Here is a 142,374-nt window from a genome sequence, read left to right as displayed (position 1 = left end):
AAGTTCAACTCTATCTGTAAATATTGTACATGATCTAGCCTTATAACATGCTTTTATATAACTCCAAAGACGATGGCCCTGGCAGCTAGTACTATTAAGATCTCATGTCGGTCTTGGCTTTGAAAGCGGTTCCTCACATCAAATAAATAATTAAAATAAATACAATTTATTATTAGAACATCTAAATGGGTTTTGTCCCTCGAATCTCAGCATATTTTTGCTATTCGTTCAGGTGCTTCCGGTTGCGGGAGAAACACTCTATGAAATTTTTACCATTCCACATGGGATTTCATATACCCGGTACACAAAAAGTGTATAGGGGTATGTTAGATTTGTGGTGAAAGTGGATATGCGTAAAATCCATAAAATATATATATTCCTGATCAGCATCCACAGCCGAGTATATAGCCCTGTTTTTCTGTCCGTAAGTCCGTCCCTTTGAGCGCCTAGATCTCAGAGACTATTAAAGCTAGAGCAACCAAATTGTCTGTCCAGACTTCTGTAATATCACACTTTTAAAAGTGTATTTCAAAACATCGCCCCGCCCCCTTCCGTCGTAACAAAGGACGAAAATTCTGTGACATCCACAATTTCGAAGACACGAGAAATGCAAAAACGCTGAATCAATGAGAATGAATCAACATCTAATTTTAAGAAAAATAAAAACAGATCTACTATAAAATATTCAGCCTGGCTCCGTTTTTCACATTCACAAAAGCTTTCCGATTTACTTTTAAATATATAATAAATTGGGGCTTCCATTTTCACATTCCGCAAGATTTATTCGTTTTCAAAACGAAAACAATTTCCTTAATTGCCAAGGAAAAAAATAGATGACTTATTAATGGATTAACATTAACTTGATCATCATTAACTTATATCAGGGTAATTTAGCTATTGCTTTCTTTATAAATAATTTTGTTTAGGCCTAACCTCAAATTTGGCTCGGAAAAAATTGCCCATGCCAACAACAGTTTTCGTTTTTGCAAAAATATGTGAAAACTGGAGAGCCTTAAAACAAAAACGAAACGTTTTGGCTGAAAACTTAATCCACAAAAGCCTGTCTGAATATAACAATTTCCCAAACGGGTTGAAAAATTTGTAAGAACTTTTTTTTGGTTAAAATATTAATTCGTCCCTTTTCCGAACAGCAACAAAATATATATATATTGTATAAACCACATAGATCATGACTGAGTACCGGGCATATATGTACATAAGTACCTTTAATTTATGGAGTACAAAAATTGTAGAGCTTTTGCTAAAGCGCAGCCAAGTGTCCTTATTATTTTACACATGACTGTATGGAGATATCTTTGATTTTCATTAATCGTTGACGTTGCGATTAAATGACCCTTGGAAGTGCGGCTCTATGAAGGAGTTCTAAAGGGTTCCAATAACATATCCAAATCCCCGCAGAGTGGTATCTGAATATTCATAGTCGGAAGGCCACACCACGTTCATCTGAATTTTAAATAGTTTTTCGCAGCATTATTATGCACTTAGGGTATGGTATGGGCATAGTATGGAAATCGTCACTTTCCTTCAACTTTGCCATTTTGTTGGCATACCACCTCGGACCACTTGGCCATTGGTCGATTTGCCTTCACTGACCAGCACAAGGTCTCGTCTCTCCGCAGTCGAACCCACCCTCACGTGCCCCCTGCCAACCACCACGTTATTGTTATTGTTGTTTCCCATCAAAATTATTCCGCTTGACCATTCCACTCCACTCCACGTTCTGGTTCTGGTTATGGTTCTGTTTCGGCTGCGATGGTGGTGGTGGTGGTGGTACGTATCTTTCTTAAGGGTTGCTCCAGTGCGTGGCGTGGCATGGTCAATCAGTGAGTCAGACAGACAGGCTGTGTGCTGTCCGGCCTTTGCCAGCGATCTACTTGCCTCGCGAGGGGTGGTTCTAGTTTTTTGTTTTTTCTCCAGCCATGAGCCCCTAAAATGGCGTCCGTAAAATTGGCCAAATATTTTATATAGTTTTTTCTACTAATTGGAAAGATCTAAATGGATATGGGGTTAACTGGAAATTGCCAATATTTGCGATAGCCAAAACTTTACCAGAAACTCGATGGATCTATGTAGTCATCAAAAAGGATTTACTCTAAATTTATATTTTGAAAGGAGGAACTCGTGATTAATAATCTATCTATTTCGTATAGCACTAAAGTTCTCTAAGAGTTGTCCTATATAAGAAGCAAGTAAATAAGACGTAATCCATTGGCCATCCATTAATGTTGGCTAAAAATATATTTTTTTCCAATCAAATACTTGTTGGAATTGGTTTTGTTCGCAATCTAAACTGGAATGAATTAAACTAAAGTCATCTTACATGTGTAAGATATCTGAGGTACAATTGCTATGCGGTCCATTACTCAAGATTGAGTACACGTAAAAGAAAAGAATGTTCTCTATTTTGCATTTGCCTTAAGGAATATCTAAAGTTTAATTATCGAAATGGAAACATTCAAGATAATCTAAATAATATTTTTTTCAGATATATATATTTTAGATATTTCGATCGATTCATCGAAATTGATTGTGGAAAGAAAGGGAACTGCTGCAATATCTTTTGAAAATAGTATCTTTTGGATCTGAAACTGTTATTTCAGGGATATATGGAATAATTTCATTTGCAAAGTTTTATTTTGCCATAAAAGAGCAACAGCCGCTGCCACCCCCTTCTGAAACTCAGCGACACACACCGCCTCTGGCGGCCATCTTTGAAAAAGTCTCTGCCGTCAATAGAAACACACACATACACACACATGCACAAACATGCCTCAGGCCAGAAGCTCTCATGCACGCACACATACAATTCCTTAAAATCTCGCACACGCACACAAAAAGGGCTTTGAATTTAAACAAAACACAAGATGAAAAGGACATCGGGCTCTGGATTTGTTTAAACAATTTCACAAAACATATTTCAGCCAATGGTTTCAACGATTTGTGCCAATTTCGATAATTCCGCAAGAAAACCTTACCAAAAGAACTGTGTCGCCAATTTTTGTATGAATGAAATTTTGTTTTGTTCATAATTCTTGGTAGACTTTTTTGATTTTCTTTGAGCATTAATATTTGTATAATTTTGATTTTTTGTGGAACTTTTAAACGTTTTTGATACAAAAAAAAAATTAAAATAAACGAAAACAGAAAGGCGTGTTTGATTTTCATAAATTTGTCGGCGTTTTACACTTTTTTTGCTCTCCATGCGGCGTCTGCTTTGGGTTCGCTTTCGCTCTCTTTCTCTCTCTCATCTCCTATTGCTCTCTCTTTGCCAGTTTTTTACACTTTAAAATTTCAAATGCGCAAAATCCAAAAAAAAAGTTTTATGTAGCACATCGGTTTGTGTTTGATTTTGCCGCGCACTTTTTGAACTTGGTATTTTCTTAGGTCGCAACAAAAAAAATTTTAAAGACAGTTTTCTTAGCTTTCCGGGTACCCGGAGCAGTTGCTTATCCGGCCACGCACTTTCCACGACTAATTCCCCAGTCGAATGCGTCGAAAAGAATTTTTTAAAATTTCATAGCGGCTGCTGCGAAAAAAGTTCGGAGCGATCGCTCTCGCCTCTTTTTTTTAGAGTTTTACAAAGGGGTGAAACGTAATTTGCTTTATAAAATGGGAATAGGCCGGGAGGACTGGACGAAGGAAAGGAAGCAGCACAGCATCATCCCCTTGGATGGCAGTTGGGAACCCTTAAAAAACGGGTTGCCCTGGCCCTCTGCCTATTGTGCGGTAGACTCTGTTTGCTTGTATGTGTCCGTGTGTGTGCGCCTGTGTGTGCCTGCAAATTGTTCAAATACAATCTCACATTATCATCATCCAAATCCTCATCATGATCTCCGTTTGCGTCATCATGAGGTTGTCCTAGCACAATAATCCCAGACATCAGAACTCACAACTCTGATTTCTGATCCGCACCACTCTTTGTCTGTCTGTCTCTCTCTCTCTCTCTCTCTCCTTCTCATGATATGGCCATCGCTCCATCTCTGTTCATCTTATGTTTCGCGTTTGTTTTTTAGAAATCTTCGTTTGGCGCGCTTTTTGTGTTTGCCTTGATTCCTTGCCGTTTCCTTGCCTTTCCCTCTGTTTCCCTTCTGAAAGGACATTCGACGTCTTTAAGGTCTGGATTCTCTCTCTGTTTATTCCTTTGGCTGTTATACATTTTTTTTCGTTCTCCTCATTCATTTGCATTTATTAAAATTATTTGCATGACATTTTACAAAGAAAGGTTCGTAAGCAAATGCGAGTAAATAGGAAAACATTTAGCGATGTAGTAGATATGGAAGTATAAATTATAGAGATAAATATGCGAAATATGTTATATTCTTAAGCACAAATACGAGGATTATTATGGGATATATCGGAAATTACATGCATATCATTATGGCAATCAAAGAAACATTCAAATACAAATTATTGGTAAGAAAAACTTTTGTGTAACACATCTTTCTTCAATATCACATAGTATGATATTCTTTCAAAGCACAAATTCCACGTTTTTTGTCCTTTAAAAACGTACTTAAATAATCCAGTTCTAACAACAAAAAATGATTTGTTTTACTTACTGTAGTCTCCTTCCAGAGTGAGTCCAGAGTCCATCATCGAATTATCCAAATGCATATTTCATCAATTTGCACATTTTGTACAATTTTCCAGATATTTTGTTTTGCTCAAATTATCCATCCGATATCTAGGGAATACCTTCAGTTTGAGTGTCAACAAAATGTGTTTATAATAATTTTAGAAATTTCTGCAATGATCCCCCAGAGCGCAAATAATCTTCAACGATGATGCAGCAACATATCGTTACCTGATCTTTGCTCTCGAAGGTGAATGAACTGTAGGAAATATGGGAAAAATGTCAGGGGCCAGGTAAAAAACGGATATTCCTCCCCTTTGCAAGACGCCTTGTTAGAGCGAAAAAAAAGGCGAAGATTCTTTTTAGAGGATTTTGTCCCTTCTTTTGTCAACCTCTAAAAAGGTAAGCGCAAGATAGGGAGATAGGGGAGACGCAGACAAATGAACGCGCAAGATGCGCAACTAATTTGAGACTTTGAAGGAGGGATAAATGAATTGGGAGCAGAGCAACCCCTAATTTGCATGGGGTCCTAGGTTTTCGGTCCTCGTCCTCAAGAACCTACCATAGTCATACATCATCTACGAGTATCATCTGCTCCCCATGCAGAGGCTCGCTCTCTCTCACACACACACTCAATCAAGCAATTTTTCTATCTGTTTGAGGAGAGTGCATTAAGTTCAGATTCCGTTTTCCGATCATTGCACAATCACGCTCCTCATCATCTAGCCTTTTGCACATTGAACCCAAACCCGAAATGGTCTCTTCTTTCTTTCACTTTTTGTAGTTTTTTTTTTTTTTTGCTTTTTTAATTACAAACAAGGGTAGGGTAGGGCAAAAAAAGGGAGTTTTTTGGGCAAAAATAGAAAATATTTGCACGGATATCCCAGCAATTACTTACGGTTTTTTGAACAGTTCCCCTATCCCTCTGTCTCTTTGTCACTCCGGAAAAAGGGGATGGGATGGGAAGGGGTTCTGCGGCAGCGAGCTCAAGCCCCCTTTTGGTGGCTAAACTTTCCATGGTCTCCGTAATGTTAGATAGCTAATTTCCAGTCCTGCCCGCATAAAAGTTTTACTCTTTTGTGATCTCCAACCAATCAACACCTACACACCGCCGCTCGGAGTCGGCTCTCGAGTGGAGTCGCATCAAGTGGCGATCGACTTACAGGCAACAACGGGAACGGAGATCGGAAAACCGTAAAACCCCGAAGCAAGAAGCAGCTGCGCGAAAAAAATCATTCAACCCGCTGCAAAAAAAATAAAATCAGGCAGAACCGAACAGCCTAAAAAATAAAGGGGGAAATTCAATGCCGTGAAAAGGGTAGACGGAGAGGAGAGAGAGGTCGTCTGATTGCATGAATGGGACTGAATGGTTGAAACGGGGACTGAGACTGCGAGAGTCGGGAGAGTTCTGTGTGCGTTATCCTTGCCCAACATCGCCAAGGGGGAACACAATGCGGCTGGCTCCTGCTGCATCATCATCGCAATCATCATCATCATCATCATCTGACAGCCAGCCCGGCGCGCAACTGCAGCGTCAGGATACTAGTTATAGGGTTGGGATTTGGGGTTTACGCGGAGTTCCTTTAAAAAATTTAATACAACGGACAAAAAACAAACTGCAATGGGTGTTAACGGCTGCTGCGGCTGCGGCTGCGCGCTGATCCTGTTGCCCAGCCTGCCTGATGCCATCACGATGATGACGGCGATGATGACTTCGCAGTAGATTGATCTTGTTGAAAATCAAAATAATGAAACCAACTTCCGTTCTGTTTTCTCTCTGTGAAATTTCCTTCCTTTCCTTTCCGTTTTGTTTTTTTATGAAATTTAATACGGTCTCTTAATACAATTTTCATATCGGAAAACCCGTTTCTGATGTTAATTACCAGTTTGGTATGCATTTGATTACCTATATCAGCAGCCTTTAATTGATTTAAAATTACTTGATGGATATTCTGAAAATGGTTTGTTCCCCTCCACTGATATTCAAAGCAATTCGATTTTCAATAACAATTTGTATAACCAAATTAGGGCTGTTTATGCTTATCTGCTTTATTTTATTATGATGCTGTTTATCAATGCCTGTTCTAAGAGTGTATCTCTAGCTGAACCTACGGAACGCCTGCCTTTATATTGAAGCATGAAGCTATGACATTTGTATTCCCGGTACTCGAAGACATTCGATTATATTATATTTGTGGTATATGTGGATATGCGTAACAGCCAGAAAAGGGCGTTTCGGACCCCATAAAGTGTATACATATATTCTTGATCAGCCCCAAAGCCGAGTCCATATAGCTGTAAGTTTGTGTGAGAAGAGAGAGAAACAGATGTAGCGGAATAAAAAACCATTGCAGAAAAATGGAAACAGATAAAGTATTTTAAAATTCGAGTAAAATAGGTCATTAGGTGAAAAGAGATAAACGGATTATTCTAGTTATGTTTTTTGCCATCTCTCCAGACAAGTGCTAGCAAAATTGAGAGATATCTCGGAGAGATTTTTTATTATCTATCTTGTTTATGTATCCTGACCAATGTATAATATTCTTTAATTTACCTAATATAAGGATATGTATTTGTGGGTTCTTTTCGGATTTTTTTATGACTCCTTTTGATGTACATATGATCAAAGAAAGGTTCTGGAACGATTACGTTGTGACAGCTCCAGAACGGTTCTTAATAGGTTATAATGGAACGTTCTTGTAAATGCACTATACTTTCTTAATGATGTGTTATATAATGCTATCAGGGAACACACTATTAATGGAAAAGGAAGCGTGTGTTACACAAGCACATTCAAATGCGCCTGGACTATAGGAGATGAAGCTAGTTTAATCGGGTCGGAACCTGAATCTACATTCTTATTCGAATTACATGAAATCTACATACGTTCTCCATGCACTTGACATTAATTCTACATGCTCATTTCTACCAAACACAGTGGCGCCTTGCGTGTATTTTTGGCGTGTTGCTAAACAATGTAGCGCCAACTTAACATTTCCTAGCCGATTCACCAACCTGTCCTCTAGAACAATTAAAGCTGGCTGCTATGCAAACTACAGCTGGCTGCTATGAAAACGCATGCGCATATTCAAGCCCATCTAAAATCTTGAGATCAGGTAAGCGTTATTGGTCCTCTTTGATTCTCTTTCTTTAATGAATGCATTTTAATAATTCGTAGCTTGCTTTGTTGGGAATAATGCCACCAAAGAACTAAAGTCTAAAAATAGGACCATACTCTACATTTGTGAGCCGCGGCCTTTGCCGTTGTGAACATCAGTCTCTTTTTCTCCATACTCACAACAACATCAGCAGTTTTATCTCGCTCCCCTCCGCACACGGCACGAAGAAGAGTGTGAGAGTGACAGAGAGGGAGAGAGAACGAGTTCTTACTTATGGGGGCTGGGGGTGGCTGTGCGTAGCGTAGCCACTGCAATTTCATGAGCTCCTTCTGGATTCAATTATGTTCCGATCTGATCCAGCTCTAAGCAATCTACTAGATGTGGAAATTTTCTATGATTCTGCGTTTTTAGTTCTCTTGTACACTGTCTTGTCCGCGGAATGCGGACGGACAAAAAGCCTTAGCTATATCGACTCGTCTATTGATGCTGCTTAAGAATAAATGTACGTTATGAGGTCGGAAAAGCATCCTTCTGGAAGCCTTATACCTATGTATATGTTAGAAAATGGTAGAAAACTTCAAGTTTGCCTCGATATATCTCCTGGTACAACCATTGCATCGACACGAATAAAAAATCCTATGAAAGGCCATGCAATTCTCTTTTCAACCCATCAATTGTTTTGGATATCGGCGCTCCAGATACCCAGTGAAAATGATGAAAGTGCGGAACATCACCATAAATGATTACAAAATATTTTGGGTGCTTATTGCAAATTCTAGGTACATATGTATGAGAATGTGTTCTACCTATCCCGGCTTACCACCTAATATTTTTCCCAGTACCAGGAGCAATTCTCACTGTTTATCTATATCAAATAGTTCTTTCTAAACAAGATTAGGATTCGCCAAAAAGATGTTTTTTAAAATCTTGCATCATCTAGCAACAAATTGTCAACAATTTGGCATACCGTAATCTCCACCTCCTCCCACCTACAGCCCGAACCAGCAGTCAGCCGGTGACGTCACATTTCGTGTTTTATGAATGAGTTTTCATCATACCGTGTGGGTGTTAAAAGGGGAGATATAGTGCATGGCATGGGAGAATTCGAGAGGTTTAAGGTCAATGAGAGAGTTGTAAAAGAGGAGAAAGGTCATGACACGTTGTTGCTGCAGGCGCCCAAAGCACACACACACACACACACTGACACGCAAACGCTCCCACAGACACACACATACACACACATATTCTCTCTTTCGATGACGAACACACACCGTCCGTGTTTGCACTCTGAGCTCTAGCACGCTCTCACGCCGCCACTATGCTCCCTCTCTATCTAACTCAAACGGTCGCTAACTCTCTCTCTCCATCCCGCTCTGCCAGTCGACTTTTTATCAGATATTTTCTTTTGTCCAGGGCTTAATACTGTATATGTATATAGAGAGGCGGCCGAGAGAGAATCGTGAAAGAAAATCGGCTGCGGTTTTGGTGGCAAGCAATAGCAATCGCAAAGCAAATTAGTCGTCGAACGCTGAGCAACATACGAGTATTAACTTTTCGTCTGGCCAGTCGCCTGGGCGCTCGTCGAAGAAAGTGAAAATTATGAAAATAAGTTTTAGCGCGAGTGCTATATAAAAAAAGACGAAAGAATTTTTTTAAGTTTATCTCGAGAATCGAAAGATATATACCATATACCATAATTACCAGCCATGGCAACCGAGACTACCAAAATGGTGAGTGCTGATTCGATTTTGATTCGATTCCCATGTTAATTACTCGTGATTAGAAAGGTGATTAGCATTTCCTGTTGATTTCTATTCAATTTCGAGAACTTCGAGAACGTGGCAACATTGTCTCGCTTTCCGTTTTACCTGCTTGACCTTGAACCTGTGTTTGTTTCGGGCCTAATTCGAGACAGGCCCCTAGGACTTTTAACGGCTTTTTTCGAAATGAACTGTTGGTTTATGGCCCGATAGAAATCGGGTTTGGCTGGCCAGAGCGCGTGGCGGTTGGACGTTGTCTCGGGGCTTGTCGGGTTGGGTTAGGTAAGAGGTTGTTATATAAACACACGCTGTGATATGGACTGAAAGTCGTTGTTGATAGTGGTTTGATACTGTTTTGAGGATGGGCCTGGCTTTGGAGGCTTATCCTAGATATAAGAACGGAATCTATAGGAATTTGATTCAAGTTGACGATCATTTCGATGGACTCTCAATCATTTCAGTCCATTGAATACACAATCCATCAAGTGTCTTCGTGTTGTTTGTCCACCCACTTAACAACCCATGACTATATTTCAACAATAAAAGCTCGAATAGTATAGATGTTATCTAACGGAAGAGACGCGCACACACACACATACACACACCATCTTCCCATGCAAAATCTTGACAAATGACGATGCTTTCTCTGCAGTCTCTTTCCCTCTTCATCTGCAGCAGTGGGGAGCGGGTGGGTGTTAAGACATCTTGACGTCGGTCCTGCATTATCTTTCCCGTGTCTGGAAAAGCACCTGACCAACAAAAAAATATGACGACACCAAAAGATAACAATATGTACAAAATTATTCAGAGTCAGGCAGCGAAATAATTAGCACGGCAGGGTTTCTCAAGGTAATTAATGAAGAGGCTTAAATTGCTTAACTTTTTGCGAGCCCAATAAAAATTTTTATGGAAGAACAAATTAAAACGAAAACGTAAAGTACGGATTTTGAAACAGAAGACGGAGTGATAAACGGACTTTATAAAGCTACCGAGAAGTGCCGCATTAATTTATAGATATCATATAAGAAATTTCCATTAAAGTTGGGATAAGGAAAAGTTGTATACAATTTCTACGAACATTCTTTATAATATTCATGGGAACTGTCTGCTCCTAATACCTATGCAGATTCTATAGAGAATTCTAGTCTGATCAGCGCCAAGAAATTTGATTAGGTCACCACCATTAGGTGGTTTTGTCTAACTTCAATCTTTATCTCGTCCTGATATCATATGTAAACAATGTTTCATTGAATTGAGGTATGGTTGATGGAGTCGTTTAGATGATAGATGTTCGAGTACTAATAGCTATTTATATTCGAATGCCTGTGTCCAAAGTTCTTTCAATTAGTACATACAATGAGTTCAAAATCCAGAAATGTCCTACACTAGTCACAAGACTTTGGTCTGCATTCAAAGTACATGTAGAGATATTTTTAGAAACCAGAACCCCCCAAAGCACTTTTGCTCTTGGCTTTTTGTTTATACACATTTTGGCTTATAATCTCCATGTTACCTTGAACAGAATACGCTTTTTCTTGTCGACCCCGCCCCCACACGTGACATGGACTGACGCAAAGACAAACAATTGCAGACGTAGATACTGAAAAGACATACAAACTATATATAGAAAGATATTCGAAAATAAGATGTACGCAATTTTGGGTTGAACTTTGAATTGAAATAAATCTGATGGATTACCTAATGGAACAAATCAAATCAAAGTTTATATCACATTTAGTTCTTAAATGTGTTTATATTAGTTTTTTTTATGTGGGTCAACGGAACTTCTGTCTTGATTTTTAGCTTGTCTTGTTTGCGAAGCAAAAAAAAAACCAGTTGCAAAAATAAATAAAAGATTAAACTGGTTTTCGCTTAAGAGCTGAGGAAATTCCTAAGAGAGAGAGAGAGAGAGCGAGAGCGAGAGAATGTGTGTCTTCAGATCTCTATAAACTTCAACTTCAATTTGTACGCTCCTGCCATAGATGGTCGAGCAGTCGAAGGCTTTTTTGGGGCTAAAAGAAAAGAAACTGGTTTGCGAATGGCTCTCAGCTCCTTAACTATACGTAGATCGATAAGACGTAATTGTTATGTATTCCCAATGAAGGCACATTAGGCACGAGTACTATTGCATATACTATAGATAGTAATAGCTTAGCAAAGAATTGAAGCACGCTGCTATTTCGTGTTGAGTAAATGCTCTAACTAATGAACAACTGTGTAAACCTTTAGAGATCATTCTCAACCAAATATGAATCTACTGAGAGCTTAGCATAGTACAGCCCCATCCATTTAAATACATACATTTTGGGACCTTAAGGATCTTTCTGTTCAGCTTTCTATATACATACATATATTTAAAATTTATTTAAAATATTTCTACGTTATTTCATTATCGAAGTCTCCTCCCAATTACCATTCAATGGAATTAAATTATCTCACTTGGTATATTTCCTATAAAAACATGGTTATATGATTGTGCTGGTTATACTATACGCTTGTTTATTCAACAAGATCAAAGAAAGTGATTTCTCACGCTGTCAACTGTCGCTTGCCTTTGATGCAATTATCTCCTTCCTGGCGAATCTCAATACGTACGTAAATATACAGATACGAATATATGGTATTGTATATAGAAAGAGATTCTTTCTGGTATTTTCCTTATGCGCACTGCGTGCATTCTATCACGTATCGTATCTCCATCGACTTTCATTGCACTAAATAATTACATACATACATAGTTGTTTCGTGAGCAAATCGTCCTTGTTCTCAATTCACTTGATCTAATAAAAAATGTATGGTCATTTTCTATTTGACTTTGAAAATGGTTTGCGTATTGATTTTTTTGTTTTTTTAGGTGTGCGCTGGTTATAGGAAGTTAGAGGTCTTGACGGTATTGATTTAAGGCAATTATTAATAAATTGTTGTTGCATGGTTGAGATATACATACATACATACACTGTATACATATTGCAACATGCATACATGAGTAAAACATGTGACTACCTCAAGCCCAAGCACTCTATTTCACCATGGCACTACATATTTAGTTATTATCAGTCTATGGGGGAAAATCACCCGAAGTGAAAAATGTCAGTATCAGTTGACAGAACATTCGAACTAAGCATGAACATGGAAGGTGGAGTTAAGTGAAGTGAAGTGTCACCCAGCCTGCCCATGACATCAATCTGTGGCAGAGATACAGTAAAACCTCTCCAAAATTACTACCATCTGTTAATGGAAACTCTGGGTTGAAGAAATGTACAGATAGGAAAATTACCAAACATGCATCAAGCCCGTGGTTGCTCTCGTGCTGAAGACCACCATCCACTCTTCTTCTAAAGTGGCTGTCCGCCGGTTCACGCCAGAGGGGGAGGCACCACGCTGTGGTGCACCACGCTGCTCCTCTGGCCTACACCCTGCACCGTTAGGGAAGGACTCTCCAGACGCAAAGAAAGTACGTGAAAGTGCAACGTCTGATACGTATATGCACACATTTATCAAAAGATCCCTAGATCTATTTGCAGAGCTCACAAAAATTCGATTCAGAAAAGTTCCAACTGGAGATCGAATGCATCTGTACTTTATGCAAGAGCTGGGAAAACAAGTTTGAGATTTAATTGATTCTGGACCGGCTACTTACAATATCCATACCCGTGCGGCAACCTGTTGTCCACTTTCACCCCGTGAGAGGGGAGTGGTGGCATTGAGAAAGTCGGCGTCGGCTTGCTCGTTGCACTTTGAACAAGTACACCCAGAAGAGACGAGAAGAGACGAGACGAGATTGTGTCTGGGGGTGGGAGGGTCGGTTTGTCCACTTGGCTGGGTGCTACAGCTGTCACATACACTTCCTCTCCCGCAACAAGTGCTCACTCGAGCCGCGTTTTCTTGTGTCGCATCAATTAGCTCTTCGCTGCAATGCAGTCTGTCGGGTATTGTCTGCATTTTCTAGCAGTTACCGTTTGTAGTTTTCTTTTAGTTTCTTTTGTGCTTCCATTTGGTTCGGTCCAATGCGTGTTGCATCTCTCTCTCTCTCATTCGTAGACGCTCAACGTTTCTCCTACTCTCTCCCTTGCCTAGGTGCCTGCTCTCACGTTGGCCCTGCAATCCGATTCCCCTTTGCCGCCCCTTGCCTCTGGGATTGTTGTTCGTCTGCATCTGCATGCTGTTTGCTTTGTGGAAGTGATGCGCTCGTGAGCCAAAGGAGGTGCTGCCATGCAGGCATTTCATTTTCTTATCTCTTTTGGTTTTTACAATCTCCGTTCAAACTAAGATTCCTAAATCGATGGATTCCTTTCCTTTCGTTTAACAATAAAATATTAAACATCGCAGTTTTAAATTCTCCACATGGCGTTAAATGCTCCACTCACGCAGCCTTCACTAGCTCCGCGAAACGTTGTCTTCTCTCTCGCGCACTCTCTCGGCTTGCTGACAGTGCTGCCAGAATCAGAGTCGATTCCAGCTATATTTGAAAAAAAACAAAAATTAATTAAAAACAAATAATTTGAAAATTCACTAATACCCCAAAAATAAATTCATTTGATCAATTGGCTCTTTCATGCTATCAATATCGGCAAATTTGATTTATTAAATAGTTTCCGCAATATTATCGGTTGTATTTTGCAAGCAGCACATACTCAGTTTCAACTGGACAACAACAAAAAACTGAATGTATAATTTTCTAGGAATTTAAATATATAAAAATTGTAAAATCTTAAACAAGCTAAATTGGCAGCACTGATGCTTACATTGACACCCACACAGACTTAACACCTACATCGGGCTGCACCAACACCAAATAAATGCTGGGTTAAGTCTGCACACTAGTGTGTGTGAGAAGTTGGGGAGAGAATATTAGCCTCGTTTGCTCTCTCGCCTGCTCTCTCGCTCTCTCTCTGACGGCAGACATATCTCCCATGGAGCATGATGAAATTATACAAGGTGGTGTATTCGATCTCTTTCGGGTCTTATTAGTACTCACACAATCCCAACGAAGTGGTTTTCTGTTGTACTGAGCAAAATAAGCCCCGAAAAGAGAGCCCGTTGAGCGAATACACCACCTGGTTTAATTTCATTATGCCCTAAAACATATATATTCTTGATCAGCATGATATCCGGAGTAGATTTGTGTGAAAAACAAGGCTTTCAGTTTTGAAGATATCTCATGAATTGACTCATTTGTGGGAACCGGCCTTATCGGGGCACTATCGCTATAGCTATACTAAGGATCGGGGAAAACCAACTTGTGAGACAAGCTTGGTTTTTAATTGAGATAACTCAACAAATCGTTCAGATATATGTAAATGTTTTGAAATGATTCACAAAAATTGGGTCCAAGTCGGACGAATATATCATAGCTCCCGTAGGAACTATTGGTGGAAAACAAGTTGTTGTGAGAGAAACACATGCAAGTTAACGTACCCAATTCCATTGAGCTCTTATACGAGTTGTAAACAATCTTTGGTTTTCCAAAACGAAAACAATTTCAATCTTGGGCCTCCGCCTAATTGATTTCTAAGATGTACAATCTCAAGCGCCCCCGCCGCAATCCCATTCTTTGACACTCGCCTAAATGGAAAACCAATGTTTGCCCACACCCGGCTTCTCATAAACAATCTCACTCCCGGCTTTCTGCAGATCCTGCACTTTAGGCCTTTTACAGTTCTCTCTTTGGATGACGAAATCTAATACTCGGGATGGCGAAATCAATTGAAATGTTTATAGAAAAACGATTCCCGAAAGGGATCAACGATGCAAAGATCAGAAAGTTCAAATCAGTCTTGATCCAGCAGCGACACCGCAAAGTCTAGCTAAATATTAAGATCGCGCAATCCCTTGGCCCGGAATTCCTTTGTGACCCTCTACTTAAATCTATATCAGTGAAGTTCGAAGTAAAATAAAAACTTTTTAAAAACACAATCCGCTACCGCAGTTGTTTAATTGGCGCCCAACGTGGGGCGACGTTGTCTAAAAAGCACCGAATGATAAAAGTGTTGCGTCGTGCCGAAACCCGAAGGACAATTAATTAATGGAATAAATCCTTCAAAATTAAAAACGCGGAGTGACTGTGTGATATAGATAAAAAAAAGTGAGATAAAAAGGAAACAAACCGGAGCTTAGGGTGTGCAAAAACAAATACAAATACAAATACAAATACAAATACAAATACAAATACAAATACAACGCAAAATACAAATAAAACAAAAAGCTAATCAAGGCAATTCGTAAATACAAAAAAAACCAAAGAAACCCAAAGTTTTTAAAAAAACAAAACCAACAAAACCGACAAAACCAAAATACAAAGAAAGTGAAACGATCAGCGAAGCCAAAGAAGGAAGACCCCCAGAAGACCCAGCTGAGCAAAGAAATTTAAGAAGGAAGACCCGTTCGAAGATCTGCCAAACTAAGAAGGACGACCCCTACCGGATATTTCGTGAGCAAGAAAAATGTATGCGAATATACTAATACTGACTTTTGTTATATTGACGACTGCGGAAGTAATTGACTATACGCATAGTGACTATCTATTGCTCAAAGACGACAGAGACGTTTACACTTATGAAACATACGCTGAACTTTTCCATATTACTAATTTGAGTTTTTATAGAGAGATAATTGATAAAGAATCCAAATATGTCAACAAATCAATTAATTCAGACGATGAGTGGGAAATATCAATGGACTTAAGTCTATTAAAATTAATGATTTCAGAATTAGTTCCAAAACGGAAAGAAAGGGGAATAAATGAATTAGGTACCATTTGGAAATGGATAGCAGGCAGCCCTGATCATGACGACTTTTTGAAAATACAAAATAAAGTAAATGAATTAACTGAAAATAATAATAAACAATTTGTAATAAATTCCAAATTTTTCAAAGAAATTGAATTGCTATCAAATTCATTAAAGAATGTCATCTTCAATGAAGAAACGATACTGAGAAAGCATCGTTTAAAATTAATAACTTTTGACCTACTAAATTTAGTTGATACCATAACCCTCTTAAAAGTAAACATTTTCAATACAAAAATTTTAAATAAAAACGAAATAGAGGACATTTATAAGCATGAAAAACATAATGTTGAACTGTCTGATCTGTTGGACATTGCAACGGTTAAAATAATTCGAAATGCAGATTTAATAATCATTTACATAAAATATCCTCAAATTAAAGATATTTGCAAGTTTTACCATGCAAGAGCCATCTCACAAAATGATGGAATGTTAGTTATAAGTGAAAAAGTTTGTGAATGTAAGGAGAAATACTATTTAATGAATAATTTTAAAAGTGAAACTTTTAACAATTACGCACAAATAAATTTAAAGAGTACCTGTTTCACCAATTTACTTAATGGCTTTAAAGCCAACTGCACTAAAAAAAGGGAAAAAAAACAAAGAAATAGACATCATTCAGGATGGTGCCATATTAGTTTCAGGCAAAAATATCGTAGACAATACTACTTTGTTAGGATCGTATCTCCTTATATTCAACAACACAATTGTAATAAATAATATAAGCCACATAAATGATAAGGGTAAAATTCTAAAATATATATCGCATCATAGATATAGCGATTTTGAATTAGTTGATTATATACAATCAAATGATAAGCAATTTTCTTTTGATAATGTTAATATTTTAAATCCCCTTATAACATTAGGTAATACGGCCTTACCATTAACAACATTATTTTTAATCATTTTGATATTGTTAATGTTATTTTACTTCTGCTATAAATTAACCAAATTTGTACTTATTAAATCAATAAGAATACCGTCAGAAGAAATAGTGGAAAGCAACATTCAAATACTGTCAGAAGAAATTAGAGCTCTATCAGAACTTCAAAATGTATCGGGACGAAACATTTAAGAATGGGGGGAGTTAACGTACCCAATTCCATTGAGCTCTTATACGAGTTGTAAACAATCTTTGGTTTTCCAAAACGAAAACAATTTCAATCTTGGGCCTCCGCCTAATTGATTTCTAAGATGTACAATCTCAAGCGCCCCCGCCGCAATCCCATTCTTTGACACTCGCCTAAATGGAAAACCAATGTTTGCCCACACCCGGCTTCTCATAAACAATCTCACTCCCGGCTTTCTGCAGATCCTGCACTTTAGGCCTTTTACAGTTCTCTCTTTGGATGACGAAATCTAATACTCGGGATGGCGAAATCAATTGAAATGTTTATAGAAAAACGATTCCCGAAAGGGATCAACGATGCAAAGATCAGAAAGTTCAAATCAGTCTTGATCCAGCAGCGACACCGCAAAGTCTAGCTAAATATTAAGATCGCGCAATCCCTTGGCCCGGAATTCCTTTGTGACCCTCTACTTAAATCTATATCAGTGAAGTTCGAAGTAAAATAAAAACTTTTTAAAAACACAATCCGCTACCGCAGTTGTTTAATTTGCACGAGTACATTCTCGTATTTAAAGCGCGCCGCAGCCGCACCAACACAAAGTAAATGCTGGCTGGCAATCGAGGGTCCGAGTCGGCGTCGGGTAAAAACATCGCACATTTCAAAAAAATCGTTCAAATCGGTCGAATCGGGCGAGCTCCCGAGCTCAGATAAACTGAAACACCATCTAACATTGAACATCTTTGTTCCCGCTGCTGTTTGTAAAAGTAAATAATTTAATTATTAAGAATGGAGACCAGAAGTTGCAGCAATTCTGCGTAGAAGATCGGAGATAGACATGCACATATGTATGTACATACTTTGAAAGAACGTTTGCCATGTGCGTTGTGAGTGCCAGTACTGCGCCTTGCTGCCTTGTATATATGTATGTATGTACATAAGGCGATAAAAATACCGCGCTGCTCTTGTGTTTATTTTCAATTTTTGGTTAGGAAGTGAACTCGTGACGTTTGCATGTTCTTGCAGAACGGACCCAAATCCAAACACAAACCCCATCCGAAATCGAAACCGAAACCGTTTTACGAGTGTGAAGGTCTGCAGAACAGACCCCAGAAGACCCCCTAACAACGGCGGCAAATCCTAGAGTCCATTTACTTTCTTTACTCATGTGCATTAGTACATATGATATGTGCATATGTATCTGCGTTGCTTTAACAGCAATTTCTTTGTTCAAGCGGTGTTCTCTTATGTTTTGTTTTTTTTTTTCTTTTCTTTTCTGTTCTGTTCTGCTCTGCTTGTGTTCTTCCATGCCCTCTCTTCCGCCAGTGCACCATATATAGAAATGCACCTGAAGAAGAGGCAGAATATCGTCATGTATGTGCATGCATACATACATACATACAACCGAGAAGTGTACATGCATGTGGTCATGTGTGTCGATAATATGGAACCCAGCAGCTGCATCGGAAACTTCCTTTTGTTGACCAAATGGTCTGGGCCTGGCATACAGTAATGTAATTAAAGTTCTCCATAATATTGTTTACTTTCGTTTACTGCCCGAGTGTTTACCTGCAAATGTGAGAAATTGAAAAGTTCCGTGGGTGTCCACGGATCGCTGTTTTTCGCGCTCTCCGGGATCTGAGCTGTGCGGAAAGTACGAAGAGTACATAGAAGAGAAAGAATTACTGCAATTCTTTGGGTTATTTATGTGGTACATTTCACTAATTTAAATAAATATTTCAGTTCAGTTCTGTTCCTTCCCAAATCAAATAAAATATGGGATTTAGAACCATAGAATCCAACAATCTACCATGTATTGGTCCGAATCTCCCTCCGATTGGTTTTCCAAGTGATCATGCTATTGTATAATGGATCATGATTCACGGCCAGCTCACTTCTTATCAACAAAGCACGGACCACGCATCCCAATAATCACTAGAAATATCTACATACTATACTCGTATATGTACATACATATATTTATTCGGAAGTCGTTGTCTGGCTGGCACTGAAAGTGAAACCGATCAGGTGATACCCGAAATATAAACCCATTAAAAAGATTTTCTTTATACAGCTACATATGTGTACTGCATTTTGAATATCGCTGTCGTTGAACCTCAGAGACCCAAGCAGCTGTGGGGTCTGTGGGGGAGGACTGAACCTATAGCGAAGTTGCCCCAATTTGTATTGTCCCAGGCCCAGTCATTATATAATTGTTCTCTGTGATTCGTTCCCAGTTCCATTCCTCCATGACAACTGGTAAAAAAGTTAAGGTTTTCTTATCAGAGATTTTTCTTTAACTGCAATCTCAAGGTCACAAACAAATGATTAGGAAATGGCAATGTCTAAACTGAAAGTAGAGAAATATATAGCCTCAATTCCAATAGTATACAGTAGGTAGATAAATGCATAATAAATATAAACAATATATTTATACGTTTGTGGTTGTGGGTTAAACCTGTTGGGCACGTTTCCCTGTATTTCTCCCATTGCAGTTTTCAACGTGAAATATACAATAGTTGCATGGAATACAACTTTGGAGATACCACAGTATACCTAGTTCTTTGTAAACATCCATAAATTGTTTTTTTTTAATTTGACAAAACTTTTCCTCTCCATTTCTCAATTGAATACTTCCAAATGAGGCATCAAACCAATTCATTGTTAACTCAAATATTTGTCGGAGAAATTAGCACCTTCTTTTATTGAGTCTGACAGATAACGTGATTTTTTGTTTCTGTTTATTAATTCACACCTAATGAGCAGCGTAATCAAATACCCAACTAATACATCGTATATTCTGTATATGTATGTATGTATTTTCTGATATAACGATATCAGTTACTAGTTGTTTTATGTGGTCATTGAACGTACAAACCCAAAATAATATATGTTCACACTGTATATTCTCAGATAAGTTTTGTTTCTGTTTTTTTTTTGGTTCAATTCCAATAACAGATAAATATTTTTGGGGTACTGATTGAATTTTGTATGAAAACAAACGTGATGTAGCAGTTATATAGACTATTTATAGGTTTTTGTTATCTACCAATTCAACGATTTTTCTTAAATTTGTGCTCTTTTTGATATGGTTCTTATACAATCGACTCTTCTATTATTTGTTGAGTAAGGCATATATACTATATTGTAATAAACATTCCAGAATTTTACTTCAAGTACACAAATACTTAGATTTCACACCTGTTTCTATGACTGTGACGTACATACATCTTATGTACTTTAGGCAACGGCCTGCTTGCCACATACCCCCTTTAATTGGCTTTCCTACGCCTTTGTAAAGAAAAAAATAGAAAATCCCCAACCCCAGGCAGTTAATTATGCAAATTTTTGTATAGTTTTTGTTTTGCTGACAATGTCAATGTCAAGTTCGAATTTCTATGGCCAAACAAGTGACATATTAATTGATAGAACAATTATTGTGACTTCAGATTTGAACTAAAACATCATCCCATATTCGGTATATTGTGTGTGTGCGTGTATACGAAAATGTGGCTATTGCGGTCACCAGGGTTATTTGTAATTGATATTCCTTACATTTGATCGGGAAGTGGAGCCCCAGTGAAGGTGAAAAAGTTGAATGAATTACTAGAGATTCATAAACTAAATAAATGAATTCAATTTATACTTTTTTAGTGCAATCAACCCGCGAATACTTTGAATACGATAAGTCAGTCTCTGTGCCACAGGCTCTTCCTATTGATAATGTTAATTTGTACAGCGTTATTCAGGGAGTTTCCGCTTTCCGATGTTGCAAACCGCAAACAGTTTCTCCGGAGGCGATAAAACTAAGTTCTGAATAACGAATGGATGGGATATAGCACACGATCCAAAAAGTGTTTCCCTTGCCCGCTCTGACGGCTCTCTACAGATAACCTCCAGCTCGACCTCCTGCGGAGGCACACGAGTCTTTGTTGTCAGGCGCCTTGGCCTGTGTGAATGAACCAAAAAGGGAGGCACAATGCTCGCAAGAGACTGCAATTTCCATATCAAATTTATGCGAATGTCGTAAGGTGATCTGTCTGTGCACTCGAATTATTTTAATGGGTAATTGTCAAACTGTTCGTAGAATCGAGTACAGTCGTGCCCCGACTAACAGTCACCCAAAAGCCGTTCGATTGGTGACCACTTGGGCCTAACTTCTTAACTGGGTTTCCAGTTTAAATTTAGATTATGTTTTTTGTACTTTGGATCAACTTAATCGGCTGCCTGTGCCTCTGATTAGAGTCTAAAGTACTCATCCCTGTTCAACAAAAATATACAATAGCCGAGCACTTGAACTGGAAACACCAATTTCTTATCAGCATTTTGAAATGGTCTAGTTTATAGAAAGTATACCTATTACTTTCAGTAAAAAGTATGAAATTTCGTGTGGGTTTTTATTTTTGAAATAGTTAGAAACCTAACCTTTACGGTTTTTCAAATTGCACTTTGCTTTGTTTTCGCTAATTTTTTATGGGTTTGTTTTTATCTTTATGAACTGGATTTTTGCTTTTAGTAGACTGGTTTGCTTATCGGTGAACAAATGTATGGCAAAGTGATCAAAATCGACCAGTTTATATCAATATTTTTGTATTTTTATTTCCGATGTCGAAACCCTATTCAAATTTCACATTTCAATGTCTGGCTTCAGTACTACATATGGAAATAATAATATATATAGCCTTTCGTGCCTTGCTTTGCCATTCTAACTGGACTTTCTTATTTAATTGTGTGTTTTAAAATCATACGAAATTGTACTACTATAATTAGGGTATTCTTCAGACAGCTGTTTCGATAATACCCCGAAATGAATCATAGTTGCATTAAGCCTTGCCATTCTAACTGCACTGTAAAGTTCTTTATTTATTTAATTGGGTTTTTAAAATCATACGACATTGTACTACTACTGTAATTACGGCACTCTTCAGACAGGTGTTTCGATAATACCCCGAAATGAAAGTACCCGCATTGAATCATTGCTCAATAACACTCTCTCTCTCTCTCTCTCTCTCTCTCCCTCTTAATGAGAATGAGATTTACTTGAGGCAATCCCTTTATTGTTTTGTTTTAAAAGGGGTACGAGTATAAGCCCTGCTAATTATTCTCCTTTATTTATAATTTCATTCGAAAGATAACCTGTTGCTGCATCTGAATATGGTAATTTCGTAAAATAAATTTGTCATTTAATTTCCGCATCGAAGGTTGCGAAATGCATTCAAGCAAAACTTGCCAAACCAACCAAACCATCCTCTATATATAGAGCCTGTTTATTGATACGTTAATTTACGCAAATACGTGATCATTTGGGGGTTAATAAATAACAATGTTGCACCCCAGCTGGGAACACTAACACTACACTCACTCGCTGTCTCTCGCCACGACATGACCCATTATTTCAATTAACTTGTAAACACTCTACTCTATACATCGCTCTTCACTTATCGAGAACGCCCCCAGGGACCCTGTGAGACTGTGGAACTACATTACTCTCTATCAAAGTGCATTTCTCTATCTCGGAATCTGTCGGCTGCACGGGTACTTACCCTGGCCAAACAATGACAAATGGCATTTGGAAAATTGTCTGTAAACGGGCAATTAATTTATTTACCAAGCCACAACAATAAGAAGCAACTGTGTCTTTGGGTGGTCCAAGGATACTAAGATACATACTCGTACATAGTTCTGTTTTAGTTATCTGATTGTTTAGCCTATCAAGCTGTTCAATTAGATTACGGAGAAGCCCAGCCCAGCCCCCCCTGCCGTCCAAAGTTAAGCGAGAAATTTTGGTGTTTCTTGGCGGGTGCCGGCGGAAGTCTGTCCCCGGCCTGCTATTAGTTGATTATTCCCCTTATTATCCATGTGGGCTGTAAGAAATTGTGGGCACACATAGCCATTAAATATAATTGTATGGTATTGCACTAATACCTGTTCATTCAAGCATTAAGTACATATTTTTGGAATTTCTTTTATTCAATTGTACTCTGTAATAAAGTAATTATAACTACATTGTTTTGTACATCTGCCTCTGTTGATTGGCGGCTTGCCTTGGGAATTTCTAGAATGTCTACTGTTTACATCGGGAAATCCTAGAGTACTATAGATTTGATTGGCAAACAGGACTTTGTTCCACTGATTCCTTGGAGTTCTATAACCTTTTCTACCTATAAATAAAACCAACATTCCTTCCTTCTTTTGTCGTTATCAGCTGAAGCTCGTAGCTCGTTGAAAATTCCACTCCCCTATGATCCAACGATGAGTAAATATTTTTACTCAGATTATATTGCAATGCAAACATGTAATACTATAAGAGTACAGATACTATGTATATAGAACCTATAAATGCATACACATATATATTTATATGTTATGTATACATATATGTATTTCTTCAATTTTGATTGATATTCAGGGCGCCTTCTGACGTAGATGACCAATTGTCAATTGATAGGAGCCTCATAGATTGTTTGCACATTGTTGGAAACAAAATGTTGTTCTATATACTAGTATGCTCTATATAATAGACTCCACTTTATCAATTTTTGCCTTCTGTCTCGCGTTCATTCGCTTCTCCTATCGGCATTGGTAATCAATCAGGGGCACACACACAACAGGCCCGGGGCAACAGCAACGAGCCTTCTCTATGAGATGATGGACTTTTCTAGCAGCAAAATGGAATACTTGGGTTTTTGGCAGGGGGCGTGGCTGGGTGTTTTGAGAGAGAGGTTCGGTTCGAGTGCCTGCGCGTGTTTGAATTTGTATTAATAATACTTTTAATTGCCGTGTGGAAATATTTCTCAATTAAAGACTGACTTATGACTCGCAAGCCGAGGGAAATACTCGAAAGTATTATACGTACTACAGGGTTGGGTTTCAATAAACATTGCACTTCTCAGTGAGTGGTCTATAGTATAGATAGATCTATGGCAATAGCCACAGCTTTGCCAATGCCCGAGAAGTGGATTCTACAGTGCGTCTCAGAAGCTTAAGAGTGTGTATGGGAAGAGGGCTCCCCAATTTGGATACTCAGCAAAGTACATAGAATTTTCTAGTATTTGTTTGCGCCAGAAGCCAAACAGGCTCCTAAGTGTGCCACATTATGGATGAAACGCACTGTAGATCGCCTATTTGCCCCAGTCTCCGACTTACCCATCCCATCCCCTTTAGCCATAAACAATTGAGGTCGACTGTGCAAACACACAATAAAAAATGATGATAGACTTTGATGATGTTGATATTGATATTGATATTGATGGCAGTGGCGGATATCTCTATCTAGAATTCCCACCCTCGGTCGCTCGGCCCTCGATCACGTGTTGGTCAGAAAATGCAGTGGGATATTAAATGCTAATATTCGTCGCATCGCCCACAAAAAAGAGCAGATCGATCTCAAATTACCCCTCGACAACCATAGTAACAACGAATCCTACACTACTTCAAAACTAGTGTAAACAATACCGAGTACACTGTGAGCAAAACAAATAACAATCAAAGATAAGCCGGCTAAAACGGCTCAAAAAAGGCGGCAACTTGTTAAATAAACTAATTAATTCAATTAAGCTTTTTTTATATACATATAAACAAATGTATGTGTGTGTGTTTTTTTGTGGTTTGTCTGTAGGAGATGATAGCTACTACTTATGGATGAGTAATTCGAATAGATTTAGATAAAGAGTGTGAGAATAAAGATATATATCTCTATTAATATACCCATTTAATAACGCGAGTCTGGCTTTTATTGTTTTAATTCCCTTAATCTATTTAATTACTTGTGTTTCTCTTATTTGAGCTGAATTTAATGCTTGAGATTATGATAGGAGATCATTAAAAAGTGATCACTTTCGGCAAATAAATTAAAATTTACAAGGAGAAATTCTTTATTTTAAATGAAGCGAATATTGAAGATAAGCTTAAATCTTATTCCTCCTTCACATGGATTTTCTTTTTTGAGAAGTTCTTCTTCTTTCATCGAATAAATCTTGACATTTTGTTGTTTCCCCATCATGCAATCAGCATATACATAAATACATACTCGTATCCCCTATCCAGTCCGTACAACCTCTTGAAATATTCAAAAAACCATTTCACTTTGTGTCGTCAAGTCAATAAACTCTTTAAAGGTTGCATGCGACACGCCACAGATCCATTTCAACAGCTTTTTGTGTGGCTCTATCAGCCCCTGCCCTGCCCTGCCCTGCTCTGCCCTGCCTGTCACATGTCTCTGTCCCCCTTGGGGCGGGGGGTGTAGTCACCTAAGCGATGTTTACATATTGTACGAGTATTTTATGCTATACATTACACCATTGACATTGACATTGGACATAGTCCGTTGGTTTCTTCTGTCTGTGTTCCGAACCGATCTATAATTAGTGGGTGCTTTCAGTTATACATATATGTATACACATACAGTCGTATGTATCTGAAATACCATTAGATACATCAAAGTTAAGGGCAACACAACACGTGTGCTGAGGGCTCTGCTATTATATTTGTCTGCGGCTTACAGGGGCTTGATTGATTGTAACTTTTATTTCCGATAAGAACCTTCATAGCAATCATTGATTAGGACGTGCCTCCGAACGCACCATGAAAGCGATACATTCATATGTACATACATATATCTAGGTTTTTTTTATTCGTATTCTAACTTACGCATATATTACCTAACATACACCGCATTCTATACTGGCAGGGGCCGATGACGCTCAGTGTGGAGAATGGAGGCCAACTGTCGTCATGAATATGCGCCTCTGAAATATCCGCCATGAGTATTCCTACTTATACGGATGTACATACAGACATACATACGTATATAGTATAGTGCTCGTATACCTCAGACGTTGACAAATTTTGTGGCACAACTCAGGCATACCATACTCGATTCGCCGTTCCATTCTATTTCATTTCCATAGTATTACTGCAAAACGTTTTTTCGCCAAAAAGAAATTATATCACGCGCCTGATTTCCATATGCTTCTTGATTTATTTATTATTTTTTTTTTTTGGTCTTTTTTGTGTGTGCTGTGCTCGATTCAAATGATTTTCAATTGCTTACGTTTCGGCTTCAATGTGCGGTATACTGATGGATGGCATTTTAATGAAGCGTGAACGATGACAATCGATTGCTCGGGTTCGGAGTTCAGATTGCTTTTTGGGTGCGGCGATATGGCAACAAGTGTTTTGCTTCTGTTTCATATAAATAAGACTTAAAGGGGGCTCGTTCTTGATCTTTTTATTGATCTATTTCTCTTGTGCTCTATTTACTTACAGATCTATACCCCAGCAGACATCAAAATGGAAGTGTAAGTATAGCGATTTGTACATACATATAAAGTAATTTAAATGATGTGATAGATTGATGGTTTTTGATCGATTCTGGAAAATAAAAGAGTAAAGATTAGCTTGAAGTAGTATTTTAGTAAGATCTAGAAAGCTATAAGCCCAGAACTGCTGGGGGGTCCCTCAAATACCATATTGAGAAAAATTATTTTTTAAAGGACAACATAAATAAGAGTACTCAGGCGGTTAATGATATCGCTAGTAAAATGTTGTAGAATCAGCTCTAATTAGTATATTATTATCGTCTCTCTAATCGACAGTGAAATCGGTGAACCACCACAGCCGCCAGTGAAATGTTCCAACTTCTTCAGCAATCACTGGAAGGGCCTTGTGGTCTTTCTGGTTCCTCTGTTCTGCCTGCCCATAATGCTGCTGAACAATACACCCGTAAGTAGCTCTTAAACTACATTTAATCGATATAGAATCCAAGCCTTAAAAATGGTTAAACTCTTTCAGGAATATCGCTGCATGTATCTGCTATTGGTGATGGCCGTGTTTTGGGTGACAGAAGCCCTGCCCCTCTATGTGACCTCAATGATACCCATTGTGGCGTTCCCCGTGATGGGAATTATGGTGAGACTTTTATGCTCCTTAGCTATGAATGATTCCCAACTAAATTGTTGTTTATTTGTAGAGCTCCGATCAGACCTGCCGTTTGTACTTCAAAGACACGCTGGTCATGTTCATGGGTGGCATTATGGTGGCCCTGGCCGTGGAATACTGTAATCTGCACAAGCGCCTCGCCTTGAGGGTAATCCAGATCGTGGGCTGCAGTCCCCGTAGATTACACTTTGGCCTGATTATGGTTACCATGTTCCTGTCCATGTGGATCTCGAACGCCGCCTGCACGGCTATGATGTGTCCGATTATTCAGGCTGTGCTGGAGGAGCTGCAGGCCCAGGGCGTCTGCAAGATAAACCACGAGCCCCAATATCAAATTGTCGGGGGCAACAAGAAGAACAACGAGGATGAGTAAGTAGCCGAACAGGAAAGATAACTTTTATTATTATACTAATGCCTGATTAATGATTACCCCCCACCAGGCCACCATATCCCACCAAGATCACTCTTTGCTACTATTTGGGCATTGCCTACGCCTCATCGCTGGGCGGCTGTGGAACCATCATTGGAACGGCCACCAATCTCACCTTCAAGGGCATCTACGAGTCGCGTTTCCCCACTTCCACCGAACAGATGGATTTCCCCACATTCATGTTCTACTCGGTGCCAGCGATGTTGATCTACACATTCCTGACATTCCTCTTCCTGCAGTGGCACTTCATGGGCCTGTTCCGTCCCAAGAGCAAGGAGGCTCAGGAAGTGCAGTTGGGCAAGGATGGCGCCGATGTGGCCAAGAAGGTGATCGATCAGCGTTACAAGGAGCTGGGCCCCATGAGCATCCACGAGATTCAAGTGATGATTCTGTTTATATTCATGGTCATCATGTACTTCACCCGCAAACCTGGCATCTTCCTGGGCTGGGCCGATTGGCTGAACACCAAGTGAGTGCAAAAACTGCCATTCACCTATCGGTGGAACTGTACTAATACTAATACGTCTCTTCTTGATCCGCATCTTGCAGGGACATTCGCAACTCTATGCCAACTATTTTCGTCGTCATCATGTGCTTCATTCTGCCAGCCAACTATGCTTTCCTGCGCTACTGCTCGAGACGTGGCGGTCCTGTGCCCACGGGCCCGACCCCCTCTCTGATTACCTGGAAGTTCATCCAGACCAAGGTGCCATGGGGCCTGGTCTTCCTTTTGGGCGGTGGCTTTGCCCTGGCCGAGGGCAGCAAAGTGAGTGGCATGGCCAAGCTGATTGGCAACGCCCTGATTGGCCTGAAGGTCTTGCCAAATGCTGTACTCCTGCTGGTGGTCATCCTGGTTGCTGTTGTGCTCACGGCCTTCAGTTCCAATGTGGCTATTGCCAACATTATTATTCCCGTACTGGCGGAGATGGTGAGTTGATCTGTTGCACTCTTATCTGGATTGCATTTCTAATAATTGCACATTCCTTGCAGTCGCTGGCCATTGAGATTCATCCGCTGTATCTGATTCTGCCCGCTGGTCTGGCCTGCAGCATGGCCTTCCACCTGCCAGTGAGCACGCCGCCCAATGCTCTGGTTGCCGGCTATGCCAACATTAGAACAAAGGACATGGCCATTGCTGGAATCGGCCCCACCATCATCACCATCATTATCCTGTTTATCTTCTGTCAAACCTGGGGCCTGGTTGTCTACCCGAACCTCAACTCGTTCCCCGAGTGGGCGCGTCTCGCGGCCGAAGCAGCTGTCAACAAGACGCACTAGTTAGTTAGTCCTTAGTACTAGAAAAACATATTACACACCGAAACGTTAGGGAATTGTACAAGAAAAGTGCCTTTTGCTGAATGAAACAGAGCGAGAGAGAGATATATAGTTAGAGAGAGAAAGAACGAGAACAGAGCAGATGTTTAACAAGATATGCATTTCTGATTTGAGAACTTTTGATACAAATCATTGATTTTGTTTAGCAAAACGTGTAGCATACAAATGTGAGGAGAGAGCGTTATCAATGAACCAGGGTGGCAAAACCCCAGCGCTTTGCTCACGAAACTCAGCTAAATATTTAAATACAAATTAATGTTACTTAATTGTTGCATTTAGTAAGCAAAAACGAAGAAAGCATCATGAGAAACTACATTTAATGACCGACGCAGCAGTAGCAGCGGTAGTTTGCTTATATTTTTAATTACTAGACTGAGAGAACGTACATATTCAAGCATGTTTTGCAATTAATCAACAATTTTTGTAATGAATAACTTACTCAATATTTGATTGCAAACCGAAATGAGCACACAAATAGCCTTAGTTTAAGTTTAAATGATACTGTGTAAATTTTCAAACGATTTATGTTGTATATAGTTTTTAAAAGAAATCGAAGTAACAATAAAAAGCTCAACCAACAAATGAATGGAAGATTACAGTTAATTTCAAATATGAAACTCGATAGATGTCCTAAACATCGACGGTGCACTAACATATCCGATAGAAACGTTTGTATCGATACCTTTAGCAAAAAATAATTTTGGTCTTAAACTTTAATTAAAGACAGTGAAGCCTGCAAAAAAAATCACGATTCATGATATCTTAAGACTGAATCGTATGTTTGCTGGGATGGGCCAAAAAACAACAGAAAAATATTGTGCATACATATCGATATACTGTTAAGAAAAGGAGTGAACCGACGGTATATTTGCGGTTATAATGTTATATTTTGTCAATTCCTTCAATCTATTAAATTTCATGGTATATTTAAAAACAAATGGTATAGAAATTCAATAAAAGCTCGTGTTTAAAATAAGCCAGTCAAGTAGAAAATTGATTCATTAATCGTATAGAAATATGTGGGCAGGACTGAGAGATCTATCTAGCTAGTAATATTCGACGGAATATTAAAATCGTGGAATGTGTTTACAAGTAATTCTGTTTTCACACGGTAGATTGGTTCCTGAAAAAAACATCTAAGCAAAGAAACTGATCGTATGCACAAATAGGTGATTGGTTCCTTATCTCTAAAACCTATTAAAATATATTTCCGTATAACAATGTCTTTACCAAACACGTCTATTGCAAAAATGTAGTCCCCTTAAATTTCCACAAAACGGGAACTCCCCTAAATTTTTTCTAACTACAATTGCTCTGGCCAGTGAATTTGCTTGTATGAATGTATACGCAAAAAAACAAAAGAATCAAATATGTATGCATGTATGTTTGAGAGCTTTGTGTGGTTTGGAAACAGAATGAGGTGGAGCAGAACTTGAATACGTCAGTATATTTACGGTATATTTTTAAAATGAGTCGGTATATTTGGTATATTTCTGAGGGTGGGGCGGTATATTTTAACGATAAAGCAGCTGCATTTCTAAAGTGCAATAAAAAGAAAAGAAAAAAAGACAAGCTTGAACCAGCGGGATGACTACAGGACTGAATCTCACCGCCCGGGAGGTGCAGCAGGTTTTTGCAGAGATTCTTAGCCATGGCGAGGACATCACCTGGGATCTGTGAGTGGCCGTGCAATTTCCTTTGTTCCACCTGAAATCCTTAGATTGCCGATGATCTTTGACCTGACAGATTGCTGCAGAACCAAAAGGGCATCCTGAATAGCAAGATTGGAGAGATATTTAATTTTCAGTTTGGTACATCTGAGGCTATCTTTCCAAAAATTCTGGAATTTGTTTGGCTTCAAAGTAAGCAAACTCCGCAAATCGACAGTTTCGTGTTCCGTCAATGATTGCTTTGTGGTCTAAATACATTCAGGTAAATACACCAATGGCCAGTCCCTTTCTTCGCTGTTCTTTGTGCTTGTCGTGAATGGCGTGGCCGAATTGAATCTAGCGGAGAAGAGCAGATCCTGGTCGATCCATCCTGTTTTCCGCTGCCGTCGCTGCGTTGGTAACATCGTACATTGAAGCTCCATCACATTCCTTTAATTAGTCATTCCGCTTTCAGCCGACCAGAGTGGAGGGCACAGCAGCAGCCGGGATTGTTGCATGATCTATGTGGATCAGAGTGGCATCTATGATGGCTGGGATACATACTTAAAGCAGACGGCTCTGCCCGAAGGGATTATGGTAACCTGCGATCGAGGCATCTACAAGCTAATCGATGGCCAGGTTGAGCTGAAAACGTATTTGATAAAGGGTACTGGACGTTCCCCAATTAGGGGTTGCCACTTAACTTCTGAACGTCTGGCGGCCTCGGAATCGCCTGAAGTGCATCGGATTTACATGAAAGAGGAACCTAATTGTTTAATGCACTTTTATGACGTAGACACTATAAGAGCGCGCGAAAAAGTGCTATATCTGCTACTGGTACGCATCGTAGGATAACCTTATTCTATCCGGTATACATATATGCAAACTCTTCTTTTGTGCTCCCTCAGAAACATTTTGATGGCGAGAAAGTCGATTTTTTGAATGCGAGGCTGCTCTCCGAGTGGTTGGTTCTGTTCACGCACAGTGTCAATAACTTTCGTCTGGCATCCGAAATGGTCAATATGGGCACTTATCGGAGCACCTTAAGCAGCCACGTACAGTAAGATATAAGCTATCCATTCACGAACGCTAACGAACGCTAATTTTGGTTGCAGGAACATCTTTGACAAGATCTCCAAGGAGGCCAAGTCCGTTGAGGAGTCCACTGAAGGCAGACTGGACCTCATACGCAGCGCCAATGTAATTCCCACAAAAAAGGAGCTACAAAAACTATTTAAAACTCGTGGAGCTAGTGTCTGCACCAGCGAACCGAAACTACCCGCAGAACCCAGTAAGGTGCCCCCAAATCTGCTGCAGATCCGTTCAATCACCGTCGAGGGTCAGGACATCCAATTGGCAGATTATGGAGAAGCTATCATTGAGCACATCTCAAGCACTGAGAGCTTCGAGGATCTAATCAGCAGCATGGCCAAATACTGGAAGCTGGACATGTGTAAGCTGATGCTGCAAATGACGCAGACCTTTGTCGAAAGCACCAGAAAGGAGCTCTGGCTGCTGCTGAAGTACAGCTACCCCACGGAATCGGTGCTATATCAGATCGTTCTCCAAACACTTAAGCACCATAGGAGCTTGAACTACAAAAAAGTCTCGGAGGCAAGCCCCGATATCCTGAGAAGCGTACGGTGCTTTTTCGTCTCATGCAGTCCCAACTGTCCCCCAGAGTTTCTGAATAAGTGCCCCAAGTGCGTGGGCTACTACAATAAGGGAACGCGGCAGGTAGTTGATAGATCTGATGATTATTGGGATATCTAATATGCCGTATACATACACATATACCATGCAAAGCATTTGGGTGGGTAATACACCCATTTTATATAATTATTTCTTACTGCTCGAACCCCTGGGTATTTTTTTATCCTGTAATAATAAATATTTTCGTATGACATCTATTATAATATGCTATTGAACAACAATATTCAAAGAACTATCAACCATTCCAGTATCTTTTATGTGTATTCTATAATACGTAAAACAATCGGAGGTGTTCACCCATGTACGTTATTAGATATATGTACGTACGTATACGAGGAGAGAGATAGCATGCGAGACAGAACACGAAATAAATATCTCTCGCTCCCGCAGGAGAGATTTGTACGGCACCAAGAAGAGAATCGAAGCCAGCACACTGGAATTGAGCAAGCAATCTCATTTCATTAGAGATTAGTGAATCCCCACGGGGAAGCGATAAGCATGCCGGTAGGAAGAGGGGGTTTACCGTGGCGTAAGACAGCCTACTGACACGCTGAAAGCCCTTGTGCCCAGTGCCGTTCTGCACTGCCTGCTAACATCCAACAGACGCGACGCTCACTGAGGACAGGCCCAGATCCGGCTTCAATGTCGAGTAGATGGACATGGACCCAAAGGAGACTAGGAGGGTTAGTGCTCGCGGGTTTCTTTCCTGAGGCATCAGGCAGTATTGGGGGTCCCATCTTATATCAACAACAAATAAAGCCAGTCGCGCTTTGTATCAAAGTATAAAGAATTTATTATATATCCATTGCATATAAATGTGTGTTCGTGTAAAGCTTACGACAATTTTGAATATCAAAACAAGACAGATAACAGATTAATGCCCGCAACCAAGAAGCCAAGAAGCCTTCCGCTCTTGTTAGTCAAATTCGTGGTGGTAGAAGATCGTGTTGGAATGGGGGGAGGGGGGATGGGATGTTAACAGCAATATAAACCGTAATTAAGGCCAATAACCAAGTCGCAGTTCGAGCGGGGTGGTGCTTAGAACTTTGAGGACTTGGCCAGGTTGAGGGCCTCCGTCAACATGCGACCAAAGTCGGCGTGCACCTGGGTAAAGTTCTTGACGGCCCGCTCCTGCAGGAACTGGCTGGCGTTGTTCAGATGGCCGGCAATGTTCGCCACCAGACGCTTCCTGGCGCAGTTGTCCAGCGTGTGCACCCAGAAGTCGGTGACCTGGCCATAGTTGTCCTCGGTGTCGCCGCTGCTGTAGCGGTACACGTCCCCGGTGACGGGGCAGCAGGTGGACAGGGCACGGGCCCGGGGACACTCCTGCGGTCCGTTGAACGAGTTGGGGAAATAGTTGGGGGCACCGTCCTGGTTGTCCGTCACGTTCATCAGCCCATCGCGCTGGAAGTTGTTCACCTTCACGCGGTAGGGACAGTTCACGGGGATCTGCAAGTAGTTCGGCCCCAGGCGATGGCGGTGCGTGTCCGAGTAGGAGAAGAGACGGCCCTGCAACATCTTGTCGGGCGATGGCTCAATGCCGGGCACCAGGTGGGCGGGGCTAAAGGCGATCTGCTCCACCTCGGCGAAGTAGTTCTTGGGATTGCGGTCGAGCACCAGCTTGCCAACGGGGATCAGGGGGAACTCCTTGTGGGACCAGACCTTGGTCACGTCGAAAGGATTGTACTTGAACTTCTTGGCCTCCTCGAAGGTCATCACCTGGATGTACATGGTCCAGCTGGGGAACTTGCAGGTCTTGATGCGATTGTACAGGTCCCGAATGCTGTAGTCCGGATCGCTGGAGGCCAGCTCATCGGCGGCCTTCACGTCCAGATTCTTGATGCCCTGGTCCGTCTTCATGTGGAACTTGGCGTAGATCGGCTCGCCCTTGGCGTTCACCAGCTTGAACGTGTGCGATCCATAGCCGTTCATGTGGCAGTAGCCGTCGGGAGTGCCACGATCACCGAACAAGAAGCACACCTGGTGCGTCGACTCCGGGCGCAGGGTGAGGAAGTCCCAGAACATGTCGGGATCCTTCAGGTGCGTCTGCGGATTGCGCTTCTGGGTGTGTATGAAGCTGGGGAACAGGATTGGGTCGCGAATGAAGAAAATCGGGGTGTTGTTGCCCACCAAATCCCAGACACCATCCTCCGTGTAGAATTTGACGGCAAATCCGCGCGGATCACGGGCCGTATCGGCCGAGCCGCTCTCGCCACCCACCGTAGAGAAGCGAATGGCCAGGGGTGTGCGCTTCTTGACCTTGTCGAACATCTTGGCGGCACAGTACTTGGAGATGTCGTGCGTCACCTCAAAGTAACCAAAGGCGCCAGCTCCCTTGGCGTGGACCACACGCTCGGGAATCCGCTCGCGATCGAAGTGCGCCATCTCATCGAGGAAGTTCACGTCCTGCAGCAGCACGGGACCACGTGGACCCACAGTCTGTGTGGCATCCTTGATGCCAATCGGCGATCCATGTCCAGTGGTGATCGATCCCGGCGACACCTGAAACGAAAGCAATTCCAGTCTTTGTTAGTTGCAATTCTCTGTCTCTCTATCTCTTTTCGGTTGCATAACCGAATGCCATTTCGGTGCTCAAAGTATCCCTCCATACAGCCATCCATCCCGCAGCCCAATCTTATCTAATCCCCTTATCGCTCTAATACTTATTTTTGGGAACGGACTTTCGTATTTTGTTTAGAAAGGTAGGTGTGTGTCTGTGTGTGTGTGTGTGCCCGGCACCCGGCATTCGGCACGAAAACATAAACATAAAGATTGCAGGCACTTATCGAAGCGGCGGTGTACGCATTTGTATATATAGGCGTGCCCTGGGGGGTCACATTGTGGGGCCAAAAATATTTACCATTCGTATAAAAATTGAGCATATGGAGGGGGGATGGGGGAAATGAAGTCCAATTGTCACGATTTTCGAGTTGTATTTTTATGGCCAGAAAGATTGCAATTCTTAGTCTTTAGAGCTGGCCTTTCCCTCTGACCATTCCTTCGCTGCGAGTTCTTCGGCGTTGGGTTCTCCCAGCAACCCACCTTCCAGAGATTACTTCCTATATTTCTACTTCTGGGTTTCTCAGTCATTTAATGCGTATTTCCCTAAACGATATATATTATCTCTGTCATCAGAGCATACCGATTAATTCAATTTCCCCATGGGTGCAGCAGCCACGCCACTCCTTGATCCCCTTATCGTTTATTCCACATGCAAGCCAGCCAGCCAGCCAGCTAGCCAGCTAGCCAATTCATTATGGAATCAGTTTTGCCCAACAATTTGCACAAAGCGTCGCCCGTTAATGGAATCATCTGAGAGATGAGAGATGAGAGAGCGCAACGCCATGTGAAATGATAATTTGAGGGCATTTCTGGAACAATAAAGTGCATACAAAGGTTGTATATCAAAGTGGAGCCTCTTTTCTCTGTTTATCTGGCGATGTGTCAGAAATATAAATTAGCTGATGCTTTTTTTATTTCACAACAAAGTCATTTAGACGTTGTGTGGGGATTACTGTCTGGCTAATAATACTAGGATATAAAAATGTTGTTTTTCGGAATTATATCTGGATTCTTTCGAACTTAAAAGAGGAAAGAATGAAGAGCGATGAAGTACTTGTTTCTAATGTCGAAATAAAATGCGATTCGATTAGATCGCTTCCTACATATAGTATCTTTTCTAATGCAAATCGATTCGATTCGTTTCGTTTCCTTACCTCACCTTTTTGCTGAACCCTCCTCTGAATTCCTAATTTTCTGCATTCCTCATCGCACTATTAACTTTTCTGCACTCTCAATTTCTTGCATTTCTTTTCGCTTCAATCAGAATAGAACTGTTTGCACTTTGAGACTACGCATAACAATGGTGGGGCCACACATCAGAGGCCAGGCCAGATAGTGGAGCAATCAATCTGTACTGTGTTGCATGCAAACAGACAACAGACAACAGACGACAGTCGACTGATAATGCCCCACACTCGATCTACAAGAATGCAAAATACATAAAGACCAAGGTATGGAGCATACGGGAGTATCTGTATCTACATATATGTACTTGTAGGAAAGTTTTTTAATTGCAGCTTGTCGCGGAGATAATTGGAAGGGAATCGATTGGAATGCCATGGCATGGCATGTAAACGTTGCGACGTTAATGAGGCAGCGGCAAGGCCTATAAGATCCGTGCAAGCAGAGTAGCAGAAAATGCAGAACCTTTAAATGTTCAACAATTTATAAGAATTTTTGTATTGTATTTTATTACAGACCTTAAATATGACGAAAGTAAAGCTAATTATAAAGAATTCCCCCTCTCATTGTTTGCGGCATTCTTAGCCATTAAAAGACCTTCGCGATCTTTCGAAAAATCCCTGAAACTCAAGAACCCATTGGATTTCTATGGTTTCCTCGGCATTCTTCAAATGATTCAGTACATGTGTAAAAGACTCCATTGCCATCCTGTGAACCGAACCGAACTGAACTGAAATGAGTGTTTGGCTAAAACAAAGGCAAATGGCTAATTGCCTGACAAAATGCAGTTTTCATAGTTTCGTCATAGATGGCCGGATTCGAGTGAAACAACACGAACGAATCGACTGGGCGGATTGCCTCTTTTCTGGGTCATTTCCAAACATATTCTCACATAGCCCGGGGCCGGGCGTTCCAGCTCAATTGCATAACCAAATTAGAGAAAGAAAATTTGCTCCAAACGCACGCATTTTCCTTACACGGACCGGCCCCGGCCCCGTCCCGTCCTGTCTGTCTGTCTGTCCTCCTTTCTACCTTTTGGCTCGAAACGAGTTTCTTGGCCCAGGCCCGAGTCGTTGTAACTGATCGTCGCATGGAGCCATTGCAACCAGTTTATGCAACATTGAGCGGCGAGAGTCCATTGACTTGCAGCGCGCGATTTTTCCAACCCAACCTCAAAAACCTGCAACGGTTCAACCAACTTTTCTCGGCCCTCGCGCACTCTCGCGTGTGCCTTTTGTCTATATACAAAAATTGCATTTAATTGCTTTTTGTTTTTGTTTTAAACAGAAGTAGAGCTGTTGCCTTAATTGATCCGCTGGCTCAATGTTGGCCAATGGCCACAGCTCGAAAGTTCTGGCCAAGGCTAAAATGGTGCCCTGCAGCTAATCAGATATTGCCTGTCAGATCTAATCTTTTTGGGGCAATTACTAAGCACAAAATGTCAGTTGTATTATCGATTTATGGGGCATGGAAATGGAAATGGAAATGGATTGGAGTTATTTGTGGTCTCTGGATTTCAGTCCTTTTACCCATTTCTTTTATTCTTCTATCATTTACAATACTTTCAATATTTCGTGCCATAATTTTCCGGGCACGATTTTCCCATTCGAATGCTTTCAAAACTAAATCTAAATTAAAAATATGGTGCACGTTGCTCAACAAAAGCGAGAGCGAGTAATTAACACAAAAGTGGTAATAACTAATTGCCAATAAGAGGGAAAGAAAAATTGAAAAACATTTGGGCAAAGGTTAAACAAGGTTAGAAAAGAAATGCAGTGCAAAAAAGTGAAAAATTTACATTTGTATGGGCAATACTTCAGTTTCTGCAGTGCCATATACTTTGGATTAGGTTCAGACTTTCATAAATCCAAAAACTAAATACGATAAGCGTTATCAACAGAACTGATAAGAGACAGAACTACTCTCACTCCCTCTCTCTCTCTCTCTCTGAAAGGAGCGGGCGGTGCACAGCTGAGAGGCGGCGGCTACTTGAACTTTGATCTCCTGTACAGAGAGAACTTGCTTGCGAAATTTGGTAACATTTGAAAAAGTACAGGCTCCACGTAGCGCATTCATTGATTTAATTGTGTTGTTTTTTGTTTGAGCTTTGAATAATAATTATTTTTGCACTCCGCTTTGCCTTTCCTTTCTCTTTGTTTTTCTCCTTTCCTTCCATTTTTCGGGGCCCGGCACTTGCACACACACACACAAACAACTTGCACACACAAAAAAAAAAAAATGCAATCATACGGCTCCCTCTCACTCCCCTCCCAATCGAACTCCCACTCACCGTTTGGGTGTTCTTGTAGTCGATCAATTGATTCGAAGCAGCATCGCGTGCAGCCATCTTGTCTTCAATTTAGTTGGATAACCAGAATTTAGATGTTCAAAATAAGTTTAGAGCACTGTCGGCTGAGGTTCCGTTTCTAACTGCTTTGCGTTTGTTGTGAGCGCCTCAAAAATTTGTCAACTAAAACAACTGCAACGCAGTTCGGTTTGTTTATATAGGGCACAGATGTTTATTATTTTTTGATATCGATACATATCGATATATTTTTTGTTGATAATATATATTGGGATATATTTTTGGATATTGATTTGGATATATTTGTGGGTTGGAATATATTTTCAAGGAAATATAACTAATTTTTCGAGTTCAGGCACTAAAAATACAGTACAGGTATATAGAAAAAGTACCAACAGAATTTTGTGCAGCAACTTCCATGTCCTCGGCTTTGGGATCTGTCGCGTTCGGCTTTGGTACCTGTTGCGTTCGGCTCACGGTTGAACCCCAAAAATAAAAAAATGCGCTGCTGGAGAAGTAAAGACGATAGCAAATACACAATGGTAACAATTTTCAATTATATTACAGCTTAGGCTCAAGTGCCTCTCAATTTTCGAGCGTGTCCGATTCGACGATTCGTGCAATTAAATTTCATATCTGGAAATGAAGGACTTCTGATATTTATGATATATTCAAGATGTTGATGCCCTCTAATTTGTCAAATCTTTGTAATTTAAATTGTTTTATGGTAAAAGTGGCTTATCTAAGTTGCAGCTTGCAATACATTTTTATTTATTATTTGGGGTAATTGCATAAATAAAATACGAATTAAAAAAAAAAAAGCGTTTTCAAATTTGATTTAGTTAATCGAATACAATGTTGAAATACACAATGGTAACAATTTTCAATTATATTACAGCTTGGGCTCAAGTGCCTCTTAATTTTCGAGCATGTCCGATTCGACGATTCATGCTATTAAATTTCATATCTGGAAATGAAGGACTTCTGATATTTATGATATATTCAAGATGTTGATGCCCTCTAATTTGTCAAATCTTTGTAATTTAAATTGTTTTATGGTAAAAGTGGCTTATCTAAGTTGCAGCTTGCAATACATTTTTATTTATTATTTGGGGTAATTGCATAAATAAAATACGAATTTAAAAAAAAAAGCGTTTTCAAATTTGATTTAGTTAATCGAATACAATGTTGAAATACACAATGGTAACAATTTTCAATTTATTACAGCTTGGGCTCAAGTGCCTCTTAATTTTCGAGCGTGTCCGATTCGTGCTATTAAATTTCATATTTGGAAATGAAGGACTTCTGATATTTATGATGTTTTCAAAATGTTGATGCCCCCTAATTTGTCAAATCTTTGTAATTTAAATTGTTTTATGGTAAAAGTGGCTTATCTAAGTTGCAGCTTGCAATACATTTTTATTTATTATTTGGGGTAATTGCATAAATAAAATACGAATTAAAAAAAAAAAAGCGTTTTCAAATTTGATTTAGTTAATCGAATACAATGTTGGAATTACAGCTACGAGCGTTCAGTACAGATACAAAAACATAAGAAAATAATAAAGTTACACAACCTTCACAGAAGTCACCAGCTTCGAGCCCTTTCTTAATTTGGCTCAACGAAAAAAATGTCTTAACATTGTGGTGCAGTATTATGCCACAATTTTGTAAATAAAAAAAAAATTACAAGACTAGAGTATCATCCGCCTGTGGTCCCTGCTAGATAGATATCCATGGCCGTCTTGTTAAGGTGCACCACCTGGCGTCGTTTCGGTATCGGCTGGATGTGTGGCAGCCGCGTCCCATTCACCGCATTCAGGCTCAGATCCGAATTGGCATCGTCGTCATCGCTCACAGAGTATCTGTGTGATGCCTGTGCGACGGGCTGTGCCTCTGGCATTGGATGCGAGCGCTTGCGTTTTCCTGCCGCCGCCGCGCTAGTTGTGGGCATATTATCATCGCTGTCGCTCGAGGGTGAGGGTGTACGGACGGGTACGGGTGTTGGTGGCTTAGCAGCCGTCGCTGTGGCCGTCGCCAGTCTATTTATGATTGTGCTGGACGTCATCGAGGTGACCTCCGACGAGGAAGTAAGCAAGTCCTGACGCTGACTGGAGCTCACGTCCGAGATGCTCTCGGCCTGCTGCTTTTGACGATGCTGGATTGCATGTTTCAACTTAAACCTGTAGATCTTTCCCAGTGTCTTGTAGCAATCCATGCAGAGCGGAGTATCCCGTCGCAGTTCCGGATTGATGTTGAGTGCAAAGTGCCGCATATTTGAATCCTTAATTGTGGTGTTGGGCGTCTTGAGCAAATGGTTGCCCAGGCCGCAGTACCGCCGCTCGGCCACTTTCGATGTTTCACCTGTTTCGGGTGGCATCTTCTATGCGAAATACTATATTATTATTCTATTTTTTAATCAATTTCCCCAGACTTACTATTGTTTTTACTTTTTTCCCGCCCGAAATTCCACGCTATTAATAAAGCGTCCTACCGTCAGATATATACCGTCTCACTTAAAAAATATACCGTAAATATACTGACGAATTAAAGTTATATTTTACATATTCCTCGTTTTCTTTCTTCCGTTGAATATTACTAGCTATATAGAATATTTAGCCATGCAATCATAATTTTATACGATTTTCTAATTGACTGGGTTATTTTAAACACTTTCTTTTATTGCATTTTGCGTAAAAAGAGGTTTTAGCAAAAATATTCAAACAAAAAAAGGTATTAGCGAAAAAGGTCACACAAAATAACGAAAGGGAATAATCGGTCATATTCCTCGTTTTCTTTCTTCCGTTGAATATTACTAGCTATATAGAACATTTAGCTATGCCATCATAATTTTATACGATTGATGAATCAATTTTCTACACAATTGGTTAGTTTCTAGTCCTTGCTTTTACTGTATTTTGACTAAAACAAGGTTTGAACAAAATAGTTCAACAAAAAATCAGTCGCAATGTTGCTGGTATTTGAAGACATGATGCGTGTATAGGCCTTTGTGCACCCTATTTCGTTAATTTTATATGTAGCTCAAACGCAATTTACTAAGACCTTTTCTCAAATTGACATTTTTTTGACTTATTCATGTGTATTATTAGTATCTTGTATATATTTATGTCGATCCTGATACCTACTGAGCCTGCGATGACAAACATTTCCTCAATTCTATAACATCCATTTCCCCCAGGGTATGTGTGCATGGAATTAGCAACATGTTTGTGTATGGAATGAGACTCATTGTTGCAAAAGCGAAACTGCGGCGAATCGGGTATTGCCTATATTTTAAGCTATATAGATTTGCTCACTTAGCTTTATCCCATAGATAAATGCATTTTCTACAAGATTGCTTCTTTTAATTATCTAAATGTATTTTATTTTGACTAAAATACGGTTTTCAAGTAAATGTTGCCGCAACTTTTGTGTATGGAATGAGACTCATTGTTGCTAAAGCGAACTGCGGCGAACTGCGGCGAATTAAAATTCCTCATATTCTTTGTTCCGTTAAATAATACTATCTATATGGAACATTTAGCCATGCCCACTCAAATTTATACGTTTGATGAATCAATTCTATACATGATTGGCCTATTCGAAATACTTGCTTCTATTGGATTTCTATATAACATTGAAAATTAAATTAATTATTGACAAAAATACCATGGGAGCGCGGCGAAAACCAGTATTTCTACAGTATGACCCTCAGAACAGCACCGAAATATACGGTCTCATTTGAAAAATATACCGAGTGGTGCGCGCCAAATCTAACTTTTTTGAATGTGAGCGACAAGGATTTAAATGTTGTCAACCGGGCCTTTATCTATGCCCACATAATTTTATACGATTAATGAATCAATTTTTTACTTAACTGGCCAGTTTTTAGTCCTTGCTTTTATTGTATTTTGACCAAAAAACGGTTTTCAAGTAAATGTTGCCGCAACATTGTGTATGGAATGGGACTCATTGTTGCTAAAGCGAACTGCGGCGAACTCAAATTCGATTCAAAAAACGACCAATTCTTTGTTCCGTTGAATAATACTATCTATATGGAACATTTAGCCATGCCCACTCAATTTCGTACGATTGATAAATCAATTCTATACATGATTGGCCTGTTTGAAATACTTGCTTTTATTGGATTTCTATATAACATTGAAAATTAAATTAATTATTGACAAAAATACCATGGGAGCGCGGCGAAAACCAGTATTTCTACAGTATGACCCTCAGAACAGCACCGAAATATACGGTCTCATTTGAAAAATATACCGAGTGGAGCGCGCCAAATCGAACTTTTTTGAATGTGAGCGCCAAGGATTTAAATGTTGTCAACCGGGCCTTTAACTATGCCCACATAATTTTGCACGATTGATGAATCAATTTTTTACTTAACTGGCCAGTTTTTAGTCCTTGCTTTTATTGTATTTTGACCAAAAAACGGTTTTCAAGTAAATGTTGCCGCAACATTTGTGTATGGAATGAGACTCATTGTTGCTAAAGCGAACTGGGGCGAACTGCGGCGAATTCAAATTCCTCATATTCTTTGTTCCGTTGAATAATACTATTTATATAGAACATTTAGCCATGCCCACTCAATTTTATACGTTTGATGAATCAATTCTATACATGATTGGCCTATTCGAAATACTTGCTATTATTGGATTTCTATATAACATTGAAAATTAAATTAATTATTGACAAAAATACCATGGGAGCGCGGCGAAAACCAGTATTTCTACAGTATGACCCTCAAAACAGCACCGAAACATACCGTCTCATTTAAAAAATATACCGTAAATATACTGACGAATTCTAGTTCTATTTTGCATATTCCTCGTTTTTGATATTCCGTGGACTATTCTTAGCTATATAGAACATTTAGCCATGCCCACATAGTTTTATACGATTGATGAATCAATTTTCTACTTGATTTGCTTATAACGTTAAAAATGATATTTAATAGATTGATGAAACTGGCAAAATATACCATTATATGCCGATATACCGTGAATATACTGACGAATTCAGGGTATTTTATACATATTCTACACGGTTGCAACACACTTGCTTCATAATGGGAGGAAAAAGAGGGTATGGACTACATGCAAAACGGCCCAGAATATGCAACGCATGCAAGGTAAAATTCACCCCACTTGCTCAATATGCCTTGAAGAGAAATAAAACCATGGGAAGGTTCGTACGAAACATGTAATTTGCCTTGGATGTTTTTGCCTGTTGTCCATACCCTTTTTTATAGCCCAATCAATACTATAAATATACCTTCGTCTCAATGCCGCGGTCAAAAAATTTCCGAAATATATATTATACCGTAAACGGTCATTGCTTGCCCGATACGATGTTACGATATTAGAATATCACTCGATTTTTCTATCGAAGGAGTGCCATCGCCAGCAGTACGAATTTTTCCACAGATAGGCGCTAGGTGGCGCTACACATGTATTTGAGTCATCAATATTTAAAAATCTAATTTTCAAAATTTCTCTCAATGTCAACGTTACGCTGTATAGTTTATTAAAAATAAAAATAAATAAACGCAGTATCTATACTCCATTGAAATATCTGTACATATTCAATTGTTAATCAATTTTTTTATTAACTTACCTTATAAATAATTTCGATGGCTTGATGACTTTATCAAGGCTATAAAATCAAATCGTATACCCATACCCGAACGATTTTTCTCTATATTAAGGCAAAAATCGTTGAAACTCTTTTCGAATTTTGGAAAATTTTCAGATTTCTGATTTATAAAGAGCAGCAATGAAAAGAGAGGCCGTTTTGTTTGAGTGTTTTCCCTTGCCTGTAATTGCTCGGGGCAGAGTGTGACCAGGTGCACATGCTTGACTGACACTGTTATGTGTTTGTTTACAAAGAATGTATTATTTGTGGGCACAGTGGAGCTGGAGGACGAATAAGTCAGTACCGAGTATAAAACTAATAATTTATAAGATAATCGGCTGTCATTCGACTGCCTTAATGAGACTAAATTTGTCTTCATTATTGCATTTTTGTAGCCATTTTTTGGAGGCTAGAAAATACAGTCTTTGCTTTTCCAGTATTTATCGGTTGCCTTTCTAGTATTTTTGCCGAACGAAATGCATTTTATCGGTTCTGTACGAGTATCATCCCTGATTCGGTCGTACGGCAGTCCAAACGCAAAACCCAAAACAACTCGAACGAGGTTTGAGCGGCGTTTTGCGTTTTGCATTGAGTTTTTTTTCCGTACAAAACGCAATCACCGTCGAACCTTACTCCGAATCCAGCTCGAACCTGGTTCGAGCGCGAGTGATGCCGTTTTTCCCATACAAAACGCAAAACTCATTTGTTTTTTCATCGGTATTTTTTTGTCATTCTCTTTGTCCCGTTCGTTCGTCGATTTCTCGTCTCTCGTAGTGATTTCTTTAACAAAAATTCAAACATATACACACCATGTATATATAAATATATATTTAATAAATTTAGTGCAACATATACACGCATAATAAGAACCCCCCGTTTAGGCTAAATATCAAGTGCAATCCCCCCCAAAAACTACCAAAAGGCAATTCAATTTACGTAAAAGACAAAACAAAAAGAAAAGAAGTGAAAAAACGGCGCGTGTGAAATTTTTTCAACGAAGAGAAGTTGAAGCAGCCGCAGCACAGCAGAGGAGAAGCAGAGCAACAGCAGCAGCAACAAAAAGAAGAGAAAAATACAACTACAAAATTCCCCACACACAAAGTAGGCCAACAACAACAGCAAAGCAAAAGGCAAACGTAAAAGCAAACAGCAACAACAACAACAACAAAAAGCAAGACAAGAAACCTTGTAATTGTGTCAATAAATGTTTTTTGTTTTTTTTTTTTTTTTTCGTAAATTGTGTTTGTTTCCTTTTTGGAATGTGGAATTTTATTTGATTTACAAAATATTCCAAAAAGCGTGAGAGTGTGCATGTGTTTTTGTGTCTGTGGTGCGGCGCGTCTCGTCGAGACAAGTGAAATTTTCTTTGTTTCCCAGGGGCACGAGCGCGGGGGAGGAGTGAAGAAATGAAGTTGCCTTGAAACGGCATATGCTCCTACTCCTCTCCTCTCCCCCTTGAACCGAATTCGATGTGTCTGCCTGTGTTGAAATATGTGTACGTGTGCGTGAGTGTCTGTGTGGCAATGAACCGTTCCATTATGAGTTTTTTTTTTTTTGTTTTTGCTGTTTGCTTTGCATTTATATGTAAAAAAAATATGTTTTACTACAAAAATTTAAGTGTTTAATAGAGTTTTCAAGGAAAATGTGCAACAAGAAGCCGCCGTTAGGGAGCAGGACCAGCAACAACAATAAAATTAAGGCTGCTGGACAGGTTTCCCACGGCTAAAGAAAACAACGAGGAAAAGAAGAAGGAGTAGGAGGAAAAGAAAGAGAAGCAATGCGTGCCCCGCCGCGAAAGCAAAGTGAAATTCATGACAAAAGCAGCAACAACAGAAGCAATATAGCGGCTAACCGAAACCGTTATTCAACAATTTCTTGAATCAAAAAAGAAACAAATCCAACAACAACAAAATACAAGTGAAAGAAGCCACCAAATACTGGTTTTTAACAACGAAAAAAGGCAAAAAGAAAGAAAGAAAGAGGGAGAGAGAGAGAGGGAGAAAGAAAAAGTTGCTGCACGAGAAATCTCTCCATGTGTGCTTGTGTGAGTGTGAGAAAAGTAAAGTAAAGTGAAAAGCAATGCTTAAAGGAATTACAACAACTAAAAGGCAAAGCTTACGTCGAGTGTTGTTACACTAAATAACTGTAAAAGCCGCCCCAAATAACAAGACGGAAAGGAAAGGAAACGAACGAAGGAAAGGCACCCCCGCGTGGGCGGGATTGGCGAAGAAAATATTCAACTTTAAAACATCAGCCTATTTCAAGGGCTCCCCCACACATTGGAGGTACACATGCAAACATTTATACCAACATATGTACATACATACATACATGTACATATGTTCATATATTTATATTTAAGCTCTTCAAATAGTTCCTCCTCTCTCTCACTCTCTTGGAAAACATAATCTAATGAGTGCGTAGCATAATTAAGCTGTTGCTGTGTGTCTTGGCAGAGAGAGCCAAGCACAGTGTGATAGAAAGAGAGAATTGATAATTGTGTTGGTGTTGCTCTTCTTTCTTTACTTCTTCTTTTTTTGGGAGCATGCGAAATGGCTACAGGTGGCTTATTTACAGTTACTTTGAGCTTGCCTTCTGATAAGCACAGCTGCTGCTCTTCTCGCTGCTCTCCTTTCACGCCTATTCGTTGGTGAGCAGGAAAGAGAGAGAGGGAGAGCTCTCTGTTTTTGACATGAGCATAACGGCTCTAGCTGGTCAGTAGGTGTCGTTTTGGGGTGTTTTATTGAATATTAGCTAAGGGCCTGTAAAACCTGTAAGATGTAAGGCAGAAGGGAAACCCTTTGTGGTTAAAAATGAGCTTTAGTATTCAGTATATGTAAACTTATGTAACTTGTTCCGATTAAACAGTTTAAACCAGTTTAAGCAGTAAAATAATCTCGTCAATAACTATATCTATACCCCATAGATACTTTCTCTTTTCTATATATTCAACATTACTTAATTGCAGGCCATAAGCCGCTCAATAGAATTCCAATCGAATAACCTAACAGGTCGTTATGCCAGCCCTTAACATTCCGAAATAATAACAAAATAACAGTCATACGTATTACGTATGCATCCAACAAATATTGAAATATTTAAATACCGTATAATTGCATATCATCGTCATGCACTCTCCCTTGGCAAAATATCTGGAATACCGAGAACGTTGTTGTCCGTCTCCCCTCCATCGCTGACCACCCCCACCCACTTTAGCGTCACGTTTCTCTGTTCGGTTTTCTGTTATCAGCTTGTAAAGAGTGTGTGTCTGTGTGTGTGTGTGTGTGTGTGTGTGTGCGCGCGCGTCTCTATCGCTCTGTCCCTCTCTGTAAATAGTCCAACTGATTCATAAATTACTCAGATCAAACAAAATAAATAGCACACGGAAACCCACACAAACTATACCCATACATCTATGCAGCCCTCAAAAATATGTGTATATATGTATATGTGTGTTTGTGTTTTCCTCGATTTTAGCTAATCTCGATTGACATCAGGCAGAAAACCGTTTACCAAAACTGATAACAAAACAGAAATAAAAAAAAAAATAATAATACAAATGCTTACAATGTGTCGTCTGGCTCCCCTGAGGACTGGACTGTGTCGGTTGTACCTTTTTAATCTTTGGGTAATTTTAGGGTATATTATTTTGTATACCTGATTATGGTTCATATACATACATATGTATATGTATACATATTCTTGAGAAATATATAAAGATCGATCTTCAAGGCAACATCATTGCCGATGGGAAAACTGGCCTTTAAGGAAAAAACATTTTTAATTTGAGAAATTGGGATGAATTTTATAAACATAAAATATACAAAAATTTATCTAATATTTGTGGATACTTTTTGAAGGAAGTTTATGGCCATTACAGGTCTTAACGATGTTGAACTCTGCCTCTATGTACAAGCACAAGTATTCTTCTAGCAACCACACTACTTTGAACTTTGGAACAATGGAAGATCTCAGTTTTGGGAATGTTACACACAATACATATACATACATGTGCATATGCGTGGGCTGTATAGCCCCATCTCTTTTTAATTCAAAAGAATCTGATTTCTCGGGTATCCTATAGTCGAAATATTCGATGCTAGTTTGTAACCATTTGTCCATGTGATTTGTTGATAGGGGCACCAAGAGACAGAGACAGAGACAGAGAGAGAGAGAGAGAGAAAGAAAATGAGAACTGAATAGAACTGTGGAACTGTGTCTGTTGTACAGCTGTGTGCGATTCGTTGAGGTTGATAATTAGTTGTAGTCAATCTATCCGAGGGGCCGCCCCAATCGCCTACCCCCGCCACCACCCCTTTGTACACTCTGCACTCCTGTACTCTCCGGTACCCCTCGTACTTTACCTATCTCTACGCCTATTGTACGCTTAAACGGTTTCTGTTTTATGAGTTGTTCTTTTTTTCCTACCTATCTATCTATCTATCTATCTCTCTCTCTGTCTTTGTTGTGCTTTTTGTGCTGAAAGCGTTTAACCGGTTTGTTTCGAAACAAACAGCAGAGAAAACCGAAAACAGAACAAGCCAAGACTGTTGGCTATCTGTTGTCTGTATATCTGTGTGTGTTGTGTGTGTGCGTGTGTGTTAACTGAATGATGAATAACGTTAGCTTTGAGGAAACAGTATCTTTAGGTTTGGTTTTCTTTTCTTTCTTTTGTAATATGAAAATAGTAGTCCTGTGAAATGGATTAAAATATCATCATTGACTTTATTTTAAAGTATTTCCAAATCAGTTGATGGCACTTTCAGTCTTATCTTCAAGATAGTTTATCAACTAAATTCATCATTAATGGAAATTGAGTACTCAAAATAGATAACAACTTTCACCGAACTTGGTCTATCTCAACATTTCAATAGTCTATTTTTGGATAATAACAATAGTAAGGCAATTAAATGGTAATCTTTTCTCTTACTACCGGGAAGTGCATTTAATTTGGCTATAAATAAACCAAAAGACTAAAGCCCCAAAACGTGTTTGAAAAGATCAATAAACAAATGCGGGGCGGAGTACTCTGCAACTAAGTGTGTTTTGAGACCCTTCAAATCTGAACTTTTATCCCAGAACTTTGTTCGTAAATACACACACACACTCGTATAAGAAGCGGTGCTCATAAATTCCAAGTGAGAGGCAGAGTGGTAAGCCCTTTGGTATCTGCTGCCTCATTTCACATTTCTTCCGCCCTGCCATCCTCCTTCCATAATGATTTTTTTTCTTCCTCAACCATAAATTTACTTTGTACGGGAGTTTTCCCCCCGCCTGCCCGCCTGCCTGCCCGCCTGCCTGCCTGCCTGCCCTTTTGGCCAACTTTTGTTTACTTGGTTTATTTTTAGTAATAGTGTGCGCCCAGATATACAGATACGCAGATACATTCAACAATTCCAGCTAGCAACTCAATTGCTGACTAGACAAAACAAAATAATAAGTACAAAAGCAACAACAACAACAACAAAAACAAAGAAAAACTACTATAACTTCCTCTCAAATTTCGCTGTCGTACTCGTACAGGAAATTTTCGTTTTGAATTGAAATAAAATGCCATGTATGCAATATGAAATATCAATGTATAAACAATCGAATGACTCAAGATAAAAGTATTTATTTATATATAAATTATGTACATACACACGGTTGGTTATATGCACAAATCATTTACAAGCTTCGTCTCAAATTCGTTGTCAAACTTGTTGAATTTGGATTTTTCGTTCCATTTGACACCTGTTGCCTCAGTGCGAATGGGTATTTCGAGATTACAAAACTCCGTTTTACAAAAGTTGAATGAATGCGAATAAATGCTACAAAATATACGATTTTATTTTAATTGGGTGTCAAAATGACATCAAAGGCATTGACACTGAAAGAAAGGGAATTCCTCAATTGCAAATATTATTTAAATATGTATTTAAATATTCAAGTATTGCTGTCCTACTCCTCTGGGACCTACGCGCCGAGCGTAAGAGCAGTGCGGGACGCCTTTGTCCTATCGCTTGATCTCATTTTTTTATCTGCATGCGAGCTTTGCCTCTCTCACGCATTGCAAGCTCTCGCCATTGCTTCCACTGCTCGCTCTCTCTCGGCAACGACAACTTTGTGTAGGGCGAGAGCAGAGGAGTTGCATATCACGAGCATCTTTCGACTTCTTCTCTCTATCGCTCTCCTGTCCTCCCAGCAAATGCAGCAGAAGCACACGAGCCAAGGAAAAACGAACGGGAGTCTAGAATTTGTTGTAATTATAAGGAGGGCCCGGCTGCCATACATACATTTATTCCTCTGGAAAGTTTTATGTAGGTGTTTCCCCAGGTGTTTTCATATCCTCAGAGTGCCTTGGAACAATTGCTCTGGCCGTCATACCAAATCGTTGTTTGGTAAATCAAACAGACCTCAAAACTCAGATCATGACAGTTCACCTACATCTTTCACATCGAAAATATACTTACAATATTTCGTCTACTGAACAACGTCGAACAGAACTTTCGGATTACTTGAAAAATCCAAAAATCGAAAAAATCAACTAAATTATAAATTCAAAGAGCAATAATGTCCTCGGGCCAAGAAGCCACTTTGCCGGAGGACCTCGGGCGTCATCTGGAGAGACTGCGGCGCACCAAACGCGAGCTGGTCGAAGAGGTGAAGCTCCTGCATAAGCGTGTGCTCAAGATCGAGAACTGCCTGGAGCTGCTTGAAGGTCGCACCGACGATCTACCCTGCACGTTCTGCAGGGGCCTGGTCTACCAGCAGAGCACTGTCCGGGCACTGCGCGAGGGGCTGTCCGCCAGCCTCGCCGTCAATGGCGATTTGTACAGCGAGGCCCATGGCCGGCTGATGAGCCTGCATGAGCAGATACGTCTGGCGGAGGGGGCTAGTAACCAAAACAACCGCAGATTCGGCGCGCCTGAAGGCTGAAGCTGGAAGACGCCTTAAAGAAGAATTTTTTCATTTTGCTCCCCCATCTATTGATATGTTTTTCTTTGTTTCAACAATACAAAACGCCCACAAAATGTCGTTTCTTATTTCGTTTCCCAATCCATCGCTGGACTGTCACTGTCATTCAACAATGGAGGTTTCCCCATAGCTCGTGCTCGTTCCCGTTCCCGTTCCCTCATTTATCATATTATTGTGCTTCTCTTCTCCCTCTCGCGCTCTTTTCTGGTTCTTCTATATGTAATTTCATAATTCTCCTTGATTAGTGTTTGTCGAGTAGAAAGCAAAGCAAAGCAAAGCAGAACGGAACTGAAGTAATACTAATGACAATAATCAGAATATAACAGAATGCGAGTGGGAATGGAATGGAATGGGAATGGAATGGTAGAATGCAAATGGAATATGTGTCACGGACCAGCTACACCTACAGTTGCGGTCAAAAAAATAGTCTTTCTGCTTAAAATATATTGGAAAGAAATAATTATAAATTGTATGTTTACTTTTCTTGGAAAGTAATAATAACAATTGATAAAAGTTGATTGTTTATCGAATGTAATGTTTGTAAAAGATATCGCAATGCTTATTGTCTTGACCTCATTTGTAGAACCATTGGACGTGATCGAATTTCATAATATTATTGTTTTTTGTTACGTTATACAGAATTGTTTGGGAGAGATGCAACTGGAGTAGATGTGAAATTCGAGAGGAATTAAATAAATAAATACGTTTGTATTCCGGTTGTATGTGGAAATGTTATGGTTAATTGTAGGTCAAGAATTTGAGAGATGTTATTGCAGCAATAAAGTAGGGAGAATAAACATTGTTTGGAATATATTTAAAGTTTATTTTTGTTTACATACATGCACAGAGATACAGCGATGAGGAAAAACTGTCAATGCTCTCCCATATCATCCATTAGTCATGGAGAAAGATATGTATATAGAAAAGGAGGTTTTACTCGAATTAAATAATTAATGTAATTACATATAATTTGGATTAATGTTTCTCTGGGGGGGACTTCTATTCTCTTTTGGGGATTCTTCCTTTAATAATAAGGAAATAAGGAAACTGGCGAGATATCACTGATGTAAATATCTGTCAGGGCCCCTTTCCTTGCTCTATTTATCCCTATTCCATTCTTATTTATTACTTATTACAATAAAATCTCATTTTGATGGAGAGTTTCCCTTGACTGGATGCAATTTTTCAATGAAAATCAATAGGGCGGACAAATTCCTCATAAAATTCCCGCTTTACAGGAAGTTTTACTCTTTTCTCTCCACTTTCCTCCTTTTACGTTCCCCCCCTCTCCCGCCCTTCTTCTTGTCACATTTCCAAACACTCATAATTTGAGCAATTAAATCATTGTATGACAAATTTACTTCCAAAAAGCAATGAAAAAAGTGCCAGCAACAACAACAATGACAAAACGAAACTGGCGGCATTGAGAAACCAACAACAACAACACACAGACACACAAGCAAAAGCAAATAAAATGCTAATAAATTGAAATAAAATTAGCAACAGAAGCAACAACAAGTAGAGGGAGAGAGAGAGAGAGAAGCACGACAAATGCGGTTGCTGTTGTTGCTTTGATATTGAATGGGGGGGAAATGTTGCTGATGAGGGGGAGGGAGCAGGCGAAGGAACACAAAAAACGCGTGTACATTGCGTTCGCATAGCAATGAGGCTGCGGAAGGGAGATGGAAGATGAAGGGGCCGCAGGAGACTAGAGCGAGCGAGCGAGAGAGCGGGTAATTGAATGGCAAGATATGGAGTAAGCGTGGGGGAACAAAAAGTGGAGCAACAGACTCAGTTAATGGTGAAAGAGCAGAAGAGTGGGATAAGACAAGGTGTATTTGTTGTACGCTCTCTGCAACTCTCTCTCTCTCTCTCTCTCTGGCTGTACGCACACGTCAAACGGAACAGAAATAGGCAACTTTCGTTGGAGTATTCTGCTCTAGCAATGCCTTACCTTATATAAATACGATACACCTTTTGCCAGTTGGCGGAAGGGAGTTGGCGGTGAGAAAGAAGAGCCGGCGGCAAAAGAATGCAGCGAGAGGATGAGTGGAGTGGTGGACTAAAAAGAGAGAAACAAAAAAGGCAAGCAAGAATCCCAGTGAATGGCGAAAGGGTGGGCGGAGTGGGGCGGGTGCGGTAAGCAGGGAGTCGGGGGAGTCGTTGACATTGTTGCTATCTTAAATTGTACCGCATGGATTGCTGTTGTTGCTTTTGTCTTTTGCCATTGCTTCTGTTTATTTGATTTTGTCATCATCTTCTGCCGACTGCCAGAGTGGGAGAGCAGCAGAATGAACATGTGGAGAGCACTAGACGACTCTTCTCTCTCACTCTCTCCGCTCGCCGTTCGCCGTTCGCCATGTCGTCTTGGTCTCGCCAAACGTTCGGCTACGGTTCGGCCTCGGCTACGGTTCGGCTCTCATTTTATGTATTACAACATTTTGTTGTTGTTGTTTTTTTGCGGCGGCGGCGGCGACATAAATTCTACAAAGATATAGTAGATACAGATACAGATACAAAGGCAGCCACAAATTACAAACACACTCAAGTACAGATACAACAGAAACGATTCACATTTGGCCCCCAAAGTGGCAACAACAACAACAGCAACAAAAGCAGCAACGGAACTCAATGATCATCATCATGATGATCTCGTGCTTGCGTGTGTGTGTGTGTGTGTGTGTGTGCTTGGCTTTTGGCGCTCATTTACGTGATTGCTTCTCTTTTTCCTACTCTTCTGCTTCTTCTTTTTCTTAGTGATTTTGATTTTTCTTCCCAATATGCAAATACTTTACATACATACATACATATGTATTTACATAAATATTTGTACTTTGAAATAGCACAACATTTGCATACGTTTTATGAATCAGTATTTTTCAACACTGCCGCTGCCGCTGCCACTGCCGCTGCCTTTTGTTTACCTGTATTTTAATTGCTGTTATTTTGAATGCCAATCGGGGGAAATTTATTTACATTTCCACTCTGTCATCACCTCAACAGATGAGAGGGGTATTTCTTGGGTATAGCCATATGGTCGGGTTACAGGGAATTTTTTAAAAGAAAAACCTATGGTGAGGGTATCCCAAAAAGAAAGAAAATGCCACCTTTCAAACGGGGAAATGAGAATCGATAAATCGATGTTTTATTTCACGAAAATTGTATTTCTTCTGCAGCATACTCTTACATACAAATTAAACAACTGCGGTAGCGGATTGTGTTTTTAAAAAGTTTTTATTTTACTTCGAACTTCACTGATATAGATTTAAGTAGAGGGTCACAAAGGAATTCCGGGCCAAGGGATTGCGCGATCTTAATATTTAGCTAGACTTTGCGGTGTCGCTGCTGGATCAAGACTGATTTGAACTTTCTGATCTTTGCATCGTTGATCCCTTTCGGGAATCGTTTTTCTATAAACATTTCAATTGATTTCGCCATCCCGAGTATTAGATTTCGTCATCCAAAGAGAGAACTGTAAAAGGCCTAAAGTGCAGGATCTGCAGAAAGCCGGGAGTGAGATTGTTTATGAGAAGCCGGGTGTGGGCAAACATTGGTTTTCCATTTAGGCGAGTGTCAAAGAATGGGATTGCGGCGGGGGCGCTTGAGATTGTACATCTTAGAAATCAATTAGGCGGAGGCCCAAGATTGAAATTGTTTTCGTTTTGGAAAACCAAAGATTGTTTACAACTCGTATAAGAGCTCAATGGAATTGGGTACGTTAACTCCCCCCATTCTTAAATGTTTCGTCCCGATACATTTTGAAGTTCTGATAGAGCTCTAATTTCTTCTGACAGTATTTGAATGTTGCTTTCCACTATTTCTTCTGACGGTATTCTTATTGATTTAATAAGTACAAATTTGGTTAATTTATAGCAGAAGTAAAATAACATTAACAATATCAAAATGATTAAAAATAATGTTGTTAATGGTAAGGCCGTATTACCTAATGTTATAAGGGGATTTAAAATATTAACATTATCAAAAGAAAATTGCTTATCATTTGATTGTATATAATCAACTAATTCAAAATCGCTATATCTATGATGCGATATATATTTTAGAATTTTACCCTTATCATTTATGTGGCTTATATTATTTATTACAATTGTGTTGTTGAATATAAGGAGATACGATCCTAACAAAGTAGTATTGTCTACGATATTTTTGCCTGAAACTAATATGGCACCATCCTGAATGATGTCTATTTCTTTGTTTTTTTTCCCTTTTTTTAGTGCAGTTGGCTTTAAAGCCATTAAGTAAATTGGTGAAACAGGTACTCTTTAAATTTATTTGTGCGTAATTGTTAAAAGTTTCACTTTTAAAATTATTCATTAAATAGTATTTCTCCTTACATTCACAAACTTTTTCACTTATAACTAACATTCCATCATTTTGTGAGATGGCTCTTGCATGGTAAAACTTGCAAATATCTTTAATTTGAGGATATTTTATGTAAATGATTATTAAATCTGCATTTCGAATTATTTTAACCGTTGCAATGTCCAACAGATCAGACAGTTCAACATTATGTTTTTCATGCTTATAAATGTCCTCTATTTCGTTTTTATTTAAAATTTTTGTATTGAAAATGTTTACTTTTAAGAGGGTTATGGTATCAACTAAATTTAGTAGGTCAAAAGTTATTAATTTTAAACGATGCTTTCTCAGTATCGTTTCTTCATTGAAGATGACATTCTTTAATGAATTTGATAGCAATTCAATTTCTTTGAAAAATTTGGAATTTATTACAAATTGTTTATTATTATTTTCAGTTAATTCATTTACTTTATTTTGTATTTTCAAAAAGTCGTCATGATCAGGGCTGCCTGCTATCCATTTCCAAATGGTACCTAATTCATTTATTCCCCTTTCTTTCCGTTTTGGAACTAATTCTGAAATCATTAATTTTAATAGACTTAAGTCCATTGATATTTCCCACTCATCGTCTGAATTAATTGATTTGTTGACATATTTGGATTCTTTATCAATTATCTCTCTATAAAAACTCAAATTAGTAATATGGAAAAGTTCAGCGTATGTTTCATAAGTGTAAACGTCTCTGTCGTCTTTGAGCAATAGATAGTCACTATGCGTATAGTCAATTACTTCCGCAGTCGTCAATATAACAAAAGTCAGTATTAGTATATTCGCATACATTTTCTGGAAAAAATATTTAATATTTGATGTTATCTTTATGTATAATTCTGTTTCTATTGTTGATTATAATTTTATTCGGTCGATTTTCCTTAACTACCTGCTTTTTGTATCGGGATTGAAGTTTATTTCTTTCCCCGAATTTCTTTTCATAGACTACTTCTCCTATTTTATAATCTTTTTCTCTTCTATCTTTGTTATGTATCTTAAGCATTTTGGTCTGAGCTTCCTTAAGTAATATTGGATTATGTTTGTGTTCTATTTTGTTATACAATATGTCATATGGCATTTGATTGGTCGTTGAATGTATCGTCAGGTTATATTTCAGTGCCGCCCTTATTATTATTTCTGAATAATCTGTTAGATTTAGTTCATCCTTGATGCACCGCGCTATTTCTGTTAGTGTGGAATGTACCCTTTCTACCTGACCATTTGAGGTGCTGTGTCTGGGATCAGCATAATAAATAGTTAAGTTACTTCTTTGTATGAATGATCTAAATTGTGCTGAAGTAAAGCTTGGTTCGTTGTCAGTCATTAATGATGTTGCTAACGGAAAGTGTTGTAAAATTTCCATTACCTTATTTTCAATGTTTAATTTACTTTGAATTTCCTTGACCACCAAGTATTTGGAATAAGAATCTATACAAGTTATGAATGTTAGGTTTTGGGCATAGTATATGTCTAAGTGTAATTGATCTCCTTCTTTTGCTGGAATGGGAGCTTCCCCAATTGGAATTTTTACAGGGTGTCTCCGATATTTGTTTTTGTTACAGATCTCACAATTTTTTATATATTCTTTTAATTTTTTGTGCAGGTTTGGCCAATAATACAGCTTAGTTATTTGTTTGTAATTTTCGTCTAGTCCTCTATGGGCTCTGCAATGTGTTTCTTCTATAATTATAGCTTTATCTTCTGAATTTACTACATCTTGGAGGAACTTTCTTGTGAAGAGAAATTTATTTATGAAGTTTTCCTTTAGCTTATTTTGGATAAGGTATAAATCTTCTAAAGTGCAGTGTATTCCTGTGGTTAAGTGAGGCTGAATAAATTCTTTTAAAATGATTAGCAGATTGTCAACCGTATCAAATTCAATAATATGTCGGGTATTTTCATAAACTCTTACTAACTCATGAACTGTGAATCTCCCTTGCGCTAATAGTAGCTGCTGTTTAAATTGGTTTAGAGGCTTGCTAGTCTCTTGAATGACGTTTTCGAAACTACTCTCTGCTGAATGCTGAGTATTTATGTCTGATTCTGATTCTGTCTGGTCGACATCACTATCTGTCATATGATTTATTTTAATCCGAGATAACGCGTCCGCTACTACGTTAGTTGAGCCTGGCTTATAAATGATTTTTGGTGTGAAACTTTCTATGAAGTAATACCAACGTTTCATTTCAACATTTGGATTTTTTTGCGACATTGCAAAGGACAAAGGTTGGTGATCTGTATGTATTTCAATTCCACTCACTCCGTATAAATAATTTCGCAAATTTTTTAATGCCCATACAATAGCTAATAATTCTTTTTTATTAGTAGCATATAATTGCTCGGTTTTACTTAAAGTTTTAGAAATAAATGTTATGGGATTCCCATCTTGCGACAAAACTGCACCTATTGCTATGTCCGATGCATCTGTGGTTAATGTGAATTTTTTATTGTAATCTGGTTGTACTAATTCAATATGTGCTATTAAACTGTCCTTTAAATTATTAAATGCTCCAATTGCTGGTTCATCCAGCTGTATTAATGCTTTCTTGGATGCCCTTCGTGAAACTTTCCCATTTACTCCGCTCAGATATTTTGTTAAAGGTTTGGCAATTGTGGCATAATTTCGGACAAATTTTCTGTAATACCCTGTTAGTCCTAAGAAGCTACGTAGCTCTCTGATATTTTTAGGAATTGGATAGTTTTGTATTGTGGAGATTTTGTCTGGATCTGTTTTAATGATATTTTGGGAAACAATGTATCCCAGAAATTTGGTTTCCAATTGAAAGAATTTAGACTTTTCAAGTGAAATTTTCATGTTAGCGTTTTGCAATATCTGAATTATATGAATTAGATCTTTATAATGTTGTTCTATAGTTTTTGAAAATATTATTATATCGTCCATATAAACGTGACAAGTTTTCCCAACTTGTTCTCTAAGTATATCGTCCATTGCCCTTTGGAAAATTCTGGGAGCGTTCGTCAATCCCATAGGCATTCTTAGAAATTCATATTTGCCGTTATTTATGGAAAAAGATGTTTTTTCAATATCTGATTCCCTCATTAAAATCTGATAGAAACCTGACTCTAAGTCAATGGCCGAGAAATATTTCGCTTTACCTAAATTGGCAAGGATTACTGAAGGATCTTGCATAGGGTATCTATCCGGTATAGTGTTTTCATTAAGTTTCTTAAAGTCTATTACTAATCTATGCTTAGGAGTTCCGTCCTCATTTACTCCCTTCTTTGGTACTACTATTACCGGTGAATTATATGGGCTTTTACTAGGTCTGATTATACCTTCATCTAACATTTTACTTATTTCGTTATTAACGAAATCGTTAACCGAATAAGCGTATGGATACTGCTTGCCATATACCGGTCTATCGTGTTCAGTGTTAATCTCTCCTTTTATATCCGTTCTGAACGGTAACTGTAAATTTATATTGGCATGGTCTTCTTCGATGATAGATACCATTTTCTCTCTGAGATTTTCTAAATTGTCCTCTTTGTAGGTTATTGTGTTATACAATTTCATTTTTTTCAATTCAGAATTTGCATAATTTTGAATGTCGGATATTTCTACGACGGCGCGTTCAGGATTTTTGCATCCCAAACTTTTAAATTGTTTATTGTCGGATAATTCAACGACGGCGTGTTCAGGATTCTTTAATCCCAAACTATTCGAACTTTTAGTGTCGGATAATTCAACGACGGCGTGCTCAGGATATTTTAATCCCAAACTATTAAAACTTTGGATGTCGGATAATTCAACGACGGCGGGCTCAGGATATTTGAATCCCAAACTATTGACGGATAATTCTTCGTCGGCGTGCTCAGGATTTTTTGATCCCAAGCTATATAAACTTCCTTCTACCTTTACTGAATCGCTTTTCATTTCTTTTTCTTCTTCAAAATATTTTTTTATTATATATTCCTTCAACGGAAGGATGGTTTTTCCTTCTATAAAGGTTAATTTGTTTAAAGAAAGGACCTCGTCATATATTAGTTTCTCCTCATTGTCTTTATAACTTAAAGTCCCCTTTCCTGTATCAATAACCGCTCCGATTTTCTTTAATAGGTTAAATCCTATTAGTAAATCTGCCTCCATTCCATCTATTTCATAAAACACTTGCTTTGTGTTGAAAATTGTTATATTATGGAAATATTTAATTATTGAAAACCCATTCACTGTAGCAACTTTCTTATAGATTGGTAATTCATTTTTATTGTCGTAAATTCCTTTTTTTATATAACAGGAAGTTGCTCCCGTATCTATCAAAACTTTTAATTCTCTGTTTATTTTTTTGTCTACTCTTTTTAGGTAGGGCAGACCTACTTCGGGGGCTGATCTAAAAAATGATCCTCCTCAATGTTATTTATCCTCATTGCTTTATTAGCCGGTTGTTCCGACATTTCGTTTAGTTTTCGTTTCTGCGCTGGATTGTCGTTAGACTGATTATTCGGGACTACGTTTGCCCTAAAATGCTGGGCTTGGCTATAATTGTTATTATTTCTCCTAAAATAACCGTTAGTATTCTCCCGATAATTTCTATTGTTATTATTTCCCCTGAATTGATTGCTGTTCTGTCGGTTCCGGATTTGTATAGATTCGTCTACCTCCATTGGTTCTGGGGCCTGATTTTGTTGTCTATTACCCAAGAAATAGGGTTGTCCCCAAGACATGTTATTCCTCTGCAAATCCCTTTTTTGGTCGAATGGTGAACTGTTAGTCCTAGGTTGTCGTTGGTTGAATCTTAAGGTATTAAAATTATTATTCCCTGAATTTCTGGGACCGCTGAATTGGTAGGCAAATTGGGCCCGAATGTTATTAGATTGCAATTCCTGTACCTTTGCTAAGGCATTCGGTAAATCTGGGGGATTCAATGAAAATAGGATTTCAGCAATGCCGCCGTTTAGGCCAGTGACAAAAATGCGTAAGGCATTGTCTCTAATTTTTTTATTTGATTCCTTGGTGATCTCACTGTCCTTTCCGTGAGTCATTATTGTCTTATTTATTAACAAGGTCATTTTCTTGTTAACCTCGTTATAGAAATCTATAATTGAAAGGTTCCCTTGTCGGAGAACGCTTAATTCCTGTTCTATTATGTAAATAGGTCTCTTGTCACTGTAAACAAAGTCAAGCCGTGAAAGTATGGCATCAAAATTTAGAACTGTCCCGTGGTTGGTCAGTGCGTCATGTGCTGGTCCTGTTATTTTGTTTCTCAAAATTGTTAATGCAATATAATATTGCTTACTTCCTTTCTTATATAACTTCACTGCAGTTTCTGCAGCTTCCCTCCATCCTACATATTGGTTTAATCCACCATTAAAAATTGGTAGGGATTCTATTACCTTCAATGTGGTGTCGTCTCTTATTGTCTCGTCTATTGTTTCTGCCTGATAATCCGATACCTGATCGGATTTAGTTTCTATTTGCTGTTTTAAATTTACAATTTGCTCTTGTACTTGTGAAATTTGAAGTGCTATCAATTGTTTGACCAGATCTGCTGTGAGATCGGTCCTTGCTTGAGAGTTAATCATTTTTAGTTTTTCAAAATCTAAAGTTAGCTGATCCACTTTTAATTTTTCTTATATGTTAGTTTTTATAATCTTATATATCCTAATTGAACTTATATATTTATTAATACAACTCTTGCTCACGAAATATCCGGTAGGGGTCGTCCTTCTTAGTTTGGCAGATCTTCGAACGGGTCTTCCTTCTTAAATTTCTTTGCTCAGCTGGGTCTTCTGGGGGTCTTCCTTCTTTGGCTTCGCTGATCGTTTCACTTTCTTTGTATTTTGGTTTTGTCGGTTTTGTTGGTTTTGTTTTTTTAAAAACTTTGGGTTTCTTTGGTTTTTTTTGTATTTACGAATTGCCTTGATTAGCTTTTTGTTTTATTTGTATTTTGCGTTGTATTTGTATTTGTATTTGTATTTGTATTTGTATTTGTATTTGTATTTGTTTTTGCACACCCTAAGCTCCGGTTTGTTTCCTTTTTATCTCACTTTTTTTTATCTATATCACACAGTCACTCCGCGTTTTTAATTTTGAAGGATTTATTCCATTAATTAATTGTCCTTCGGGTTTCGGCACGACGCAACACTTTTATCATTCGGTGCTTTTTAGACAACGTCGCCCCACGTTGGGCGCCAATTAAACAACTGCGGTAGCGGATTGTGTTTTTAAAAAGTTTTTATTTTACTTCGAACTTCACTGATATAGATTTAAGTAGAGGGTCACAAAGGAATTCCGGGCCAAGGGATTGCGCGATCTTAATATTTAGCTAGACTTTGCGGTGTCGCTGCTGGATCAAGACTGATTTGAACTTTCTGATCTTTGCATCGTTGATCCCTTTCGGGAATCGTTTTTCTATAAACATTTCAATTGATTTCGCCATCCCGAGTATTAGATTTCGTCATCCAAAGAGAGAACTGTAAAAGGCCTAAAGTGCAGGATCTGCAGAAAGCCGGGAGTGAGATTGTTTATGAGAAGCCGGGTGTGGGCAAACATTGGTTTTCCATTTAGGCGAGTGTCAAAGAATGGGATTGCGGCGGGGGCGCTTGAGATTGTACATCTTAGAAATCAATTAGGCGGAGGCCCAAGATTGAAATTGTTTTCGTTTTGGAAAACCAAAGATTGTTTACAACTCGTATAAGAGCTCAATGGAATTGGGTACGTTAACTTACACATACACACACATATACATATAGGAATCAGAAAATAATCTATGAATTATTTATAATATCTTTGTAATTCACACAATTGCCTTATTCAAAACTAAAGAACATTAAACAAGACGGTTTGCAATTATCTTTTATGTGTGTGTGTGTGTGTGTGTATAAACAATTATTTCTCTTTATATATGTAAATATATGCAAGGGTACATGGGTATAGATCTCGTTCAGAAACAATTTCTAACTATTGTATCTCAACGAAATCGAATGCTTTTTATATACCATTCCTTAAAAACATTTAATAAAACGCAATATGCATACACATGCATTTTCACATGTACATGTATCTTGTGGCCTGAAACATGAAAACGAAAGAGAAAGAACTACAAATGCCACCAGAATGAGGAATGGAACAACTTTCAATTCGGTTTGCCTTTTTTTCGTGTGCCACTTCATGAATGATCCACAAATTTTGTGGATTCAACTTGTATTGAATTCAATTTCTTTATCTGATAACGTATCGGTAATCAGTAATCAGCAATAATTAAGTAGCAAGACCTAAACCTCATTAGCCAGCCCAAAGATTCCTTAGAAGAACCATTTTTTCAATCCCAATGGGTTCCAATTTGTAGAAAGTTTTAAAGCAAATAAAAGACTAAATATAATAAAGTTTTATACAAAAAGGAACCATTTTTGTTTGGTTCTTTTTTTCTGTTTTTTGAGAGAACATTAGCCCGAGCCAGCAGCCAGCCCCCAGCCCCTCAGCCCCCCAGTCACCCAGTCGCCAGTCGCAGGCCGAGTCCCAGACCCAGCTGTAGATTGTGTAGAGGTCAAGGCTATAATGTTTCGTGCTTGTACATATAAACACATACATATCTGTGCATCTGTGTGTCTGTGTGTGTGTGTGTGCTGCGAGAGAATGAGGGTCTGATACGGACGATACGGAATAACCGACAGCAAAAGTGCAAATAAATTTGTGACGCATTTTTTTTCATTTTGTTATTGCAAATGATATATAAATACATACATACACCCGAAAAGCAACGCCGATGCCCATGCCCCGCGATACACACAAAACAACAAAACAAAACACGAACAAATACAAAAACAAAAACAAATACAAATACAAATGCAAATACAAATGAAATGAAAAACACGAATTGCGAACAACGAGAAAATAAGAAGGCGACGTAAGAGCACAACGAACTTTTGCGAAATGTGAAATTGAAATTATAAAATAAAACAAAGCCAAAGCGCGGGGAGGGGGATGGGGATGGGGCTGTAGCAAAACAACAATTAAAGCGGCAGGCAGCGGCAGCGGCAATAGCAAAACCAATAGCAACAATAACAAGAAAGAAAGATACACAAACCGAACCCATGGATACCCTTGAAAGAGTGTTTTTTTTCTCTTTATTTTAGATTCCCCCAAAAGGTGCACATAATTGGTGGTTCATGGGTCAAAAGCAACTTATCAAAATATGGCATTCATTTGTGGAAACAAATCCCACAGCAGCTGTGAAAACACGTTTTGTCTATGGAATAATAATGTTCAATTTATAATCCATTAAGTATTTGTGTTTGATTTTGCTTGAATTTAGAGGTGGACTGCCCCACAAAGACTTTCGTTGCGGATGTGCCCCGGTGGAAAATGCTAGACCCATGACCTCCCCTCCACCCCCCCGAAGCGCAGATGCTGGACACTTTCTTTTCATTTCCTTTCCGTCCGTGCAACTGACTCCCAGGGCCTGGATCCTAGCCGTTCTCGGACCCGGGGCTCAGGCGAGTCTTTGGAAGCTTGGGGTGTGCTATTTTTATTATTTTTATTATTATTTGCGCTACGCTTCGTTCTCGAGGTTTTTTGTGGCAAAGTCTGCCCATCCGTCCGTCTGCCCGTCCGTCTGTATTTGTTGGGTTTTTAAGCCAAGGCCAAAGCAGGGGAATTTTTCAACTCTTTCTTTTCCTTTTTTTGTTGAATAAAAAACCGCTTGCAGCTGTAAAATTAACATTTTTAAATGGCAAATATATGCAAAGCGAAGAGATAAAATATGAAAGAAAGAAAGACGGTAGCAAAAGGGAAATGCAAAAATGTTTGCTAAAAACACGAAGGAGAAAGCGAAATGATGGCCCGCTGCTGCGCCCGAGATGGACAATGGATAATGGATAATTATTTATAATTATTTTCGAGTTCATTCACATGAGGAAATCGAAAGGAAAAGGAACGTTTGTTCGCATGAAAATGTTAACGAAAACCTAAGGAAATGGCATGGAATTTCGAGATTGCTAATCGATAAATATGCACAAGTTTAATGAATTGAAAATAAATACATTTAAATGCATAAAATTAAATAGAAAATTATATATAAAGCAAAGGCAGAAAAGATAGAAGGAAATATTATGTGTATAAAAGAGAGATACCAAAAATTATATACAAAAATAAAAGGGAGAAAAAAAACTAAAATAATAGCGAATAAAAATAATAGGAAGATTAATTTACGAATAATGAATACAATTCCCCTTTACTTTTGCTCTTAATTTTATATTTTTAATTATTCAATAAACTCTTTAATAAGAAATAACCTTTTAAAAATCGGTTCCTTCCTAAAGAATGGTCACAGTCTTCCAGGATCTAAACATATTCGAATGCCTGTAAGGGCTATTTGGGATCTACAACATTACATCCCTTGGGCTATAATCGTAAATAAGTATTTATATTTCTTAAAGAATATTCTCGACGAAAGATGTATGGTTAAATATTGTTTATGGGTATTTCCGGGGAAAGGTCCACCGAGACCAAACAATTACCAACCATATACTAAATTGATGAAAACTTAACTTATTTAACCAATAAAATATAGTTTCCTTATTCTTTCATCTGAAAACCTATTCAAATAAGCAAAAGTTGACTTTTTTATAGCCATGTTTTCCCTTACTATTTTCTCCTATAAGAAAGATGATTTTTGGTTAAAGTTTTTCCTCTCAAAATTAGCGTAATATCGACTATTAACTATTAAATAAGAAAAAAAGAACTACAAATCATATTTGCGTCAAATTATAGCAGTGTTAAAGAGAGACAGCTATGCACAAAATTGATCAGAAATTCGCATCAATATTTTGCCTCAACTTTCGCTGAAATCGGAGTTTGAATTGAGTGCCGCTAAAACCACTTCCATTTATCCATCAAATAGTTTCCCAATAGTCGACCTTAGCACCGATTGTAGGGCTAATCAAGAGCTGGGTTATAATGGAGACATCGTTTTAAAAGGACGTATTTTGTAGACCTTTTTAACACTTGCAAAGTGTAGGATTGTCCATTAAAATGATTAATTCTCATGAAAATTTCGTTCACAGAAATACTTTTAATAGAATTTCAAAAGACCACCTTTTCCCCCGAATCTCTTTTGCTTAGTCCAGTTTCGATTATTATTTATAAATACAGAAGCGATTAGCGAATTCTCAGAACCAATTTGAGGGCTAAACTTGAAATCATATTGATATTGGCCGGGCGTTTAATTTGATATTTATTTATAGTTCTGTCGCTGAAACATGGGAAATATGTGGGGGGGAGCTCGAGATACACATCGCAACGCATCGCAGATACATCGAAGAAGTACATATAGTATAGAAAATGACAATTAACAATGTCGGAGGGAACACGCCCACCACACAAATCCGAAATTCATTTTGTTGAATAACTTTTGACGGACGGACGGGCGGACAGACGGGCGGGCACTCCTCTCCGTCTCCGTCTCCATCTCCGATCCAATCCGATATATTCGTTCCGTTCCGTTCCGTCAGCAATTTCTGGGCAAATCAAAATAGATATTTTTTGCCATGTCGCTTTTTTCTTTCTCTAACCCCCACACGTATGTCTATTTGTTTTCCTTTATTTTTATTTATAATTATTATATTTGTATTTGTTTATGTCCGAAATGATGGCCGTATCATTGTCTTCCCCCCCCACCCCCCACTAATGTTTTTATCTCTGTCATAATTTTGTCTAAATAAATGTTTATATTCCTCTAGATCTTTATCTATATCTATGGTATTTATTTATTTATCGCGGCGCCAACACGTGAATAGTGTTTTCGCACTATTTCGGTGGGTGATTCCCCAAAAACTGGATGGGGGAACCCTAATTTCGGATCCATCTTAGATCTGGAAACTCGAGAGACGAAAATTGTTCAACTTTTGATGCCCTAAAATGAAACTTAAAACTTTTATTAATTCGCATTTGAAGAAATCTGCAATTCCAAGAATAATTCTTAGCGGAAGATCGAATATCATTCGATATCCCTTGTTCTCAATTTTATGCAGAATTTTGGTATAAATTCGTTAAATGAGAATGAGACGGATGCCAAGCGGATGTTAAATTAGATATTTCGGTTCGTACGATTATTCTCAGTGCATTTCGATATTTGAATGGGCTTTGAAATCTGCTCCTGGCTGTGGCTGTCTCCTCTTTTCTTATGTGCCTTGTGGGCCGTTATTCTTGCCTTTTAACCATGGCCTTGTGGGTCTCAAAGATCATCCTAGGAGGCGCGAAGAGCCAAGTGCAGACCACATTCCAGACTGGAATTCCATATTTGCGTGGCTCCAGTCGGTGTTAAGGGGAAAATTGGTATTTTCCAAGCACAAAGCTATTCAAATATTACTTACAGACTTTCCCGGAAAACCCCCCTTGGATGATCTGTGTATTTTTCACTAGGAAAAACTATAATACCGTTCTGTGAACACAATTGCGTGGATTTCCCTTTAAATTTCTTGACTGTTTCTTTGTTCATTTTATACGAAAGCAAAGCAGAAATAAACTTGACATTGATTGGATTTCCTTCTCGGATAAACTGTTCCTAGTTGATGCGATTGCTGATTTCCCTCTAATTTTTCGCCGCCATATATATATGATTCATTTTGGGGGCATTTCGTGCTGAGTTTTTTTTTTCGGTTCATTGGAAAGTCTGTTTATTTTCGTTCACGTTCTTCAGAGAGTCGTTGAACTCTCTCTGTCTTTCCCTGTGTCTCACTGTTCCCGTCTCTGTCTTTCCCTGTGTCTCACTGTACCCGTCTCTGTCTTTCCCTGTGTCTCACTGTCCCTGTCTCTCTTTCTCTTATTATTTGTTGTACAAGGCAAAGAGCAGTTTACAAGTTTATTTGTTTTTAGCAATTTCATCATCGTTCTCTGGAATTTGTTCATACTACTCGCTTAAGCGATAAGTATTCGAATTTGGTGGTTTATAGCCGTATAATAAATGCTTTTGGCCCCGCTAAATATTATAAACAAGAAAATAAAGTGTGAACTTTTGTCCGTTTATTGTCTTCGGGCCGTAAACTAAACCGTTTTATGCATTCATTTAATTAAATCTATCGATAAACGTTGTGCAAACCGAAGTACCCCCTAAGGAAATTCGCCAAAAGATGGCAATGCCTTAGATTTGTTGCACAAATTACCCATAAGAGAAAGGATACCTTGTATCTTTACATTTTATGCTAGTAAAATTTAATTTTATTTCATAAAATAAAAGTAACTATTTTTGATTTATTTTGTACAATTTTTTAAAATTTATAATTGTTTTTTTTTATTAACTATATTTTTTCGTGTATTTATTTTTTGATATTCTAATTTATTATTTTTTTTAATTTTAATTATTTATTTTAGTTTATAATAATTTGTTTTTGTGCTTTTATTATTATTTCTATATTTTATTTGTAATAATTTTTTGTTGTTTTTTTTCTTTATTATTTTTAAAGTTTTTAATTGGTGACCAAAAAATGCAGATTATTATATTTGGTATATGAATTTTAAATATACAAAAATTTAAAACCATATTAAAAAAAACTTAAAATATACATAAAAACAAAAATTATTTTTATTTATTTAAAAAAATAGTAAAAAGTAGTGCATTGACCGATTCCGTTCGGCATAACTTTTCCCGCTTTTCCGCATTCCAAATAATATTTTATTAACTTGAAAATGTCTCCCATTTGTTCTTTCAGGCCACCACAATGGACCCCAACAGACATCACGAATATCAGACACATCATCAGCAGGCGGTGCACCAGTCAATGCCACCGCACCACCAACCACATCCGCATCCGCATCCACATCCTCCGCATCACCAGCAGCAGCTGCACCACCCACCACAGCAACCGCAACACCACCTCCAGCAGCAGCAGCAGCAGCAGCAGCATCCGCGTGGCACCACCGCCAACAGCTATGGGTCGCATCCCCCGCATCCTGGGGGAGATGAGCAGCGCTCCCGAACGGCCCTCTACATGATGAACAGCAGCGGAGGCCGGGGGACGGGGGCAGGAGCACCCCCGCAGTCTGTGCCCCAGGCAGGGCCTGCTGCGGCCGCCACGGCCACATCCTCAAGCGATCCGCATTTACAGTACTACACCTCCAATCGGGACCTGGCAGCAGCCAAGAAGCTGCCCCAGCCGCCGGAGCCGCCGCACCCCAGTTGGTCGTACAAGACCGGGCAGTCGGTGCCCTCGCCGGCGCCGGCAGCGGCCTCGGGTCTGCGCCATCACCACGGGAATCCCGCCATGTACCCCACCAGCAGCCAGCAGCAGGCGGCGCCGGCGCATAGCACGGCCTACTGGCCGCCATCGGACGAGCAGATGCACCATCAGCCGCAGCAGCATCCGCCGCAACAGCAGCAGCAGCAGCGGTACTCCTCCTACGGCCCGAAGGCACCGCCCGGCGGTGGCACTGCCTCGGGATACGGGCTGGAGGGATTCGGAACAGGACAGCAGCCAGGACAGCCACAACAGATCGGTGGCAGGCCGCATCCCGGCTATGGCCCACAGCCCGGGTACGGGACACAGCCCGGCTACGGCCCACAGCCCGGAGTGGGGGGCCAGCCCGGGTACGGGACTCAGCCGGAGTATGGCCTTCAGCCCGTGGTGGCCGGCAAGCCTGGCTACGAATCTCATCCCGGAGTGGGAGTGGGAGTGGGAGGACAGCCCGACAGCAGATTCGGCACCCAGACAGGGGCTGGCGGCTACGGCACACAGCCGGGAGTGGGCGGCAAGGCGGGGGGATATGGCGGGGCCCACAGCACGCAGCACCCGTCCACGCCCACACCGCCCACGGCCACATCGACCGCCCAGCAGCACCTGTCGTCGCACCACCAGAGCCTGTACATGCCGATGCCGCAATTTAGCACGGAAAAGTTCCAGACGACGGTCCACAATGCCATCGAGAAGTACGTGCGGGAGACGCCGGCAGCAGGTGGGGGAGCAGGAGGAGGAGGGGCAGCCGCCTATGGAAGGAGCACCGGCTATGGGTACGGCAAGACCTCCTCCTCCTCCTCCGCCCTATCCTCGAAGCCTCCTGCCGCCACCTCCTCCGCCACGAGCTACGTGAAGCTGGAGCCGGAGCACGCTCTGGCGGCGACCCTGCCGCAGCCCACGCGCTCCTCGCTGTACCACAATCCGTACACCACAGCGCAGCCGCCGCCGCCGCCGCACTCCGAGGCGCCGCAGCGGGAGCGCGAGCGGGACTCCTCGCCGGCGATGGCCGCCGTGGCGACGCCCCCCCACGGCTATCCCACCAAATACGGGAAACTCCTGCAGCAGCACGGCACGGGAGCGGGCACGGGAACGGGCGCCACGCCGTACTCCTCGTACTACCACCACGGACACCACGGCACACCCTCGCCAGCGGCCGGAGCCGTGGCCTCGCCCACTCCGCCCGCCCCGCCGCCACCACTCGCCAGCCAGCTGGCCTCCGCCTCCTCCTCCAGCAGCAGCAGCACCACCACGCTCCAGGTCTACCCCCACGGACCGGACATCTGCTACCAGCCGGTGGCGGCTGCCCAAACCCAGAGTCAGGGGCATCCCGCGGCCGCGGCCAAGAAGTCGCCGGCGGTGGCGAAGCCCAATTACCGGGCGCTGATCAACGACATGCTGAAGCGGAACACCGCCAGCGAGCAGGAGCTCAATCTGCAGATCATCAAGAAGACCCTCAATATGGAGCCGCCGCCACGGAACCATGTCCATGCCCTTCCGGCTGCCACAAGGGTCATCCAACAGGTGGCGGCTCCCGCACCAGCGCCAGCACCAGCCCCAGCCCCAGCACCCGCGCCTGCACTCTACTCCCCACTGGATCTGTCCATGCGAACGGTGAAGCAGACGGCCGACTCCACGGAATACAAGTACCAGCGTCCCCACCAGACGACGGAGTACAAGGCCGCCCTGCAGCCGCATCTGGCGGGAGGAGTGGGCGGAGCCGCAGGAGGAGGAGGAGGAGGATTGGGTCTACCGAGATTCGACATCACAGCGAGCTTCTCGGCAGCAGCCAACCGGGGGACGAGTCCCGCGCCCACGGCTGTCATACGACAGGCCCCAGCCACAACAGTTCCTCATCTGCCGCCTGTGGCTGCTCCTGCTCCTGCGTCCGACCCTGTGGCGCCTGCTTTGGTGATCAAATCCCTGCAGCAGATGCGTCCCAGTGTGCTGGAGACGAATCCGTATGCCAAACGTCAGCACCAGCAGCAGCACCAACACCAGCATCTGCCCCCCGAGACGAGCATCATTCAGGTGCTGCCCAAACCCCTGCCGCAGCTGATGGAGCTCACGCCTGCGCCTTCGCCCTCTCCATCGCCCTCGCAGTCGCCATCGCCCAGTCCGCAGCACAACAGCAGCAACCCGAACTATCTGGGCCGGAAGCGGCATCTGCAGGAGTACAACCAGGCGGCGGCCAAGCAGGCGCGTCTGGATGCAGCCATGGAGGCGGCTGTGTCCGCTCCAGTGCCGGTGATAGCCGTCAACGAGCAGGCGCTGGCCGCCAAAAGAGAGCGCGAGCGCGAGCGGGAGCGCGAGAGAGAAAGGGAGAGGGAGAGAGAGCTGCAGCCCGAACCGAGCACGTCCTCATCCTTCTCCGTCATGTCCATGTCCGTGCCGATGGCTATGCCCAAGGCAGAGCCACGCATCCGTACAAAGGCGGAGTTGAAGGGATTCACGTTCACGCCGCCCGTGCTGGTCACCTCAACGACTCCTGCCACCAATTCAGTATCAGTAGCACCTGCGCCTCCGCCACCAGTGGCCAACCTCCTTCCGCCGCCTCCTGCAGTCACAGTCGCAGTCGCCCGGACGCCGCCGAACCACCAGGTGACGAACCACATACAAATCAAGCTGGAACCGGCACCACCTCAGGCGACCACCAACCATCCGGGTGGAGCAGATCTCGGACTCCTCGAGGAGGATCTGGGCTGCAAGAGCAGCCTCCTGGACTGCTGGGGCAGCACCTGCAACAACCTGGTGGAGCAGCTGCTCAGCAAAGCCCAGCCCAGCCCGGCGGGGACTCCGGCATGCGGCAGCAGCAGCATCAAGCTGGAGCTCAGCGAAGATGATCTCCCCGTGGCACGGATCCTCAAGCGGCAGCCAGCAGCAGCAGCAGCAGCAGCAGCGGCAGCCGCAGCCGCAGCAGATGGGGAATCAGCGGCCACCACAACCACCCAAGTGACGACGACGACGAATGGCATCGGCTCCTCCCTGGACAACGGCGGGGGGGCCCAGAAGAAGCTGAGCAAAGTGGAGCGGGAGAAGAAGCGGCTGCAGCAGGAGCAGAGGATCGCGGCCAGGCTGGCGCCGAAGGCGGGCCAGAGCAGCTCCTCGGAGAGCGACACCACGGAGCTGCACAGGCGGACCACCGAGCGGCAGAAGAAGCCGCTGCTCATGCGGAAGGGCCGTGCGCGGCAGAGGTCCCTGGGTGGCCAGACGGGCAAGAGCAGCCAGCAGACGGGCCAAAGCACCGCCGAGGATGCAGCCGCAACGGCAACGGCAGTGGCAGTGGCAGGGGCAGGGGCAGGGGCAGGGACAGTGCCAGTGCCAGAGAAGGGTGGCAGCCAACCCTCCACCAGCGAGGAAAGGGAGTCCAAGAAGGAGTCCGCAAAGCGGGAGGCAGTGCCGCCTCCGTCCGACGGCAACAAAGTGAAGTACGAGGAGACGGGAAAGGCCAAGGGCAAGGCCAAGCAGGAGCAGAGCCAGGAGAACAGCAGCTCCAGCGACGAGGAGGAGGAGGACGAGGAGGAGGAGGAGGAAGACGACCAGGAGGAGGACGAAGAAGAGGAGGCGGAGGCGGAGACGGAGGGAAGGAAGAAGGAGAAATCGGCCAAGACTCTGACCCACAAAAAGCAACAGCAGTCGAATCCCCCCCTCAAGAACCGCATCCTGAACACGATGACCCGCTCGAAGCATCGCAAGGAGCTGGAGCTGCAGCTGGCCAACAGCAAGGTGCTGCGCAACGACAAGATCATCCGCAACTCCACCACGAAGATCAAGCGGAAGTACGTGCGCAAGGTGGTCGACAGCAAGAAGGAGATGATGGTCACCCGTCTGCGGAACAAGCGCGGCCTGGACGCGGCCATCGACTCGAACAGCAGCCAACAGAACGGCCGAACGAAGCTCAAGGGGAAGCAGCAGCAGCAGCAACAGCAGTCCGCAGGAGGAGGTCCTGGCAAGACCAAGACCTCGCCACAGCAGCAACTGTACCTGGAGGAGTATCGCTACAAGGTGGCCCTGAAGATACCCCATCGGCTGATCTCCATCAACAGGCTGAATAAGGTGGCCGCCTCCCTGCCCGACATGGAGCGGCGGGACATTAGCCAGGAGCTGGCCTGCTTCAAGAGCCGCGGCGGTGCCGCAGGCAGAACCCGGACAAAGGCCGCCAGCAAGCAGCACCAGGAGAACACGCCCAAGTCCATCATCGATGTGCTCCACCTGCGCGTGACCAACGGCAGCAGCGCCGCCAGCAGCATCAGCAAGGCCACGGTCTCCATATCGGCACCGGCCTCCACCAACCTGCAGCTGCACAGCGAGACCTCACAGACCTCCGCCTCGAACTCCCTGTACGAGCAGCCGCAGCAGCAGCAGCAGCTGCAGCAGGAGGCGCCACAGCCGCCGAGCAGCGCCGAGACGACGGGCTGCCTGGACGATCCCAGCAGGCGGCACTTTAGCATCTTCGACACCAAAGTGCTCCAGAGCAAGACCCGCACCGAGTCGAAGCTCCAGCAGCGGCGCGAGATCATACGCGAGATATTTGTGGGTCCGGAGCGGCCAGCCTCGGCTCCGCCAGAGTGCGCCCAGGAGGCGGGCGGCGACCACGAGGAGGAGGCGGCCATCAGCTACCAGAAGTACGAGGAGTTTCTCGACCAAATGAACAGCATTATAAGCGCCAACGGCAACAAGCTGCTGGCCCGCAGGACCCTCATCGAGGACAAGCAGCAGCAGCCCTCCTCCGCCACGCAGTGTCCGCACAAGCGCAAGTACCTGCGGCGCAAGGGCAGCTCCGGCTTCGACTACATACGCAAGAAAAAGCGGCCGGCCACCAGTCAGCAGAGTCACAATCAGTCCTCCAGCCATGCCCCATCCAATCAGCATGTGCTCTCCGAGCACAATCAGAGCGCGGCCGACGAGCGACTGGACGACACGGACAGCACCATTGCGGGCAGCTCCCATCTGCCGGCGAAGGTCAAGACCGAGATGGATGTCCTGCGCGAGATCCAGAAGTGGGTGCTCAACAAGGGCGTGGGCCAGAGCACGATGCACAAGGCCGCCCGCCAGGGACTGATCGATGTGGTGGTCTACTGCCTGGATCGCATGCACATGAACCCCGACCAGAAGGACAACGCCGGATACACGCCCCTGCACGAGGCGTGCACCCAGGGCTGGCTGGAGATCGCCCGCATCCTGCTCCAGTTCGGGGCCAATCACTCGGAGGCGGCCCAGTCGGGCATCCGTCCGCTCCACGGAGCCATCGAGAACGATCACGAGGAGGTGGTGCGACTGCTGCTCTCCTACGGAGCCGATCCGTTGCTGGCAACGTACTCAGGTGGGTATTTGTTGGATTCCCCCCACGAACCAGACACAATATCTAACATCTTCCTTCCTTGCTTTTGTCCAGGTCAAACTCCGCTGGCGTTAGCTTCAAGCAAGCTGATGAGTGGCATTCTGAGCGATCACCTCAGCGATGCACAAAGTGCCGCCGCTGACATTCATCCAATGCGATTCCAAGGACCATGGGACATATTTGGTGAGTGCAACACCGGCAGCTGGAGATGGAAATGGAAATGGAAGGAGTCGACAGTCAGAAAACTCAAAGATGGCATCTCCAACGGTTATCCATAAGCAGAGATAGCATTTAGTATTTTAGCTCTCATCAAACATTGAATTATTGGTTTATCGTAGGAACCAATGGGAACATCTGGCCTTTGGACCGATTCTTCCTATGGCAGCTCTATAATATAGATGTCCGATGCGCCCGAGTTCTTTTAAGTCATTAAAGAAAGCTACATGCAGTTAGATACAGATAGTTTTAAAACACGGACAGCTTATCTTAGCTTCGCCCTCCTCTTTCACCTAGTGTAACATATAGTATAGCCAAGGCCTCGTCCTTAGAGCTGATAAGTTGGGCAATCCGCTTTAATTAATATCCGTGTAGACGTAGCCATGTCTGTCCATGGTAGCACACTTCCATTGGAATCACATGCACATCCACAGATGATAAGAATGAGCTTGATTCGTTGTACAAATTTCGCATAAGCGAACGGACACATGAGCCGCGAGCCATTCGGAACTCGTTCGATATTTAAGTCTAGTCTCTGCATCTAATGATAATCTTCCATTGTGAGAGTGCGCCTGTCTGTTTGTACCTGAGATGCCATGCTAATAATCTGCTGTATCTTTTTGAAATCTCTTTCAGATGCTAAGGAATACGGTTATGATATATTCGATAATGTACCGAACACAGCTTGTGATAAGAGCCGAGCTCTACGTAGAGAAAGGAAAGAGGTGAAGCAGCAGCAGCAGCAGCAGCAACAGAAGTTCTGCAGCAACGTAAATGGCAATGGAAGTGTACTTTTGCCAGCCAAAAAGGAGGAGCAGCAGGAGGAGTCTGAGAAGAAGGTGGAGACAACGATTAAGCAGAATGGGGAGAAAAGTGCAACAAAGACTGGAATAAATGTAGCAGCAGCAGGAGCAGGAGCAGCAGATGCAACAACCACCACTACTTCTGCGGCAACAGCAATATCAACAGCACGGATGATGGTGAAAATGGAGCCGGGAACCGAGGAGGACGAGCGGGTCGAGCAGCAGGAGGATAGCAATAACAATAAAAACAACAACGAGGCGGAGCTGAATGCGAATGTTGAGAATAATTTAGTAACAAGCGTTGTGACTGTGAAGAATGAAGTGAAGAAGGAACTGGATGTGGATATGGATGATGTGGATATGAATATCGATAGGGAACGAGAAAGGGAACGAGAACGAGAACGGGAACGAGAACGGAATAGACTTGATGACATGGATCTGGCGGAGAGCGAGACAATGGATGATAGTGAATTGAATGGTGATATTTTTGAATTTGAAGAGGCCGATGTGCCCCTGCCACCACTGTACTTGCTCAAAGACGAGGGCAGTGACAAATGGGTACTACTGAACGATTTGTGCAATTTACTTAAAGTTAAATCCAAGGATACGCTCCTCAACAAGGTACGCTATACCACATACGCCCACGTGTATTCCATGCATTGAAATTTCTCTCCTCTTTCTCCCAACAGCTCTGTCCGAATAATAACAACAACAACAACAACAATGCGTTGGCCAACAGCCAGAAGCAGCTGCTGCGGGAGTTCAAGATCGATGATTTCCTGGAGAAGGCCACCTGCCTGCAGCTGCTGTGCGCCGGCGAGAAGCTGAACATGTTCAGCTCCTCGAAGGTGGTGCTCATCAAATACAACGACAGTGTCAAGAGCTTGTTGGGCGTCAAGACAATTTTAATGAAATTTTAAACAGAGATATACAAAGGATACTATACTATATGTAGGAACCAGAACGATGGAGAAGGAGAAGGAGAAGGAAATGGAGATGGAGATGGAGGAAACGGGAACGGGAACGGGAACAGAACCCCCTAGATAAATTATGAACAGAGAATTATGAACCCTACTACCCGACTAACGTGCGTAAGGAGAGCAAACAAATTTGAAAGAAACAAAAACTATTAGTACGAATATAATTGTAGCAGCGATCTAAATGTATATACGATATTTGCGGTATATATTTTAGCTAGTAGCTAGTTTTTACCACACATACACACGTCTTTGTCTTTGGAAGATGGAAGATCTTTTTTAAAGGAAATTAAATTAGAGCTAATGCAAAGTGATACAAAGGTGCTATACACACTCAAAACGAAGAAAAACGAAAATGGGGAAAATGCAAAAATTCGATGCAGATCGAGACGATGTAGAGCGGAATACGGAGAGAGATATGGATGGGGATGGGGACGGGGATAGGGATAGGGAGAGTGAGAATATTGATGAAATCTGGAATCTATTGCAAATTAGAAAGTAGAACAAACGGAAGGAAGGATGCTGTAAGAGAGTCGATAGACAGACAAACAGACGGACACACGACAAAATGTATGCCAGCCAAGCAGCTAAATATAGTAAATATATATATATATATATATTGTATATTGTATATCTAGGGATAATGTGTAATCTATGGTTTTAAAACAAGCAAAAAGCAACAACAAATTAGCAAAAGTATAAACGTAAGGCGTAATTATTACAACATATATATATATGTATATATATATATTGTAATCAGATTAGAGAGAGAGAGAGAGAGAGAGAGGAGTATTTATGTATTATGTATTTTTAAACGAAATTATTAACATAACGTACAGATCCAACTATAATGTAAATCAATTTTCAGATAGGTTTGTAATTTTCTATGTATGTATGTAATTGTCGTGCGTAAGTTTTGTGCAACTATAAAAACAAACAGAAACCATACAATAAAAACAAAATAAATGAAATGTGAATTTTTGGCAATTTGAAAATGTTTTGTGTTTCTTTTGTTAAAGAAAAAAGATAAATCCCAGTAAACACACATCAAAAACTACATTTATTCTTAACCTGATTTTAATATAACTTATTGAAATATTTTCCCAAAAAGCATGGGAAATAAAAACCCACTGGATCTACATTTGAGACTAAATAAGCTCCGCTAGAAAACACGTCGTGTAACACAATATATCACATATGTATTTATTTAGAATATTCAAAGCGGTTCTGTTGAGTTTTCCCGATGTATGGTGTGGTATGGATGTACCATTACCAAAAGAATAGCCGGGGATTGTCATTAGATCGCTTAATTTATAGGACAATACGTATCTCCCCCATGCCCCGCATGTTGTGAGAAATAGGGGAGTGTTCTTTAAGTTTTTAGGTCTATCTAAAACTCAATGTCAGACCATTTCCCAAGGGATCCCAAACGTAAGTCAGGATCCGGCCCAAGAACTCTAATATTACAGCACAGCATTTGGTATTGTAGGTGCAACACTTTATTCAATTTTGGGTCAGTCCCTATGGGATAGAGTTAATATTTGGATGGTTTTTCATCAGAAATGTAATGAGGACAGAACGGACCTTCAGAATTATGTAGAAAATACACTACTCTGAGAAGGGAGGCACAGGAATTTCATGGTTCTTTCAATCTCTTAGAGCGATCAGGCAGTCTGGTCTGACCTGGGACTATATACACCTACTAGCTGACCCGTATAATCATTTGGTTCAGTATTGTGAACTATTTCTGTTGCTCCAAACGATGCCATTTGGAAGCACGAATATGCGAATGGACTTCAGGAACAGGTTTGAATCTGGATTTCAGGTAATGGCTCTTTTCCTGATGCGCAACACATACCCTCTGACTCATGTTCGACTTTGAGCGCATGAAAATGCGGGCATTCTTTGTCCATAGCCAAGAGAAGGGGGAAAGTATTTCTACTAATAAACATGCTGAAGGAAAGGCCAGCTGACCACCCCTGCCGTCCCCTGGGTACACCCTAGTCTATAGCATCAATCAGTACTTTCCGATGAGCGGATTATTCAATATTTGGCTCATAGAAGAAGAAACGAAGCGGATGTACATGCTCGATGTACTTGTTGGCGTTGTCTGCCATTTTCTCTGTGACAGTCCATAACGCACCTGCGCTGTCTTTGTTGATTTCGTTCACCTTGTGCCTCTTGTGATTGAGATTCTTGGACTTTTTTAATACAAAATTAATAGAATCCCCCTTAAGAAATGGTTGTGGTAGGAAAATGAAAAATAATTTATAAACTATATTCAATAAAAATTCATAAAAATCGGTAGAGCTGTTTGGGAGGAGTTGGACCACAAAAACCGGGACACGAGATTATTATACCCGGTACTCGAAGAGTATACGGATGCACTACATTTGTTGTGAATGTGCGTAAAACCCAGAAGGAAGCGTTTGCGACCCCATAAAGTACATAAATTCCTGATCAGCATTAATAGCCGAGTCGATATAGTCATGTCTGTCCGTCCCGATGATCGCCTAGATCTCAAAGACTGTGTTTGTGTTTTTGTTTGGAAATTTGTAAACACCTCTTCCGCCCCAGGACGAAAATCTGCCTAAGAGAAATCGCAGAATCATAGAGAACGACTATATCTACCAAATTTCAGAATTTGGATCAGATCGGATCATTAGTACTATATCCAGTACAAACAAATGTTTAATTTTAATTTCTACGAAATTTTTAATGGTTTTACACATTTTTTTCTCCGGATGTACGACTATTCTCGTCATAAATATTCTACTTTATGTATTTTCTTCACTTAAATTTAGCGATCGACTGTCTGTTACATATATGAGTTTTTATAGAACGGTGTTCTTTAGGTACAAAAATATGTTCATGCTCGAACAAAGCACGAGTTCAAATTCGATAACACACCGATATCAGTTGGCGCCCATTGGGCAAGCGATAAAAGTTCTCTCAGCTCACTCACATGCTGGCCTCTCTTTCGTGCTTGTGTGTGTGCGATTGTATGCATGAGCGAGCTTTGAGCTGAAAGCTTCGCTGCTTTCATATGATTGCCGTCCTTGTTCTTCAAATGCACGTTTAAAGGCCAAGAATAAATTCGTTGCTGCTGCTGTCCTTGGCCCCGCTACTCTCCGGAGATCCACATACGCGCGCGCACACACACACACTATGCGAGGGCTTTCCGTCTTCTTCTACCTACGCCAACAACTTTTGCTACTCTTTACTGTGTTCCCGTTTGCGTGTTGGCCTACAGACCTAATTTTTTGCGTGCGTTGTGCGCGGCTCCGTGAATAGTTTTTCCCGAAAAATAAAAAATAAACCACAAACCAAATGAGAGGGAGAGTGCAAAATAGAGATTAAAGTGAAAGTAAATGGTGCGAAAAGAACTCTCAACAATCGAGCGCTAGTCTGTGTATAAAATAATTCTCCATGTGTCCATAACGGGAGTGGAGTGGACGGACTGTGTTGTGCCCCATCGTGCTGTGTTCCTCGGGTTCTCGCTGTGTGTTTTCTGCTGCTAATGTGCAATTTTTATGAAATTATCACAGAATGAGGCAAGGCGATAGATAGCGCTGTTGTTGTGTCATAGAATTGGAGCAGCAAGCAGCAACAAAAAATTAGCAGCCAGGCAGCAGCCCCTGCCCCCGCTCCGTAAAAGTAAACGCAACAACAAGTTCCCCTCTATATCTCTATCTGTGTGTGCCTGGTGCCTGTGTGTGTACCCACACAGAAAACTGTGCTGTGTGTGTAATAGGAATTGCAATTTATATGTACCGAGCTTTTCGCTTGTTGCGCGCGTGCGACGATTGTGCAAGAAGAGTTTCCTATTTCCCATTGCAATAATTTCATTCTCGCCTGTCCTCCGTTGTGTGTGCGTTCCTCCCAAAAACCAAAATTCGATGTGAGAAAGACCAGGCGAAAGAGGAAATAGGCGAAACAAGCCAGCGAATAGCAAGAGAATCGCGAGAACTGGCGCAGTAGCGCACAAAAAAAAGAACGAATAGTGAGAACAACACAAAAAAAATAAAATCGCAAATGCGTTCGGCGTCGCTGGCTGTGTGTGTGTGCGTGTCCGCGTCTGGGCCTGGTGTCTGTGTGAGGGGGGCGCAAAAAATATGCTAAAAAAGCTTTCGTCGTTGCCTCCGTTGTCGTCGTCGTCGTCGCAGCAGCAGCAGCAGCAGCAGCAGCTGCTCGCACAGGCGGAAACTGTTGCTGCAGGCCGTGGCAGAACCAGAGCGAGAGAGGAAGAGATACACCGAGTGGAGAGGGAGTGAGCGAGAGATCGATCCGCCGAAAGGGAGACAGCATTATGAATCACACGCAAGCTTTGTTTTGCGAATTATAAATTCGCCTTCTCCACGAATTCCCATGTGAAGCGGAGGACCGACAACAAAATAGAGAGACACACAGAGAGAAAGAGAGAGAGAGAAACAAAAGCGAAAACCAACAAAAGTCCAAGACATAATAATAGAACTTTTGCTTTCGGTTCCAACTGGTTTTTGTATGCCCAAAGAGAGCTAAGGAGAGCGGGCGAGAGAGCGAGACCCAACCAGACAACAAAGAGGCGGCAGCTTCCAGCGCTGCTTCTTCTCCTTCTTCTCTTCTCTGCGATCGTCTTGGAATCATAGCTGGAAACCGGGCGCATGCGCAGAAGCCAAAACGAAGGAACGAGAACGTGTCGCAGTCAGCGTCAACGTCAACGTCAACGTCAGCTGCATGAAAGGTGAGTCCACGTCCCTCTTCCCCACTAGTTTCCTCTAGAACTCCAATCCCCTTCCCCCCTCCAAAGCTGTCCGTCTGTCAGGTCTTTTGTCTAGTTGGGCGAGAACCCGCACAGGGGTTGAATGGGATTGGTTAGGGGGGATCTCCGAACACGAAACCCAACGAAACGAATAAGAAGTAACTCAAAAGTCGAATAAAGTTAATTAAAGTTACATACATAAATACATAAATACATACTTTACATATTCAAGTTTCGTCAGAGTGGGGGGATTACCAGTTTTTCGGTTTTATGAAGTGGAAAAGTGTTTCCAAAGGGGGGGAAGAACCAGACACGAAAGTAATAACTAAAGTTAAATGGATCTTAACTTTGGGAACTGTCGGTAGAAAAGGGTCCCATTTCATGAGAAAAAACAAGAGAAAAACACAAGCTTTCTGGGGTGGGACTAACCCTAGGGTCGCCCATGGGAAGGGTTCGTTCTCGTTCTCCCTTTTTCAGACCCCTCCTACGGATCGCGTGGAGAGGGAGTCCCGTTAATTAGACACTTAATTCAGTTCAAATAGATATTGATTAAATTCTTGATTCGAAGTGTCCTTTCCTGACATTGTCATAACTTAATTCATTATTAATGATCTGGGAACTAGGAGCTATGAAAAAGGGAAAAGGTTAAAGGACAAAAATACCAACTAAAAGCTCTGCCTTGTATTTGGGTCAAATGTATTTATATTTAATGATTAGCGTTACTATTTTGTCCCGTACATTTCGTAATATATTCCTTTGGAAAAGGGTTTCAAACATTCAGTTTGGGCAATCGAAAGAAATCTCGCAGAAAGCTCACAGGAAAAAGCTCGCAAAGCTTTGGGCTGTAAAGAGTTGACCTTGACATGCTTTCGAATACAGTTGGGTTTGTCCTTGACCTACATACACACATGCACGCATTGCACAGAAGAACATGACCTTCAACTTGACCTTGCGTTGTCTGGCTGCGGTAAATGCATATTTCCTGATTTCTGATTTGTGTTTTTTTTTTGTCTTTGCAGGTTCTTTTAAGTGTAAGAAATTATAAAAATAATTCTACTACCGTTACCTGCCACCAATCACCAATCCAGCAACAATACACATCACAACGAAACGTACAAAAATACAAGTTATACCATATATACTAGATATATAGAAAGAAGATAATATACCCACCTCCTGTATAAGATGGACACCTTCAATGTACCTTTGCTGGCGGAGAGCACCAGCAGCAGCAGCAACTATGCGACAGCAGCAGTCACAGAGGCCACAACAAGCAGCAGCCATCATCATCACCTGCATCAGCAGCATCAACAGCAACAGCAGCAGCAGCAGCAGCAACAACAACAACATCTCATGGCCCACCATCACAAGGATCAGATGCTGGCGGCGGGAAGTAGTCCCATGCTGCCGTTCCTCAGCTATTCGCAGCTGCAGCTGCAGCAAAAGGATAATACTGCCACCAGCAGCAGCAATGGTGCAACTGCAGCATCCGACGGAGCAGAGGCAGCAGCGGCGGCGGCAGCAATAGCCACAGATAACTTTGATGGCAGCCAATTGGATGGTGGCATCTCCCTGAGCGGCCTCTGCGATCGCTTCTTTGTGGCCAGTCCCAATCCCCATAGCAATAGCAACATGATCCTAATGGGCTCCACCACTCCAACAACCACAACAACCACCCAAAACAACAGCATCAACCACAACCACAACAACAATTTGGAGGCTAAAAACGGAACCAGCCACACAGGTGGAGGGGCTCCGCAATCGGGGCAGAGAAGCGGAGGATCAGTCATCATCCAGTCGGTGACCGTTCCCTCATTTGCCAACATCCTGTTCTCCCACCGAACATCCCAGGGCACAGCCAATGAATGCATCGATCCGTCGCTGCTGCAGAAATCCACGCTGTCCAGCAGCTCCATCATAGAGTACCATCAGCTGAAGCCCCTGGCAGCGAGTGCCACCAATTCGGGGTCCGTTTCCACCACCAATTTCCTGTCCTCGAACACCGCTCAGCTGCTGGACTTCGATGTGCAAGGCACATCCAAGGATGATAGCCACATAAGCACCACCACAACCATTGCAGGAGTGGGAATAGGTTCGGGATCAGGATCGGGCTCGGGCTCGGGTTCCGGTTCGGGTGCAGCAACAACAACAACAACAATCACTGCCAATCAGACAAGAAGCTCGTTGCACAGCATCGAGGAATTGGCTGCCAGCTCCTGTGCTGCACCCAAAGCCACCCAATCAACCAACGGGAATGGGAACGAGAACCACAGTACAACGCATCAGCAGCAACAGCAGCAGCAACAGCAACAGCAACATCACATGCAACAAAGTGGCAACCACAGTGGATCCAATCTCAGCTCCGATGATGAGTCCGTTTCGGAGGATGAGTTCGGCCTGGAAATCGATGATCACGGAGGTAAGTCCAGATCTAAGCTAATATTCTATATGCGATAATCCCCACTCCAATATAAAAGTGTTTTGGCAATATTCTGTTGCTCTGCGAAAGGTCTGCAGAGCTAATAAAAATTACGGATTTCAGAAAAAAGGAAAAAGGATAAATACAAAGGAAAAACAAAGGAAAATTTAACCAATTTGGAGTGATAATTAAATAAAATAAATTGAAAATAAAACAAAGTGAAGTGATTAAAAATCATAAATAATATAAATAATAATAAATACAAAATAAAACTACGAATTCAACAGATCGGGTTTTTTTTTTAAAGTGTTAAAATTAAAATTATTAGTGTAAAATGCTTGAAATATTCTATAAAATGTGGACTTTAATTTAGTGGATTTTGTTATAATTAGAAACGGTTTATATTGTTAGTTGCTTATTTTTAAGAACCCTAAACTGGGATTTGATTTCAAGAATATATTTACAAAGGCTCGAGGCTTTCCCCCGTGTGTATCTGGAGGTCACAGGACTCCCAGCAGATACTCTTAAAGTACTGCCAGACTTGGTTCGAGGAATACAGAAGGAACACGTGGTTCGACCCTAAGATTCCCGATACTTCATATAATACGTGTATGATGCATATCAATTGATAACCAAGATGTAATCTCTAGACGCATTTGTTTGGCATTCCGTTTGAATCGAGTAAAACCTTGACTGTTTTCGCAAACTTGTCATTACACTACCCTCTAATGGCCTCCTCCTCCGCGCGACTCCAGTCGCTCGTCTCGGATCTCGGATCTTGAATCTTGAATCTTTTTGTGTGCCAAGTGCAATGCTAAGTTTAAGCATATGCATGCCTACCCCGCCCCTCGCCCCACGCCCCTCGCCAGCGACTACCTTCTACCCCCTTGGGGGGCTCGCGACTCCATGCCGTAGGATGCAGCCATAAAAATCCATTGGAAATGTCTTAAAAAACAAAAAACAGAACAAAATGCAACTAACCTACTTTCTGGGTTTCCGATGTTTGGGGAAAACGAAACTCGAATACCCTCTACAATACTTCCAGAAATATTATCAATCCAGCGGCAAACGTGACTGAAATCTTCTTTAAAAAACCCTTCAGGTTTAAGCGTAAAGTAATTGTATTTTTATGTACTTACAAATGATGAAATATCATCAGCAATATGTTGATGTATGTTCCATGCATTCTGTAATTGTACCTCATATGCTTCCGGCCGAATGTCTACTCCTTCCTCAGCCTTTCTTTCTATCAAAGGTACAGGCCTATATGTGCAGAGAGGATAATGGGAAATTACCATTTATTTCCATATAATTATGGCCCGATTTTATATTTTAAATTTATTGCAGTTCACCGACAAAAAAACCCGCAAAAGTGCAACTTATTTTTAGCCAATTGTTATATTATTTTATTTAACTATTATCTATTCATTTTTTTCGAATTTTTTTTTAATTATACCCTCTTTTTCTATATCTCCTCTAAGAATAGAGTCTCTCTAACATATTTAACTATCTAAAAAGTATCTGGGCTAATGGTGTGGATATATACTTTTGTTGAATATAGGAAATACGAAACAGTAGAAGTGTTAACATTTAATAACTTGTAAAATTAACAATTCAATATTTTTTTTTATATAAGCAAAAAAATGTTTATGCAAAAAGTCTGGAACGACTCACAGAGTTTTTTTTTTTGTAATTATGTAACCCAAGACCCAAAACTTATGTTTTCTTTACATGTTTCGATTAATATCTTTAAAATGTTGTTACATTTTGCGTCACGCCCGATTGGGGAGGGCCGATATACCCTCCACTCACTTGTAGGGTATCCGCAGAATGCAAATGCAGAAATATTCGCCTCAAAATCGTGATGTCAATGCGTGTTCGGCAATCAAATGAGGCAGACCAGACCGACAGACAGACGGACAGACAGACAGACAGTCAGACAGATGCCTGCCAAATGTTGATGATGCACGCATACACATTTATACTGCCTGTATCTTTTTATATGTAAATGTATCTGTAAGTTGCAGTTGTTGAGTCAGTGGTAAATGCATATATATATGTGTGTGTGTGTGTGTGTTTTATTGACATTCAGCAATGTCAGAAGAACCACCCTGCCCCAGCCCCAGCCCCAACCCCAACCGCTCCTCCTTGGCAACCTTCAATCAGAAACAAAAACAAAACTAAAACCCGCAAAAGTGCAGCTTAAATTGTACACTCTTTCATCCTCAGAGACAGAGACAGAGACGGAGCGAAAGAGAGAGAGGGAAAATGGAGCAAGGTCAGTTTGGGGCATTAGAATTTGGGTCAAGCTCAGGCGTGAATTTGTTGTTGCAGCACAGCACAGCGCAGCGCAGCGCAGCACTCAATCGCGTCGCGTTGCATTGCGTTTTCTAATATTGGAGATTGGGCCCAAGGAGAAAAAACAAAAAGCGAAATTGCATAGAAATTTGAAGGTCATTGTGTGCATCAGCGCAGCGGCAGCGTGCTCGTTCTCTCTCTCTCTCTGTCTCTCTCTCTACCTCTCTCTGTCTGTCTGTCTCTCTTTTACACACTCTCCGGTCTATGTAGCTGCTGCTCCTCTGCTGCTGTTCTGCCTCAGTTGCTTTTATTTCGCAGTCACCGCGTTGCCGCTGCCGTTGCCGTTGCCGCTGCTGCCGCCCGCCATTTGCCGGCTGACATTGACATAGATTGCCGCGTCGCTGCTGGCGATGGCTGGCGCTGCCTTGCGTCTATGGCTAGCGCCCCAAAGGATTTAAATGGGTCAAAGTCAGAGCCAGCGACGGCGACGGCAGCGGCAGCGGCAGCGGCAGCTTGTTGCATGGCAAAAATAAAATAGCAAAATGCAGCAAATTGGGGCACGGCATTGACAATGCATATAGAATGCATGTACATATGTATGTAATCCATATACTGGTTCTATCGTCGAATGCACTGCAAGGTCGCGAAATTAATGCGAAGGCTGGCGCTGTCGTAGTTAGCCAGACCAGACCCAGAGTCTGCCCCAAGGACCTTGCCACCCCATCCACCCAACCACCCACCCACCCGCTTTGTGTGCGTGTGCGTGTGCCTGCTGTTGTTCGGTTCTGTTCTGCTACCTGTTCAAGGTCATTCTATATGCAAATTACGTCTGCCATTTTGTCTGATTCCCTCCCCTGGCGGCCTTGGGCCTTGGAAAAGGATTGCGAAGCGGCATTGGGGCAGGTTTACTCGCATACTCGTAGTTTTTAAAGAAGGCTTGCTTCCATGAATTATGGCTTGACCTGACCCAGATGGCGTTGGTTCTTAAAGCTCACTAAAGGTCAAAAATAAGAGAAAGCGGGGATTCAAATTGGATTAAATCAATATTTAACCCGTACAATGCACGAGTGAGGATTGCAGACAGATCTGGCATTTATTTAGGTAATTAATCAACAATTATGTGCTTATTATGGCCTATGATAATTATAGAACAGATATTCAGATATTTCGGGGCAAAGGGCATAGGTAAGGGTAGGCTCGAGTCCTGTCCTGCAGCGATATACAGGGGTCTTTAATGATTGCTCAGGCCTGGCTCTCGTGGGCGGCCCATTGTTGTGTTCTTTTAGCAAAAAACACTTGGCATACCTTGGTCAATCAATTAGCCAAGAATTTGGCCAAGCAAGCGTGGAAATCCCTCAAATTCTATCCTCCACTTTGGTCATTCACACTCGCTTTATTTGTATTTCTGTTTCTGTTTCGAATTTGAATTCTAATTCTTTCTCACGGTAAAGGTTGCTAAACCGCAAGTGCTGTAATGGAATCGCACTCACAGACACACCGACACAGCAAATAGGGGGGTGGGAAGGGGGGGGGCTTAGTCAAGCGATCACAAAACAGAAATCTTGTAAATGCAATCAAGGATGGAGCATTGAACAAAAGTGCATAGAAATATCAAGTTTTGGTCGCCGCCTGCCCTCAAGAACCATTCAATGGAAACAAACAACAACAACCGAACAATACTCGTGATAATGATAATGAAAGCAATTAAAGGAGGCGATTGGATGGATGGATGGATGGATGGTGCTGGTAAGGGGGGCCTTCAAGGGGCGGGCGTGGGCCGTGGGGTGTCGATTGTTGTTTGTTGTTTGTTTTTTTTTCGCTAATTGTTTAACTAAGTGAATAGTAATTAGGGGGGAGCGTGCGGCCTGGCAAAGGAATGTTTTTCCTTCAATGGAAACACACAGTTTAGTGTTTTTTTTTTTTTTGTTAAATGGGATTTTCTGGTCTGATGAATTGTTGAACTTTTGATGGGTTTTTCGTTGAAATTAGGTAGAATTACACAACCATGATTTCTCACGGACTTCATATAGTTATAAGTATAATATATGTACATGTTTGGGGCTTTCCGCTGGCTATAAATTCTTTGGAAGGACATTTGATAGATACATAGATATGTATCAAAAGTTGTATTGTTTGAAATATGCTTAATTTTTTCAGAATTGATATTGGTTTGATGTGGATCTCTGACGCACCTTACTTTTTAAATTAAACAAAAGCTAGGGTGAAGTATATTCTTTAGATATTCATTATTAACTTTCTTTCTTTCCCCATTAGCTTTGTGGAATAGCATTTTTCACGGTAGACCTCATCGGGAATTTCGTCCCCAATTTTCTGCTCCAATTCATGTTTTATTCGGCTTTTGTATATTCCCTGCATGAAACCTTAATGGATTCAGTTCCCGAAAGGATCAAAGGCATACAAATGAGTATTTCATTTAGCAGATATGGTCCCAAAACCAGAACAGATATTGATCTTTGATACCGTTTAGTTGCTTTCCTATTAGCTGGAATGTTTATCATGCTTTTCACATACAAATTATGAATTTCTGTGATGATCTGGGGTTTTTCTCTACAGCTGGAACAATTTGGTGTTTCTGTCAGCTTGGGTGTCATATATTTAGTATACTGGCACATATTTTGTTGACCCTCAATGAGATTTTCGACAAGTTTTTGTTAAGCTTTCATACGGCTTAAACTTAGTTTTTTTGCCCATTTTTCTTCTTTCTTCTTTCCAAAAACTGCATAATTTCTCCCCTTCTTGAGGGGATATGTGAAGACTTCCAGTTGCCTTGAACCGGACTATAGTGTAGCAAAAATCCTACAAACAGCTCCTAAAACTGTGATATTTTTTTTTTTTAGTTTTTTTTGCAAATGTAAACTTTGAACAAAAGTCGAAATGGTCTCACAGTGTGAACTTATTTAATAATAAACGTAAGAATAATAAAAATAATAATAGATTTTGTACTAAATCGCTTTAAATAAGGGGTACAGATATTGGGGATATTTAAAGATCATTTTGAAGAGCTTCCACAGATGACCTTTTCAATGCAAATACATCTTCTAAAAAAAAACCTCTTCAGATTTTCCCCATCTCAAAAAGCCATATTTTCCCCATCTCAAAAAGTCTCTCCTCCGTGCATATCAATAAAAAAATATTTTTTAAATATTTCTGTGCCTCACCTGCCTAGCATTATACCATTAAAGCAGCGAGTCTGTATTTGTTTTATGTATTATGCATATTACAAATGTTTAATTGTTTTTTTTTCTTCTTTATTTTCTTTTTGCATTGTTTAGTATTTTTGTTGTTGCTTTGACCATTTTATTGTTGTTTTTCATGTACATTGTATTTGTTGTTAACCTTAGCTCGAATGAGAAAATGCCATTGAGAGTGTCTGGGCGAGACGGGACGGTGAGGGGACGGTGAGGGGCGGGGTGGGGAGTCGTCGCTGTCTGCCTCCTCTTACAATCCCCTGCCGTCTGCCTGCCTTCTAGTGGAAAAGTGTGCTAATGGGTCGCCAGTTGACCCTGTGCCACTTTTCCCTCTGCTTGCAACGCCGTCGACGCCGGCAGCGCTGTTGTGCACTAATTTTGCAATATTCTACTAGTGGGATGGGATGGCATGGGGCATCGGGCACCGGGCAGAGAGAGAGAGAGAGGGAGAGAATGCGCATTGATTTTTAATTTTTTTTGTTTTTGTTTAATTTTGTTTTTGCAGCAAAAGTTGATTCTCATTTGCTCTTGCTATCTCTGTTGCTCATCGGTATCGCTTCACCCTAGTGCATTATCGTGGGTGTGTGGGTCGGTGCCAGGGGTAGGGGTTGGGGTAGGGGTAGGGGTAGGGGTAGCGGGAACGCCCTGACCTAGTTGCATTCTCAGTTCTCAGGCATTATTCTCGATTCTATTTTTTTTATATTTATTTATTTATTTAGTAATTGCTTAATGTACAATTCCACGACAACAATGCGTTAAAAATAATATATTTAAAAATTAGAACAATAAATTAGTGTTCTACACGTACCTATCTATCCCCTGTAATATCTTTTATATAACAGTATTAAATTTGTGTTCTTTTTCTCTTTTCTTGATAAACAAAAATAACAAATATCAAAATAAATTAATTTAATCTGCATTGAGAGATTTGTTCTTTCATTCGTTTCGCTTGTATGTTCATCATTCAATTATTTGTTAATAACGTAACTCGTTTCGTTTGGGACTTTTCCTTCTCTTCCGTTCTCCATCTCTCTCTTTGTCTCTGTCTCTGTTTCGTGGAATTGCGTTGTAATATTTACCACGAACATTAAAAGCGTGGCACAAGTAGACACCGACACCGACACCGCATATTTACTACAATGCGGCTCTCATTTTCCTTATCTATTCCTTATCGCTGCGTATACGTAATGTGGGATATTTATTGTTTCACTTTTGAATTACGTATACGTCATGTGTGCGGGGCCCCACTTCCACTGATAGGGTATAAAAAAAAAACAAAAACAAAAAAAAAACTAATAAAGAAATACATACATAATTATACAGCGGAGTGGAAGGAAAATCAATACTTAACCCAAATTCGAATGATTTACAATTGATGGCCTTGATCGCTACTTAATTGATTTATTTGCCGAACAATCGATATGCTTTAATTGATCAAACAAACTGATAAGCAGAGTTTAAATTTAGATGGCAATTATTGTTGGAAATCTAAGCAAATTTTAAATTGTACTTTCTGAAACATTTTCAAGCTTTCAGTCACTTGAAAAACGCCAAAAAAATGTCCATAAAATAAATAATATTCATAGAAATCGATGTTCTGCTTGGACCCCCTCAGGACCGACAGGACACATGGATTGCCCGCCTGCTTGGAGTGTGGAAAGACATTGAATATATTCATACAGTCAATGATAGACAACAAAATTTTAGAAATTCGGAGTTTCAATGTTTACTGGTCTCCCTCTCCTGGTCTCCCTCTCCTAGTCTCCCTCTCCTGTTCTCCAGCCCTCGATTCCCCTTCGAAATGAATTTCCCAAGTAGCGCATTCAACGGTCGCCCAGGTTAAACCATTTTCAATCTTCCAGTCACAACTACACACACAAATAGTTTATTCTTAACAAAAAAAACAAAAAAAAAAGTTAAAATTTGTTTTGCCGCCCCACACACGAACACACTGGCCGAGCTTTTGCCGGCCCGCGAGCTTTTGCAGCGCGTGCATGTGTGTGTGTGTGTGTGGGATTGTGATGCGTGCCTGTGCCTGTGTGCGTACGCGTGTGAGAGTGCTCGCTGCATAGTTGAGGGGCGCGCGCGCCAACTGCAAAGCGAAAAGCTAACTTTCAGCGATCCAATCCGATCCGATCCTCAAACACAGCAGAACAGAACGTAGACCAGAGATGGCGAAAGGAGATAAAGATACATACATACATAAACACATGTACATGCATGCAGAGATGATGCCCGTTCAGGCAGAAACTGGAAAAGCTCTCCAGCATAGCATGCAAGCAGTCGAGTGTAGGGGAGAGCAGTGCAAACTAAAGAAAAAACACCAACAACACCAAGACATGTGAGCTTTTTTCAACCAAAGCTCCAACAAATGGAAAACAGAAAGGGTAGGAGAGAGAGAGAGTGAGAGGGAAAGGGAAAGGGAGAAAACAAATACCGAAACAAGAAGAAGAACAAGAACAACTCTTGCAGTTTAGGTAAATGGGTCGGTCAACGTCAGCAGCGACGCCAGCAGAGCGGGCACAGAAAACGCACGATAGAGAGCGAGAACGAGAGAGAGAGGGAGAGAGAGAGTGCCCGAGAAAGAGACAGTGCGTTGTTTACACTTATCGCCCTTACCTTATCTACCATTCCCTGTTCACATTTCATTTCAATTCAATTGCATTTTGATACCCTCCCGAGGAGGGGTATTTCGAATTTCCATCAAAGCCAACTAGGCCTTCAGATTCTCAGTTCGGAGCCGCAAAGATCGGTTTACAATATCCCCGTACATGGTTCTGAAACTCCCTTAAGTACGGCAGATATAAAGGGTATCTAGATCTTCGGCAGAATTTCTTTTTTCTTGCTTCATTACTTAATTCACAAAAAATGCTGTCCAATGCATTTTTTGTTGCTGTATTCCTCCAGCCCCCCCCCCCCCTATCCTCGCCCTCTTTCTTCCGTTTCACTTATTTTTGTTGGTTTTATTTGCATTTTTTTTTTGTATTTATGTACTTACTTATTTTTGTTTGTTTCAGCTCCCTTGCTTTTATTTGCTTTGTGAAATTGTTGCGGCAGGTCTTGACTGTTTTTTGTTTTTATTATTGCCTTTTGCGATGTTTTTCTGTACTCCCTCAGGCAGTACTTACTGCAAGGTGGAGCGTAGAGCGTGGAGGAGGGGGTGTGTGCGCGGGTACTTATTTATGAAGCAATTATGTATATTTATGATTTTTTGAGTTGTAAATTTAAAATGCTTTCAAATGTTCAAATTGCTTTTGTCAAGAGGGGGTCAGAGGGGAAGGCTGAAGAGGCTTATTACCCAAGAGTCAAGAGCCAAGAGGCAAGAGCTAAGAGCTGGGTGCTCTGTCGTATGTGTGGATTTTGGGTCTGGAAATCCCCAAAAGTAAAACAAGGGAATTGTTGTTGGGCACCCCAGAAAATTGAGTTCTCTCTTGCATCGAGGATCGAGAGGAATATAGAAGGTATTCAGTCTGAATAATTTAGTATTAGATACAAAATTTTCTTCTTTTTTCTAAATTAATTTTATCGAATGGAAAAAAAGGAAAAAAATAAACTTTTGATTTCAGTTTCCCATACCGGGAATTGAACCCGGGCCTCCCGGGTGAGAGCCGGGTATCCTAACCACTAGACAATATGGGATTGACATCCACACAGGATATCCAGCTTAACAAAAATATACCGTCATATGTACATAGATGTTTCTTTTGTACTATTTCTTTGACTATTTCCTACCTTTGGTTTCGTTTCCTCTATTTCTTGCTCAAAAGATTTTCCAAAATATTTCCACACAGTCACGTGATTCGTGATTTGACACACAAGGTCGTAAATTTATTTTAAAAATATTCAATCATGTTGGAATCTAAATTTCGTAACATGAAAGACCTTTAAATAAATATCAAAATTTGTATACGAATTGTTATAGCAAATAACGAAATAATTTACACCCCGAATTATACCTATCTCTCTCTTTGTATGTGTGTGTGTGCGTGTGTGTGTGTGTGTGGTGTGATGTAACCATGTTTTTTTTTGTTTCTGTTGTTGTCACATACAATATTTAAATAAGCAAGAAATACTCGTATTTTGGGTGGAGGCAGGTGGGAGGTGGTCGGTCTGGGGTGCTTTTTTTTTATATACAATATGTTTATTTATTTTTAAAATTTGCTTACAATTTAAGGTGTTTCTTGTTGCTGTTTCTTGTTGCTGTTTCTTGTTGCTGTTTTGTTGTTGCTTTTTCCACTGTTCCCCCCCCCGCCGCTCCATTCGCCTGCCGCTGCTTCTTTTCAGTTTCGTCTTATCTGCTGATACGAAACGAAGGCGACACGAAGTGCTTGGAGAGCCGAAGTGTGACCAAAGCTTTCAGTTTCGTTCGTTTCTTAGGCGGTCTAAGAGTGTGTGTGTGTGTGTGCGTGTGCGTGTGTGTGTGCTTGTGGCAGCCATCGTTGTTGTTGATTGTAGCTTTTGATAGCGCTGACCCACTTTGACTATTTGCATGGCCTACTGCACTTGGCCAAGTTTTTGTCTCGCTCTGTCACACACATGACCGAAAATGAGTGTTAGAGCGAGATGGATGGAAGCCTGCCCCCCTTCGCCTTCAGCATATGGAATATTTCGATTTTTTTTCTTTTCTTTTGGCTTACATTTGAAAAGGTGATAGTAGTACTCATACACATTGTATATCCGAATAAGATTACTCCACACGCATTTTGCCTACATATACATCCATATATATATCTCTCTATAGTCGGCTCTCGATCTGTATCTCCCTCTCTCTCTCTCTGTCATACATATTTGTCGCAATCATTAGTTGGGAAATTTAGATCATGGCAGCAATATGACAAACACAAGACACGGGAAACCCTAACAAAACGGAAAATATGTTTAGACAGATGGAACAACTATTCAGATCAAATCTGAACCCTCTTCCACCGTAAGGTACATGTGTATACTATGTTTTATTGGAGTATGTAATTTGTGGCTTTAGCTTTTCACGCGCACTTACATAATACGCCTAGTGTCTGTCTGCCTGTCTGTCTGTGTGTCTACTGTTCAGACATTGCACACCAAAACATACTGAGCAAAAATTGCGTAAATTCGTTTTGTGCGTTCATTTTCGAAATCAATTTTTATTTCGTTTTTTTTTTTTGTAATTTGTAAAGTTTTATTCCATTTTGGCTTATTGGATTGGATTAATTGAAAAACGGAATGAGAAGAGTATTTTTGGGAAGTGCATGAATTCGCGAGGAACAATTTGTTGTATAGAATAAATGAAGGTACAACACTAGTTATAATAATAATTACAGGTATATGTTTCCAACATACTCTGAATTTTTCAACTGGGAATCCGTAGGAATCCTATGTGAGAAATTAAGAGTCCATTTCATACACATTCTCTTTTGTTTGTAGCTGTTTCTGCCAAAATCCAACTTCCAAGCGTGATTAAAATTCTTTGGTTTATCCCTGAGCCCGTCTAACAGTGGCAAACCCTTCACTTGGCAAGCAAATTAATTAGTTTTGACATCGTTTAACTTTAACCCCAAAGTGGTTGACATCGTCATTGCCATTTTGTCATCATCATCATCGTCATCATCGCTCTAGCCACCACCGTCACTCCTCTCCATTGTCAACCTGCATACATATTGTACGAGCTTCTATTTGTCCTTCACTCGAATTACAATTGCAGTGTACAAATAAAAATGTAAAAAATAATAAGATATTTCAATTGTTGTTGGTTTTATGACTTGCCTAAAGTTAAAGTTGATTAAAACCTTTAAGAGAGACCTTTTTATGGCTAAAACTTTACTTTTGCTGTTTTGTTTTTTAGTTGTTTGTTTTTGTTTTTTTCAGTTTGTAATGTTGCATCAACACTTGATCTCAAAGGACACATGTGGTGCACTTGCTTCTTTCGGCTACCCTCCTATGACCGACCCCCCGCCCCGCTTTGTAAACTGGGTCAATGCAATTTGGGTCACCTAGATTTGATTACCAAACCAAGAGCCAAGAGCCAAGAGTCGTTCAGTGGTTCGGTTCACCCAAAGCCAAGCACAAGCCGAGTGCGCTCTCTATCCATATCTTTCTCTCTTTCTATATACTCTATGTGCATATATGTTCTACCTCGCTCTCTCTCACTCTTTCGGCGGGTGTAGATGTATATTATATACCTAGTACATGCTGCTGTAGCAAACAGCTGCGTGAGAGTGATGGGTGGACTGTGGAGGAGGAGGAGGACCAAAGTGGGGGTAAATGGAAATCAGAAAACATAAAACAGAGAACGGGGATGGGGATGGGGTGTATACATATGCATCGGCAATGTGTATCACAAAAGTGTTGTTAAAGAGATAACGGATGCAATGAAGGAAGGAATGGCCGGAGAATGTGCCAATCAAATTGTTCTAGAAAGGATACAATCGCTCGATAGGGAAATGTCATTGAAATTGACAGCGAGGAGCTGGCAAAGAGGAAAATGAAACGATTCGAGGAAGAATAGACTCAAATCTGAAACAGGGAAATGGCAAAGAGTTTAGGATACGAGCGAGAGGATAAAGGGAACGGGCCTAGGATAAAGTTGAACAAAACAACATCGCAACGATTCAACTACAAAACAGCTGTGTGATTAAGGGAAACTGTGAACAGTATAGCCATAGAAATAGTAGTGGCCGAAGAATCCTACCCGATTTGAGCCACAAAATGGAAAACCATTCAAGTGGTGGCTGCTACGTACAACACCATCGAAGTAAACCCCTCCGAAATGGGTCACACACTCGCAGACCGAGCCATTAACACAACGAACAGTACCCCCCCATTACCCATTCGGTATTCACTCCAAAGCGATACCAAAACTCAACCATATGGCGCATCGATGCGAGTACAATGGGACTTTCCCCTCACAAAAACAAAGCTGTAGGAAAACGAAAAACGAAAAACGAAAAACGAACGTATGACGAACCGAAGCGACAAAATTTAACGTAAATTGATGAAATTGATTGGAAAAACGTAGTCAGAAGGCAGCAACGGGGCAACAGTAACGAAATATAACCAAAATGTATTTCAAAATACAAAGCAAAACAGAAACAAAACCGAAACCGAAACCGAAAAAAAAAAAACGAAAGTGCGTGCGATGAATAAGGAAAATTGCGCAAACGATCGTGAATGCTTCACACTGTTTATTGTCTCGAATACCCTTACCAAGAGTATAATGATTGGGTTGAGGTTTTTGGTAGAACATCTGTTGCCATCGGAGCTTCTGTAGACAATTAGTATTGGAAACTGTGAAAGCAAAAAATAGTAGAAGCGGCACCAAAAACTTACTTTTTTCATGCTTTAGATTCTGAATACCAAAAATATATATTTTTGAATTTTAGAGGTAATATTTCGTAGACTAAAGACAAAAGAGGTTATAAAAGACCTATTCCTGCGGATTCCGCTGTGCTTGCTGTTATTTTTATTCGTTTCACCAAGGGTCGTACAGTACATCGTACGAATATTGAAAGAAAACATGTCCTAAGTCCAACAAATATTAAAGCAACACAATATTTCATGTATCTATTCGCTCGCAAGACGCTAGAAATATTGGATAATCGAGGATCACTAAAAAAAAAACATACCTTGCTGTCATAGAAACGATTTATCTGATCGTCAAGGGTATCTTCGTCTTCGTCTTACGGAATTTGGTGTCTTTTGCTTTGGTTTTGTTGTTGCCCTTTACACGCACCGCATTCAAAAAAAGCTGCCAAAAAACCATCAGCAGTGCGACAGAAAGAGACTGTGTACAAAGAGAGATGGAGATAGAGATAAGGAAAGAGAGTGTGTGTGCGAGTGTGAGTGTGAGTGGGTTTTGGGGGATGGGATGGTATGGGATGTGAAGCATAAACACAAAAAGTGCGTGAGCTTTTTTTTTGTTTTGTGGGTTTTGCTTTTGTGGCATTTTCAGCATTTTTTGTTGGGTTAGGTTCAATGTGGAATGGCCGCAGAGAGAGGGAGCGAGAGAGAGAGAGTGAGAGTGGGGAAGGGCGAGGGAGAGGTAGCGGTAGGTGCGTGTGGGGCGTGAATTGCCATTGCGTATGCCGCTCTGTGTGTGCGTGAATCGTTCGTTTCTCTGTTCATGTGGGAATCGCTCATTGCGGTTTCGGGTTTTTCTTTTTTGTATTTTTATTTTTTAGTGTATTGTGTATTTTACTAAAAAAAAAAGCTCCATGCAGCGTCTGCTGCTCTCCCTCTCTCTCTCACTGTCGCTTACGCACAGTCTCCTCCTGCTCGTTTTCATTTTCATTATTTCTGTTTCTTTATTATTTTTTTTTTGTTTCTGTGTCGATTGCGTTGTTGAATATTTCCACTTTGTTTATATAATTTTAATCAAAAAAGAAAAAAAGTATATATGTGTGTATGTGTATACAGATGTACAGATGTGTGTGTACGTAAAAAGCTTCCCCAAAAGTGGGTCAGTGGGTCACCATATCTAACAACGAGGCGGGCGGCGGGTGGCGGGCGGCGAGCGGCGAGCGGCGGGCGGGCAGCAACGCCAACGTCGCAGTCATCGTCTCTGACAGCAGCCAGACGTAGCCAATTTTTTATATCACTTTTATACAGATTTTGTTGTTTTTTTTCTTCTTTTTTTTTTTGATTTGTCTTGGGCTCTTCTTTGGTCTGCTTCTGGCCTGGTCAAAAGTGGTCGCTGTGTCTGTTCTTTTTCGAAAATGGTTCACAAAACTTTGCAAAATTAATTATAAATAGTTTTGGCATTTTAATCGCCTGGCTTTTCGGTTTTTCGGTTTACGGCGGTGGTGGGGTCGCCTTTTGATATTTTGAGTAAATATTTATTTGTTTTTGTTTGGTTTTGGAACATGAAAGGGACTTACAATGCGCACACGATTATTTTGGAATGCCAAATTGTTGGCAATGTTAAAGCACACATCATATTCCCTCTCTCCCCCCCCCGATAAGATATATTTTAGCATTTTTCCGATTCATAAATCTGCTTTCGGGCATCGGATTCGGTATCGCGGAGATCTAGCCTGTGCCAAAAACCCCAAAAACCGCAGAGAATCAACAACAAGCTGCATGAAAACCGCAGCGGAAAAAGCCATTCAAATGTGAATTGAAAATGGTCAAAACTGTGTGTTGGTTTGTTTAATTATTGCTGTTTGAGCCCCAAGGTGGCTGCAGTCCACATTCAACAACAATAACCAGAGAACCAGAGAAGCAGAGAAAAAAACCACACAGGCCAACGCGTGTCTGCCTAATTGGGCAGATTTTCCTTTTCGTTGTTGTCAAAACATTAAACACATTTATATTATTTATACATGAAGTGCGGCTTGTCTGCCATTTATTAACATTAAAAATAAATTTAAAAATATCTTCGAATATGCTCGAAAAATGTGCAGACAAGACACAACAAATGTTCGATTCAAAGATTAAAGACGGCGGTGTCTCTCAGAGGGGGCTACAAAGCAAAAAGCATTATGTTTACACTCTTTTATTTGTTTTTTGTTGATGTTGTCTTTTTTTAAATTTATAAAACGGGTTTTAAATAAGGAATCGTCATAAATAAATTGATTTACCAAATCAAGGCACATAAAAAAATACCAGAAATAACAGAAATTATAAAAAGCCAAAGTAAATTGGGAAAATATAGAAAATCATGGTGTAGGGACATAGGGAAAAATTTTTTAAGAAATTCCACAAAAATTGTTATTATGAAAAGCACAAAAAATACCAAGTATCACAGTGCTTTTAATTTGACCCAAATTCCACATAGAAGGTCCTAGAATCCATGCCACAACACCATCCTCCACCCACCACCCACTCCCCCCACTACAGTTATTTTCATTGCACCTTCCCGTGTTGCCCCTTTGGTTGTCGTTATCCTTTTACTCTTCTCCCTACTCCCAGTTCTCAGTTCTTCAGCGAGCGCAAATGCATCTCATTTGTTTCTACGCATCAGGCGGTAGGGGCCTCAAAGGATCTCTCACTCTCCCTCCCCCTCTCTTTCCCGCTCTCTCTCTCTGCTTCGCTCTCCCACGCGCTGCTCGAAACGCGCATTGCATTTTAAGCAGAAAACACCCGACGCCAACCCCCTCGGCCGCCACCTCCCTGGCCTACACTCGGTTCGGCTGCAATTGTTTTTGTGGCCTCGTGACCTACTTTCGAGCTTCGTCAACTGCAACGACAGCGGCGGCGGGGCAGCGGCAGAGTGAAGAGTGACAGAGCAGCCGACTGCGAAGCAAAGCGAAGCTCTCTGCTGCTGCTGCTGTTGCTGTTGCGCTGCTGCCGGTGAAGAGCGCGTGAGACGTTTTAAATGAATTGCAGTCTCTGTTTGTCTGTATGTATTTGTGCATGTCTGTGCATGTTTCTGTTTCTGTTTCGTATTTTGCACAAATAAGAAGCAGGGGATGGAGAAGAAGAAGAAGAAGAACCCAATCGGCACCATAAAAATCGAGCAAAATCAACAACAAAGACGAGAATTGCATTGAGAAATGCGAAAAAAGGAGAATAAAAATTGTATTTTTACGACGATTTTCTGTTTATTTCGAATGCAATTCAAATTCCACACGAGAATTAGTCAGCAATTAGCATGTGCCCCCCCCGCGCTCCAAGGGGGAATGCACTGGCAAAGGGGTGCCCACTCCAGAATGTGTAAAATGAAAAGGAACACAGATATGGAATGGAAATGCAATGAAATGAAACAAAGAAAATATACAGATATAGTAAATTATAATAAAAAAAAGAGCTGCCGATGGGGAAAAGTAGATCTTGTACAAAGGCTTCAAAAATACTTGGTACAGTGAAAGCTCCATAGATCGATCCAGCGCACCCCCTCCAACACCCCCACCCCCACCCCCATCGAAAAACCACAAACAACTGTTTTCATACCAGCCCAGAGGACAAATATTGATTATAATAAATAAATAACATAAAGCAGAGCAGCAGCAGAGCGCAATCAGAAACCGCATCGCACCGGCCCGGCCTGGCCTGGGCCACACCTGTTTCGCCTCGATTCGATTTTTGATGATGATATTCCCATGACGGGCGACATATAGACAGACGTCGGCAGCTCTGCTGCTGATCTAAAAACCGAACAAAATAAATAAATAAATAACCATCGTCTGACCTCATTACAAATGCGCTATAATAAATACATATATAAAATAAATACAAATATAATAATTGCGAATGAAATTAACAAAAAAATATACCACAGGCAAATTAAATATGGAATATTGTGTAATTTATTAGCGTTAATTAATTTAATTTTACAGAATGGGGGTGGTATAGAGAGAGAGGGAGGAAGAGTGAGAGTGAGAGGGGTGGTGTTTTGAAATTTATTGCGCATTGAAAAAGTGCACTCCAACTAAATTGTAAAAATATATATTACATGTCGCTGTGTAGTAGGAATACACTAAAAAAAAAATAGCATGTAATTTATGGAAAATTTATTAAAACGTAATATTTCTTAGAAAATGTATTTGATATCAGGAATCACTTATAAATTTAAGTCTGTCAGTCTATTTTTTCTAAATTAAAAAATAGTCTAATCGTCATCTGTGTTGAAGCTGGAAACAGCTGATTTGCTTTGGAGCTGGTGTGTGTTTTTTTTTCGAAGAATCCTAAATGTGTGGCCTACTATTTCTCTGAGTGTATAGTACTATATAGGAATATACAATTATACAAATCTACATTAAGCTGACCTCCCTCCTCCCCAGCGGGCGAGCGGTTGCGAGGGGAGCAACTGAGGCAGCGGCGTCGACAGCGGCGGCGGCGACGGCGGCGGCGAATTGCGGTCGAAACCGTCCCTGGGCGAATCTATCTGTTCATGTGTGTGTTTGTTTGCATCTGTGTGCTTATGTCTGTTATGTGTGTGTGTGTGTGCGGCATATGAAAAGTGTGTCAAGGTTTTTTGAATAATATTTTGTGCAGCGTTAACGCGACGTCAGCGCTCGACGTGACGCGACGCTGGCGCAGAGAAAACGTTGCTGTTGCTTCTGCTGCCGCCGCTGCTCTCGATTGTTGTTGCTGCTGCTGCTGTTGGCATTTGTTGTAATCGCCATGTTTGCTCTTTTCTTTGACCGTGTGTGTGTGTGTGGCTATCGTCCTCCTCCCTGCCTCCTCTTTGTGTTTGCTTTGTAATGCTGTCCTCCCGCTTGTCCTCCCCCTTCCTCCCACTCTTCACTTTGTGTTTGCTCATTTAACGCTGTCATCGTTTCTTCTGTCTCTCCCTCTATCTTTCTCTCTGTCTTTCTTTTGCTCGTATTTATTCTTCTCATTACTTATCTACTTTTCTCTCTGTGATTTATTCTTAATTAATTGCTATTTAATTTATGATTTATTGTTAATTTTTTATGAATTCTCTTTATTCTTCGAATTCGTTCCATTTAAAGTACAATACTGTACTGTATTTATTTTTTATTTAATTGGGTTTATTTGTCAATCAAGCGTTTCTCCTCTCTCTCTCTCTCTCGTCTCTCTGTCTGTCTGTCTGTCTGTGTTCCCATTTAGAGCAGAAAGGGAGCCACTGATAAGAAAAGAAAAGCAAAGAAAGAAAGAAAAACTGATTGTAATGGTGTAATCGGAATGTGGGCGTGGGTCTGGGTCTGGGTGTGGGCGCTTGATTTATTTATAGGGGGGATATACATTTTTTAGATTGGGGTAGGTTTAATCTGGTGGAAATTCCCCTCCGTTGGCATAACCGAATCGAACCGAAACCTCACCGAAACCGAAACTACAACCATTTTGACAGTCTCCCAATTAGCGTGTGGAACCGCAGCGAACCTCAAACAGATGTTTGACTAAGTCGATTATTTATGGCAGCAAAGTTTCCCTTGGTAACAGACTCTAATCCATATCGCCCAAGACTGGAATGGACTACAGGTAGAGCCCTCTTGAAGCCCTCAGAAATCATAGCCATGGAGTTTCTGGTTTGAGATTGGGAAAACTTTAATCCAAAAAGGACGCAATAACTCAAGGAAACTGTCTCTCACTGTACCAGCACACACAGACGCATACACGTGTATTAATGGTAGGCCCGATTTCCGCTCTATCACACCCCAACCCACCCCACACCCCCCTCCCAGCACACAAACACACGTGCGTCCCACAAAATTTCCCATTGACCCATTAACATGGAAAACAGAAAGCGAAACAGAAACAGAAACTGAAACAGTGGCAGAGGGCACAAGAGGAAGCGAAATACATATAAACGTATGTAAAAATAGAGTTCGGAACCTATCCTAAGGCTTTTGGTGTTGTTGTGCCGCCACAACCAGCACCCCCCACCAGCAGAGCGGCAACAACAACCTACACCAACATGGCAACAGTTTTTCGTTACAGCATAAAATGTCTCTATTCCCTCCCCTTCACACTCCCCACCAGACCCCATATACGCCTCCTTGTCTGCCCTCAAACACATTTATTAGCACGCACAGAAAGGGGGCCAGAGAGAGAGCGAGAGAGAGAGAGGCAGCGGCATAGGCATAGGCATAAAAGCTGAAACGAAATCGAAATTAATCTCTCTAACATAGACCTGAATCTCTACAACAAAAAAGTAGGTCAACTGTGGCAGCGACGCCAACGCCAGCAGCAGTAGCAGCAGCAGCGGCGGCAGCAGCAGCAGCGACGAGCGAACGTCGTCGTCGTTGTCGTTGTCGTCTTCGTCACACACACAGCAAGACACTTTCACTTATTACATTATTCAGGCGGCCCCAAAACGCCAAAGAGAGGCGGAGAGAAGCGCTCAATGCGCCTAGTGGGCGAAACTCGTTCGGGTGTCTGCTCTCTCGCTCTCGTTTTACTTCGCCGACGCCGATGCTGGCAGCGCTGCCTGATGTCGATTATTTCATACTGAAAGCAAAAGTGATCTGAAGCAGCGAGAGAGATAGAGAGAGCGAGCGTCGTCGTCGTCATCGTCGTCTTCGTCGTCGTCTCTCTCTCAATGTGCATTCCACCTTCCACCTCTCCGTGTCCGTCCCCTACATTGCCGGCCTGCCAAGCTGGGGAAAAATGTTACAAGGTTTCGTTTCAGGTTAAGACGAGTTTTTTTTTTCTTCTCTTCTTTTTTGTTTTTGCTTTGAGTCAACTTAATATATTTTTTGTGTGTGTTTTTTTTTTGGGTTTCTTGTTGCTTGTCTGTCGGTTTTGTATTTTGTATTTTCTAAATTTAGCTGATATTTTTGTATTGTATGTATGTATCTTCGTCTGTGTGTGTGTGTGTGTGTGTATCTTTGTTTTGCTTCGACTGCGATGACGACAGCCGACGACGAGACAGGGCTATGGCCACAGAGAGGTGTGCGGTTGGGGGGGAATGTGGGAGAGGGAACCCGTGCGTCGTCGTCGTTGGAATAAGTGACCTGCCCCATTTGAAATTTGTTTGCGGCTGCCTGTTTCTTCAGTGTTTGTTGTTGCTGTTGTTGGAATAAATTGGAATGGTTTGGAATACGTTGGAATGGCATATGTGATCAGGGGTATCCAATATGATAGTTTCTGGGGGGGGGATGTGTGATCACTGATCGTTGATAGAATGTCAAAAGTTGGGCTCTTGGAGGTGGATAGGTTGTATGATCCCTGATCCTCCTCCTGGGGAGCCTTGTTAGAGGTCAAGATCCAAGACCGAGGATCGATTTTTTATTGAACGAAATTTAATAATTTGTAATTTACCACTGATTTTTCTTGGGCGGGATGGATGTGGCGCACATTCTTTTGTCTATTGTTCATTGCATATTCGAAGTAAAGGACGGAAACCCAGACAATTTTCCAGAGTTCCACTGGTTCACCACGAGCGCGAGCCCTTCTCTTGCCCCATCAGTCACTGCCCCAAAGAAAATGGTCAGTACAGTCGAGTACCAAGAGCTGGGGCCCAAGAGTCAGGCAACGCTGACCCAAACATATGACCAAAATGACTAAAAATAAAGCGAAATGTCTTACAAAATGCGAGGCTTTGTGCCTTAAAGTCAACGTGAAATATTTGGCAATCGACACATAAATTAAAATGGCCAGGCCCCCGCCCCCTACAAGCGCCCCACAAGCCCCCCACAAGCCCCTTTGGAAATGTTCAGAATTAAGCCGAAACCGACAAAATAAATGAAAATTAACTGTAGATTGCGTAAAGACAAAAAAACCCCAAAAAAATAAAAATAAAATAAAACAGACAAAACCTTCAGCGGTACGGGGCACACAAATGACCAGCGCTCAAGCCCCGTTCCGATCCGAATCGGATTCCAAATCTGATTCAGTGACCAAAAAAAAAAACAAAAAAAAAAAGCAATAACACTAAGAAAATGCAGTTGAAACAACAATTGAAGACAATTTTGGTGACTTTTTGTATTCGGGGCACGTTTCAGGTAAATTTTATACGTTTAATGTTTTATTATGAAATTAAACGAAGGCAGCCAAAAACCTGGCCAGAGTCACCGTCAGTCCGTCCGCCTGTCTGCCTATCTTTCTGTCTGTCATTCCCTGAGCCATTCCGTCAGTCAATCAGTTGGTCATTCCCTCAGTCAATCACCGTACAGTGGGTCCGTGTCCGATTCCAAGTCGCGTCATCGCCGAAATACCAGAATACTCGTTGTATGCCTCAAAATGTACCGTGCTTTTCCACCACACGACATTAACATTTGTGCCACCAGCGCAGTCTCAGGCGCAGGCGCAGACACAGACGCAGGCGACAAAGCGGCGGAGCGACAATCGGACGGACAGGCCTACGGACAGATCGTCAGATGTGGGGGATGGCTGCTGGTGGCAGGCAACAGTTTTGTTTCTTATTTTTTGGCAGTCAAGCACACATTCAAAGACAACCGGCTAAAGTGTCGAGATTGACATGGAAATGTCAAATGCAAGATCCACTCAAACACAAAAACCAAACCATTTATGGGATGGAATCTAAGGGGAATCGGTGGATATTGCCAAAGCCCTTTTTGCCCACCATTGGGTTATCCCCCTCGTTTTCGACACTTTTGTACCCTGTGCAGCTGAGGCATTTTATGCAGTCAAGTTGTGCGCCGTCGCCGTCACTGTCGCTGCCGCGGCCGCTGCCGCAGCCAGCGATTGACAAACAACTGTCGAAAAAGCCATTGCGCATGCGCGCACAAGTCAAAAAGGCAAACGCAAACGCAAACGAAACGAAACAAAACGAGAACCAAAGCCAACCAACGGACCCAAAAAAAGTTAACAGATCTTTTTAGTACATACACACGTATGTACATATGTACTAAAACATGTATATGCATGTATGTATGTATGTATACATATTTGGGCAACAGTTACACAGAGCCATTTAAATGGAGTAGCGAAGTGGAAGCTGAGTCTCAGGCTGAGGCTGAGGCTGAGGCTGAGGCTGGGTCTCTGGGTCTGCTGCAGAAGTAGGTCTCCTCTCGTATCACTCTTTGGCTATCGGCCGCGAAACCTGTTTCGCGGAGCCCTGTGCTCCGACTCCGACTCCGGCTCCGGCTCCGACGAGAGTGAGAGTGAATCAACCATACCTCATACCCTGTCCCGCCCCCCATCCCTCATTCCTCTCTGTTTGTGTCTGTTTTGTCATTACCTGCCGTCCATATGATCAGAGATCCAAAAGTCTTGTTGGCTACGGTCACGAACGTATTTCTTTTTTTTTTTGGGAAGGAAATGAAAATTTGCCTTTGGCTTTGTCTTCTGTTTTTGTATACCCTATCAAAGGGTCAATACGGATAGGATCTAAAGGAATACAGAATAGATATCCACTAGAGCCCGATCCAAAGGAATACAGAATAGATATCCACTAGAGCCCCATCCAAAGGAATGCAGAATAGATTTCCACTAGAGCCCTGCATGAATCCGCAGTATTTATTTATAAAATCACAGCTCTACTAATACCTCTTTAAAGCTTTCGATCCTTAGCAAAATTATGTGTTGCTTTCTCGCTCTATCTACCAGAAAAGCAAACGGAGAGTGAGCGCGAAAAAAACTCGAAATTTGCGGATCTGGCACACGTTTATTCTATTTTCCTCAAAATATCTCAACCCAAACATCACAGACTATGAAGGGACAGATTGTGATCGCGAGATCTGTTTCCTTGAGCGTCCATAGTAATGCCGGATCTGCAAGGGTATCACAGATTCGGTCCACGGTCGGCTAGCCTTTCTTTCTGGTTTTCGGTTTCATTTTTGTGTGTATTTTGGAGCTTTTGAGTGCGGAGTGCGTTTGGATATTTCGTAAGGTCTGTGTGTGTGTGTGACTCCTCAATTGTTTTTGTAGAGCAGGCAAACGAAGAGCAGCGCAGAGGAAGAAGAGAAGCGAGAGAAAGAGAGAGAGGGAGATGCCTGTCTGTGTGTCTCTGTCTCTGTCTCTGTTGCGTCTTCTCTCATCTTTGGTAATTGAGCGTTGAAATGTTGTAATCTCCCCAGCAACAAGCAACAAGCAGCAACCTACCTACATGAAGGTGGCAAACGTGTTTAACTTTTTTCTCCTTTGCGTCATACGCAGACCGAGTTGGCTTAGAGGAGCGAAAGAGACAGAGCCAGACAGAAGAGAAGAGAGTGAGAGTGAGAGATAAGTGGGAGACACGTTTTCACGTGCATCCGAGCACAGGCTCTGGCTATGGCTCTGGCTATGGGTATGGCTATGGCTATCCATTGAAAGTTCACTTTTTGGCTGCATTTCGTTTGGTGTCGATTTTAGGGTTTTTCCCTCTTCTGTTTCCCAGTTTCTTTTTTCTTTCGGCATTTTTGTGATTCATGAACTGCCCACAAAACGTTGCATTTTAATGGGTGTCGTCTGGTTGGGGTCTTTCCCTCTATCTCTCTCTCTCTCCTCTCCTCTTCTGCTTCTACTTTTTTTAGTTCCGTTTTTGGTTAGTAAAGGAATCGGACTTGGACTCCGACTACAACTCGCACTCCGGGAGTGAAAGTTTCTTTTTTCGACCACGCTTTTCTGTTTTTCTGTTTCTTGTTTTATATTTTATGCTCCTTTCGGTGGAATCTTATGTAATTTCGTTGGGCATCTCTTTTTTTTTAATGGATCTCCGGTCTCTCCTACAGGGCCTGCATCCTTATTTGGGGTTCCATGGAGTTGTTAAAATTTGCGTTTCTTAATGAGTTATTTTGTGTCGGCTTTGAGGAAATACGGAACGGGACGGGACGGGACGATCCCCGACCCCCGACCGAAAGGTTCGTTAATTGCCACATAAATATTACGTATACGTACCGTTAATTGATTTTTGCAATATTTTGGGTGACGAGGAGTAAATGTTGGACTAAAATTGGGGTCAAATTTTGTAAATAAAAATAATAATAAATAACTTTTAAGAAAATTAAATAAATATAAACATATTTTAATTAAAACTCGCTAAAAAAAAAATAAAAAAATAAGTATGGTAATTTACCAAATTAGAAAATACAAATCAGAAGTACAAGGAAGTAAATATAATTCTATAATATATTATTACCATGAATATAAAATTAACATAAACATTCCAAGAAATAAAAGAACAAATTTAAGAAATTCAAACAAAACAAAAACAAAAAACACGCACAAAACAACGTGTGCTAGTTCAGATATTTAAATAATAATATATTATTATAAAAATGTATACCAATTTAAGCAAAAGAATGTCAAATGAGCTTAACAAAATTCCCCAGCAGCTTAATAATTTTATAAAAATACACACAAAAACCGCAAGAAAACTTAACTCAAAAGAGAGACAATAACTTCATATTAAACCAGCAAAAAGCCCAAGCCAAAACCATTATTATTAACAAAAAAAAAAAAGATATAGAAACAACACAGAAAAAAAAACGACGTAGAAATAGGAAACGAAAACGCGCCACATGAAAACCGTGTCATGAACAAATGCAACAATAACAAAACCAACAAAAACAATGCAACAACAAACAAAAAAACCAAAAACTAATTGAGACCAAAAGAGAGACACAAAACGGAAAGAAGAGAAGAAACTAAACCAAAAACCAAAAAACATACAACAAAATTTAAAAGAAACCAGAAAGAAAGGGCAGCTTCGAGGGCCACAGCTCTAGATACCCTGGCAGAAGGATCTTGATTGGACGATCAATTTTGCCCTTCGACTGATCGTTCCCTATAGTGGGGGTAGGGGTAGGGGTAGTTTACGAAATATCTATAAATACACACTATGCCCTTTGAAAGGGTATTAAAGGTGTGAAAGAAGAGATTCGTAAGTGGTACGACAACGATTCCCAGTTTATTTCAAGTGAGAAATTACAAAATAGCTGCGCTTTAAAAGCTACTGCGGCTTGTAGGGCTTTCATAATGCCTTTTTGGCCATATCCGAAAGAATGAGTTATTGTTGTTGGTACTTTGCCTGTGCTGTGTTGTACAGTGTACACTGTGCCTTACAGTGGCTCAAAGCTAGGCCAAAAAGTTTCACTTTCGCTTTCAGCGCGGCTTGAATTTCAACAGAAACAGCAACAGCAACAGCAGCAGCGGCGGCAGCGGCAGCAACAGCAACAAAAACAAAGCTTTCAAAAGGGGGGCACTAAGTCAAGCCAGGCAGCGCAGTCGCCGCCACGGCAGAAGAGATAAAGAGAGAGAGAGAGAGAGCGCGTCAACAGCCAGAGAGTGGGAGAGCAGGCAGGCGCAACGCTATTGAAAGTGAAACTGCTGCCAGCAAAAACGAATGGGCGAGAGAGTCGGGTCGTATACGTAATAGCCGAAAACTTGAACAGAGAGCGAGAGTGACTGAAGCGAGCATGCTGGGCAGCGACGTCCGCAGAGGCAAAGGCAGTGACAGAGAAACGGAGCATCACAGCGAGAAGCTAACAGCGAGCGCAGCAGCGGCTAGCGGCTAGCAGCTAACAGCGCAAAGCTAACAGCGACGGCGACTGCGGCAGCGGCAGTGGCAGCGCGCTCTAGTGTATTGCGGTATCCTCGACGCTGGGCTTGGGTTTATTCAATCGAGATACGTGGTTGATGTTGGTCGTGTTTTTCGCCTGGCAATATACACACACCCATATATATATCCCCCACAATATATATACACATGTATGTGGCATACAAATATACAACGAATTTTTTTTGAACAACAAAATACGCGCGTTTGTGTGACCCAAATAGCAGCAGCAACAACAACAACAACAACAACAACAACAACAACAACAACAACAGCAGCAGCAATAGCGCCAAAAATCGATCAAAATAAACAAAACACAACAAAAATATCAAATAAAAAATATACAAAAAAATATAGATATAAAATCTATTGCAAAATTGCATTCGCCTGCTCCTTGCACCACCGACGACAGCAGCAGCAGCCGCAGTAGCAGCAGCAGCAGCAGCACTCCCGCCAGTACCTCCTTGCACCCCAGCAGAACAGCCCCAGGATTATGTTCTCTTGCTGCGTTGTGTGAGTGTGTGTGTGCGTGTGTGTGCATATTTTTTTGTTGTGTACTATACGTATCCGAGTGTGTGACCCGACGCAAATCAAGAGCGCGGGGGGATAGGGACGGCGATGCATATGCAATGCTGCCAATTGTTTAAACAACACAAAAAAGTGCAATAAATTTCGCGAGTGGTGACCCACATTCAAGCCCCAGAGGAGCGGAGAGGAAAGGCCGACTCCTCAACAACAACAGCAACAGCAACAACAACAACAACAACAACAACAACAACAACAACAACAACAACAAACGTGTGAAGAAAGTACCAAGAATAATACCACAAAAAGCCAAAAGTGTTAAATAAAAATACCAAGTTTCAAAATCCAACGCACACAATCAAGCAAAAGATATAGCTATCTATAGATACATGCATACATACATATATAAAGCCCTACCTCTATCGGAGAAATCTATAAACAAAACAAAAATCATCCTTTTTGCTGTATATATTATATATTATATATAATATATCGTATATATATATTGATATATATATAAATCTATCTATCTATCTCACTCACCTCGTCAAAGTACCTGCAAAATATTAATCTAAAAAGTTAACCTCAAAAACCAAAACTCCAAATATTCAACAAAAACAAAAAAAAACAATTCGTAACGCAAAAACATTTCTTCTAAAGAATAAGGAAAACACACACAAAAGTTTGTTAAATTAAAACATTTTCTTATAAAGAAAGCAACGTGTTCAAATAATCAAATAACATTAAAACATTTAAATCAACAACAAACCAGAAAGAAATACCCTTAAAACAACTTCTTCTAAAGAACCAACACAAAATTCCATACAAAATACATTTCTTCTAAAGAAATTAAGCCCAAATTAAGCAAGAGTTTTTTTTTTAAATACTAAGCAATAAATAAAGAATTTACATAAACAAAAATTCAATTAAGACTAAGAAATTGTTTGTAAAATACATTTCTTATTAAAAAAATAAATAAAAAAAACCCCATATGAAATTATAGACAAAATGATGTCAAGAGATTATGATACATTTTAGCAACAAAAATAAAAACAACAACAACAACAATACAATCGTTAAATGTCGCACGAATAAACAATATAAATTTCCACAAATTTATAAACAAATAAACAAACAAAAATTTTAAATCAAATTCAGTTGGCCTTAAAAATGTTGCATATAAAAAATGAGCATAAATTGAGTGCAAAAAAAACCAGACCACCGTATGAAAACCACAACAATTACAAGAACAACCTATTTTACTATCAAGTTTAAAACATAAACATAAACACTTAACATTTAAAAACATACAAACTATTATACTCTACAAAAGAACCCCCCTCCACCCCCCCCAAATAAAGAGTGGACAAATTTAAGAACGACTCTCAAAAGAACCGTCCAGAGATCCAGTCAAAACGGAATTTGAAACGAAACGATTTCCCCTTGAAATTTCGATCAAAAAAACATACATGAAATGTTATTAGAAATGGATCAGCAACAGGCGACAGTACAGTTTATATCGTCGCTGAATATATCGCCGTTCAGCATGCAGCTCGAGCAGCAGCAGCAGCAGCCCTCGAGTCCGGCTCTGGCCGCCAATCAGCAGCCCCAAACGGGCGCCAACAACAACAACAACAACAGCAGCGGCGGCGGTGGCAACAACAACAACAACAACAACAACGATAACGACGGAAATGGTCTTTCGAAATTCGAACATGAATATAACGCGTATACGCTTCAGCTGGCGGGTGGTGCAGGTGGGGCAGGAGGCACCGTCAGCGGCAGCCAGCAACAGCAGCAGCAGCACCACAGCACGCACCACCAGCAGCAGCAGCAGCAGCAGTCCGACCAGCAGGGGCACTACCAACAGCAGCAGCAGCAGCAGCAGCAACAACAGAATATTGCCAACAACGCCAACCAATTCAACTCCTCGTCCTACTCGTATATATACAACTTCGATTCACAGTATATATTCCCGACAGGCTACCAGGACACCACCTCCTCCCACTCGCAGCAGAGTGGCGGTGGGGGCGGCGGCGGTGGCGGAGCTGGCGGCAACATCCTGAACGGCAGCTCGGGCAGCAGCTCCGGCTATATGCTGCTGCCGCAGGCTGCCAGCTCCAGCGGCAACACCAATGCCGCCCACATGTCCTCGGCCAGCGGATCCGTTGGCAATGCCAACGGCCCCAACGGCGGCGGCGGCGGCGGTTCCGGTCCTGGCAATGCCATGGGCGGCACGAGCGCCACCCCGGGCCACGGCGGCGAAGTGATCGACTTCAAGCACCTGTTCGAGGAGCTGTGCCCCGTGTGCGGCGACAAGGTCAGTGGCTACCACTACGGCCTGCTCACCTGCGAGTCCTGCAAGGGCTTCTTCAAGCGGACGGTCCAGAACAAGAAGGTCTACACCTGCGTGGCGGAGCGGTCGTGCCACATCGACAAGACGCAGCGCAAGCGGTGTCCCTACTGCCGCTTCCAAAAGTGCCTGGAGGTGGGCATGAAGCTGGAGGGTGAGTCTGAACAGATTTTTATTTAAACTAAACTAGATTGGATGGGTGCCTCCTCGGGGGGATAGTTCATGCCGCAGCTGGGAAGTTTTTCGTCTTTCCCTAGACAGAAGCTTCTGGCTGGTTCCATGTAGTTGTTTACATGCACACCATGTCGTATGCGCGATGTTTTGCGGGATCCCTGAGGGAGCCCTCGCAAGGCAATCGGAATTCGAAAACCTCTGGGAATTGTATAATGAATTTTTTTCGGCTGGAAATGAATCAAATGTTTTTGGTTTGGCTACTATATCCACAGAACTTCTCGCCTCCACGCCCTTCGGCTCCCCCATGAAAAAGAATACATGAGTAATCCTAAAAAAGGGTCTCTAACAAACTGCATTGAATTTCATGATGAAATCAGAGGTGCTTCAGTTGCCTTTATTCATGGAAATGGAATTTTTCCACCATTTGTATTTTATTTTCTTCTTTTTCTTTTTTTTTTGGCAATGCCATCGGAAATCACTCAGATTTCCTGCAAAGAGAAAGAGTGGCAGTGTTTTGGCAATAGAAACAATCGATTATTTATTGTAAGGAAGATGTTCCTTAGTGGCTCACAGGCCGTATGTGGAATATCCAAGAAGAAGCTCTCGTTGCGTATGAGCAATATCAATCATCGTTCGCCTCAATACCTCAGTGGATTCCCTTTAATATTGCCTGCAACTTTTGAATGACATTTGCCGGATGACAAGAGCCGAATTTCCGAACCGACTATTGGCAACCCCAACCATGACCCCATTTCCCTCATGCCACACACACACACACACACACAGACAGACTGACGATACATGTACGATATAGGATATACATTGTATAAGCGGCATATACATATAGTATATTTTAAGGATGTACACGGGCCTCGCGCCTCGCGCGCGTCTATGGCTTGCAGTTTTTGGCATTCACTTGGGGCCCTCTCGCTATGCGCTTCTGCAGTTGGACAGAAATTAAATCGATATTCCTTCCTTATTATTTATAAATGCGCAGCAACAGCAGCAGCAGCAGCAAAATGGGGGAACTAACATTGAAATCCTTTGGGGAAGTGCTCGCCTTGTTCTCTTTCGCCAGTGTCCGTGTCTCAAAGGAATACATATATGTATGGCCAGAGCACCCCAGCTCCATTAAAACGAGTAATTAAACACTGATTATGGAAATGTGAAATATTGATAGGGCCCCTCTGTCCCCTTTCCTGTGGCTGGAATAAACAACAGCCCGCCAAAGTACATGCCGTACAGATGTACGAGTATTTCTGTGGTCGTATCCCAGACCTATCCCAAGTTTTGCTGTTTTTATAATTATTTTTGTTGGGTCAGTCACAGTCACAGTCACAGTCACAGTACCGGTCCCGGTCCCAGTCCCCGTCTGTTGCCTGGCTGATTGTTGATTGGTTGTTGTTCTTTGGGCTTTTTTGTTGTCTGCGTCAACACTTTTGCGTTACAAAGGTGTCTTCTCTCTCTCTCCATCTCCCTTCCTCCCTGTATCTGCCTCTCTCCAGCTGCGTGCTGTCTCCTTTTCACACCTTTCCACATGCTACAATGCCGTTCTTTGCACTTGTTCTGATTATTACGTTTATATTTATTTCATTCTTGGTTGTAGATTTATGTGGGATTTATATGACCAAAATTTACTATATCCTTGGCACATTTCCACTCAATTTCCTGAGAGTCTGACAAGAATTAATTCTCTTTAAAAGAAACACAAAAAAAATGCACTTTGAGGCAAAGTTTCTTATGAAAATTTAATCATCTCACTTGTATTCTTTTTGTGTGTTCACTTTATTACTTTCATAATTACTCGGGGTTTTCATCTCGCAAAATAAAAAGAGAAAAAAAAAACAAATAAGAGTTCACCTCATTTTCGCACTGTAACTTTTCCTTTGAATGTTTTTTCTTTGTAAAATCGTACAAGAGAAGCGCATCAGCGCAAACATTGTCGCGCCGAAGTCTACATACCCTTGCAATACACCGACGAGTAACAGTAGCGAGTAACGATAGTTAGCAACGAGTAAAGATCGATGAAATCGTAAGGGATCTGTGAATAGGACTATCGATTCGGATCTTGATCAAGTTTATTCTTTCTTACCATAGAGTCCTTCCCCCCCACCCCCCTCTACCCTATAAAGTGTGTAACAAAAAAACTATTTCTTTTGTTTTTGTTGCTTTTGGGTGCCGCAAAAGTTGAGAGGGCGCCCCACAAGCAAGCATGTGCCATGAATATAGTATATAGAGTGCTATATAAGGCACACCACACTTATGTATATATGAACTCATATATATAGACATATACATATGTATGTATCCCCCTCACAAGCCCCCTCTCTGTGACCAAGTGGCAGTGCAGCATGCACCGGCGGCCCCAAAAGAATTCCACGCCCCCGCTTGCACTCACCCACAAAACGAGAGGCTGACGCTGAAGCTGGCGCTGGCGCCGCAGTCGCTGCTGTCTGTGTAAACCGCGCTCAGCAGCAGCAGCAGCAGCGGCAGCAGCAGAGCGGCAGCAAAAGCAAAAGGCAAAGCAAAGCCGAGAGCCCAAAACAAAAGCAAAAAAACAAAAAAAAAAATGCGGCCGCATGGCAGCAGAAACCCGAATTGAAGCTCTCTTGCTCTGGCTCTCTCAGCTTAGTATGTGTGTGTGTGTGTGTGTGTTGCTCTCTTTTTAAAAAATTGTTTGCATTTTGTAATAGTTCCTCCCTCTATCCCCTGCCCACACCACCACCGCCCCTCTTCCAGCGACTGCTTTGTCGATTCGGATTCAAATGAGCGCGCGCAATTTGTGTTTCTCGTTTTTCCTCCTCGTTTTGTTTTTTTTGTTTCATATTTCCATCATTTGCAACGCTCACTTGCCTCGCTGCCACATGCCACATGTGTGTGTGTGCGTATGAGCGATGGGATGGGATCGGGAGGGGAGGGGAGGGGAGGAGGCGGAGGATGTGGCGTGCCATGGCATGACGGTTCAAACAAAGTTTGAAAATTATTATGCAAAGTGGGAAAAAGTGTGAAAATTATGACTCGGAAATTGTTTGCGTAGTTGATTTTCAGAGTCTACGAGTTGCTCCGATTTCAGAGACTACACAGAAAACAAAACAAGAAAACATATATGTATATTACGCTGTTCCCCATTATCTACGATCTTAATCGATGCCATGCTCGTAATAATCCCGTAGGAGTTCTCCAAATTCGCAATTATCGGATGATTATCGGATCCTAACGAGCAAAAAGAGCTATTTGAAGATGTCTAGTAGGAGGATGATCATGGGCGAAATGGATCTTTATGAGTATTCATTCGCATTCAGCAGATGTAAATGTTGAAAGTAGAGTAGATTCTACAAAGGAAATGATTGACTCTGGAAAGAACAAGAATTCCCAAAGTGTTTTACATATCAGAAGCTTCCGCTTTGGGGGGTTTTTTTTTTGTTGCTGTTGTTGTTGTTGGCCAGCACACCTACCAATTTCCATCAAATTGACGGCTATTCCAACCAGATTCATTTTTCTAGATCGTATTTAGGTTTTCCTTTTCGATTTGCACACACACACACACATACACAGGCGGCGAAACAAACGAAACGCAGTCTCTGCCTCGGTCGCTGCCTCTGCCTCTATTGCTGCTGCTGCTGCTGCTGCTGCTGCTGACACTTGAGTCAGCCGGAGCAGCGACGCCAGCAATGGCAGCGACAGCGGCACTAAAAGTGTGTGCAATACGTATATCAATGTATTGCCATCTCATTTCCGCTTTCGTGTACTTGGCCCATAGTGCCATCTCTTGCGCTCATGACCTAGATTCCGTTGTGCGATGGTGTGAGTGCACGTGATATGGCAAAATGAGTGTTTGCCTCTCTCTGCTTCTGCTTCTGCTTCTGCTTCTGCCTCTGCCTGTGGCTCTGTCTCTGCCCTCCTCTCTGTGTGTTTCGCTCTCTGTTTCTGTGCGTGTCTGCCTGTGTGTGTAATCAATGCAACATGTAGAGAGCGCCATCTGTGTGTGTGTGTGTGTGCTGTTGGTTTTATTTTTAATGCTCTCTGAATTATTACGTATGTACATTTTCGCCTCGTTTTCGTTCCGTTTCGTTCCGTCCTTCCGTTTTGTGTGTTTGCTGCTGACGAAAGAGATTTCAAAAGCGGCAGCACTCACTCTCTCTCTCTCTCTCTCTCTCCCTCTCTCTCTCTCTTTCTGAGTCAAGCTTTCGGCTTTAGTTCGTTATAATTGCGGCACTTTTTAGCCGCGTTTTGGGCTCCAAATTCGAGAGGGTCTCCTCGGATTGAAGCTTGCAGCAAACATATGACTCACATGGACCGGACAAGAGCCGACCATATGTCGGATCTGTGTCTGAGCAGCGGCAACAATGCGGATTTGAGCCTCGGGGAGCTGTTGAAACAAATTAACAAATTAATCTGAAATAAAATACCAAAATCACCTTTGGGATCACCTTTTTATCCCATTAATTATTTCAATTGTTTGGTAAACAAAAAGAATGTAAACTCAATGAAGGAGAAAGTCCTATACATCCCATTTCTCCATGCGAAAGGGTATAGAGTGCATGCTAATCACGAGTTAATTTCATTTGCTCTCCCTTCCAATTGTCCCACAGAACGTATACGTAATATTCCTTTATTTCCGCTCAAAATCAATAAAAACTATTTTTACCATCAACGAGTGTGAGTGTGTGTGGGTGTGGGTGTGTGGGGTGTACAATTTGAATGATAATTGATTTTGAACAGAATTAAATTATTTATTTAATCCTTTAAACAACACCGCAATCCGATAAATTATTTAGGAGGCAGAAAAATCCTCAACAAATTATCCTATTCCCCGATTTGCAGCGAATGTAAACGCTTAAACAATGAAAACATTTCATGAAACCTCAACATCCGCTTTCGGGGCCCGACCCGAGCTTGGGCCGCATGAAAGTTACTCATACGCACCATTGACCCAAAACTGCTGGCAAACCAGCTTTAAAATAAAAATAACGCTTAAGCGCGAAACACCCACAAGTCGGGCCAGTGACAGGGCCATTTATTGATTTCCCGTTCCAAGTAGTGTGGGAAAATCCAAAAACAAAACCCACGAACAAGGAAAGGAGACCAGAAGGGAAGAGAAGAGCCAGAAAACAAACTTTCAACTACAAACATTTTGTTTTAGACAAATTGAACCACTTAACCCCACACAAACACAGACACACGCACACACACACAGACGCACACACACGCAATAAAAAAGGTGAAAATCTAAATAAAACCCAACCAAAGTTGAAAGTGAAAAAATGTCAACAACAAAGACATGAAATTATGTAAGAGTAAAAGGGCTTTGGAATAAATAAAAAACAAACAAAAAAAAAAAAAAGTATAAGGGAACAGCAATAGATGGAGTTAGTTGAGAAAGCACGTATGTACACTATATGTACATACAATGTGAGTCCAATCTATCATAAGTCCATAATCGATAAATAATAATCGATTGGCTGTTTCAAATATCATTTATAAGTCACCACACCCCCCTCCCCCCCCCACCACCAAGCTTGCCCAAAAGAAGAAGAACTCGCAGCCTTACCCTAACATAAACACTCTTAAGCCCAAAGCCGCATAAAAAAAAGCATAGAAAATACACTCCCAGACAGAAAGCGAAAGAGAAAGAGAGGGAGCGTCCCAGAGAGAGAGTGTGAGTGAGAGTGAGAGTACAATTTCTTTTTGGGAGAGTTGGCAGGCGAGGCGGCAACAACAATGCCCGTGTTGTCCCAGTTTTCGCGCACACTGTCCTTGACCTACTCCACTCGACAAAGTTGTCTAATGCGGAGGGTAATGTGTGGCTCCATGTCTCTCTCTCTCACTCTCACTCTCTTCGCGGCTGTGTGTGTGTTTTGTGTCGTAATAGAAAGCTCTTTCGCGTTGCCAGGCCGAAAGCCGAAAGCATAATCGTAAAGAGAGTGTAACAGGGAGAGAGAGAGAGAGAGAGAGCCACGGCAGCGACGTCGACAGAGCGCTGGCATTTGAGAGCGCGAGAGACTTTGCTCACACACAGTTACACGTGCAGATAAATGTGTGCCAGTGTGTGTGTTGATTATTTGTAAACAATACGCTTGACCTAAATTACAGTTACTTGTTCAGCGACACACACACACACGCAGAGACACAGGAGGCACCCCTTGGAAATGCATATTTGATGGCAGGCCACCTGCCACCTGCTACCACCCATCGTCACCCACATGCCATCGCCAGACCTGTCCTGCAACACCCCACCCCCTCCCTAGCAATTGCATCTTCTAATCATCGTGCGAGGGGGGTGTGGGGTGGGGGTGCCTACAATCTGTTTTCGGCTTAAGCCTCACTCCCCAGCCACCCTGCCACCCATCCACCCACATCACCTCATACCTTCTCTCACCCTTTCCCACCCTCTGTGTACACGTTCTGCACGCTTTTATTTTTTTTCGCTGCGCCATAAGAAGCGCATTTTTATTGCGTTTTATTTAGTGTGCGCTCACAAACACACACACACACACCTACACCTACACCTACACCTATGTGCAGAAAAATAGGCACACCATGGGACATTTGGTCCATATGTAGGATCTTGACAGATCCTTTTCAATAATCAATGGAAGAACTCCCAGAAGAGTTGGCCTCTGTTGGAATTGAGTTATCCAAGAGATAACTGAAACTGGAATCTTTGAAAGGAGGAGTTTTCATAGCTATCGAATTCAGGCTAAATAAATAATATTTTTTCTGTGCCTCTATGAAATCACTATCATATCGATACAGTGATAAAGATAAAAGAGTAGCTCCCATGATTGAAGAGAATATTTTTGATTATTGAGAAAAGCGCGACTACTATTTCCACCACTACTGTGTGGCTATAATATAGTTTTTGTTTCTGTTTTGATGTCGTTGTACAATGCGGCGTATGCGCAATATATGTATGTTTTTGTTTTTTTCCTCTTTCAATGTGCGTGCTTATATGCGTGTGTGTGTGTGTGTGTGTGTGTGTTTGTGCGTGTGCTTTACATGCGTTTTTCTTTCTTTTTTTGTCAAGAGCTGGGCTTCTGTTTTGGATTCCTAATGAGAAAAGAAATATGAAATGAATGGGTTTTTTTTCCCCCTCCCCTCTTTGGGGGGAACACCTAGCCAAAGAGCTAGAGAGCTGGGGCTAGAATAAACCAAAGGATGCTGTAAATGCTGCTGGTTATTTGAAGCTGCAGGATGTCCTTTATTTAATGAAGAACTGTGGATGCAAATTATAATAAGCAGATTATTCTCGAAAATTATTTAGAATATTCTAAAGTACATTTAAGGGGTGCTCTTCTGGGGTCCAACCATCGTTAGGGAAACAGGATTGTTCGTTCGAGCCACTAATCATTCTGTTCTCACTTGCAGCTGTTCGAGCGGATCGGATGCGGGGTGGCAGGAACAAGTTCGGACCCATGTACAAGCGGGATCGGGCGCGGAAGCTGCAGGTGATGCGTCAGCGGCAGATCGCCCTCCAGGCGCTGCGCAACTCGATGGGGCCGGACATCAAGCCGACGCCGATCTCGCCGGGCTACCAGCAAGCATATCCAAATATGAACATTAAGCAGGAAATCCAAATACCTCAGGTAAGGCTGGCCCCTCGCAAGGATACTGAGGATAATATGCGGCATTTTCTCCACCACCAGGTATCCTCACTCACCCAGTCGCCGGACTCGTCGCCCAGCCCCATTGCCATTGCTCTGGGCCAGGTGAATGCCAGCGCGGGAGGAGTGATAGCCACGCCCATCAATGCCGGAAACGGGGGCAGTGGCGGCGGCGGCGGCGGCGGTGGCGGCCTGAACGGCCCCAGTTCCGTGGGCAATGGCAATAGCAGCAACGGCAGCAGCAGCAACAACACCGGCAGCAGCACAGGCAACGGGGCAGGTGGCGCCGGTGGCGGCGGCGGTGGCAACAATGCGGGCGGCGGCGGCGGCGGCAATAACAGCTCCACCGACGGCCTGCATCGCAACGGCGGCGGCAACGGCAACTGCCACGAAGCTGGAATAGGATCTCTGCAGAACTCGGCCGACTCGAAACTGTGGTACTTACCCCAAGATCAACCAGAACAGAAACAGAGCCACAGAAAAGTGGAGAACCCAACGGGAAACAGACCAACATTGAAAACCCCCCCGACCTTTATTTTGGGCAAATGGTTGCCCTCTGAGGATGCAGCAAGTGTAGAAAGGGACAGCATTATTATTTATTTCGGGGGCATCTATGGGTTTTAGGTCGGATACGACATTAAGTGGGGGGTTTACACGGTTAAAGAAAGTACTTTCTCTTCTTTATTCTCTGTATTTCCTTGAGTCTGTCCCTCTCTACTTTGCTGCACTCTTCTGATGTATAGAAACCCCAAAAAATGTTGCTCTTAATTTATAATTTATAATGTTTAATGTTTCTTTTCTTTAAAAACAAAAACAAAAAACCCAAACAAACAAAAGCTTCGATTCCGGCACTCATCCATCGAGCACGGCCGATGCGCTTATCGAGCCACTAAGGTGAGTGTTTCCCCCGCTCGGTTAGCGAGTATTCTAGTCGGCTATAATGACCAAATACCTATTGCAGAGTCTCCCCGATGATACGAGATTTTGTGCAATCGATCGACGATCGGGAATGGCAGACGCAGCTGTTCGCGCTGCTGCAGAAGCAGACCTACAACCAGGTGGAGGTGGATCTCTTTGAGCTGATGTGCAAGGTGCTCGATCAGAATCTGTTCTCGCAGGTGGACTGGGCAAGGAACACGGTCTTCTTTAAGGATCTGAAGGTATGGCCACCTCCCCCCCACCCCCATAGCAGCACAGCACATCAACACCATTCTAGCAACCACCACCCAATCGAACCCAAACAGAAATTCGAATTCAGAAACAGCAGTAACATCCACAGCAACAGCAACAGCAACAGCAAAAGCCTCAGCCATAGCCATAGCCAGAGCCACAACATTGTTCAAAGCCAGAAACGTGAAAACCAGTTTTCAAGCTAGGGGCCAAGTCTGCGGCATGTTATGTAAACCACCAACACGCGGCAGAGTCGCGACGCAGCGTCAGTCTCATCGGCAGAGCGGCGACAGCGTCAAATCTGCATTGAATTTCGATTTCATTTGGTGTCTGACCTACTTAGCAAGCAAAGCTGAACCAGTCCGTCGGCCAGCCAGCCAGTGGGCCAGCCAGCCAGCCAGAGTCAGCTAAGCGGCCAGAAGCGGCAGCAGTGGCAGCAGCGTCTCTCACTCTGACACAGTGACGCAACTGAGCGGCAGCGACTGACGATGTGCTCTCACCCATACCATAGACCCAGACACACACACATCCAAGAGATAAACACAGAGACAGAGAGAAGCCAGAGAGCGAGTGACGAGAGCATGTTGTAATCCCAAAGCATCCAAAGCTAGGCCTTACCATATCTTCATACCATACCAAACAAAAATGTATCTATTAACGTGTACCTTCCACTTGCTCTTGTTTCGAACGATTTACTAAACTTGAACTCTTTATATTTTTGTGATTCTGCTCCCGTGGTTCCGGCAGGTCGATGATCAAATGAAGCTGCTGCAACACTCCTGGTCGGACATGCTGGTCCTCGACCATCTGCACCATCGCATCCACAACGGGCTGCCCGATGAGACGCAGCTGAACAACGGCCAGGTCTTCAATCTACTCAGTCTGGGCCTGTTGGGCGTGCCGCAGCTGTCCGATTATTTCAACGAGATACAGAACAAGCTGCAGGATCTGAAATTCGACATGGGCGACTATGTCTGCATGAAATTCCTAATACTTTTAAATCCAAGTAAGTTCACATTCGTTTTCAAGTCGGAGTCGGAAGGTGCTTAAGCATATTGCAAATCTTCCCCAGCTGTACGCGGCATTGTCAACAGGAAGACCGTGTCGGAGGGACATGATAATGTGCAGGCGGCCCTGCTGGACTACACCCTCACCTGTTATCCTTCAGTCAATGTAAGTGGCTCAAATATCACGATGTAGTTGGAAGTGGCACTCACTATCTTGGACCATTATTCGTTTGCAGGACAAATTCAGTAGGCTAGTGAACATCCTACCGGATATCCATGCCATGGCCGCACGCGGCGAGGAGCACCTCTACATCAAGCACTGTGCCGGCAGTGCGCCCACCCAGACGCTGCTCATGGAGATGCTGCACGCCAAGCGGAAGGTGTAGGGCCACGTGGAGCACTATATGGAATACTTAAATCATTTATGAAATGTAAATAACAAGGCAGGAAAATGGGGAAAAACCAACCCCAGAGGCAGAGGCAGGGGCAAAACGACACAACCCGAAACATAACCAGAACCAGAACCAGAACCAGAATGTGGAAAATGTCAAATGCTTTGCGAATGCGGAACGGCAGGAGGAGAGAGGAGAGAACGAGAATTCCATATAGAGTGTACTATATGGAGAATGCATCATCACTACTACCACCAACTATCAATCACACCAATAAACTTACACCACACTCTACACACCACACTCAACACACACATACACATTTGTTGATTCAATGTTAATTATTATTATGTTTATGGCTAGGTCTAGATTACGGTTACGTTTAATTAAATAATTAATTCGTTTTTTTTTTGTCTTAAATTAATGCGTGTCTTATTTTAAGTACCTCTGATGGAACACACAGTTAAACATTATACGATTATGTATTGTATGGATCTATAGAGCAACAGAACAGAGGAGAAAAGAAACCCAACTTCTTTAGGAACTAACAAAACGAAATGAAAATCAACAAAAAAAAACAAAACAAAACAAAGAGAAGCATAACAAATTTTATTTTTATACACACCTATATAAATATATATATATATGTATATGTATATGTATATGTACATGTATATACGATAATTATCGATACCAATCTATATATATGTATATATATACATTTTTATGTAAATTGGCGTAACTTTTAAGCGTTGCGTCCCACTTTTAAATCGTATAACTTTTACATCTATCTAGTATTTCGGTAGTTTTTTTTTTGTTTTTTTTTCTTAATTAAGTTTATACAAAAATTGTTTTCGTTTCCATTTCCGTTTCCACCTGTAGATTGAATCCTGTAACTTTTGCGCCAAGTGTCTTGCATAGTATTTGCGTCTAATCTAAAGGGAAATCCATACAAAGAAATTCGAAAGCAAAGCAAATTTAGGTGTTCATCAAAAAATACAAAATACAAAATGCAAAATGCAGAATGCAGAATGCAGCATGCAGTATAAGTGTATGTATATGTACAATACTATACGATAATTGTAACTCCAGTTAGCTCTAAGAAAACAATGCAAACAACTACCTACAAAACGAAGATGTGAATGATGGAGAACGAGATCGAGAACGAGAAGAGACGAGACGAGGACGAGGATGAGCAAGAAATTATATAAATGATAAAAACCATCATGTTTAAAACTATGTAGTAAATATACAATACAAGAACACACAGCCACACACACACACACACAGACACACATATATACAATATATTTAAATTTAGATGCAAGTTTCAACTGTTTGTAAATTTCAGAGAAAGTGTAACTCCATTAATTCAGTGTAAAGCTTGTAATTATATAATAATTATAATATATTTTGTGCAAAGCAAGAAAAAAAAATGCTAAATCAGTTTCAACAAAAAACAAAACAAAAGAAAACAGAAATCAGAAGGGTATAGCAGAAGCAAATGGTTAAAAATAAAGTACACAAAAGTTAAACAACATTTTGAAAACTAAATGGAAGAGATGCTTAGCCAAGAATTGGGGCAATGAGGCGAAACCGTAATCGAATCAAACAGAAATCGAAATAAAAAACCAAATAAAATGTATTTAAAGATAACATTTGATTGAAACCACTCTCAAATCGAATATTAAGTAAAACAATATTTCATTTAAATTTAAACATGCATAAACGTTTTTTTTTTTTTTAATTTTTTTTATAGTTTTTGTATATACTTTTAGATTGTTTAGCCCCTTGGAATCCTTTCGCATTCATCAAAATCATTGCCCCAATTGTTTTCCAGGCATTGCGCTTAAACAAAACGTACCTTATAACATTAAACGATTATTGAATTCAAAATGCAGTAAACAGAAACTATTATTAACACACACACACATACACACCACACACACACACATACACTTCGAATTCAAAGGCAGCCTAGCATGCATGTATGTATTTAAGAAAAGCAGAAAATCCACAAAAAATCGTTAAAGGTGTAAAAAAAAACAACTTAGCCGAAGAGCGCATCACCGTGATGTGCTGATAAGAAGTTTTTTTTTTTTGAATGTTATGGATGTTGTTACGAGTATACATACATATATATTGTATTATGGGCCGTGGAGAACAGAGCAAAAACGAAGAAAACGAAGAAAGCACGACGACATCTACATAGTACATAGGCCTGCCTAGGTATATATATAATATGTATTTAGGTCTCTAGTTGGTATGTATAACTTCTGTATGTATTATAAAATGTAAAATCGGAAAGCTAAAATAAACAACAACAAAAGATATGGGTATATACTGTACAAGTACTGTACTGGCAATGCGAAGTGGCAGGATAGCTGAGAGGTTAGGCATAGGATAATGGATAATGGATAATGGATAATGAATAATGAATATGGAATAATGGATCGGTTATATGAATGTTAAGGAATGTATGTATGTAGGTACACGGACAAAGATTGTTAACGTCTAACGTGACGTGTAGTTGAAAACACACACACACACACACAAGTTAGTGGACGAAACGAACGGACCGATACACTATATTCAGAATTGTATGGATAAATTGTATGGCGGTTAGGTATGTTTATTGTAAAATTGATTACGATGTGAACCTGTTATTGCAAATGAAAAGTGATTTTAACTATTAAGCAAATCTCTATATAGATATATGTACATGTATGTGTATATCTATCATAAAACCAAGAAAATTTAACAAAAACAAACAAACAAAAAAAGGAGGATCTAACACTTATATATACATTTAAAGATTAATATAAAGTCAAGCAACACACACACACACACACAAACACACACACACACAGACATCTTAAGTTTGAAAAATTGTTCAATAACTAAACAAGAACAAAGGAGATCATTTAACTAGACACAAACTACCTAAAACTACTTGCATATTTAATGAATTTACTGATTTAATATGCTTTATTATTATGTATATGTTAACATACAATTTCATCTCAGAGATGTTTCAAACATGCAACCAACCAACAAACCAACCAACCAACAACAACAAGAAAAGCAAAGTGTAATAAAAATTAATTATAAAGTGAAGGCCTATTTGTGTCTATGAATAAGTCCAAATGTTGAATATCGTATATGTTGTCTTTGCCCAAAAGCTTTATTCGACCATCTACTCGTAGTACACATGTACGTTCGATGATTAAAAGGTTCAATTTTGTGCTGCGCCAATTGGTGATTGGTGTTGCCTCCTGCAGGGCTTAGGACATGTTAAAGTTCTGCGTAAAATCGTACTCGATGGTGGGTATTACGGTCTGAACGAACTTAAGAAATATTATCAAATATAAATGCACGCCCAGCTGACCGCCGCCCTCCTCGACTGTCTGGATAATCTTCTTCATGATGTCGGCATGGCGACAGGGATGCACCGAGGCCATATTGGGACCCGGCAAATGCGGATGCGATTCCATAGTGACAGTCTTTTTCGCATGATCCTGTGAGACGTCCTCGTACATTTGCTCGACGGTCAGCGGCTTGCGCTGCTCGTCGTAGCCCACCACCCAAAGACGTGGCGTCTGATAGTATTTGTCGTAGGTGATGTGCAGATCGTAGGTGCGCGTGTGGAGCACCGAATCGCCACTGGCCTCGGACGTGGCAGCAGCCGCAGGGCTGGACTTTGGTTCCGCTTCCAGCTTTCGTGTAGTGGTTGCCACGGCTGGGTCCACTAGGTCCAGCATGCCGCTCTCCTCGAACGCATCCATGTCAATGGCCTCGTCATCGTCCTCATCTTCGCCGTCAACAGCATCGCCTGGTGCCGACTTGTCGCTATCTGGAGTATGCATCTCATCCTACGGGAACGATAGTCGCTTAGAGGCTCCTTCAGATGAGATGACGGTTCGACGCACTCACCTTCGTCTCTTCCATTGTCAGTTCACAGATTTTCTCCTCCAGCTGTGTGGTGCCGTCATCGTTCAGCTGGTGTGTCTCCACCCAGCCGCCGTCGCCGGACTCTTCCTCCACCAGGGTCTCCTCGCCCACGTATTCCATTTGCTTGCAGCGTCGATAGCATGGCACGTTCCGAGTTATCAGGAATTGCTTATCTGCGGACGTAATTGGCTTAATTTGTAAATCGGTTCAGTAATAGCCGCGTCGCGTCGCATTACTCACCCTTCGGTAAGTACGGTTTTGTTTTCGTATCATCTCCCGCCGCCCACTGCCAGGTGGGGCAATGGTGTACTAAGTGATCGCCCGCTGCCACAAACTCCTCGGGCGTCAGTACGCCAGTCTCGCGAAATTTGGACTCCTAGAAGAAAGGGAAAATTAATAGGGGTGCTGAGGGCGTGTTTAATTGATTGAAATGTATGCGTCGCCAGTTGGACGCCAGTCGGCGGCCCAGGCATGAGCGCCTGGGGGGCTGGCCGAAGTCGTGGAAAGGGGCAATCAATAATGAATGGAAAGACCCCTTTGTTGTCCAGCACGCAGACATATCTATATGTGTATAGATTTGCAACCGATTTTTGATCTATCAGAGATTTCAATCTCCGTTCCAGCGCAACAACAAATAGAGAAACAACAATACCTTTAGCACTGGCGTTAAATATTCGGCCACATTTAGGGCTGTGCCCTTCACGGTGTTGAGCACGCTTTGCATTGCTCTTCCTGGATGAGTATTTTCTTTGTTCCAAACACCTCAACAATACAATCGAGTTGTCTTGTTATGTTTATTAACTTAATTTTCTCGTCAGCTAAATTATTTTGTTTCGGACAACATTAGCGAGACACGGTCACACTGCGTCTACCCTATCGATATATCAAGCTGGTGCAATCGATGGTTCAACACACGGTTGCACTCTGCGCGCACATTGTTTTTTTTTTTAAGAAAAAATGGACGAAAAAGTCTTGCCAAAGTTCGTCTTGCCTTCCCCCAAATTCGCCAGGACCGAAAATGAGGCAAACAGGACAACAATGCACTATTTGACGCCCAGTGGCATGACACTGCTGCCCCGCGCCAAGCAGCCCCCGCCGATGTACGGCGCTCGAGGCAGCACAGTACCAGCCAAATATCTACCCGTCGAACAGGTGGGATTTGAACGTGTTTTTTGGCACCCAGACATAAATTGAGAATTGAATCCCGTTCAGAGCCCGATTACATCCATGCCATGCCATGCTCCACCGATTTACAAATCTCCGCCCCGTCCCGAGCACTGTCACAACTGTGGCATGGAGCTGGCCAACGCGCAGGACATGAGGCGACATTTGGAGCAGCATGAGACATGTCCCGCAGAGGATTGCGACTTTGCCGCCCTGCACAACATAGTGGAGCGCCATATTGAAGCTAACCACATAACTGGGCTGTATACGAAAGTGAAAAGGGTGTGGACAGCCGAAGATACAGCCGCCTGGCGGGCAGAACGGAGAAAGAAGTAAGTACTGGATAGATCTCCATCTCAATGGACAGGGCAGCCTCACTCACTCTGCGCTTACAGATTTCCCACGGCAGCGAATGTGGAACTGGCCAAGCGTGCCAAGGAACAGCGCCTCAAACGCGGGGAGCGCCTGGAGGCTTCCAAATCTCGTTTTGGCAGACGCGAAGATCGGGCACGTACGCGACCCAACAGCTATCAAGAAAAGCGACCCAAATCTAACAAAAAGGGTAAAGGAAAGAGCCAACACGTGGACAAGAAGAAGGCGGATGAAAATATTCGCAAAGAAACAGATGCCTTGCAAGAGGAAACCTCGCATGTAAGTGGCACAGGCGTGCCCATGTTTCGCGGAACCGGACAAATGTTAGACTACGAGCATTTCAAAGATAACGTACAGGACAAGGAAAATGTTCTATGTGGCCTCTTGGGAATGTACGGCTCGGATAGTGAAGACAGCGAGATTGAGGCCGAAGAAGGAAACCGAAGTCAAGGGCAGAAAAGTCCCCAATTGGAGACAGTACGGCGTCTAGACAGCCCAGAGTGCAGTACACTGGAGAATGAAAGTTCTAGGGCTGATCCAATAGCCCCAAATACAGCTGTCCAAAAAAACACCCCCGAAACTTCTGAGGAGCCCATCATCAGTTCAGAGGACCTGGACCTGCTCAAGGAAAACAACTGCTCTTCTGATGAGGCACCTGATGAAGCGCCCATTCAGCGCGTAACCGAATCAATATCAGAGCCGGCTATAACCAAACCTCAATTCGTCGAGCCGAAACCCGGACCCTCCCGAAAACCAGCTGCTCCGAGGGCACAGAAGCGTATTTCCGGTCTCAACTACAATCGAGCCCGTAAAACGACGAAACAGAATACAATGCTCTCCAAGCTGTTGGCCGTCGATATCCGCCATGAGCGCAATGTCCTGCTGCAGTGTGTGCGCTATGTGTGCGAGAACAACTTCTTCGGCATCGGAGCAAGCGAAAATAAAGATCAAGTGAAGAATAGTTGAATATACGTAATTATTATTCCTATTCTGCTTACGAGTATGTAGTTGTGATAAGCTGAAACGCAGAATTTCAGTTGCTTAATTGTGTACCATCGAATAGAGTTGTACAATAAAATACTCCCACGCTGGAGACATTTATAAGCTGCCAGTCTCTCCACCAGGCTCAGCCGTTTCTAGCATTCAACTATTTCTTCGTTCCACTTCTTGTATAAGCCCATGCCCTGTATGAGCAGTACCACCTGAATGACTGCAAGCGAAATGAATGTAAGCAAGAAATCCATTTAATGGTAAGGAGGCATACTTACCAATCGGAAATATAAGGTAGCTCATGATACATGGCCCAACGTTGCTCAAGCATAGCCCTATACAGTAGACAGCCTTCTTTTTCTACGAGTACAAACGGTAATGTGTAGTAATTAAGCCAAGCCACCATTTGCGCCACTGCACAGGCAACACCTCTCACCTTTGATATGCCAACGCGGACCAATATCCCCGAAATTATAAGTAAAACAGCTCCAGACATATGCACACATCCAGCAGTAAAAAAATAGTCACCTTTTGAAGTAAATATGCTCAAGAGATTATTCTAATCCGTTTATGTAAACCGTATGTATGGACGAGTATTTCCAATATTTACCTGACGTCGTCATTAATCTATATGACCAATCCATCGAGAGCAGGCCAAAGATCACATTCCATATTGCGAACTTCTTCATTGCAACTGAAAGCTGACAATCCCGGCAACATTTACACATGTTTCAAATTTCATAAATTGAATAAAAGGCTCAAGAGAAATGTGTGTTTGTATGTGGTTGTATCTTTCCAATACTGTTCGTATTTCTTTAATATACATAAAAATAATTTTATGATTGTAATTAGAGTAAATGCCCGATCTGATCTGGTTTGTGGTCATCCGCAATAACCTTGGAGTACATGCATTTCCTTTTTATCGTTTTAGTCCTAGACATTTTATTATATATTCAGTTAGTGGACATTCCAGTAGATGCATCGCCACCTATGGCGTGTCCAACACCACCAGTGTCGGCACCTGGTGAGACACCTACGCCGCCGCCAGCCTGTTGCTGTTGTTGTTGCTGCTGGGCAACGGCTGCTGCAGCCTGCTGCTGTTGTTGCTGCTGCTGCTGGGCGGCGGCATGCTCTTGCTGTCGCTTCTGCTGTTGCCTGGCGGCGTGTGAATGCTTGGCTTTCGTCTCCTCCAGCTCACGGACTCGCGATCGGGCGTGCTGGATGCGGTGCCAGGCCATTTGCAGCACCTTCGCTGAGGCGTAGCCAGAACCCTCGTGCGGCTGTCCGGTCGAAACCTGTGTGAGGTAGTTTATTTGTTCCGAAAGTTTCGATTCGACACTGGACAAACTCTTGAGAAACTGCTGCGACTGCGTTTCGGCATTTTTCTGCGACGACTTCTCTTTGCCGAGTTCCTGCAGAGCTTGCCCTGAAAAAAGGTTTGTGCATTTAAATCCCGATATACTTATAGACATGCTGAATGTTGCCAATTTACCCGCACTCTGCATGCAGAGAATGATTTCCTTCTCGATTTCGTCTAGAGCGTGTATTTTATCCAATGGATTCATGGCGGTTTTAAAATGGTAAAAATGGTAAACAAAATTTGTCGGCACTTATCAATTAAATATACGGTCTGACCGTCAGAAATATACCAAAATATACCGTCTCATTTTCAAAATATACCGTAAATATACTGACGAATACTAGTGCTATTATACATATTCCTCGTTTTTGATATTCGGTTTAATATTACTTGCTAGCTAAGATCCTCAGCTCTCAAATCATAACTGTATCCGATTATTAAATCGATTTCCTACAAGTCTGGTTAAATTTAACTTTTTATCTATATTGCATTGCTTATAAAATCAGGTTTAAGCAAAACCGGTCAACAACAATTTCCACTAAATTGATGTCCTTACATGGTAACTACACGCTAACTACACATTTGCTACATATTAAGAGGAAATGTGTTTGTTGACCACTTTGGCCGTTTTTTTTTTTTGAGAGAAACATCCGTTATCCGCTTTTTGACAGTCTTCTGGAGATTGTTCGGAAAATGCTTGAAATCCAGAAGGAGCAGCAGAAATTACAGGATGAGAAAGAATCGTGTGATTTTACAGAAAAATAAATTATTGGTTAACTTTTAATTATTCTTTCTGTGGAGCTGACCATATTATGGTGTATTTTTATTCGTGGAAAGTAATTCTAATAACCTTAAATACGAGTAGGGTATATTTTTGAAAGACGAAAATGAAATTACGGTAAGTCCTTTTTAAGTCCTTATGCACGTGTCAGCAGTGGCTGGTTGCTCGGTTATAGATTTGCGTAAGGTGAGTCCGATGCCATGGTGTCAATTTATTTTATAGTTGTATTGGTACCCAAACCAAACCAGTCGTGCTTGAAGTAGCCTTTGGGTAGCGGCAAGCAATTGTGGTGCAGCTCTATGGCATCTTCTTCCAAATGCCACACCATGAAGCCACGTCCACAATCGATTTGTTTATGCAATGCGAACTGAACGCGATCGCCGAAACGCGACTTGCATTTCCGGCATTCGAACACGCGATCCTGTCTATCGGCGCGAAGGAACTTGCGCACATTCCGGATCTCCTGTAGGCCCCGGAAATGTCCCGCGATATCGGTGTGTATGACGAATGTAGGGGTGTTTTCGACATCGTCATGGCGGATTAGATAGGGCACTGCGTAGAGTTCTTTGGTGCTGGCACAGACACGAAAGCAGTACAAATTCACCTGCAACGCATCCGGCAAGAGGCCAATATGGAATATATCTCTGGGGCTCTGACAGATCTCGGCGAATATAGTGGCATTGTCGGTTCCAGTATCTAACCTCTTTACGCGGTACTGGAGGGGTAGCTTTGCGGTGGATCGCCACTGGACCGATATGGGATTGCTATGACGCTTTACGGTCACTTTCATTCGTCTTATCACGCAAGCCTCCAAGGGAACACGCTGCTGCAGCAGTACATAGTTGCTAATCTTCTCCAGCAACATGGAGAAGAGCATATCCACAGATTCCACAATGTCCAGGTGGTGTTCGACAATCATCGGACTACTTTCGTAATACATTCGTTCCTTCTTCACGTTCACATAAAATCCAATAGTCACCTCCAACTTGGCGGCCCCAAAGCTAAGAAATCGCAACAGTTGGGGCACTGCCTCCATTCCAGCTTCTAATAGGAAGTCATTCGTTCTGCCAGAGACGCTCCCATCGCAGAGCATGAACGCTTCTATTCGCTCCGTCTCGATCCGCTTCAAGAGGAGCCTCTCGTCAGGGCCCATTTTGATTTGGTGGCTTGTTCCGGCAGCATGGTCGTTTTGCCAGTGCCTACTGTAGGGCTCTCTGGTCTCCACACAACTCGTACAGGTGGGACAATCTATTTGCAAATCGTTGACAAAACGCTGATGGTGAAAGATACGCGAATCCCCAATTGTCTCGAAGATGAAGCGGGAGTATGTTCGTCGTAGCATGTTTAGGATTTTACTGATGCCCGACGGATGACTTCTTAAGGATATATATCGTAAGATCTTAAGAATTTTACTTCAATAGGCACGCCCTGATGAATGACCTGGCACAAAAGGGTATTATGCGAGCTGCTAATCAACATCTGTCAGTGCATTTAGACTTAAATCTGTTGACGGACAGGTAAGGAACACCAAACAGGTCAAATATAATAAAAAAAATCTTGATCTGGGATATAAATGTTCGAGCTGTGAACATTTATAGTCCCTGGCGACCAGGTGTATGTATAAACATATGGACGTGCCGATACAATATTACCTACTTTTTTTCAATCAACTAGACGATCTAGAGTATTCTCCTTACCATTGGCTTACCTGCGCCAATTGTGAGTCATTGCTTTAAACAACAAAAGATTCTGTTGTCCCCCTATCAGGTCTGGGCCTAGGTCCTTGGTATGTAGCAACGTAGGATATTTCTATTCTACCAAACAATATATTATACCAAGATATTCAAGCTTATGCAAAAATATTCTCCGAGACTTGGAACGACTGTGCCTTTCCAAGAACTTTGTATTTGCTGTAGTTTTTGAAGTTCCTTGCATGGCCAGCAATGGGGAAGTTCTATAACAACGAAGTCCTTAATAGGAGAAAGCTATTGGCGTTGAATATTCCAATCTTAAATACCACTCAGCTTGACAAAGTGAATAGCTCGGATTTCGAGTTTCGTGGAGTGAACCCTTCCTCAAATTGGCCGACATCTTAAACTCATGGGTACATATGTGTTCATGGACACACCAGAGGCGATCCGCTTTTTCTCCCGCGTGGTTGGGGTTATAACAGTTATATATAAAGGAGATGGATATAGCGATTCCTATATTTAGTATTATACTACTTAATTTAGTAACATATTTCAGCTATTTTAAATGGGAGGACTATCCCGTTGGCCCAACTGCCAGGCAAAAGCCACGAGGAGCCCCAACTCTTAATTCAGTAATATAATTCAGATATTTTAAATGGCGGCCATGTGTGGCGATAGACTGCGCGAAAACAGTTCGTTAGTGGGGGCAGTTCCTCGATATATCACTGCAATTTTTTTTGAAATTATCGATACGCAATGCACTTTTAATGAAACTATCGATGTAGCACCATCTTGCGGCAAGCGGCAGAACCTGTTCATGTTAACATCGTTAGGTGTCGCTACGCGTTATGGCTGCTCGCAGAACTCTTTTGGACTATAATGTGGTAGAAAATCCCCATAGAAAAAGTATATTTTATTATGGAAAAGGTTTGAAATTATAGCGGATAATAAATATTTTTATGATTTGCTTTACATATTTATGGGATCAGGTGACACCTGACGACAGTAATGCGTTATGGCTGCTCGCAGAGCTCTTTTGGCTATTTTGGGGTATAATATTAAAGAGAATTCCGATAGAGCAAGTATCTTTTATTATAGAAAAGGTTTCAAAATATAGCGGGTAATAAATAAATAAATAAAATATTGTTGTGCATTGCTTAAAATATTTATAGGATCGGAGTTCCTTAAATAAGAAACCATAAATATGGCTGAAATTATTTAATGTGCGAAATAAAATCAGAAATAAAATATTTATACATATTTAAAATAAAGACTAACATATTTAGTGTTTCTATCTACAAGTTCCTTTAAAATAGCATATTTTCTTTGATTATCTTTTGTTCTTGTCAATTCCAGAAGGTTTATTGGTCATTCCGCTCTTTTGGCTATTTTGGGGTATATTATGGTAGAAAATACCGATAGAGACGTTTTTTTATGGAAAAGGTTTAAAAATATAGCGAATAAACAATAAATAAATAATATATTGTTATGTTTGCTTTACATATTTATGGGATCAGAGTTCCATAAATAAGAAACCATAAATATGGCTGAAATGTTTTAACGTGCGACTGTAAAACGAAAATGTCCCATCATAATTAAAATATTTACATATATACATATAACATAAACATTTTATATTTTATATTAAATGTATATTTAGTTTTTGTTTCTATCCTCAAGTTTCTTGAAATATCATCTTCGTCTTTGCTTTTTCGTTCTTTTTAATTCCAGAAGGTTTATTTGGTCGTTCCGCTCCTTCAGCTGCACTTTGTAGGAATCCAAAAGTTTTTCATTTTCCTCCTGCTTGGCCAGATAAGACTGCAGTTTCAGGTGAAGACCTTCGACACTGGAGTTGTTGGCACTAGTCTCCTCTATCAATAATTTGAGGTCAGCAATCGATTTCCTTAGCTGCTTGGTGGTGTTCTCGTGCTGGCCAATTTTCCCTTGCGACGCTCTAATCATTTTCATCTTTGATTCGCCTTCCAGTTCCAGCTTCGCTAATCTCTCCTCCATGTTGATATTTCTGGATTTTGTATCCGCGTCCAGCCTTGCTAATTTTGCCTCCAGATCCTTTATGAGGGCCGTTTGCTCTCTGCACTCCTTTGCAGGCTTTTCCCTTTCGGCATTTGAATTTATATCTGCTTGCAAATATTTTTGATGCTCTGCAATTCTCTTCGAAAGTCTCGAAATTCGTAAGTCTCTAAACGAGCGAAAAGGAAAAATTTGCGATTGGCAAGTAGATTGTTCTTGTAGTCTGGCCAACTTTTCCTCGAGTCTAGCTATGGAGCTTTGACGAGATCTGATCTTCGCTGTGTAATCCATGGGAGATTTGATTTCTGATTGAAGATCAGCGAGTCGTTGATTAAGTTGCCCTATCGCAACATGGTACTTCTCAATCTCGGCTTTCTGGCCTACAAGCATTCTGTTGTTTGATTTCGTTTCCGCTTCCAGTTTTGTCAATTTTTGCTCTAGAGTCTTTATGACTAGTGTCTGAGTGCTGATTTTCTCTTGGTACTCCTTCAGCATAGAGGACGAGCTTGTTGAATTGGTTTCCAGTTGAAAGAACAGCTGTTCCATTTCAAAAACGGGGTCATAATGCTTTATAGGCGTCTCCATGCCCATCTAAATTTCGGAGTTACGTTTCTGACGATATTTGTTTATATTTAGACCATCCTGTGCAACAGACATAAGTAAAATGAACACAGGAAATTCGTTGTGCTTTTCAACTTTTACCGGGAATTGATAAGAGTATCTATCTTATTCAAAGATTGGTTTGGAGGCGGACGTGTGCAGGCAATAAAGATAGACGCGTATATTTTATTTGTTTTGTTGACTTATGATTAAGGGCTTATCGCTGATGTTATCTATAAGTGCATATGTATATATGTAAGAGGGAGTGGGCAAGCTGACCCATTGAAGGAGCAGTGGGAAGCAACGCTAACAGCAAATCAGCAGCAAATGAACAGCAGATAAGCAGCAACGGCAGAAGGAGAGCACGGAAGAGAAAAAGAGAAACAGCAAAAACTCTACGGATTTAAAAAAAAAAAATGAATGATCACAAATTGTTCTGCCGAATTATCCGTTTTGCAATTAAAACGAATGAAAGCTGCCGATAGAGCTACAATTCGAAAAGAAATATATGAAATAATGTAGGGAAAATAATGGGAAATGGAGGGCCCCAAATTGATGGCTGCCCAGGGCCCTGTTGAGGGTTGATCCGGCCATGCCTTGCTGCCACTGTTCTGCTGGTTTTAGCTGCTTGATGATATCCTCTTGGTGGCCTCCTTCGATTTTCCGTCCAGTTCCAGTTTTGCCAATTTCTCTTCCAGATCCTTTATGAGGGCTTGCGTGCTGATCTGCCGTTTGTGCTCCAATGAGACTTTTGTTCTTCAGTATATCGGAGCTTATTTCCGGTACTCTATTTGATTGTAGATCAGCAATATTTTGTTTAAGGTGCATAATGCTGTTATTTTGTTGGCTGTGGTGGATTCATTTTTCTTAGCATGTATCATGATTTTCGTGGATTTTGTTCCGCTACCGGCATTGGTAGCTTTTCCTCTTGACACTTCTTATATAGATCCAGAGACACTTTTGGGGCATGTATGTTATCTGTTCTTTCCTTCCAATTTTGTTGGTACTTACTTTATCGACATTCAAATTTCTCGTAATTGCATAGTTTTTCTCTATACTGATTGGAATTATTTGTTAATGTTTAGACCTGTTATTTACGGCGGAAAAAGTGACTAAGCAGGTACTAATAAGAGGGGCATTAAAAACGAATAGAAGTAGTAGAATATGTTTGATGCCAATTAACTATTGGACATCGTATATGTATGTACCCATGGATGTGTGTGCTTATCTGAGAAGGAAATTTGTAATCGATTGCATTGTTGCTATATTATTATTCGTCATATTCCATATTACGACACACAGGCCAGTAATTGAGCGATTTAAATGCAAATGATTTATTTTTAAATTTGGTTTTATCTTCAATTACAACAGAGGATGAGGCAGATTCGGACGAGCCCCGGGAAAACATCTTGCATTTGTCGAGTGGCCAAAATGAATACAAATTGAATCAATTAGGCGGAATCCGCCTTGAAATGAGAGCTACAGATGGAGCAGAGCACCTGGGAGGACGATGGGCGATGGGCTCCAGCGAAATGCAAATTTATTTATTGTATCCCGCGCTCTTTTCGGGCCAAATCAATGTGCGGCCATTGCCTTTGCGCCCCAAAGGTAAGGCGGAAAAGTGGCAGGGAAAACAGGTTAAGTCGAGAGCCAGCAACAAAAGTAGGCAATTAGGTTCCCTTTTTTGCTTCGTTTGTGCTTAAGAAGAAAATACGGTTAAAACGCAGAAGGAAGGTAAACTCAGACGGACACAGGCCCCAGCCCAAGGCGCTGCAGACCGGAACGGAAGCGATGGCGAAACTTTCCGGCTGCAGGCCCCCCTCCCATGGTTAGCGGAAGTTTCTGGCCTGTTTTAGCTTTTGGAACTGCATATGGAGATGGAGCCACCGTATCGATTGCCTGGCGCTCGCACGTTGCATGGACTCCGGCGTTCCATTCCGCCTCCAGACCAATGTTGGTGTCCCCGGGCGACTATTAACCTTTTAAATCGATGTTGTAGGGAAAACCTGGCAAACAAACCTATTTTAGAATAAATGATTCAAAGGAATTGGCCATTACGCAGCGAATTTTACAGTCTCTTATGCGCGACAAGGAAAATATGGGATCTCCATCGAAGAACACAAAACTAATGTCGACTCTTGGAGCACATTCAACATTCCACATTCCACATATCGAGTGTTTCGGCATCATAAAATCGATCTGAAAGGTTCCTTGACTTGAACCTCTGGATGAAAGACTGGGGGGCGAAAGGGCCTAGAAAAATAGATAGTCAGCACAAGAGTTGAAAGCAACGAGGAGAGCAGCAGCAGCAAACTACTTCTAATAACAACAATCAACGCTCCCGACTCCTCTTCTGGTTGTTTGGGTGCTGTGTAATTACATGACAGCAGCAGCAGTAGAAACACCAACAAAACTAAACTAAAACTAAAACAACAACAGCTAAAGCACCGGCAACACCAGCAACACTAGCAGATAACAACAAGAACAACAAGAACAACATCGAACAACTACACCAACATTGGGAATTACGATAATAATTTCCATTTCTAATTTCCTTACCACGCAAAGGCTTTTGCACTTGCCAAGGCTGACAGCCTGGAAGCCCCCACCCCGTCGACCAGTCGAAACTATGCCCCATCCAACACCTCCACTTACCCCAAACTATGCTCTGCTCTGCGCCTCCTCTGGGCTTCCACATCCACTTCCGTCTCCCCACCCCTACATCCATCCACCCATCAGCCTTTCCGGCAGCAGCGGCATAGGCAAGTGGAGCCAGGAGCCAGGAGCCAGGAGCCAGGGCCAGACGTTGGCATAATTTCGATGCAGAAATCTAGCAGAATGCAAATGCAATCATTGACTTTTTAGCTTATAACGAAATAAGCGTCGTGTTTATTGGTTGAATCGCCCTCCTGCACCACCGAGTAAGAGGAAGATGTAGAGATAAGAGGGACAGAGACAACGACAGAGGGAGAGAGAGAGATAGAGAGGAAAATATGGATATGAAGGGTACTGGGAGTGTCTAACATAGGCAGTCATCGGGACACTTACCCAAGAATTGAAAGCAATGGTCTAACCGAAAATTGGGCCAAAGCTAAAATTTTGAGGATAATAATCTACGGCTGTATAGATGATTGTTCCTATTAAATTAATCTAAATGGTTTCGCCATATAAACTTCTACCGCCTGCTATAACGCTTTAATCGAAACTTAATTGGAGTCTCGGTTCAAAGTCTTGTTCCCCGGAACCCGGGACCCGGAACAGGTGCCACTAGACAGCACGCCTCACGAGTGTAACTTTTGTGTATTCTGCTCCTAAGGTGGCTCGCACTGTTGTTGGGATACCTCTTGATGTTTGTTGTAATTTGATAATGCATTTGATTAAGGAAATGAAATTTTTATTAAGGTTGTTTGCTCATTCGCGTCGCTGGCAGCGTGCGCGATTTGCTTTTATGCTGCTCTCACTTTCCCTTTTCCTTTTCGTTTTACTCCTTCTGCGTGTAAGGGACTGTGTGTTGGTGTTGTTTTTTGATAGCCGTTACTCGCAGTGTGCCAGGGTATATGATGCCAGTGAAAGTGTACGTAACAGGTGCGTGGAGGAGTATCCATAAGATAGAGAAGATATATGTATATGGCACGGCCCCTGCGCACTCGTTTCGTTCGTGCGTCAACCCCCGGCTCACTTGCCTTACTCGCTAAAAACGGGAACGTCGACCAAAAATTAGTTTTATTCAGAACACGGAGATATATAATAGCCGAGCCGACATAGCCACCATAGTCCACCAATATCTGAGAGATGCTTGGATTGCTTGGATTTCTGATCATAGTTACGGTAGCAGGGGTAGCATATAGTCGGAATTTCTCGATTATTTCGTTATTTTTTTTTTAAATTTTGTTTCGTTTTCCTGCGATTTGCCACACTTCCTCTCACCTCACCTCTCCACCGTTTGCCCAAACTCTGCAGTTTTCCTTGCGCATAATTTCTTTGAGTGCGGTTTGGAGCTCGGCATTTTACGATGGCCAAAGTGCTTCTTCCCTGATGGGATGGGGAGTTTATAGGTGGTGTTGCGGGGCCGGGGCCGGGGCAGCGGCAGGTGCCGAGACCTCCTTTGTTACGTTGATGCCGCAGTTCTAATGTTGACTTCCTGTTCTACGATTTATTCAAATTTGCATTCGAATGTTTAAATATATTATTGCCGTTCATTGCCTGGATGCGTTTGCTAGTAACATATGACTCTGTTAGGTGAGGACAAAAGAGGTGGAACACATCCCAGGGGCTTTAAAGAAGTCTGCGAGTGAGGATGGTTTCCTTGGGAATAGGCAGTTTTTTAGCAAATAAACAGGGAATATTCCCGATGGCTTAGCACATTATACGAGTATAAACCCAATCATGTGGCATATCACCTTTTTATGGGGGGTTGGGGCATATCGAACCAAGAAAAATCCTAATTGTTTTTGCTGTTCCACATCTTCCCAAAAGCAAGCCAAATTTCTCACATTTCTTATTTTTTTGCACGGCCTGGGAAATGTCACGAAATGAGCGGTGAGGGCTGTTTTGGAGGTGAGGAGAGGGTCTGTCGAGTGCAGCGGAATTCATATTCAACACCAGGGGGGCATCAAGACACCAAAACCCCTTCTTCCGGGCACTAACTAAGTGCACGCTCGTTCAACTCCAAAAACAAACTTTTCCTATTGTTATTACACATTTTTTCCGCTACTTATTCTGTTTCTTTTTGTTTGCTTTTTGTGCCGGGGAATGGTGTGGGCCAATACTCCTCCGGTCGTTGACTTTCCACCAACTTTTCGCTTGACATTTAGCGGAGAAAAACAGCATCAGCAGGAGTGTCAAGAGGCAGCGGAATAGGCAGCGCCAAATATAATTTCAACATGTTAAGTGTTAGCTGACCACGCCACGCCACGCCACGCCACCCACCCGCCACCCACCATCCGGCACCACTCGCCGCCCCCCACAGCCCGCCTTTCGACACTGTCCTATGACAACAATCCTTCTGCAACCACCCCCCCATAACCCCCCTTAGCACGCTTAAAGCAGCACAGCTTCGCCTTCCATCTGCTTTTCGGAACCTGTTAAATTTAAGGTCAGAAAATATTTCCACCATACTGGTGTTGGCCATCGAAATGTGGGTCATTGGCTGTAATGTTGTTTTAAAGACTTGGCCACATTTATTATTCAATTTTAATCAAAAAGAGGTCACTAGTGGATAGAATGAAAATTATCTACATGAGTGCGGGATATGGGATCAAAGTTAATGAATCGTCTGGGAATTATGTGTATTCTATCCAAGGCAAAGAATTCCTTTAAAGACTTACATTTTTCATCTGAAAATGATTGCATTCGAGCTCGACCATCGAAAATCAACAAAAGTAATAGATATAGTCGGAAAATTCATTTAAGACTTACATTCCAAATTCGAAATTTATATCTAAATTTATTTTGATTAGAAAAATAGTTTTGTTGCCTTTAATAGCCATTAAAACATTTATCAAAAGATAATACTTCCTTTTCCATATTCTCTTAGTTGTGGTTAAAAGGATTACACGGAAATTGTATTTCTATACAGATGTTGTTAGGAGGGAAATCCGAGCCTAGTGGTTTTCCTCGAGGGAAAATGTTAAAGAAATTCTACCCCTTCAACCGTGCAAGGGAAATACAATACTGGTTTGCTGCTCCCCTTCGAACATGTTCGCTACAACCTTTTACCCCTGCAACGCAACCTGCTCGAGTCCTCTCTCAAACATGTCTCAGGCGACCAAGTTGAACGATGTCCTAAAAGTCCTGGCAACAGCTTTCAATTTTGCTGGAATGCCGTTTGCGACCAAGTTGAATGAGGTCCTGAACGGCCTGCCATCAGCTTCAATTTCTATTCCAGCTTTCAATTGGGCCGCAACGTAAATTTTCGTGGATTCCACAAAAAGCGAGAAGAGAATGTGGCTGTTGGCTGTGGGGTGGCGAGCCGGCTGGCTATGGACCTACCTCAAAGTCACTCATTTGGAATAGACAATGGGCCGCAATTACAGACACGTTCGCTTCTTTTTGGGCAAAGGTGGAGCCTGTGGCTAGGGATAGACATTGGCATAGGATAGAATAGGATAGGGTTCTCCGCTATGCAGTGCCATGCAGACATGGACATGGAGATAGACATAGAGCGAGGAAGGGTTGGGAAAACAAATGTGTGAGCGTGTGTGGAAATGCGTGGAAGCCTACTTCCTTTGATTCCCCTTCAAAGAGGTACGTGCCTCACTCCGTGCCCGTGCCGCCCGTATCGCCGAGGTGCAACTTTGTCTCATTGTCCCATTGCGGGGGGGTGCCTGCAGCCAGAACGGGGATCAGCGGGCACCGGATATGGCGAATTATTCACCCTTTGGCGGACCGGAAATGTAGCTATCCATACCCATCCATACATATCCATTCCTGACTATAAGTCGTCCTCGTCCTCGTCCTCTGGCCCAGGCTCTCAGTCATCGTTCTGCGGTTTCTGTCACCTGGCTGGGGCTCTAGTGTGGATGTGGATGCCATTGGCATTGCAAACTAAGCGATTTATAAACGATTTACGAAACTTCGTTTCGACCTTTTTGGGTTTTTGTGGCTTTGCAGCTCCTGATGCTGTCTCCTCTCCTGTCTTCCGTCCTCCTGCGGTCGACTGTTAAGTGGTTTTTTTTTGCTGTGGGACCTGGAGTAGGCCAAATATTTGCTAATGAGTTCTGCTTTCCATTTATATATGCCAGGCTGGCAAACATTTGTGACCTTTTCCCTTGTGAAAGTCTATAAGAAAGAGGCAGGGACGGGAAACACATAATATTTACGTATGCAAATGAGAATTTGGATCTCGCCTACGTGTTTGTTAGACATTTCTATTGATTTTCGTTACTGGTTTTTTCAGTTCTCAGTTGGGTGTTCCATAACTGCACAGATATGTGAAAGTTTTCAGAACAAGTACACCCTTATAAGATAATGTACTATAAAGTGAACCTATATAGTGACAAATATATTGTATCAGTATAATATTTCATGTACTTAAATCAATAGCCAAATGATTGAATCTGTCAGAAATGACTTACAATTGACGGAATTTTGGATATTCTGATTTTTTGCGCTCTGTTTTAATTTTAACAACATTTTCACTCCGTTAGGGAAATGGGAAAACTTGAAAAACTCGAAAAGCACTGCACCTGGAACGGCAGGATTGTCGTAATTGTTGGTGTCCGTCAACGCATATTGTTTTTTGTTCGTTGTAATGGTTTTTGCCAGGGATTGCTTCCGGCTGAGCGACAAAACACGAATTGCACGCATTTCAGCCACGCATCAATGATAGCATAGCTCGTCATTGAAATTCAAATGGCATTGTCCGTGGGCCCACAGGAGCAGGCTCTGGCCAATCCGCCGACAAATGGCCGCAGTAATGTTGGGGAGACAGTTCCTCCTACCCAGAGCTGGGGGGCGACAGAGGCGCAGCTGGAGGTGATCCTGGGGAGGTGCAGGTCACGGCTTTCGCCTTTTGGCCTGTTTGTGGTTCTGTTTGCGGGCAGGACGTGTGGCCTATGGCTATCAATATCCTTCAACACACACAAACACAGTCACACATATGTATGTATATATGTACATATGTATATGTATTTTGATAATAATAATGCGACTTCAACAGATTGCATTTATATGCATTTAATAATATGTTGCGTAATTAATTTAAATCACTGCCCACTCACAACCGACTCCCCATAGCCTGTCATTATTCTTATTATTATTTAATGGAACACTTTTTATCT

General features: G+C 41.7%; 13 protein-coding genes, 1 long non-coding RNA gene and 1 other non-coding gene across 16 annotated transcripts; 7 read left to right on the top strand and 8 right to left on the bottom strand.

The window, feature by feature from the left end:
- The first annotated feature begins 9,307 nt into the window (after nucleotides 1-9,307).
- LOC6595821 (protein I'm not dead yet) lies at nucleotides 9,308-29,621 on the top strand. The gene is made up of 8 exons (XM_026989482.1): nucleotides 9,308-9,443; nucleotides 26,599-26,630; nucleotides 26,928-27,054; nucleotides 27,124-27,240; nucleotides 27,302-27,639; nucleotides 27,711-28,169; nucleotides 28,250-28,628; nucleotides 28,691-29,621. Exons 1-8 carry the CDS (start codon nucleotides 9,420-9,422, stop codon nucleotides 28,976-28,978), a joined length of 1,764 nt encoding a protein of 587 aa, XP_026845283.1. The 5' UTR covers nucleotides 9,308-9,419; the 3' UTR covers nucleotides 28,979-29,621.
- A 966-nt stretch (nucleotides 29,622-30,587) lies between these two features.
- Nucleotides 30,588-32,600, top strand: LOC6595822. The gene is made up of 6 exons (XM_026989595.1): nucleotides 30,588-30,711; nucleotides 30,782-30,897; nucleotides 30,968-31,102; nucleotides 31,160-31,521; nucleotides 31,593-31,744; nucleotides 31,800-32,600. Exons 1-6 carry the CDS (start codon nucleotides 30,623-30,625, stop codon nucleotides 32,455-32,457), a joined length of 1,512 nt encoding a protein of 503 aa, XP_026845396.1. The 5' UTR covers nucleotides 30,588-30,622; the 3' UTR covers nucleotides 32,458-32,600.
- Nucleotides 32,601-33,170: 570 nt separating this feature from the next.
- On the bottom strand, nucleotides 33,171-38,597 carry LOC113565973 (catalase). Its single transcript, XM_026989466.1, has 2 exons — nucleotides 38,432-38,597; nucleotides 33,171-34,899 (listed from the first exon to the last, which is right to left on the bottom strand). Exons 1-2 carry the CDS (start codon nucleotides 38,486-38,488, stop codon nucleotides 33,436-33,438), a joined length of 1,521 nt encoding a protein of 506 aa, XP_026845267.1. The 5' UTR covers nucleotides 38,489-38,597; the 3' UTR covers nucleotides 33,171-33,435.
- A 1,445-nt stretch (nucleotides 38,598-40,042) lies between these two features.
- On the bottom strand, nucleotides 40,043-40,921 carry LOC6595823. Its single transcript, XM_002021264.2, has 2 exons — nucleotides 40,885-40,921; nucleotides 40,043-40,829 (listed from the first exon to the last, which is right to left on the bottom strand). Exon 2 carries the CDS (start codon nucleotides 40,824-40,826, stop codon nucleotides 40,149-40,151), a length of 678 nt encoding a protein of 225 aa, XP_002021300.1. The 5' UTR covers nucleotides 40,827-40,829; nucleotides 40,885-40,921; the 3' UTR covers nucleotides 40,043-40,148.
- Nucleotides 40,922-44,680: 3,759 nt separating this feature from the next.
- On the top strand, nucleotides 44,681-45,859 carry LOC113566029. 2 transcript variants are annotated; one of them, XR_003408901.1, is made up of 3 exons: nucleotides 44,681-44,812; nucleotides 44,939-45,196; nucleotides 45,724-45,859. It is a non-coding gene; the product is annotated as an uncharacterized LOC113566029 (long non-coding RNA). The 2 variants fall into 2 exon arrangements; XR_003408900.1 differs by having other exon boundaries at nucleotides 45,714-45,859.
- A 203-nt stretch (nucleotides 45,860-46,062) lies between these two features.
- On the top strand, nucleotides 46,063-76,916 carry LOC6595826. Its single transcript, XM_026989678.1, has 5 exons — nucleotides 46,063-46,380; nucleotides 68,084-73,925; nucleotides 73,998-74,126; nucleotides 74,796-75,583; nucleotides 75,652-76,916. The coding sequence occupies exons 2-5, from the start codon at nucleotides 68,093-68,095 to the stop codon at nucleotides 75,880-75,882; spliced, it is 6,981 nt and encodes a 2,326-aa protein (XP_026845479.1). The 5' UTR covers nucleotides 46,063-46,380; nucleotides 68,084-68,092; the 3' UTR covers nucleotides 75,883-76,916.
- Nucleotides 50,648-51,013, top strand: LOC6595824. Its single transcript, XM_002021265.1, has one exon. It carries the CDS (start codon nucleotides 50,648-50,650, stop codon nucleotides 51,011-51,013), a length of 366 nt encoding a protein of 121 aa, XP_002021301.1.
- Nucleotides 76,917-79,183: 2,267 nt separating the features above from the next.
- Nucleotides 79,184-121,957, top strand: LOC6595827 (nuclear hormone receptor FTZ-F1). Its single transcript, XM_026989601.1, has 10 exons — nucleotides 79,184-80,662; nucleotides 81,700-83,099; nucleotides 110,936-111,460; nucleotides 118,849-119,066; nucleotides 119,127-119,521; nucleotides 119,922-119,978; nucleotides 120,046-120,244; nucleotides 121,002-121,260; nucleotides 121,327-121,427; nucleotides 121,498-121,957. Exons 2-10 carry the CDS (start codon nucleotides 81,866-81,868, stop codon nucleotides 121,645-121,647), a joined length of 3,138 nt encoding a protein of 1,045 aa, XP_026845402.1. The 5' UTR covers nucleotides 79,184-80,662; nucleotides 81,700-81,865; the 3' UTR covers nucleotides 121,648-121,957.
- Trnae-cuc lies at nucleotides 92,174-92,245 on the bottom strand. Its single transcript has one exon. It is a non-coding gene; the product is annotated as a tRNA-Glu (tRNA).
- Nucleotides 121,958-124,807: 2,850 nt separating the features above from the next.
- LOC6595793 (ubiquitin-like-conjugating enzyme ATG3) lies at nucleotides 124,808-126,400 on the bottom strand. Its single transcript, XM_002021269.2, has 4 exons — nucleotides 126,257-126,400; nucleotides 125,845-125,980; nucleotides 125,587-125,777; nucleotides 124,808-125,525 (listed from the first exon to the last, which is right to left on the bottom strand). The coding sequence occupies exons 1-4, from the start codon at nucleotides 126,326-126,328 to the stop codon at nucleotides 124,938-124,940; spliced, it is 987 nt and encodes a 328-aa protein (XP_002021305.1). The 5' UTR covers nucleotides 126,329-126,400; the 3' UTR covers nucleotides 124,808-124,937.
- Nucleotides 126,401-126,542: 142 nt separating this feature from the next.
- Nucleotides 126,543-128,287, top strand: LOC6595794 (nuclear fragile X mental retardation-interacting protein 1). The gene is made up of 3 exons (XM_002021270.2): nucleotides 126,543-126,756; nucleotides 126,817-127,100; nucleotides 127,164-128,287. Exons 1-3 carry the CDS (start codon nucleotides 126,562-126,564, stop codon nucleotides 128,104-128,106), a joined length of 1,422 nt encoding a protein of 473 aa, XP_002021306.1. The 5' UTR covers nucleotides 126,543-126,561; the 3' UTR covers nucleotides 128,107-128,287.
- LOC113565997 lies at nucleotides 128,284-128,859 on the bottom strand. Its single transcript, XM_026989593.1, has 3 exons — nucleotides 128,741-128,859; nucleotides 128,409-128,658; nucleotides 128,284-128,350 (listed from the first exon to the last, which is right to left on the bottom strand). Exons 1-3 carry the CDS (start codon nucleotides 128,856-128,858, stop codon nucleotides 128,284-128,286), a joined length of 435 nt encoding a protein of 144 aa, XP_026845394.1. The 5' UTR covers nucleotide 128,859.
- Nucleotides 128,860-128,910: 51 nt separating this feature from the next.
- Nucleotides 128,911-129,695, bottom strand: LOC6595795 (mediator of RNA polymerase II transcription subunit 11). The gene is made up of 2 exons (XM_002021271.2): nucleotides 129,623-129,695; nucleotides 128,911-129,556 (listed from the first exon to the last, which is right to left on the bottom strand). Exons 1-2 carry the CDS (start codon nucleotides 129,693-129,695, stop codon nucleotides 129,084-129,086), a joined length of 546 nt encoding a protein of 181 aa, XP_002021307.1. The 3' UTR covers nucleotides 128,911-129,083.
- A 787-nt stretch (nucleotides 129,696-130,482) lies between these two features.
- LOC6595796 (protein terminus) lies at nucleotides 130,483-131,613 on the bottom strand. Its single transcript, XM_002021272.2, has one exon. The coding sequence runs from the start codon at nucleotides 131,611-131,613 to the stop codon at nucleotides 130,483-130,485; it is 1,131 nt and encodes a 376-aa protein (XP_002021308.2).
- Nucleotides 131,614-133,592: 1,979 nt separating this feature from the next.
- Nucleotides 133,593-134,612, bottom strand: LOC6595798 (M protein, serotype 2.1). Its single transcript, XM_026989710.1, has one exon. It carries the CDS (start codon nucleotides 134,582-134,584, stop codon nucleotides 133,655-133,657), a length of 930 nt encoding a protein of 309 aa, XP_026845511.1. The 5' UTR covers nucleotides 134,585-134,612; the 3' UTR covers nucleotides 133,593-133,654.
- Nucleotides 134,613-142,374: the final 7,762 nt, after the last annotated feature.

This window comes from Drosophila persimilis, unplaced genomic scaffold (genome assembly GCF_003286085.1).
Source record: "Drosophila persimilis strain 14011-0111.01,24,50 unplaced genomic scaffold, DperRS2 tig00000431-arrow-pilon, whole genome shotgun sequence".
Taxonomy (NCBI): Eukaryota; Metazoa; Arthropoda; class Insecta; order Diptera; family Drosophilidae; genus Drosophila; species Drosophila persimilis.
Note: the sequence above shows the minus strand (reverse complement) of the source record. Positions and strands in the feature narration are given on the sequence as shown.

Coding starts and splice junctions, on each gene's coding strand:
- LOC6595795 (XM_002021271.2), bottom strand. CDS start 129,695: ATGAATCCATTGGATAAAATACACGCTCTAGACGAAATCGAGAAGGAA. Junction 129,557..129,622: donor TCTCTGCATGCAGAGTGCGG/GTAAATTGGCAA, acceptor ACCTTTTTTCAG/GGCAAGCTCTGCAGGAACTC.
- LOC6595793 (XM_002021269.2), bottom strand. CDS start 126,328: ATGCAAAGCGTGCTCAACACCGTGAAGGGCACAGCCCTAAATGTGGCC. Junction 125,981..126,256: donor ATTTAACGCCAGTGCTAAAG/GTATTGTTGTTT, acceptor CCTTTCTTCTAG/GAGTCCAAATTTCGCGAGAC. Junction 125,778..125,844: donor AAAACCGTACTTACCGAAGG/GTGAGTAATGCG, acceptor TTACGTCCGCAG/ATAAGCAATTCCTGATAACT.
- LOC6595822 (XM_026989595.1), top strand. CDS start 30,623: ATGACTACAGGACTGAATCTCACCGCCCGGGAGGTGCAGCAGGTTTTT. Junction 30,712..30,781: donor GAGGACATCACCTGGGATCT/GTGAGTGGCCGT, acceptor TTGACCTGACAG/ATTGCTGCAGAACCAAAAGG. Junction 31,745..31,799: donor ACCTTAAGCAGCCACGTACA/GTAAGATATAAG, acceptor TTTTGGTTGCAG/GAACATCTTTGACAAGATCT.
- LOC6595823 (XM_002021264.2), bottom strand. CDS start 40,826: ATGCCACCCGAAACAGGTGAAACATCGAAAGTGGCCGAGCGGCGGTAC.
- LOC6595796 (XM_002021272.2), bottom strand. CDS start 131,613: ATGCTACGACGAACATACTCCCGCTTCATCTTCGAGACAATTGGGGAT.
- LOC6595826 (XM_026989678.1), top strand. CDS start 68,093: ATGGACCCCAACAGACATCACGAATATCAGACACATCATCAGCAGGCG. Junction 74,127..74,795: donor AGGACCATGGGACATATTTG/GTGAGTGCAACA, acceptor AATCTCTTTCAG/ATGCTAAGGAATACGGTTAT. Junction 75,584..75,651: donor AGGATACGCTCCTCAACAAG/GTACGCTATACC, acceptor TTCTCCCAACAG/CTCTGTCCGAATAATAACAA.
- LOC6595827 (XM_026989601.1), top strand. CDS start 81,866: ATGGACACCTTCAATGTACCTTTGCTGGCGGAGAGCACCAGCAGCAGC. Junction 83,100..110,935: donor GGAAATCGATGATCACGGAG/GTAAGTCCAGAT, acceptor TATTCCCGACAG/GCTACCAGGACACCACCTCC. Junction 119,979..120,045: donor GCGCTTATCGAGCCACTAAG/GTGAGTGTTTCC, acceptor TACCTATTGCAG/AGTCTCCCCGATGATACGAG.
- LOC113565997 (XM_026989593.1), bottom strand. CDS start 128,858: ATGTGTAAATGTTGCCGGGATTGTCAGCTTTCAGTTGCAATGAAGAAG. Junction 128,659..128,740: donor TAGATTAATGACGACGTCAG/GTAAATATTGGA, acceptor TTACTTCAAAAG/GTGACTATTTTTTTACTGCT. Junction 128,351..128,408: donor CTACCTTATATTTCCGATTG/GTAAGTATGCCT, acceptor TTTCGCTTGCAG/TCATTCAGGTGGTACTGCTC.
- LOC6595821 (XM_026989482.1), top strand. CDS start 9,420: ATGGCAACCGAGACTACCAAAATG. Junction 27,241..27,301: donor TCCCCGTGATGGGAATTATG/GTGAGACTTTTA, acceptor GTTTATTTGTAG/AGCTCCGATCAGACCTGCCG. Junction 28,170..28,249: donor GCCGATTGGCTGAACACCAA/GTGAGTGCAAAA, acceptor CGCATCTTGCAG/GGACATTCGCAACTCTATGC.
- LOC6595794 (XM_002021270.2), top strand. CDS start 126,562: ATGGACGAAAAAGTCTTGCCAAAGTTCGTCTTGCCTTCCCCCAAATTC. Junction 126,757..126,816: donor AATATCTACCCGTCGAACAG/GTGGGATTTGAA, acceptor AATCCCGTTCAG/AGCCCGATTACATCCATGCC. Junction 127,101..127,163: donor CGGGCAGAACGGAGAAAGAA/GTAAGTACTGGA, acceptor CTGCGCTTACAG/ATTTCCCACGGCAGCGAATG.
- LOC113565973 (XM_026989466.1), bottom strand. CDS start 38,488: ATGGCTGCACGCGATGCTGCTTCGAATCAATTGATCGACTACAAGAAC. Junction 34,900..38,431: donor ACTACAAGAACACCCAAACG/GTGAGTGGGAGT, acceptor CTTTCGTTTCAG/GTGTCGCCGGGATCGATCAC.
- LOC6595798 (XM_026989710.1), bottom strand. CDS start 134,584: ATGGGCATGGAGACGCCTATAAAGCATTATGACCCCGTTTTTGAAATG.
- LOC6595824 (XM_002021265.1), top strand. CDS start 50,648: ATGTCCTCGGGCCAAGAAGCCACTTTGCCGGAGGACCTCGGGCGTCAT.